Raw genomic sequence first — 144,179 nt, 5'->3', positions numbered from 1 at the left:
TGCACCACCCTGATCCCTGCTGACCTACCTAATGTCACCCACAGCAGCAAGCAGAATGATGTTCTTGCTACATCTTCCTATTGTTTTGGTCACATGTGCTATGGTAGTAAATATCAACTTAGTTGCTTTTGCACTCGCATAAGACAAATGCAAGTAATGCCCCTTTAGCTATTTAGTAGGCATGTTTTTTTAAGTTAGAGATTTTTCACCAGTAGACACTATTAGCCCTATTTTTTTGTTAAATATATATTTGTTAAATACTTATGGACTTAACAAATTTGTATGCTAATCATTAGGAATACATTTGTTTTACTATATACATTTACAAGATTAGTAAGTTAAATACAAGACCATGTTTACATAAATATCTTACATGTTTATTACGAATGAGATGCAAACAAGTTAGCAAAGTACCGCCATTCATTATTATAAGAAATACTGAACCTAAGTGTCGTTCCTCTCCACTATCAAGGTGGCAGTATTTGGGTTGAAGTTTATTTTTATTGAGGAATCATCTCTTTCGTTTGCAGCCACAGACCGGCTGTGGAATCAACTGCAAGAGCTTGCAGGAGCTGTGTGTGATGTCATTATAGAAGTAAACGTTGATTTTGTTCATTGGCACCACTACTTAAAACCACATACTGTATTTCTGTTTTGGTTTAACATTTCAATTGATTTGTTTCATTAAAAACAATATTGGAAATGTATTGTTTTCCGAGCAAATGAATAAGTTGAATTTAATCTTACCTGTGAATTTGCTGACTCTAATTGAGTGCTGAAAAACAAATAAGGTCAAGGGCAAGTTTATATATTTTTATAAATGCAAGCACAAAAATTGTATAAAAACTGATATGGACATTTTACATTAGTAAGGAAAATCATGCCATGTTTACAAATGCCACTAGGACCCATTTGAAATCTCTCCTGTTTCCATCAGCAGCAGACCAAACCAATTTCAATTGGAACCCTGTCAGCCCCAGACAGGACTACTAGATGGCAACTATGAACAATGGAAGATCATGATTTTGAACAGAGGGCTATACATAAAAATATGATCTGCATATTTGAATTAGGCTGTTAATTATCAATTCAGATAAGCGATCTTTAAACCTAGAGTGTAATGGCCCTCCAGGACTGTTATAAACACTCCTGATCTAGCTACAGATTGGATGCCAGTAGCCCTAATTATTGAATCAACATGATTGGGTTTTACAGACAGGTTTCATGGTGCAGATGAAAAAATTATTTAAAAGTCACTTGATCAGTTGGCATTATGGTGGTCTGTGGTCTGCTGTTGTAATTTCCTAGCTCATTGGTGCATCTAGTGTACTAGAAGATAACGGTCCTCCAGGTGGATAAATCCAAGACTGATTTGAGGACTTTATAGCAGCGATACTGTTGTCTCCATGTACAGCAGATGCACTCTGTACTTATATATATATATATATATCAACTGTTTTCAGATTTTTTAAGGTCTTGGATTTTAATTTAAAAAAAGTTTGTTATATGAACGTATTGTGGTGTTTGTTTATTCTAACTGTCCTGTGTTGTGCTAATGCAGAGTGAAAGAGTTATTCCAATTGTTATGTAATAATAAATACATGGTATTAAGTTTTTTCTGCCCTTTTTATGATATCTGAAATCATTCTGAGCTGTTCTTATAGTAATTACTCAAACGTTGTATTTTAATAGGAGGAGCCAGCGTCATCTAGTGCAGTGGTTTTCAACCCTGGTTCTGGGGACCCACCGTGTCTGCTGGTTTTCAACTGAGCTTTCAATTACTTAACTAGACCTTTAACTGAACTGAAAATTTGCTTAATTAGACCTTTTTGATTGTTTTCAGTTCTTAAACAGTCACACAGTTCAAATTAGCTATACCATGTTATAAGTCTCTGCAACTGTTTAAGAGCTGAAAACAATTTAAAAGTTCAAATTAAGCAAATGATTTGTTCAATTAAGGGTCTAGTTAAGGAATTGAAAGCTCACTTGGAATGAAAACCAGCAGACACAGCTGGTTTCCAGGACTGGAGTTTAAAAGCACTGATCTAGTGCACAGCTATGTATTACTGGAAACACAAAAATAAACTTGATGCTTAACTCCTGTTCACTGGATGGCACTAACCCTAACTTAATTCTATAAAACACTTTGGCTGATCCAGCCTAGGTAACATGTTTCTAATAGTATGCCATTAGAACAGAATAGCAAGTCCTGAACTCAAGGGAAAAAGTCAAGGGCACAGTAAACAACTTTGTCATTGTAACTAGTTACTCTTTAATAAACATCAGCTGTGGAGTAAATACATACCTTTTTATAGTTTTGTCAGGAGGCTCTTCTACTACATACCAGACAAAACAAAAAAAAGAATCACTTATATGAAGTTGCCTCTTATCTTCATCTGTGCCCTAAATGAAAACAAATTAGATATTGTTTGGTCTCAGAAATATACTGTTCAAGTGACTTTCCCATTATAATTAGATTAACACACCAATAAAGCTCATCCCTGCACCTGTACTGTATTTTTTTCTTCTTTAATTCCATGTAAGAGTCACTAAAAACTACCAATCATAAAATGTTCAGAAAACAGTTTCAGATACCGGTATATATTTTTATGCATGTTGTACTTATAGGTCTGATAGTATAACAATAACAGAGTTTACCATAATTGCGGGCACGTTTTCCCTTCCTCCAATGCATTGCACTGCTTTTTGGATGAAGTCTGAACAGTAAAACGATAATACATTATCTTGCTCTTGCAAAGTAAACACATTTCAGCCTCACAACCTTGGAGGACTTGGCGGGGCCAACACAAATGACCTCTGACATATTAACTAATGCTGAGGTTATAGATAAATCAATGCATCGTATCATTTGACCGCCATCGACGGTCAAACATATGCATCATTTTTTTTTTGTGTTACTTTTCATACCGCTTCCTCTGCCTGCTTGAATTTTCTCTATGCACATTCGCAACATGTTAAAAAAAAAAAAGATAAGGTCATTGTATTTGGGTTCATTCTATTCATTTTCAGGGTTCTGAAAAAATATAGTGCTATACATTCCCACGTGTTGCTACAACTGTTTAAATAACGTACCTGGGATTTTTCATTGTTAACATCCTGACAACTTTTTACACTCATAAGTCTGTTTCAAAGGTCTTTTCATAATGTCCGCGCTACAGCATTGAGGTTTGAGATTTGTCGCTTGTTTCTACATTGTGAGATTGTAAGTTCATAAACATAAAACACAATTCAAAAATAGCATACTTTTTTTTTTAAGTTTGAATATTTTAAAAGTACAATTTTACTATTAACTGGTGTTTTACATAAATAAAAATATAGAATGTCACTGCAATTTAGGGCTATGTGCTTATCGTGGTTATTTGTATGTTTCTTGTAGTAGTCTACGTGCTACAGGTCCACGAGGAAGAATGAGCAGCCTCACACACTTGAGGTTACTGCCTTAAAGCATAAACTAGATAGTTCAGTTCATGTTACTGTTCAAGTTCACTGCTTTCCTTATTTACCTGCTCTATTATCTACTGCGGTTGCAAATTTTCTAAGTAACACGATTTCACAGGGCAAGAGCTGGGACTGGAGTTGTTACTTGGAGGTGGTTACTCGGAGAGGTAATTTGAGGAGTAGCCTCAGGGGATAGGATAGGAAAGGAAAGAGGTTTCCGACCGGCAGTCGCCTTCTTGGCCAGAGGAGAGAAAGCGGCCTAAAGGCAGGATATTCAGCAACATCGGGAACCAGAAAACACGTAAGATAGATTGGCTCGGCGGCACCCATGACAGGCTCTGCGAAGCTGCAGTCTTGTAGGAGGAATAGGCTCTTATGCTGAAGAACTTGGAAAAGGAATGACAGAATAGGAAGCTGTAAAGAGAGCCTAGTCTCAATTTGAGTAAGATAAAGAGCAGGAGCTGCTAAAGGATAGAGTGTGCGGCCGGAAGTCCCCTCTGACTCACGCATTGAGAATCACCAAACCCCCCTCCCCCTTGGCGGAGGCGTGGATGGTGGCAGCCATAGAGGTCAGGGAAGTGAGCCTCACTTACCCCCAAATGTTGGACCCCCAGCTCCCTGCATAACCCCACATCCGTGGGACAAACAGTAGGTCACGTGCCACTGCATAAAATTTAAGAAAGTAGGAAAAAAAGCCATACTAGACAAACAAGATGAATTCTTTTTTTTTTTATTTGTTTGACAAAAGAATGGGTAGAGTGAAATTATGTGTTCACTGCCGCACATTGGAGAGGGGAAAAACCCCACCCTATTAGGGGGGAAAACCACCGGTGGACCTGGTGATTCAGGTAACCCCCACTCTAGGCATACTAACAATGTTTTGGTGAGCTGCAGCTATATCGGAAACAGATGTGCATATGTATGCTTCTACTGCTGAGGAGGACAGGCGCCTTAGGCTCTTAATTAGATGTTGATTGATGTTGGCTTTTGCTGCTGAGGTGGCTGCTCCAATTCTAATGAATGCGGAGTGTAGAATTGAGGAGAAAGGCCTACTTTGGAGATGAGAGAGGCAAGGTGAGTTGAGAACCAATGTCTTGTAACTACTGCATGGGAGGAGCTGGTGAACAGTGAATCAGTCATGAGGAAAGGCTTCTTGCTGTAGCTGTATCTAGACAGTGTGCGATGTAGGGACATTATGTAGAATTAATCTTCAACAGCTGTATAAACTGACCCTGACAAAGTTGATCTGTCTTAGAGATGCAGAGCATAATTAGGAAATGAGAATCTGGAACTAAGGAGATGTCGTTTGAATGGATGCCGAGAGAAGGGAAGCTGGAAAGGGATGGGACTATATATTCTGAGCATCTGAGGAATCCAAAGAAAGCAGTTAAGCACCTGACTTCCATGAGGAGATCGAAGGGGTTGAAACAGCCTTCTCGCAAGACTGATATGACCTAAGTTGGAGGGGAGCTCTTAGATATGACACGGAGTGTCAAGCGGATTGTTGGAATGAATCAGAGAGGACACTGACATGAGAACTGAATTCCGGAGATGTAAAATTTGATTGTGGAAACGGAGAGGGGTAGAATGTCTCGTGCATGGACGATAAAGGCTAGGATCCAGTTTTGATTAAATGGAACTACAATTTTTTTATTATTATTATTTTTGGTGCAGAAGGAGGAAAAAGAAGACCAGTCTGTAGAGTAGGATGATCTTGTTACATAAGAACATAAGAACATAAGAAAGTTTACAAACGAGAGGAGGCCATTCGGCCCATCTTGCTCGTTTGGTTGTTAGTAGCTTATTGATCCCAAAATCTCATCAAGCAGCTTCTTGAAGGATCCCAGGGTGTCAGCTTCAACAACATTACTGGGGAGTTGATTCCAGACCCTCACAATTCTCTGTGTAAAAAAGTGTCTCCTATTTTCTGTTCTGAATGCCCCTTTTTCTAAACTTCATTTGTGACCCCTGGTCCTTGTTTCTTTTTTCAGGCTGAAAAAGTCCCTTGGGTCGACACTGTCAATACCTTTTAGAATTTTGAATGCTTGAATTAGGTCGCCACGTAGTCTTCTTTGTTCAAGACTGAACAGATTCAATTCTTTTAGCCTGTCTGCATATGACATGCCTTTTAAGCCCGGAATAATTCTGGTCGCTCTTCTTTGCACTCTTTCTAGAGCAGCAATATCTTTTTTATAGCGAGGTGACCAGAACTGAACACAATATTCAAGATGAGGTCTTACTAGTGCATTGTACAGTTTTAACATTACTTCCCTTGATTTAAATTCAACACTTTTCACAATGTATCCGAGCATCTTGTTAGCCTTTTTTATAGCTTCCCCACATTGTCTAGATGAAGACATTTCTGAGTCAACAAAAACTCCTAGGTCTTTTTCATAGATTCCTTCTCCAATTTCAATATCTCCCATATGATATTTATAATGTACATTTTTATTTCCTGCGTGCAGTACCTTACACTTTTCTCTATTAAATGTCATTTGCCATGTGTCTGCCCAGTTCTGAATCTTGTCTAGATCATTTTGAATGACCTTTGCTGCTGCAACAGTGTTTGCCACTCCTCCTACTTTTGTGTCGTCTGCAAATTTAACAAGTTTGCTTACTATACCAGAATCTAAATCATTAATGTAGATTAGGAATAGCAGAGGACCTAATACTGATCCCTGTGGTACACCGCTGGTTACCACACTCCATTCTGAGGTTTTTCCTCTAATCAGTACTTTCTGTTTTCTACATGTTAACCACTCCCTAATCCATGTACATGTGTTTCCTTGAATCCCAACTGCGTTCAGTTTGAGAATTAATCTTTTGTGCGGGACTTTGTTGATGGAGCTAAGGCAGCGGACATGTAATTTCTAGCAGATGAAGAAGGTTGAAGACAGGAAAGCTCACAGGAATACTAGGTGCTGGTATTGCGGAACTTGGAGAGAAATCTGACGATCTGTAGGCGAGAAAGAGCATCAGCTGCATTATGTGAACCAGGAATGTAATGGGCTTGAATGAAGAAATTAAGAGACACTTAAATCCAAATGAGGCAATGTAGTAACTGCATTGTAACGGGGAGAGGAAGATCTTCCTTTACTGATGATATGGAATGTACATTTATTGTCGCTAAAGAAAGTGATAGATTTTCTTCCCCCTCGGTGGCCCCAGATATGAGCAGCTGAAACAATGGAATAATAGCAATAGCTTTGCGGTTGGAAGAAAGATTCTGAATTTCAGGAGTGCATTCGCTAGAGAACCATTCAGTCCCTAGGTAACCCCCCGAAATCCTAAGAATGAAGCATCAGTAAAGAGATTCAAATCATGAGGAGCTGAAATCAGGTCTTGATAGAATAAGGACAGGTGGTTCCAGTGAGCGATGGACTGCTGTCAGTAGTGGGCAGTGGCCTGCTGTAGAGAGCAGAGATCTGCTGAAGTGAGTGAAAATAAATACATTGTGAGATACGTCCAAATTTAAGCTGCATGATGTTCCTCTTTGGGATTGCAGGCGGTTGTTGCACAATTGTCTGCCAATCAGAATTTTGACAGAATGTCGACCTTTTAGTGTTACAGAGATTTAGATGGAGCCAAAGATGAGGCTGTGTGGCAAAGTGGCTAGTGAAGGGGAACAGGTGTAGCGGTGATGCGATGCAGGAGTGACAGGCAGACAACGATATCCAGTGAAAAAGTGCTTTTATTTGTAATCCAGGTCTGGTGTCGGTATAATAATAAATCCCTGGCTATACACAACAATGTGTAAAGCACGGGGATAGCAATAACAGGGCACAGTCCCGAATAAAAACGAACACACGGTCACCAGTCCTGGGTGAGTGCAGTCATGCTGGTGGTGAGTGCAAACACGGATATTTCGTGACGGTAGTGCAGTGGTGATCTGGATCGTGCTGACCCTCGGCGACAGCTCCGGATTTGTGCTTCAACTGTCTGGTGGTGCAAAACATGGACAATTACTACACAGACAAAACACAACACAAAACAAGTAACACGTCTTTTTCTTTTAATAATGAGAACTCCTCTCTCGGTCCTTCTCTCCTCACGCGTTTACCCAAACGAAGGAAAAGATCAGCGTTACCCTGGCCCCTATATGTAATCCCATATGACATCTAGGTAAACGGTTGCAGCTGTTTTATTACTTGCAGCTGCCCCTCGTTTACCTTTCAGGTCAATACGGTCTTACAACAGAGTCTCGCTTCTTTCCAGGCTAACCGACTTCCCGGTCCCGGAAACGAACTGTCAGGCCAGCCCTTCCAGATACTTCTCCTCCCGTTCTTTAGCGCCCTCACCGGTCGGGAGGGAGAGTTATCACCAGAACTCATTGTATTTCTGTCACAGACTGCTTTCAGGTTTTAGCTTTAGCTTTCAGGTGGCGGCTTTAGCAGAGAATGCTTTATGGTGCTCGTAGAACATAGTACCCCCGTATCTAACCAACAGCTTCACGATGTAGAATAAAGTATTGATTGCTCCAGCTCTTGAAGGCAGTGTGGAAGGTAATGTCTCGTCACTTGAGTGCAACATCTTTACCTTTATTTTCTGATGTGACGCCTGAGTGATGCTGATAAAATCACAGGCAGCTCATCAGTACAGGCAAGTGAGACACAGCCTGTCGAGCGTCGTCTACGAGACTATCTAGTACACTATCTATAGACATTTTGCATATTCTTTATATATTTTTTATTAATTAAATATACCGAATACACATATTAGGACGGTTAAGCATATACATAAGTAAATTAACATAGGTCCACAAGACGTGCCTGCAGTTGATTTAAATGTCACTCATTCGGTGAGTTTAACTTACTCTCTCCAGTTCTGAAAATGCAGTGGCAGGAAGCTGTAAGATTGCAGTACTGAGGCACAAAGCTCACAGGGCCTCATGAAACTGCCTGGTTACCACAGCAACGTAACACTCCCAGTAGTAGCTCAATGAGGGCATTGCCGTGGTAACCTGATGGCCTGTGAGGCACAAGTGGAAAGTTGCAGTGCAGCAGTGTTGTTGGAGTTTATGCTTTTTTATTTTATTTTTTGCAATGGTTTGTTTTGAAAGTGATGTTATGCAAGTAGGCTTCACATAATACATTACAAAGCACATAACTAACACAAGAACAAAGCTGAGGTTCCCATGTTGAACTGGGAATTTAAACCAAATTAATGTGCTTACCAATTATGATTTTTTTTTGTGTCGGCTGCTGAACGTAGGTAGCAGTGAATTGCTAAACAAGGAACCGACCTGGGAACATGAGGGAGCAGAGGCTGCAATGGCATCTAGACGAGAGTGTAACCGAATTGTGCGATTCTGTTATCGAATGTCCAGGTGGGAAGGGAGAATACTGCTGCTTTAACATTGAACTGTTACGGAGGAGAAAATACCTTTACGAAAATAGCTTTCAGAATCTTGTTGATAATACACATTTTTTAAAGAAAAGTCTAGAAAGGGTGCATGTTTGTAGTTGTTTGCATTGGATGAAGACAGGTTCTGCAAACAATGCTTTGTGACAGATAAGTGCAAGGAGATTGCTGCAGATGGGAATGTTGATGCCTCTGTCAAACAGCTTTAAAAAAGTTTGGCAGAGGGTCGATCTTTATAAAGGAGACGCAGAGGAGGTTGAATAATGGAGCAGCGCTTTGAACGGCGTGGCTGGAGAGAAAGTTGCAGGCTTAACTGGCAATGCAGCTGCTGCAGCGAGAAGGGAAGAAGCTGAAGGATGACAAAAATCTTTGGAGCAGGTAGGAAAATTGCTCTCCATCATCTGAGTTGGTCAAGTGAACGAGAAGACGAAGTTTACACATTAGTAAAGAGATAAATTTTAAGCACCTTTGATGCAGCTGAGCGATTGCTAGAAAGTGAAAACACAATATGAGAAAATGAAATGAAAACACTAGACAGTGAGCTGTGGAAATAGAAGATTGACAGGAAAAGCAAGGTGGACCCCCAGATCTCGTCCCCCGAAATACGCCTATAGGCTAACACTTAATAATGTAGATTTTCTTTTCACTTTATCAGCTTGTGTTAACTTTTTTAAATACTCTTGTTAAAATAGTTTTCTGTTCACTGGCCTGGGATATGTCTGCTTGTGAATCACTTGTAAAATTGCTGTACCTCTAGATCACCTTGCTTACGGATAAGAAGCTGTTATCTGTTCCTGTGCTACTGGCAATTTTTTATGTAATCATTTGGCTGCTGTTTTTTCAAACTGCACACTATAGCACTATGATGAAGAGCGTACCACCTTGTGAACAGGCTAGCTGTGGTGACGTCAGGCCAGGAAGAAACACAGCACAGCGAGTGAAATGAATGCGCTGCTTGCGAGTGAAATGAATACGCTGAGTGTAAACAGGAAAATGCTTATTCATGACTGATAGAATACACTAACATGTTGATGGTATACACAGTGTATTACTATATAATATAGGCAAATCAGTTTTGATAATTAGAAATGTATGAGACTAGAATAACAAAAAACAACAGTCTCAAAAATCTTATTTTGTTTTATTTATAAGTGCTTCAACACTGTTGTTTTATGTGGGCATGTTACCTTTCAAATCCAGTGGCCCTTGGCAGTTTACAGTACCATTAAACAACAATTTGCCCAAATGTGATTGTTGTCGGACACTTGCCCTGTCAAAGGGTGATCCGTTCTTCCCAATTCCACTCGATTTAAACCAGCAAGGCATGGTCCCTTTCTTGAGATGTGTTCGCCCGGTTGGCAAAGTAAACACATCAGAGGGGTTGAAGTGCTGAGGGCAGACATATGCACTTCCTCGTCTTATTTGAAAATCCGTGCCCTCATCTCTGATAATTGCTGCACCCACTTGTTCCGCAGGGCAAAGGTCATCTGATGAAGTCGTGGAATCCAAAATATGGCTGCTTCTGTCGAGTGTTTGAACACTGTGGTACGTCACAAGAGCTTTTACACTTATTGTTTCTGCTATATCGAGTCACATAAACACAGACGGCGGAAGATACCCTGCAACTCAAACTTCCGGTTTAATGAACCCGGAAATGTGAAAAGGGTCAACTGGGAGATAATGGCGTCATACATAAAAGCGGATCAGCTGCTCATGGTGAAGAAGGAGAAAATATGAGATAGAGAGGAGAAGGAGAATGTTGAAACAACAATTTCTACTTGTTCTGGATTTGGACTATCACAATATTTGTTGAGGTATCTGTGTTCAAGATTGTTTTGTTTGAATATTGTGTTTTGCTGTGAGCTTTATTTTGTAGTTATTTCAATAAATACATGCAATGGTGCTTAAAACCCCAACTTACAGTCTCTGACCTGCTTGCTGACCTTCCACCACCAGTGCCATCTTGCCACAGTCTAACTTAACATTTAATTAAATAATTATTAAATATGTTAGAATGCATGCGACACATTTAAAAAACTAACTCTAATGAGTCTAATTATTAAGGAAAATTGTGGGTTGTGTTAGGAGACAAACTGGCCAGGAAAATAAGTAATGGCATCTGCTGAAATGACAACAAAAAGAAAACATTATACAAGCCGAGCTAGCTTACAGATATGCCTACTGCTGGAAGAAGTACAAATTAATAAGAGCATTACATTTTTTTTTAATTAACAGCCGTGTAATGTTTTCCTCAAAGAGGATTAAGAAAGTAGCAAATAAAATAATGCTGCTTGCGGGCCAGAACAAGGGATCAAAAGGGTGGAGGCCCCCCTCACCCTACACACTCTCAGCAGAAGAACATAGATCACTAAAATGTCTTCAATTTACTATGTAATATGAACAATGACCTCCCAATGGCCGCTGGCTTAGTGCTGAAACTGGCAATGCTTTTTTTATTACAATAATAAATCAGTTTTAATACAGTTTTTTTCATTTGTCTGTATCGTTCAGTTTGACATTATATGCAAATATCAGAATCGATTTGGAAAATCATAACCATTGCATCCCTACTACAGAGAGCACACTTTTTGGCTCAGAATTTCTGCATTTATATATTAGAAATACAGTGTCTAGATGTAACAGTCAAAATACTAAAGACAACACTTAACCATTCTTTTGAAACGCCGAACCCAGCATCTCCAAGCGAGAGACAGCATTGTCAATGGCTATATTTGTTTTTTCAGGACTGCTAGGGCTACTATCATAGCATGCAGTTTTAGGCATCACTATTATCAGTGTCTCAATAATACTCCATATACACATTCCTGCTTTAATATAAATATTGAATGGTCTTACTAAAACTGTATGGCTAAATTCTAAGTAATTTAGGCTAATACAAGCCTAATGTGAGTGTTTAAAAGTCACCATACCTCCTAGATTTATGTATCATGTGGCTAAGTGCCAGCCTCTGTGCGTATTTGTGTTCTGTGTTGCGTGTGGAGTGTTAATGTTGGTGTATAGATATTGCTGCATGGGATATAAATGGGACTGTGTAGCACAAGTGTTTTAAAACATTAGGAACACCTTCCTAATATTGAGTTGCACCCCTTTTTGCCCTCAGAACAGCCTCAACTCATCGGGGCATGGACTCTACAAGGTGTCGAAAGCGTTCCATAGGGATGCTGGCCCATGTTGACTCCAATGCTTCCCACAGTTGTGTCAAATTGGCTGGTAGTGGATCTCTACTCCGAATAGCTTGTTCCATCTCATCCCACAGATGCTCAATTGGATTGAGATCTGGTGACTGGAAAGGTCACTGCAGTAAGCTGAATTCACTGTCATGTTCATGGAACCATTCCTGGACAATCCTAGCCTTGTGGCATGGGGCATTATCCTGCTGAAAAAATCCATTAGCAGATGGATACACTGCTTCCAAGAAGGGATGCACCTGATTGGCAATGATGTTCAGATATCCTGTGGCATTCAAACGTTGCTCCCCACACCATCACACCACCACCACCAGTCTGCAATGTTGACATGTGGCATGATGGATGCATGTACTCATGTGGTTTTCTCCATACCCTAGTCCTCCCATCAGCGTGAAACAGCAGGAACCGGAATTCATCAGACCAGGCAATGTTTTTCCAATCCTCCAGTGTCCAGTATTTTGTTCCTTAGCCCACTGCAACAGCAGTTTCTTGTGTTTTGCTTGTGGTTTCAACCACTGGCCTGCAGTTGGCTGGATGTCCTTTGGGTGGTGGACCATCCTTGATCCTTGATACACGGGAAACTGCTGAGTGTGAAAACCCAGCAGCGTTGCAGTTCTTGACACACTCAAACCAGTGCGCCTGGCACCTACTACTATACCCCGTTCAAAGGCACTTAAATCTTGTGTCTTACCCATTTACCCTCTGAATGGCACACATACACAATCCAAGTCTCAATTGTGTCAAGGCTTAAAAATCCTTCTTTAACCTATCTACACTGATTGAAGTGTATTTAACAGGTTACATCAATAAGTGATCATAGCTTTCACCTGGAATCACCTCGTCAGTCTATTTCATGGAAAGAGCAGGTGTTCCTAATGTTTTGTACACTCAGTGTATATAGTTATATTTAGGCACAGGGATTGCACAAACACTTCACGTGCATTTAAAGTATGTAATAGTATGTGAGCACTGGGACTGCACAAATTAGTTCACGTGCAGGGATTCAAGTGAATTAATTAATTAGTAATTGAATCCCGGCAACAGTATACATATATATATATATATATATATATATATATATATATATATATATATATATATATATATATATATATATATATATATAGATGTACGTTTTCACTCACTCGAGGTTGGGTGTTCAGTGAGTAGAGAACGGGAGAGAGAAGGAGAGTAAAAGAAAATTAAAAAGTAAATAACAATTGCTATTTCATGCTGGAAGGACCAGAACAATACTTGTTTGTTTGTTTTGACTCACCGTGTTTGTTTGTCTGTTCGTCCAATGTTTCTAATGTTAGTCTGTTTTTGTTTGTCTATTTATTTTGGCCTCAAGTGCCATGTGCTGTTTTTGTTTAAAACCTTTTATTTGTTTCATTCAATAAACACACTGAGTGCAGCCACTGTGTCTCAGTTTCAACCATCAGTACTGCCTATCTGTGTGTTCCTTTCAGACCTGACGTCACCCCTACAGCCAGCCTGTTCGCAATCATCATCACAAACTGTGATGCACTGGTTTTTGTGTTATACTGCAGTTTTCATAGCTAGCATGAGACTATATAACAGACATTAAATATAATTCTATCTGTTAAAAACAAAACAAGAAACTGTTATTTTCTAACATCTGCTTTTTTATTACACAGTTTGTTGTTTGCTTTTAGGTGTTTTAATACATTTCCTGTTTAAACTAATTAAAAAAAACCCTAACCAATTAAGGGTATAATTTTCATGTTTTCATTTATTATTTTCAAGGATGAAATTGGATATGTAAGAGGAATTCTACTGCATTAAATTTAGCACCTAAGTTAATCCTGAAGCACAAGAAATGTCAGATTCATGATTGCAGTAATAAAACTGGTTGAACTAAACTATGTGTAAAACAGACAAAAATAAAACTGCAATGTATACTTAATTTATCACCAATTTCAAGGTAACATACTTACATAAACCAATGGTTTAATGGAATAAATTCCAGACACACTGCAAGTCATAACTGTGTTAGGTGAGCTGAAAAAGAGTAACATAAAAAAACAGGGTATCACAAACAGGAGACAAAGGTGACAAATAGATCACAGAGGGAAAAGATGTATATCCTAAAACACATGGGCATGTATATGGGCTATGCATATGCATGCAAAAAACACAACAATGTAGGAAGAAATAACATCAAACCCAGTATGATAGTGGCACAGCCACAGAATCTGGAAAAATGAGGCATTTTGTAACACAAACTTTAATGCAGAACATTAATAATAGGTCAAGCTCAAAAAACATTCAAGTTGAAATTACATTATAATTTGGGTTTCTGATTTTTGGTATTAACTGCAGGAGTGTGCAATTTCTGAAAAAAAGTTGTTGTCCAAGGGACAAAATGCTAGAAAAATCTACTTGTCCCCTCCCTGTCACACATCACACACACACACACACACACACGCACACAAAAGCAGTATATAAATTTTATATGATTTTGGTTTTATTTAACAGTGAACACAAACAACGTATCTACCTTGTGGCTTGACGGGTTCACTAAATTCTTCAAAATACACAAAAGGTTCCTTGTGACCCAACCTCAGTTAATTAAATGTTTCTTCAGTGCAGTTTGGAACACATTTGCTAGTACATTTAAGTAACATACTAAGAGTACAACTATAATAAACAATAATTGGGAGGTATTCAAATATAAGTATAGCTTCTGCCTGTTTATTTCACGCTTTCTCTATAAGCTGAATTCAACTCCTGATGTACAGGTGTTTTAGTTTGTTGCATCACAGATATGAAATCATTGCCAACTATTACTGCTGCTTTGTGGAATTCTGATTTTTCTTGACATTCTCTCAGTTTTGTAACTGCTTTTTATAACCTGTTTTTCTGATTTCTAACTGTTTTTCTACCAAAATGCACACAATATTTACAGTAGCCTCCATCAAATTCTGCAGACACAAAATGTTTTTTCTTTAGTTTATTTCTACAATATATTTATTTTACTTAATAATACTATATTTCAAGTATTTAACTTCTATTATTGTAAACATATTTGTCAATCTTAATGTTTTAATAGTTTCACAAATCGATGGATTGTGCATGTCTAATAAATAACTAAAGTAAAAAAATCATACTAAATCATTAAATTTTTTGTCAGGGAAACTTTGTCTTGAAATGCTTCTAAACAGTAAACTTTTATGTTTATTTTAAACACATTCCCAACCACAAAGTGTTATAAATTACACAACATGATTTTTTCTAATCCGTTAATACCTTAGCGACTAGTAAAAAAAAAAAAAAATAGATTACTATAACTTATTTGCTCATTTACAAAAACATGTAAACAATACCTAAGTTTAAAGTCTTGTGTCAAGACAGAGGCTCTCACTCTCAGGCAGCACCAGAAAGTACCTTCTCCAGGCATTGCATAATGCAGTGCAAGCAGTGGAAATGCATAGAGAAGATGTGCTTGCCACAGGTGTGCCAGTGCATCTACCCCTAGAGGTCCGCTGTCTCATCTTATGGAGAACCACACGACCTTGTGATGGAGTCTCCACTCTGCACCACTGGGCACCTCCCTTGAGATGTCCACAGCCCAATTGATCACTCCAGGCAGGTGGACTGCCCGTAGTGAGAGGAGGTTCTCTTGTGCCCACAGCAGAAGCTTGTGGGCCACACGGTGGAGACAGGGTGACCTCAAACCACCTTGGTGGTTGACGCAGGACACCACAGACATGTTGTCCATAAGGGCAAGCACGTGTCTCCCCTTAACCTATTCCAAAATAATTTGCAAGGACAGGTACACTGCCTGCAGTTCTATTGATGTGGCGACCCTTCCACGGGAGCTTTCACACCCCATGTACGCCTCGGCCATTCCACACTCCGCCCCAACCCGAGTTGGAAACGTCTGTGGTGATGACCTCTCCTGGTGACGCTGTCCAGCGAACATCTAGGTGTCAAAACACTGTCAACAGGAGGTTGCAGTTCAACATGGGTTAACTAGCTGTGCAGTTGAACCAAGCCTGCAGGGGGCGCATATGTAGAAGACTGAGAAGAAGCCTCTCAAAAACCATTACTGTAAGTGCCCTGCTTAGCTGAGACAGCTCTAGGCAGGAGGTTACTCTCCTCACTCATGCCAAATTGAGCCCTGAATCCAGGCGTACCCCTAGATAGGTAACTATCTGGGTGGCTGCTAACTAGCTCTTCCATAGTTCACCTTCAGGCCCAACCAATGTAGGTGGTTGGTGACAAACTCTGTGTTCATGCGCCTGTGATGGAGAGTCGGCACAAATAAACCAATCGTCCAGGTGGTTGAGGACTCTGATGCCTCTGAGTCTCAACAGGGCCAGTTTAGCCTCCATGTATTTTGTCAAAACACGTGGAGCTAGAGGCTGAACGGCAGAACACAGAACTGGTATACTGGAACCAGTTGTTTTATGGGGATGTGAAAATAGGCGTCCTTTAGGTCCACCATGGTGAACCGGTCGCCTACCTTGATGGACTGCAACAGCCGTTGCGAAGTCAGCATCTTGCACCGTCTCAGATACAGGTCGCCCTCCCATTTTAGCATCAGAAAATACCTGGAACAGAACCCCCCATTCTTGTTGGGGGGGGGGGGGGTCTACTATGCAAATGGACAGTTTTTGCAGCAGAGCTGCTACCTCCTGAGCCACCTGAGCGTCGGCTTGTGGGTTCGTGACAGTTGTTATTGTCATGCCCTGAAAAGGAGGAGGGCTGTGTTCTCCTTCTAGGTGAAGTTTCACTCCCAGTGGGCAGACATTTGCTAGGTTATTTGTATTTTATACACGAGAATGCAATCACGTCACGTGCAGGGTAAAAGAGCTTGTAGAAGTTGTTTAATTGCTTAAATACCACCTGCTGGGACTTACAGTGCTGTTGCTGTTGTATCCTGTACTACGTTTTGATTTGTTTATTCCTGAATAAAACTCTTTTGATTCAACTCACCTGATGAGAATACCTGATTATTTTTGAGAAGAAAACAAACCTTACAACAGTCTCAGTTTATTCAGGGTGATTTGCAGAAAAGCCTGCTGTGGCATTGTGTCCCACCCCTTTGTATATTTTATGTTTATATGTTGCGTGTGGTGTATTAATGTTGGTGTATATGTATTGGTGCATGGGTTGGGTTATGGAGCATGTAGTATAATATATATATATATATATATATATATATATATATATATATATATAATATATATATATATATCAGTAACATATATAATATATATTTGCTCCTACCGTTAGTGCAGTGCACGTCCCATTTTCCCCATAAACATACCATCGTGCCCTTCACGGAATTTCATATTCTCGGTACAGCTGCATAAAAGCTTGAATGTCTCACTCAATCGGTGTTGGGTATTCGTGAGTGGGGAACGGGAGAGAGAGCAGAAATTAAATAAAAGTTAAAATAACAACTGCTATATGTGCAGGCTTTCAACCAGCATGACATCTGTTTCTCTATTCCTCCACTGTTTGTTTGTTTGTCTATTTGTCTGGCCATTGTTCCCTTTGTTTTTATTTAAATTTTTTTTAAATTTAGTAGTCGACAATTAATTTTTACCCCATTTTTCTCCCAATTTGAAATGCCCAATTTTAGTTAGGCTAAGCCCACCGCTACCACCCATGCGGCCAGCTCAGTTACAGTGTTGGAGGACAACACAGCTCTGGCCAGCTTGCAGGCAAGCCTGCAAGCACCTGGCCAGTCTACAGGGGTTGCTGGCAAGCAGTGAGCTGAGGACACCCTGGTCAACCTAAGCCCCCTGTGACGAAGTGCACCTGTTTGTTTAGTGTTAGTCCGTTTTTTGTGTGTCTATTTATTTTGGCGTAAAGTGCCTTTTGTTTGTGTAAACCGTTTTATTTTCAATAAACCGGCACAAGCAAGCGTACCCATCATTTCACTTCATCTGTTTTGTCTCTGTGTATTCCCTTCCTGGTTCTGACGTCACCCACTCCGGCCGTCTTTGTGATACATGGTGACAGAAGTGGGAATTAACAGCGCCTCCAAGTGTCAGATCAGGAGAGGTGTTTTGTGTGGTTTAAATTAATAAAATGGATAAAGTGGAGGAGCACATGAAGAGGTGGCATGAGCACCAGAGGGAGTTGAAGGAAGGAGGGGCTACATGGTGCCTCGTCTGTCTGGAATATGGGCACCTCCGTGACGTGTGCCCATATGAAGACCCCCTTTTTGTGCAGGCCTTTGATCGGGTTGAGGTAAAGACCACGGAGGAGTGGATCCACCTGAAGGCCATATCATCGCTGCAAGTGGATCAGGAAACCTGCCTCACCTGCCTCAAAGGAGAGGAGCGGTGCTTTGCCATCGGCGAGGTCGGGCACAAAGTACCCGACTGACCCCCTCCATGGCAGGAGATGGAACTGGAAAAAAAAAAGAAGGTGAGGAGGAGGCAGAGAAGGGGAAAGGGGAAGAGGAAGGCAGAGCATCCACCGGCCAAGTCTCCACCAGCAGAGGAAGAATGCCTGCTGGTTTCGCCTCCAGAGCCAGAGGGAGAGGAGCCGTTGCTGCCGTCCCCAGCACCAGAGGGAGAGGTCCCACCGCTGTCTCCAGAGCAGCAGGAGCTGCCTCTGCCTCACCAGCAGGAGCTGCCTCTGCCTTCCCCTGCAAGAGAGGCAGAGGCAAGAATCCCCTGCAAGTGAGGGAGAGCCGCACCAGTCCCCTGCAAGAGAGGCAGAGCCGCACCAGTCCCCTGCAAGAGAGGCAGAGCCGCACCAGTCCCCTGCAAGAGAGGCAGAGCCGCACCAGTCCCCTGCAAGTGAGACAGAGCCGCACCAGTCCCCTGCAAGTGGTAGACTACAGCCGCTCCCACCTCCACCGCCTGCAGAGAGGGCAGAGCCGCACCAGTCCCCTGCAAGTAGAGTTGAGGCGCCCCGTCCCCTGTAAATGTAGGGTCGCCGCTACACCCGCTCCCAACCTCCGCCGCCAGTAGACTACATGTCGCTCCCACCCTCCATCGCCAGAGACTACCACCTCCACCGCCAGGAGACTACACGCCGCTCCCAACTCCGCCGCCAGGAGACTACATGCCTCCACCACCTTCATCGGCAGGAGTGGAGCAGCAGGAGCTGCCACAGCCTCCGCCACCTCTACCGCCAGGAGCGGAGCAGCAGGAACTGCCTCTGCCTCCTCCACCAGCAGAGGGTGAATGCCTGCTGGGCCCCCGTCCACCAGCAGAGGGTGAATGCCTGCTGGGTCCCCAACCACCTGCAGAGGGTAAATGCCTGCTGGTATCACTTTCCCCACGAGCAGAGGGTGAATGCCTGCTGGTATCACTTCCCCCACCAGCAGAGGGTGAATGCCAGCTGGGTCCCTTTCCACCAGCAGAGGATGAATGCCTGCTGGTATCACTTTCCCCACCAGCACAGGATGAATGCCTTCTGGTATCACTTTCCCCACCCTTACGAGGAGAGGAGCTGCCTCTGCCTCCATCACCATCAGGGGGAGAGGAGCAGGAGCTACCTCTCCCTGTACAAGAAACAGTACCAGGACTTGATGCTGGCATTCCTCAGCAATCGTTGCATAGTCTGGTGAGGGGAGCACAGCGGAAAACAGCCTGGCCGCAGCGGTTACGAAGAGGGCCAGCACTGCCGCAGCCACTGCCACAGTGGCCAACATCCGCACACCAGCTTGTCCTGACTGCCTGCCTCGCTCCGCCCAAGGATGCCTGCCTGGCATCGCCTGGGGCTGCCTGTTGCTCTGCATTGCCTGAGGCTGCCTGTTGCTCCACATCGCAGCAGGAAGTACTGTGGCCGGAACCCTCTTGACATATGAGGAAGGTACTGACATTACCGGCCGGAAAGCCCCATCTAAGGTGATCTGGCCTGTTCTCCACGAAGGGGTGGGAGGAAGGGCTGGAGTACCACCAACCCCCCAGCAGCAGTTTCACGAGCCGGTGATCGTGTCGGGTGAAGGAGACCTGGTCTTCATGACACCAGCCACTGCTTCACTGGCATAATGTGACAAAAGTGCCCGCCCCTGTGTATATTTTCTGTTATGTGTTGTTGTGGTGGTGTGTTAAATGTTGGTGTATAGTGTGTGGCAAATTGGTTGGTAAGGGGAACAGATGTCGCGGTGATGCGGTGCAGGAGTGATGAACAGACAACAGTGATGTAAAGCACGGGGATAATGAAAACAAGGGCACAGTCCTGAACAAAAACAACGGTACGGTCACCAGTCCTGGGTGATCGAAAACGTGCAGGTGCTCAGTGCAGTGGTGCTCCAGATAGTGCTCTCCTTTCGACAGCTCCGGAGATGTGCATTAACTGTCTAGTGCTGAATACAAAAACAGACAGTTACACGGACAGACACAACAATACAAAACACGAACACAATCCACTCTGAGAGCTCCTCTCTCAGTCCTTCTCTCTCTCCACTCGTTTAACCCAAACGAAGGAGAAGATCAGCGTTACCCTGGCCCCTATATGTAATCCCGCATGATATCGAGATAAACGGTTGCAGCTGCCTTATTACTTGCAGCTGCCTCTCGTTTACCTTTCAAATCAATACGGTCTTACAACAGAGTCGCGCTTCCCTCCAGGCTGACCCACTTCCCTGACCCGGAAACGAACGGTCAGGCCAGCCCTTCCAGATACTTCTCCTCCCGTTCTTTAGCGCCCTCACAGGTCGGGAGGAAGATTCATCACCAGAACTCATCTTTCCGTCACATATCCCACCGCTCAGAGTGGAGCCGAAGGAACACTCGGCTAAATCTACCTTCCCCATTACTCCCCCCTCCCGGGAAAAATAATCCGCATTTTGGTGGTCTTTCCCCGCACGGTGTACCATGTGGTACATGAAGGGCTGCAATGCCAGATACCACCGAGTTATCCGGGCATTGCTGTCCTTCATTGTGCTTAACCACTTGAGTGGGGCGTGGTCTGTGACCAGATCAAATGAGTGTCCCAGCAGGTAGTATCGTAAAGAGTGAGTAGCCCATTTAATGGCCAAACACTCTTTTTCGACTACGGAGTAGTTGCGTTCCCGAGGTAACATTTTTTTACTGAGGTATAATATCGGGTGTTCTACTCCAGCTACTTTTTGGGACAAGACTGCACCCAAACCTACATCCGATGCATCGGTGTGGAGGATGAATCTCTTGGTGAAATCCGGTGTGATAAGAGTGGGGGCCTGGCAAAGTGTACGCTTAATAGTATCAAACGCTCCCTGACACTCAGCTGACCATTTAATTAAATTTGGAGCACTCTTTTTGGTGAGGTCAACTAATGGGTTAACCACTGTGGCGTACTCGGGGATGAATCGGTGGTAATAACCAGCTAAGCCCAGTAGTGACCTCACCTGAGTCTTGGTTTTGGGGATCGCTGCATCAACCAAAGCCTGGATTTTGGTGACTACAGGTCTCACCCTTCCATTCCCCATTAAAAATCCCAAATATTGAGTCTCTGTTTTGGCAAACGCACATTTCCTCAAGTTAGCTGTCAGCCGGGCTGCCCTTAGAGACTGAAGAACGGCTGCAACCCTAGCCAAATGCTCTCGCCAGGTGGAGCTGTATATCACCACGTCATCAATATACGCTGCTGCATATTCATGATGTGGGTGTAAAACCTGGTCCATCAGTCTCTGAAAGGCAGCGGGCGCACCATGTAGCCCAAACGGCATGGTTTTAAAGTGGAACAGCCCTTCTGGTGTTGAAAATGTGGTTTTCTCTCTGGAGCTGCGGGTTAAAGGGATTTGCCAATATCCCTTCGTCAGGTCCAGAGTGGAAATAAACCTCGCTTTTCCCAGTCTGTCTAAAAGTTCGTCGACCCGAGGCATGGGATATGCATCGAACTTAGCAATAGCGTTCACCTTTCTGAAATCCATGCAGAAGCGGTTGGTGCCGTCTTTCTTAGCCACTATGACGATTGGACTGCACCACTCGCTCCTGGAAGGTTCAATCACCCCAAGCTCGAGCATATCCCATACCTCTTTGCGAACGCTACTTCGTCAACTTTCTGGGATCCGGTACGGTCTCTCTCGCACTGTGACACCTGGTGAAGAAATAATGTCATATTCAACTAAGTTTGTCCTGCCGGGCACGTCAGAAAAAACATCGCTGAACTCCTCAATAAGCTTACGCAGCTCTCTTTGCTGATCCGGAACCAATTGTTCCCCCATAGAAATCGCTCTTGTGCTCGGGGTCTCTGGACAGGGACCTAAATCATCCTCCATATTGCCTGGGGCTATAAATAAGACCTCCCTTGCCTGCCAGGGCTTTAACAAATTGACATGATAAATTTCACGTTCATTTCGGCGATCGGGCTGTCTAATTTCATAATTTACTTTCCCTATAGCCTGAATCACCTCATATGGCCCCTGCCATTTAGCACACAGTTTTGATTTGGATGAGGGAAGTAGCAGCATTACCTTGTCCCCTGGTCGAAAGGTTCGAATCTGTGCATTTTTGTTGTAATGCTGCTGTTGTCGGTGCTGAGCCGATCTGAGGTTGTCTTGGGCCAAACGACCGACCAAATCCAGGCGATCTCTTAGTAGGAGCACATGCTTCACTACATTTTTTGACGAGCCTTTGTGCTCCTCCCACCCCTCCCTCAGCAGGTCGAGAATGCCGCGAGGCTGCCGGCCGTACAGGAGCTCAAAGGGGGAGAACCCCGTTGAACTCTGCGGCACTTCTCTCACCGCAAAAAGGAGGTAGGGAAGAAGCGATGCCCAATGTTTCTGCTCCTGTGTTACAAATCGCCTCAGCATCGACTTTAAGGTCTGATTAAAACGTTCAACCAAACCGTCCGATTGTGGATGATAAACGGACGTCCTGATGGGACGTATTTTTAATATTTTGTACACCTGCTGTAACGTATTGGACAAAAAATTGGTTCCGTGATCAGTCAAAATCTCCTTGGGGATCCCTACTCTAGCCATAATCTGCGCTAACTCGGTGGCTATTGCAGCTGCACTAGTGGACCTCAATGGAACTGCCTCTGGGTATCGCGTTGCATAATCCACCACTACTAATATATGCGTATACCCAGAGTCAGAAGGTAGCAACGGGCCCATTATGTCCATTGCAATGCGCTCGAACGGAGTGGAAATAATCGGCAGTGGGATCAAAGGAGCGGGGCGCACTCGACCTGGCGCTACTCGCTGGCAGTCTGGGCATGTGGCTACATATTTCGACACATCAGTATGAAGACCGAGCCAATAGAATCGAGCCAATATTCGCTCCCTCGTCTTCTCGGCTCCGAGGTGCCCCGCAAAAGGGATATCATGCGCCAGCCTCATGACCTCGGTCCGACAAGACGGGGGAACCAATAATTGTGTTACAGGCTGTCCTGTGCCCGCGGCTAGGTTTACCCTATATAGTAATTGCCCCTTTATACTGAAATGTGGATATACTAGCGGCCCAGCGCCATCAACATCCTTACCTTCAATGGACCGGACCTGCCCCCAAGCGTGCACCAGTGACGGGTCGTTCTTTTGGCCCCACACTAGGTCCGCGCTTGAGTACCACGGGTCCGGTATATTGAGAGGGGCTGGAATAACCTCTGCCCTAGTCGGCCCAGTAACCTCGCTCTCTCGGTCACACTGCGTTCCCACTCCCTTCGACTGGCGTTTGTTACCATTACAGCACTCTCCCACCAGACCCCAGCCTTGTCTCAAAGACGCTCCCTCCCATTTCGCGGTCCGTCTCTCCTTATTTGTTTTTCTAGGACGGAACAGAGGGGAAAACATTTCAGTATGAAAAGGAAACACATCACCAATCCGTTCCTTTTTCCCTTTTTCTGCCACGTTTACGTGTGTGGCTGAGACTGCCATTATTTGCACCAATTCTTTGAATTTTGGCCAGTCTCGGCCCAGAATAACTGGGTGCGGCAACCTTTCCGCCACCCCGACTACAAGGTGACGTTTTATCGGTCCTACCGATAAATATACTTTTAGGGTGGGGTATGCCGCCGTGTCTCCATGGATACAGGAGATGGCCACCTGACCTTGTGGCCGCCACGACATACCGCCCAAGAGAGCTGTCCTGATCAAGGTTTGCTCACACCCTGTGTCCACTAATGCATGGGTTTTCACATTCCCTAAAACCACGTCAATCAGACAGGGCCCCTCCCAACCTTTTTCCCCCTGCTTACCCGTTCCAGGTGTCCAGTTGCATGCAGCCATGTCACACTCCATAGCAGCGGGGCATGACCTGGCCCTATGTCCTGGCTGGTTACACCTAAAACAGAGTGGAGGGACAGAGGGGGCATAGGTTAAATATCTGTCCCGCTGCTGGTAGGGCAACGGGGCAGGGGCAACACCTCTACCCCAGCTGGGGGCCATCCTCGGTCTCCATGGGGGGGAGGCAAGGGGGCCCAACGGGGTCGGCGGTCTGGGAGGTCTGGGTGCCGGGACCGAGGGTGATGGTGGTGGTGTTGGAGGAGAGGGAGGGAGAGGTTGGTTCCTGAGCAGGGCAGGGGCTGACAGGATCCCGACCCGGGCTGACGTCAAAGAGTCTTCAAAATCTTCGGCCAATTTGACCGCCTCCTCCAGGCTGTCAGGGTTGTGGCGCCGTACCCACGCCTGAGTTTCGGCGCCGACCACATGGCAGAATTGTTCCACCACAATGGCTTCCCCCATTTGTTGAGCGGTCTTCTTCTCTGGGGTCAGCCAATGGACCATGTGGTCGCACAACCGCTGTGCCACCACCCTGGGGCGTGTCTCCGGGGCTCTCCGGTACTCGCGGAACCGCGTCCGGTGGGTCTCCGCGGTGATGTTGAGACGACGGAGGATAGCCTGCTTGACTAGGTCATAGTCAGTGGCGTACTGGTCGCTCAGGGCTTGGTAAGCTGCCTGCGCTTCCCCGACCAGGCAAGGTCCTAGCTGGCTTGCCCAGAACTCCCGAGGCCATCCCGCCGCGGTTGCCAGCCGCTCGAACGCCACCAAAAATGCCTCCGGATCATCCTCCGCCGTCATTTTCATGGCCCGTGCCTTCGGGGCCGACATCAATGATGTTCCGGTAGGGGTCGCTCCTGCAGCAACGATCAGCCCTACCCGTTCAATGAGCGCCGTATAGCGCTCCTCCCTCCGTATCTCCTCTGAATCCCGTCTGATCTCCAGTGCCTGCAGCAGCTCCGCCAGTGCGTTGCGGTCCATCCCGGATCTGACACCACGTGTGGCAAATTGGTTGGTAAGGGGAACAGATGTCGCGGTGATGCGGTGCAGGAGTGATGAACAGACAACAGTGATTCAGTGAATAAGTGCTTTATTGCTCTTTTCCAGGTCTGGCGACCGTCAAAAATAATAAATCCCCGGCAATACACAACAATGTGTAAAGCACGGGGATAATGAAAACAAGGGCACAGTCCTGAACAAAAACAACGGTACGGTCACCAGTCCTGGGTGATCGAAAACGTGCAGGTGCTCAGTGCAGTGGTGCTCCAGATAGTGCTCTCCTTTCGACAGCTCCGGAGATGTGCATTAACTGTCTAGTGCTGAATACAAAAACAGACAGTTACACGGACAGACACAACAATACAAAACACGAACACAATCCACTCTGAGAGCTCCTCTCTCAGTCCTTCTTTCTCTCCACTCGTTTAACCCAAACGAAGGAGAAGATCAGCGTTACCCTGGCCCCTATATGTAATCCCGCATGATATCGAGATAAACGGTTGCAGCTGCCTTATTACTTGCAGCTGCCTCTCGTTTACCTTTCAAATCAATACGGTCTTACAACAGAGTCGCGCTTCCCTCCAGGCTGACCCACTTCCCTGACCCGGAAACGAACGGTCAGGCCAGCCCTTCCAGATACTTCTCCTCCCGTTCTTTAGCACCCTCACAGGTCGGGAGGAAGATTCATCACCAGAACTCATCTTTCCGTCACAATAGGCATTGGTACACGGGATATAAACGGGTCTGTATTTCATATGTGTTTAAAAATGTATAATTGTATTTAGGCACAGGATTGTACATCACTTCACGTGCATTTAAAGTAGTTAATATGTGAGCACGAGGTTGCACATAATTAATTCACATGCTGGGATTCAAGTGAATAATTAATTGGTAATTGAATCCCAGCACAACAGTATATATAGATGCATGTTTTACTCACTCGCAGGTGGGTGTTCAGTGAGTAGGGAACGGGAGAGAGAGAGAGGAGGAATAGAGTTGGATATCAATTGCTATTGCGTGCTGGTGGGACCAGCACGAAACTTGTTTATTTAAAGCTCACCGTGTTTGTTTGTGTGTCGATCTGCTCACCGTTTGTTTAGTATAGTCAGTTTTGTGTGTCTATTTATTTTGGCGTAAAGTGCCGTCTCGGTTTGTCTCGGTGTATTCCCTTCCTGGTTCTGACATCACCCACTCCGGCCGTCTTTGCGACACCCCCCCACCCCACTCGGTCAATTCTGCGCCGCCTCCTGTGAGCTCCACGTGGAGCGCCTTTACCAGATGCGCCACTCGGGAGCCCCCTGGGTCCTTTATTTTGAGTGTTTTGCTTTGTTTAACCTTCTTATTTTCAGTTTAATAATAAACCGGCGCATCAACGCATTTCATACCTCAGGTCTGTTGTCTGTGTCCACTGTCTTTTGGGTGTGATGACACCTGCACCACTCCAGTCGCCACTATTGTTAACATTAATCAACATCGAGGAAGTTAGTACTGGAAAGTTTGAGGGAAGTTGTGGCAGGCTGGCGAGTGGATAGAGGCCCAGAGAAAGACTGCAGTTCAAAAAACTATATACTTTTATTATAAATAAACACAAAAATAAAGTGCACAAGGGCAAAACAAAAAGGTTCAAACACAAATAAAGCAAGACCAAAAAGCGAAACTTACAAAAAAAAAAATAAGGTTTCCAGGCTGGGCAATGCCTTCACTGGATTCAAAATTTCAAAAATACAAACAACCAAAAACCACCAACCTGCTTCCTCAGCTCCCTCCTCCTCAATGAGAAGTAGAGGCCTCCTTTTATGTCAGATGGCTGGGTGCTGATTGATCGTTAATTAAGTTAATCATCTAATCAACTGATCAACCCCAGCCACCTGAACATAATAAACCCAGGCAGGTAGGGGAAATTAACCCCATCCCTGCCAATTTCTGAACTGCAGTCTTTCTCTGGGCCTCTATTCACTCGCCAGCCTGCCACAACTTCCCTCAAACTTTCCAGTACTAACTTCTTCGATGTTGATTAATGTTAACAATAGTGGAGACTGGAGTGGTAAGTCCAGCGATGTGCTGTGCAGGTGTCATCACACCCAAAAGACAGTGGACACAGACAACAGTGCTGAGGTATGAAATGCGTTGATGCTTTGCTCTGCCACAGAAGTCAAGAGCGGGAATTTTTAGTACTGCCATGCAGAGAAGTTGGTTTGATCGACTTGCCCCCATAATACCAATTCCCCACATTTTATACAAAGGATTTTTTGTGTAGTCCATTTCAATATATTTGTATTTAATGCAATAGGTAATAAGTCAGTCAATAAATCATCCCTGGGGCATAAATACAGAGTTAAAGAGGTAAATATGTTTAAATAATTTTGATTGTTTCAACAGACCCCATTGTTAGATAAATGGACCCTAAAATTCACCAAGTATGAATATTATATATTAATCTGCTTCAATACTGATCTCATTCATGTGCTTTCAACTAAATTATCCAAATCTCAACTGATAAGGTGTCAAACTTCAGATCACACCGAGGGCTCAAGTCACTTCACACACATTATCTTATATAAAGATAGAAAATAGATCCCTACATTTTCAAGTACCGCATGTATTGATTTTAATTGAATGCTTACCTTTCGTTTTGAACTTCACATGCATTTGGGTATTCCCACTTCACAAAAGAGGATCCTTCATATTCTAGAATAATCTAAAAACAAATATATAATAATAATGTTTTAGGACAATTAAAAAGACCATTAAAACTAATTAGAAAAAATTTAAACACTGGCATCCCATCCATGTTCACCACAATTAAATAATTGTTAGAAAATAGGTCAGAGATTTCCTTTAACCTGACTGGTCCACATGAGGCAGGGGTTTGCAATTCGTATTGCCAGACGCCTGTGAGAACAAGATTTGTGTGACGGGCAACAATTTTTGCCATTATACTTTGTCAGTCGGACAAGTAGTTTTTATTTATTTATTTTTCTAATTTTATGTTTGTTCTGTTGCTAGAAAGATAAGTTTCTAAAAACTGAATTGCAGAAGCCTACCACCAACCTTTATGGAAGAAAAATATATTTTGTAAATATACTGACATACAATACATTGTCATTTTAGTCTTAAGGTTTTTTTTTTTTTAATACTCTTTAATATGCATTTGTTGAGGTTTTTTTGCATTTGTATAACGACTAACTACTTTAAAAGTATTCACATAAAAAAACTAATATTATTTATATATTATACAATACATGAAAATATATTGGCATATATTCTATAATGCATTTTTAATCTTTAATATATTGAAATATATTAATCAATATATTACATTATATTTCTCAATATATTAAAATATATTTTCATTCCATAAGGGAAAGCACAAACATTTTACGTCCCACCTCTATCACTTCTGATTGGCTAGCTGTGGAAGAAGCTGATTTGGTTACCAAGTGGAGTTTCCATGCCTGCTTTTTTTAGCTCGAGACATGTGCCCAAGAAAAATGACTTGAGCAAAATGCTTTTTCGGGTTTCCATTTGCTCTGTTTATTTTACTCAAGAAAACATGGGTTTACACCTGACATCATGCAAATAAAGGGGAAAGGTGAGGGTTGATATGTAAATGAGCTAGGGGTAATGTCCTTGTGCTATTTTTGCAGATGCGCACACATAGAACTGGTACACGACAGAATCTAAGCTGCGATTTCCAAATACCTAGTGCCTGGTTGTTTAATATGCTTTACTGCTCTCGCCCAAATTATTTTTAAAATGTCATTAGTGGGGTGTCATGTTGTAAGTAGTGAATACTGTTTCAACTAATTTATCGTATTACTCATTGTGACAGAAATACAATGATTCTTGGTTGTAAATCTCCCTCCTGACCTGTGAGGGCGATAAGTAGTGAGAACAGAGTTCTTTGGATGGGCTGGTCTGACAGTTCTTTCCAGGGATCAGGAAGTCGGCAAGTTTGGAAGAAGGCGAGACGCCGTAGCAAGAACGCATTGACCCGGAAGGGAAACATCGTGGCAGCCGCAGATTGGAGAGGCGGTTGCACTCATTTACCAAGGGGTCATGTGTGACAGCATAAAAGGGAACGGAGAATTGTAGTCTGTTCCTTCGCTTTGATTTGTTATTAAACTGAGAAGGATAGAGAGAGACCCCTGTATGAGAAAGCTCTTTCATGAGTGTTTTGTTTGTTTGTTTATCTGTGTGCAATCGTCTTAGGCAGCTAACACGATTTCGGAGCTGTCGCCGAGGGCCAGCACTACCGCCAGAATAGTACCACAACTGTCATAGCTTTAACCTGTATCATCCACCACGAGCACCAGTGCACTCACCCAGGACCGGTGACCGTGTGTGTATAGTTGTGGGGCGGGTCATTGTTATTGTTTGGGTTGCAAAACCCAGTATTAATTGTTGTTATTGTATCGGTCTCCAGACCTGGATACAAAACAATAAAACATTTATTTTACAACTGGATTAAACCTCTCTGTCTGTTTCTTTACCACACTGCATCACCTCTGCACCTGCATCCACTCAGCTACCTTGTCACACTCATTAATTATAAATTAACTCAGAGGTAAAATGAAACTGACCAACAGGTTTTGCAGATCACCATGGCTGAAAACTAGCGGAGACAGTTCTTGTATTTCTCTTTCATTCAGGCAATACAGCATATAGGGGATCAGGTGATGCTGCATACATTACTTCCCCAGCTTATGAAACTCCATCCATCCAGGCAGCTGACAGCTGCTGAGGAGGAATTCAACACACAGACTGATGCTGCATAGACTAAAGTGCAGCATGAGTTTGTTCCCAAAACTGCCACTGCCTGCTGTATCCTGCACAAACTGTTGTCAACAACAAAATGAGGTGTTCAGGAATCAGTGGCTGCCTGTGAGACAGACAGGGGGAATGTTACCTCATCCGCCAGATTCAATTGGACAGCAGTGATCTGAGGAGGCTCGCGCAGTCATTCTCTTGTTTCTTTTAAGTTGTGTTTGCTTTACCGTTGTGTTAAATATTAATGATGCAAACAAATAAAACACAATCAATACGCTCATTTGCAATTTTATTTAGTCAGTTCTGAGAGGAAATAACAACTTGTTAATATGTATGTTTGTTACACTGTTTTGGGCGATCAAGCTAGCTAATGACACCCAGTTCACCAACTATATTTATTAACGTTGAGGGCAGACACACGTTTTCTTCGGACAGCTGGGATAAAAAAAAGCACAGGAATTACTTCAGTTACAGACATTTAAGCAACTCACTTGCTCGTGTTTAACTTTAGCGTAGTTTTCACAGCAAGGGTATTCTCAAACAGCTGCTTTAATACTGTAACGAGTGTACACCGCAGTTCATGGTATATTTGTAAGTGGTTTTATACAGAACAGTAAACCCACTTGAGATATACAGCATGACAGGACAGACACACAGCAAAAAACAACAACAAAAAAAAGCTGCCCACATTATCATTAGGGTGAAATACACCATTGCTAACCATAAAACCACACACTTTCTGCCGTCTTGGAACCCACAGTAACAGCTGACTTGTTCCCTTGCAATATTTAGAGCTGTGTCACGTAAGGACAAACAAGCTAATTTACATTTTCACGTGAAATGTGGGTTTCCATGTGAAAATGACCATGGTTTTCCTGTGTTTTTCGTCATTTACACAAGTAAATGAGATTTAAATGAGATTTACCCTACCCCCCTCTTTGGCCATTTTTTTGGGCCACAAACCTGTTTCACACTAGTAATTCTCCCAAACGTGCCAGCACATCGCCAGAAACTAGCCCTGCACAGAAACTGGCCTAAAGAAACCCAGAAATGGCTGCCTGAGAGCCTCTGGCAATGCACAGGATAATCTTTTAAATTTAAGGTATTATTACATATTTTTTTTTGTAAATTAGCAAATGTGTGATGCTGCTTTCACAATACAATAACCTTACATTTAAATGCTGCAATCTAGTGAAGTTAAAAAAAACTAAAAAAACCCACCATAGTCACTAAGGTATTAGTGGATTAGAAAAAATTGTGTTGTGTAATTTATAACACTTCATGGTCAATGTACTTGTCATGATGTTAAAAAAAAAAAAAAAAAAAAGTTTACTGTTTAGAAGCATTTCAAGACAAACTTTCCCTGGCAAAAAATGCATTGATCTTTTTTCTTTCGATTTTAGTGTTGCTAACCTAGTTTGCTAGTTACCATATTTACATTTTTTTAGATTAAAATGCTACATTTAAAAAAAAAAAATTAAGTCACTAGATTGTAACAGAAACGATATTAGTTATATTGCACATGCACAATCCATCGATTTGTGAAACTATTAAAACATGACGATTGACAAATGTTTATAACGATAGACATGAAATGCTTATATATAAAATAATAATTAAAATATAGACTATAAATATCATGGCAATGTGTTTATGTATTAATTTATTTTTTAGTGAGAGTACTACATGGAAAGAATGTTGTCCTCCCAAAAAAAAAAAAAAATGCCACCAGACTTCAAACTTCAATGAAATTAGCATTTCCTTAAAGTAAAACACCTTTTGTGTATCTTGAAGAATTTAGTGAACCAGTCAAGCTACAAGGCTAGATCCGCCCCTATTAATCACCAAATGATTTATTGTATTTACTGTTAAATAAAAGCAAAATCTTACAAGTTACATTCTACAATTTTGTGTGTGTTTAGTGTGACGGGTAGGGGGTATGTAGATCTTTAAGAAGAACAAATACATTTTTCTAGTATTTTGTCCCTTGGACAACAATTTTTTTTCAAAATGCACACTCCTGTGAGGTACCTAATCTCTGGTAAATGAACTTGAATGTTGTCATTCAAACCATGTTTACAGTGGCTTGCGAAAGTATTGACCCCCCTTGGCATTTTTCCTATTTTGTTGCCTTACAACCTGGAATTAAAACAGATTTTTTGGGGTTTTGTATCATTTGATTTACACAACATGCCTACCACTTTGAAGATGCAAAATATTTTTTATTGTGAAACAAACAAGAAATAAGACAAAAAAACAGAAAACTTGAGTGTGCATAAGTATTCACAAACCCAAAGTCAATACTTTGTAGAGCCACCTTTTGCAGCAATTACAACTGCAAGTCTCTTGGGGTATGTATCTAAAACTGCTCCAGCTCCTTCAAGTTGGATGGGTTCCGCTGGTGTACAGTAATCTTTAAGTCATACCAAAGATTCTCAATTGGATTGAGGTCTGGGCTTTGACGAGGCCATTCCAAGACATTTAAATGTTTCCCCTTAAACCACTTGAGTGTTGCTTTAGCAGTATGCTTAGGGTCATTGTCCTGCTGGAAGGTGAACCTCAGTCCCAGTCTCAAATCTCTGGAAGACTGAAACAGGTTTCCCTCAAGAATTGATAATTGCACCAGATCTTATTTAGAGGCTTAATAGCAAAGGGGGTGAATACATATGCACGCACCACTTTTCCGTTATTTATTTTTTAGAATTTTTTGAAAATTCTTTTTTCATTTCACTTCACCAATTTGGACTATTTTGTGTATGTCCATTACATGAAATCCAAATAAAAATAAATTTTAATTCCAGGTTGTAAGGCAACAAAATAGGAAAAATGCCAAAGGGGGTCAATACTTTCACCAGCCATTGTAATCTCTGTTCTAAATCAATCCGCCAGAAAAATTCCTGCGGCAAAGTGGTTGATTGTGTACAGGTGCAGAAGTGATGCAGTTTGCAATAAACAAACAAGGAGAGTTATAATCCAGTTGGAAAGGTATTTTACTGTATCCAGGTCTGGCGACCAAATAATAATACCCCAGCAACACACAATGTGTACTGTGTGGCGTAAATAATAACGGGGTTGCAGTTCCAAATAATAAACACAAATATCTGCCCCAAAATAGTACTAACACGGTCACCAGTCCTGGGTGCATGCAGTAGTACTCGTGGTGTGTGACACAGTATATTTAGTGACAATCGTGCAGTGCTGTTCCGGGTTAGTGCTGGTCCTTGGCGACAGCTCCGGAATCATGTTTAGCCGTCTAGTAATACACAGCAAGACAATTACAGACAAACAAAACAACACAAACGTCTCTTTATTATTTCTCGCGTGGTCTCTCACACAGTCCTTACGGTTCAATAGTTTTTAAACCAAGCGAAGGAACAGATACATCGCTTCGACACCTATTTATACTGTCACTCATGACCCCTTGGTAAATGATTACAGCTGCTTTTTACAATCTGCAGCTGCCACATCACTTGCCCTCCGGGCCAATGAGTTAGTGTACCAAAGCTATGTTTCTTTTCTACATGAACAACTTCCTTTTAACCCTAGGAACGAAGTGTCAGGTCAAACAGTCAAGAGTATTCTGTTCCCATTACTTAGTGCCCTCACAAGTCAGGAGGGAGACTTTCCACCAAGAATCATGGTCTTTCTGTCATATTCATTTTTTTATGCTTGATGAAAGAAAATCTCTGTTCTAGTACACACCCTCTGAATGTTGTCTGTCAGTGTAGACTGAAACAAGGGACAGCCAGACTGCAGCATAAGAGAGGAGAATCAGAAAGCCGGTATGCTCTGGCCATATGTTTTAGTCTTGTGCAAAAGTACAATGCGAAAGAAGCAAAGAAAGAAACGGAGGACGAAAAAATGCTGACTCCACCTACCAGCTGAGTGGCAAGTACAAAAACGAACTTTGTAGTGAAACGTGTTTTAACACAGATTTAAAAGTTTATAGAATAGAGAAACTGTAGCGGTTGCAGTAAAAGAAAACCGACAGTCTGGGAAACAAAGGACTCTAATATACGCCAGTGAACAGAGACTGTATTTGTTTATGAAAGCCTGGTTGGAAAAGAAAACTCTACCTGTACATAAGTTTGTTTGCATAGCACAGGAGAAATGCGCACTGTCCTGCTTTATTTGTTTGTTTATTCAGTTGTCTAGCTAGAAAGTGGCGATTGAACCAAGGACACAGCCTGTTTATATGGACTGTAATATAATGGAGTTCTAATGAAGTAAAACATTATACTGTATGAGTAAAATTCGACAGAGCACAAGGACATCAGCACATGTTTAAAAGGGTTTTTATTGATCTACTGGTTGTGATACAATTATTCGAGAACTATATGTTATTTGAACAAATCAGCAAAGGTGACCACTGTGTTTCAAGTTGAGGAGCCAGGGACTGAAAGACAACCAAAACTTGGATTACAATACTGGAAGTAACGCTGTTAAAAGGCAAGTAAACTGGTACAAAGACACATACCTCTACAATTACTGGCGACTGACCACCAGGGGACAATCCTGCACTCTCCTCCTGCAAGGAGCACCTACCAGCTAGAGGGGTGACAACGCACTTAAGCCACAGTATTCCAGCTGACCTCACGGGACAGCAGACTTACCAACACCACCAGCAACCTCTAGTGGAGGAAACACAGAAACCTGGAAAAAGGAAAAGAAACAGATTAAAATAAAGCTATTGAACAACCAGTGGTCAAATAATGTTAAGTTGTACTCTTACCTGGTCTGTAACAGAGCTGGTTACAGCTTCAAGCTTGGAACCCACCGGACCTGTTGTGCTTAAAGGATTTACTTATATTATTTAAGTAACAAATGTTTAGTTGTGTTTATGATTTCAGTGATGGCATTATTAAACTGGGACTGTGAGACAGCTGAGGAGTCCAAACTCCGGGCAAGGCTGATGTGCATTGTTTATAATTTGCTTTTCATTAAAACTTCACTCATTGACGTCTGGTCTCAAGCCTGCTCATTCAAAGCATCACTTGCATGTCAGTCATCCTACACAAAAGTGAACATATCTTTCAAACACACACACACACACACACATACAAAAAAATAATAAAATAAAAATAAAAAACTGAAATATCTTGCTTGCATAAGTATTCAGCCCCTGCACATTAATATTTGGTAGAGCCACCTTTCGCTGCGATAACAATTTTAAGTCTTTTGGGGTAAGTATGTACCAGCTTTGCACAGTGTCGAAGTGATTTTGGCCCATTCTTCTTGGCAGATTTGCTCCAGGTTGTTCAAGTTGGTTGTACGACGCTTGTGGACCACAATTTTCAAATAGTGCCACAGATTCTCAATGGGATTGAGATCAGGACTTTGACTGGGCCACTGTAGGACATTCACCTTTTTGTTCTTGAGCCACTCCAATGTTGCTTTGGCCTTGTGTTTAGGATCATTGTCCTGCTGAAAGGTGAAATTCCTCCCAAGCTTCAGTTTTTTAGCAGACTGAAGCAGATTCTCTTGCAGTATTTTCCTGTATTTTGCTCCATCTATTCTTCCTTCAATTGTAACAAGATGCCCAGTCCCTGCCGATGAGAAGCATCCCCACAGCATGATGCTGCCAACACCATACTTCATTTTAGGGATGGTGTGTCTTGAGGCATGGGCAGTGTTAGGTTTGCACCACACATAGCGCTTTGAGTTTTGGCCAAAAAATTCTATCTTGGTCTCATCTGACCACAAAACCTTTTCCCACGTCGCAACTGGGTCACTCTCATGCTTTCTGGCAAACTCCAGACGTGCTTTCAGATGGTACATTTTGAGTAACGGGTTCTTTCTTGCCACCCTCCCATACAGGCCAGTGTTATGCAGAGCTCTTGATATGGTTGACTGGTACACCATTACTCCACTCCCAGCCACTGAACTCTAGCTCCTTCAAAGTGATTGTTGGCCTCTCTGTGGCTTCTCTCACAAGTCTCCTTCTTGTTTAAGCGAGTTTTGAGGGACGGCCTTTTCTTGGCAGTGCCTGGGTGGTGTGATGCAGCTTCCACTTCCTGATTATTGATCCAACTGTGCACACTGGGATATCCAAACACTTGGATATTATTTTGTACCCTTTCCCTAATCTATGCATTTGTATTACTTTATCACTAACTTCTGTAAAATTCTCTTTGGTCTTCATTTTCCTTCAGATTCACAGCCTTACCAATGATCCTTCAACAGTGGGGTTTTTATCCAGAAAATGTGACAGCAACTTTAATGGTTCACAGGTGGAGGCCAATGGTAAGGTAATTGTGTCCTCATTAGGGCAATTTCCTTCATCGGTGCAAACTGGGAGCTTCCACAGCACAGGGGTTGAATACTTATGCAAGCAAGATATTTCAGTTTTTTCTTTTTCTTAAAAATATTTCCCAACATAAAACCAATGTCACCTTACATATAATTGATTCTGAGTTTCAGTGTTTAAAAATATCAAACAGAACAAAATTTCAATGTACCATTTGTAATTCGGTAATATGAGAGAATTGGTCAGGGGTCTAAATACTTTTGCAAGGCACTGTATGTGTATGTATGTATGTGTGTATATATATATATATATTGGCAAATAGAGGGTTGTAAACAGAGAACACTAGAAACAGGTGGGGTATTTCTAGTGTTGCCATCTCGAAAAGTTTTAAAATTTTCCAGTTTTAAGAAATGGTATTATATACAAACAAATGCAGACATTTGTGTTTTGCATAAAAAGGGTTCAAAAGAATGTTGATCCAAGTTTAAGGGGGGGGGGGGGGTGCATCTCCCACAAGAGTTAGCACAGACAGGAAAACTGACAGCTAGGAAAGCGGGAGGTCAATTTAAATGGAGCTGTGCTAGTCTGAGAGAGAGAACCAGGAAATCAGTTCCAAGAGTATTACACATAGTAGATTCTTTTCATAAATTTATTTTCAGTAACACTGAAGGAAAGGAGAAGCAACAGTGTCTTCTAACTAGAATTACTTTGGCAAGTACAAACTTTATGATTTATAAGTTTAACAGTAGCTTTCGAAAGTGTGGAAAGTAAATTGGGTGTTAAAGAAAGCATAATGCATATGGGAATGCAGTGTGGAAATAAAGAACCCTAAGACAATGTGCAGAGTAATATGAATGTGTAAATATCAGACAGTTGGATGTACAAATGTTTATTAGTGATAAAGGCAGTCTACGGTACGGACAAGTAAAACAGTGAAACTAATGATGCTTACTCTGTGTAGACAGAAAAATGCACATGTGATACCACTCAGGCAGATAGTAAATGCATGGTTTCTAATGTAACTTAACAACTGCTTGCTGACAAAGAAGAACGCCATCAACAACAACTAAAAATAAAATTTACTCTCGGGGGGAGGCAAACCTGAATTACAAAACAGAACACTGTTTGTAGCCTGAAAAGGAAAAGTAATAAAGTCAAAGGAAACACGCAGACAGAGGTTTAATAGCATGTTTTATTGTGTTTAATTGCATGTTTTACTGTTTGTTGAGGCAACTCTGCAAAGCATAGCTTTCTAAAAACAGCAATTCAACAGAGTGGACTCTTAAAACCCAGTTTGAGGATCTGCAACCTGAAACAAAGACACAACATTGGATTACAAACACTTACAGGGGACAGGCTGCATAATTGCAGGTACAAGGACAAGTACCCACCTGGCCTTTTCCTGCTGACAAAAAGGGGATAGCACGCGGACATCAGCTTGTGCACGGATCATCGATCACGGAGGGGCGCCACGGCACTCCAGATGCATTCCACAGCTCTCCACAAGGGACAGCCTACTTACCTACCGCACGTGCACCCTCTGGTGGGGGATTCAACAGAACCTGAAAAAGAAAGAAAGTGAACCTGAAGCAATTCAACAAACAGTGAACTAAAACAAAAGAAATAAATATTATCTTGACAAATATTATTAATAAATATTAGCTTAATAAATACTATCTTGTGACGTCTGTGGTCTGGCATTCTCTGTCCTCACACTACTCTTCTTTGGTAGCATGTGAGTCAAAATACTTTTTCACTTATATATATATATATATATATATATATATATATATATATATATATATATATATATTATATATATATATATATAAATACACAGTATAAGACAACTATATTACTGTATACCATAGGGTACAATTGCGTCTTGTTTAGTTAGTTGATTCTGAATAGAATTTGTAAGATAATGTACGTACCCTCAAGTGCTCCCCTTTTTTAAATGCTGACCTTACATCTGGCAGAAGTCCTTTCGTTCTGGGGGATTATGTCAACATAGATGAGAGACTGGGTTGTTTATCACCGTCTTCTTCGGTGTATGACATATTTACTGCTGTATAAGCTAAAATATCCAACGGAGTGCAACCGGTAGTTGGCAGGCTCGACAAACACATACGGCTCTGTTTGCTTTCTTGCATCACGTAGCTTACACATTTCTGAGGTCATTTTTTTGTGTTTTTTTTCTTGGCTCTTATTGTTGGTACAGCATCCTCTCTCAATCTGGGAGTGAAACCACAGGATCTAGCCATCTCTGATGTGTCAAAGTGTGCTGCCCAGCAACTTTTGGATTCTTTGGCCAGTTATGCAGGTTAATCTTGGTTTGTATTGCTGCATCCATCTAATACACATCGTCATGGAATTATTGCAAAAACTGAACTACAAGTAAATCCTGGATTGTTTTGTTGTCTTCAATGTGAATAGTAGTAGAATGTTGGGTTTGTTCACATCGTGACGTCACAGTAAGAGATTGCGGAAGTAAAAGGTGGTTACCTATTTTTTTAAATTGGAAATTGAAAAAAGACACGATATTGTATTTCTCTGATATCTATGATGTTTGGGTTCCCCTTTAAGATATTTTAAAAAATATGGGGGGAGGGGATGACCTACCGTACTGTAGTATCGATTGTAACTCATTAACAAAATGTATTAATAACACAATGATTACATTATTTGTGATATTTGTGAAAACATAGTTTGTGAACGTTGTAAATTATTGTTATTTTTTGTAAGTTATATACTATTATTACAAATACACACTATTAGAAACACACATGTTGACAATTATAACACAGCTACTCATAAATGATAATTCCTACACATTTGTTACTGTACAGTAACATAAGCCTCAATGTAATAAACTAATGAGAATAAGAATAACAGGGTCATTCAATACCAACGCAACCAGAGCCGTTGCCTGACCATCTCAGATTTTGCTAGAAAAATTCACCTGGGGGTTTTCGGGCCCGCTGAGTTCAGAAAGGCCAAACCTTTTTTTTTTTTTTTTTTTTTTTTTTTTTATTTCCCCTTCGAGCTGTGACCTGGCAAAGGTCAACCTAAAGTGAAGAAGTGACCCTGACCAGAAAAATCACCCTGTGCTCAACATAGATGCTACCATCATGTAGCACCTTGTTCGACTCATAATGAATAGGGCTATCGAGAAAAAAATACCAGGAGCCCCTAACTCACTTTTGACAAGTTGCCAGACAAGGGGTAAGTGACGAGTTTTATTCGAATTTCAGCCCAACACTTTACCCTGTAGGGGATGTGGGTCCTAAAATGTTAGTATTGCTGTAATAAACTTAGGGACCACTCTTCCAAATTTTGTGAAACATTTTTGGTTTGAAGTCCCCCGCTTGGTCATTAACCCCCTCCGAAATTTGACTTTCTGATATTTCTACCAAGTTTAGGTCGAAATAACTCACGTTGTGGGGGGGGGGGGGGGGGTGTTCCAAAAAAACCACCCAAAGATGTTTTGGGATAGATGTTGATGAGATCTACAAGAATCAAGCAAAAGATTTTGGTATCCGCAGATTTGGGATTTTTAGCAGAGTTTTGAATTTGAGCGTTGCTTATGGTCAGGCTAAAAGTAAGAAATAATTGATAATTTTGTTTTTATATTTCTTTATATTAATAGGAATTATAAACAGTTTAAGTTAGTGTAAGCCGACAGATTTCTCTACCAAATGGTACTTGCGCCACTCATGCATGTGCACAAGCACACGCACACTGAGCAGCACTCTTTAACCCTTTGCTGCTGGACCGTTATAATTTCGGTGCCTGAAAACTGAAAAAACTCCATCTTCCATGATGTCTCACAGCAATAATAAGCCATGTAGTAATCAAATCTGTCTTTCTGAAGCTTGTTATACCTAGGCCCTAGAAACAAAAAACCCATATTTCCCTGTGTATTTTTAATGATACACTTCAAGAAAGTCATATACAGCAAATGTGATCGGCAGCGCCGACTTTTGAAGCTGAGTTACATAGGAAGTTCGAGATATGCCATGTAAACACAGCATGAAGGCAACGCGTACTTCTCATCTACGGCTGTTTTTGAAGGTAATTATCTCCTGAACTTGTAATTCAATATGTATTTCGATTCAATATGTAATATTAAATGTTTTTCTGTTTTATATTTATTGTGACGGATTGCCCTCTGGTCACACATTTTCCTTCTTCAAATAAACACTTTTAGACACAGGATACCAGGAAATGCCATGGCGTGTGTTTATTACATACAAACAAAAACAAAATAAACAAAACAAACCCTAAACCGATCTCGGGCCCTATCTAAACAAATGTTTCCCTAACTAATAACAAGGCAAGCTAAGCCTGTTACCTCGTCACCAAAACCAAAGCTCAATCCAAATCGTAATCCAAAATACCTTTTCCAATAGTTTTCCAGTTTCTCAATACTCTGTTTACTCTCCAACTCTCTCACCCAAACTCCTACTATCACCCATCCAAAACACACACACTCACAACCTTTTAAACATAATTAATGAGTTAATTGATTTAACCTGGAGTTGGTCCTTATTCCAGTAACCTCTACTCGAGCCTAATCCCCCCCCAGGTATGGTCTCATCCAAACAAGACTTATTTTAAACAATTATCCCATCTCAGTTTTAATCCTAAGCACATTATATTGACTTTCTTTGTTTACCATCTAGTTACATTCTCCTTTCACATTTCACATTTCACTCCTTTCCTAACCAATCTTTCACTATATATATATATATGTGTGTGTGTGTTTTCTCTTTTTTCTATAGACGCTTGAAAACGGACAAGCCTGTATTTTACAATGACGGTACATTATTTGCTTGGACTGACTGCAATAACTTGCATTTTCATGCAAAATTGCTTTGTGTTTACTTTGTATTACATGTATTGCTTTATCATCATAGTTATTTTTTTTTTATCAACAGTGTTTTTTTCTTCTGCTGAATATATACCTTTTCTTTATTTTTTACTTGCCGTGGTCGCAACATGTAGGCTACATTGTTCTGCTTTACATAAAATATCTTGTTTTCATACTTGCTTTTACTATATGTGGTTGTATTGAACTTATTTTTCTATAATATTTGCATATAATAATATAGTAATACGATTAGTGTTTGCTGCATGCTTATTTATGTTAGTGTATGCTGAAAATAAAAAGAATGTGCTTTTCGTGCACTTTAGTAAATGTAAGAAATATTTTTAATAATAATAATAAAAAAATGTAAAAAACAACTGCATTTTCACTTGTATGTATTTGTATATTTTCAGTGTAAAAGGTTTTGCATAAGACTTAAAGTACCTATGATATTTTGCCAGCTTCCATAAGATGCTGCTGTTTGGGGCATTTTTACATACAGACTATGGTTCGGACAAACCCTTGTAGCTTGTCAACGGTAAAAATATTTGAAAACTGTGTTTTTATTTGAAATCCTCATAAAATTTTGAAACTGTAATATCCATATAACTTAGAAAGTGGTTGATATTAGCAGTTATTACAAATATATATTTTTTTATTAATCGTTTTTTGATTTTGTTATGGGGGCGTGGCTTACACATTTATTTTTGTACATTGCACTAGTTAACAAATTATATCATTGGAAACAGCTACTTCAAACCTTTCTATTAATATACTGGGTTTTAAATTATGATTTAAGGTTACCAAACAACAAGCAATAAAACACAACATGTTCATGTGCATGTCCAAATATTGGAATTCTGATTAGGCAGCAAAGGGATAAAGGGATTCTGCCATATCTGACACAGATGGAGGACTGCTCTTTCCAGTATCGAGATGAGTGTCACAAACAGACTTATCTTCGACCTAACTCAAAAGTCCCTGATCAACTGACACTTTTGGTCGAATTCTCTGAAGATGACCAAAAGCTGCTATGGCTAAGATTCTCTGGAGAAGGTGATCCAGTGAATATATGCCTGTACCATCGTCAAGTTTTTCTTGGTAAGTATAAGAAACTCACAGTTCTGAAGTGGTATGATGATCCCACTAAAAGTCACAAGGCACAGGGATTGGTTAAAGGAATTAAAGTTATTACTCTGAAACAGACGGAAGACCTCCCAATGTTTAAACTAATACCGGGACACAAAGCTCTGAATAAAACTTGTCATTTACCCTTGTCTGGCAACTGGCCAAAAGTGCTCCTAGTATTTTTTTCTTGAAAGCCCTATTCATTATGAGTCGATCGAGGTGCTATGATGGTATCGTCTATGTTGAGCCTAGGGTGATTTTTCGGGTCAGGGTCACTTCTTCACTAGGTTGACCTTTGCCAGGTCACAGCTCAAAGGGGAAATAAAAAAAAAAAAAATTAGCATTTCTGAACTCAGCGGGCCTGAAAACCCCCAGATGAATTTTTTTTTAGCAAAATCTGACAGTTGGGCAATAAAATAACCCAATTTTGGTTGAGTTGGTGTGGAATGACCCAAGAATAAGAATATAAAAAATAAAAGTAACTCACCGTGCTTCTGGTGTTGAATAAAAAATCATTTTCCAATATGTTTTTGTACCTAAAAAGAAAGGTGAATTATGCAATTAAAATGAATTGGCCTACAACATACCAACGTTTTGATCAGAACAGTAGGCCTACACACAGGCCCACCGAGATGATGGGGAGGCCGGAGAAAGTTCCCCAGGGCAATCTGCTCCAAAGGGGGCACTGGAGATGGCACATACTCTGGCCAATCAATACCAAACTAAAGTAACAGCGCCAGCCCCAGCCCTCAGCCCTGCACAGGACCATTTGCGTTCGTGCCCACCGCTACAGAATCTATAGTACGGTACACTGAACCGATGTGCTTCTGTGGTAGTCTAATGTACAGTAGTGCAGCTGCTGTCAAAATACTATTAATTTATTTGAAATTCAATATTTGAAATATATTAGTGAGAATCGTTTGGATGTGTGCTTATGACTTGCAACTGTGAGGATACGCCTCAATCTTGCTCTGGCAGCATTATACAGTAGTTTTTTTTTTTGGATGTGGATTTGTTGAGTAAGCTGCTCTGTCAGTTGTAATGTTATTCTCAGTTCTGTACTATAGTGAAGCTTCAACCCTGGAAAGGAGAGTGGTGTGTATAATGTGGACATTATTTGTGTTTATTTGAACCAACTAATTTGATCACGAAGGGCATCTTTTTACTGAATAGGTATCCCAACTACAGCAGTACTGCTTAAAGAGGAACTGTACACAAAATAACGATTTTGTTAAAAAGCCAAGCATTTGGCCAGTATTTCAATTTTTTGGTTACCTTTCTGGGTAAGCTGGAAATGCAGGCTGCTGTCATATTGGAACCATTCTGGCACTGCTGTTACGTCATATCATTTACTGCCACTCACACCAGTGAACGTCGGTGAATTATGTCGGAATGCAAAAATAACAAAAGGAAAAACAGTAACAAACATTTTTGTGTGCCTAAGCCTTTAAACCAAAAAATGGCTACATTACAGAGGAACGGGACATGCGCTCAATAGAATACTATGTGTGACAATAGAGCGAGTCACACAAAGCGCGACAGAAGAGAGCTCCAATACATTCAATGTTAATTTGTTTTAATGCTTTTTATACAATATACTGCTCAAGCAGAGGCTGAAAATGTGTCAAAGTTTTAGTTAACATGTTTTTTATTTAAATGGTTATAGATTAATTTGCCTTACAGTTCCCCTTTAAAACTGCTTGTGTAAAGCCAACGGAGCACTTTTGTTATTGTAAAGATGTATTCATTAATGTGCTTTCACAAGTTAAGGGTTATGCAGTACTTGAAAATATTTGTAATTATTTATTTATTTTTTTTATCATGCGTTTGTCTTTGTGAGCAATGTGACAGCAACGTAAAGTGGCTCTCAAAAGTATTCACCCCCCCTTGAACTTTTCCACATTTTATTGTGTTACAACATGGAATCAAAATCTAAACAATTAGGAGTTTTTGCCACTGATCAAAAAAGTCCATAATGTCAAAGTGAAAAATAAAATCTACAAATTATTCTAAATTAATTACAAATACAAAACAGAAAATATTTGATTGCATAAGTATTTACCCCTTTTGCTATGACACACCTAAATAAGCTCTGGTGCAACCAACTGTCTTTAGAAGTCACATAATTAGTTGAATGGAGTCCACCTGTGTGCAATTAAGGTGTTTCACATGATTTCAGGTTAAATACACCTGTTTGTGGGAGGTCCCAAAGCGTTAGTACATTTCCTAACAAAAACTACATCATGAAGACGAAGGAACATTCAAAGCAAATCTGGGATAAGGTTCTTCAAAAGCACCAATCAGGAGTAGGATATAAGAACATTTCCAAGGCACTGAATATCCCCCGGAGCACAGTAAAATACATTATTAAGAAATGGAGAGAATATGGCACAACTGTGAATCTGTCTAGAACAGGCGGTCCTCAAAAACAGAGTATCCGGGCGAGAAGGGCACTAGTCAGGGAGGCCACCAAGAAGCCTATGGCAACTCTAAAGGAGTTACAGTCTTCCATGGCTGAGCTGGGAGACACTGTGCATACAGCAACAATAGCCCGGGTGCTTCACAAAACTGGCCTTTATGGGAGTGTGGCAAAAAGAAAGCCACTGTTGAAAAAAAACACACATCAAAGCTCTGCTAGAGTTTGCCAGAAGGCATCTGGGAGACTCTCAGACCAAGTGGAAGAAGATTCTATGGTCTGATGAGACCAAAATAGAGCTTTTTGGCCTCAGCACTAAGTGCTATAGTTTGTATACATGTTTAAAGACTTTTGACTTGTTTAAAGGCAGATCAAAGAAAATACAAACAAAACCAATGTCAACTGTAGCTATATTTTCATCAATATAATGCGCTAAAAAAAACTTTGATAGGGGTGGATAAAACTGTATCCTATACAATAAATGATGCACACAAATGCAATGGAAACACTTTCCGAACAAATTTTATGAGCTAGCGCATACTTTTTTCATTCATATGCTGGTATTTACGCGGTCAACACAGCACATCTCTACGCACTTAATTAAAACTTATTGACATCTTGTATGTCAATCAAATCTACAGCAATGGCCAAAAGTTCTGCATCACCTAGAATTTTAGGATTGAGACAATTAACAAAAAAAAAAACTACATGAACATAATTTAGATATTTTATTTAACACCATTTATTCAAATAAACTACATAATTATATCATGAATGTCTACTGTAAGCCATAATAGTAGTACAGTATCTCATGTTAGATTTTGAAATGTCAAATTCTTCAATTTTGTATAGTTTTTTGTTAAAATATATGGAAAACTACAAAGCAGTTATATAATTCAATATGTTAATGTAACATTTTTCAGCAGGTTTCACGACTTTATGAAGCAAAACTGGTTAATTCTGCAGGCTGCTGCAAAACGTTTTCCATAGCTGTAATTGCCTCCCATATTTATAAAAATTAATAATTCTTGAATCATCTATGTATTTTTGTAATGCAAAAAATAAATTACTTGGAAAGCACCAGTCAGAGCAGTTACGGTAATACAACTTAAATAACACACTGTCTGCACAAGTCGGCACAATCACGTTACACAACGGACACCTTACAAAATACTGACCACACTAATGGATAGGGCCATGTATCATATCTGTTAGTATTACATACGTTTCATTATAATATACAACCGATCCTTCCTTGGGGCCCATGACGGCTCTCGTGGCCCTGCCTATACAATTTAAAATCAATTCAGCTGTCACAGAAAATTGGTAGACTGTGAAAAAAGTAGTTATCGCCTATACTGCGCATCCACACATTTCTTTATTTAATGGAGGGTTTGTTGGAAATTCAATCAATTTTATTTTTATATGCGCTTTTCCTGTAGATCATCTCAAAGCACGGTACATAGGATAAAATACATCCGCAATTGTTAATAACATCAGATACATAAAAAAAGTTTTTTTTGTTTAAAAATGTGACATTTGTCATATTATCTATCTAGGTGTAAAGTAAATTCATGTTTAATTAATTTTTATTTTCAGGAGATCGATGGACCACGGACAAATCTGTTTTTTGTATTATTTAACAAATGGCTGAATTTGAATATTTAATGAAATGTACTTTTTGTAAAAACTGTAATTTAAAAAATTACATTTTTAGTTTTACTTTATATTTGTATGTGGTTGAAATCACTGCCTGACAAAGTTGACTAAGTAAACACTTTACCTAAAAAATGTAGTTCCTACCATACTGTAAGCAAGTACATGTTTATGTAGACTCCCTTAAACAGAAACTATGGTAAATTTGCAGTGATTTTTGCAGTTTTACAATAGTAATCCTGTGCATTTACCATGTCTTTAATATGCTGTACCATACCTCACTGCTTCAGTTAACAGCACGTACGCTTGCAATGCATTTTTCTATAGTAAACGTTCATAAGAGCTGTACTAACCGTTGTGATTAGGGTTCAATAAATAATTCAGCAGAGGGAGTAAGTAACACTGCAGATTAAACGTGGTTTTATTTATTTATTTATTTATTGTTTTGCATGCACGTTTATTTTATTAATACGGTTTCAACGTTGATATATTGATTATATTCCAACTTTTTATTTACAGTTAATTTACACTCAACTGTATTGAGGGGTCATACAAATTCATGTTATTTTTTATATTTGTATACAAACAAATAAATATCACGATAAATTCACGAATAGTCACATATACAAAATAATGAATTTATTAATTGGATTTTAATATTTGCACCACTAAAAATAATATACACTTCCCCGCATTTAGAAATGTCATTTTATCTTACCGCCGTTTGTAACAGGATAGTAAGGTAAAGTTACCCTATGATTTAATTATAATAAATTGCAAAAATACAGTATTATATTAATTAATCTAAGGGTATGGATATGAAAAGTGTTATATTAAAAACGATGTGATTTATGTCTCTAGTCCATTCAAGAAACTAATTTTTTGTTTAAATGTATCTTTTAATAAAGATTCAGACAACATTTTTAAAGTCTGAAACTGTTTGATTTATTATACAGCTGTATGGTAACCAGTTGAAAACAAAAACGACGACATACAGAGCTCGCAAATAGAAAATACCAACCGGCGCTGCGAATATTCCCGTTAATGTCAGACACCTGCGCATGCGCAGTAAGGCGATATGTAGTTTTTTTTTTTTTTCACGGCCTACCAATTTCCCGTTTCACTGGTACATAAACGTTGTATATTATTATTATTATTATTATTATTACATTAGTTTACAGCATCTGCTGCATTGTTACGTGTTCCCTCGTGACATAATTTTCTCAATAATATATTAAAACCTTGTCAATACCCACCTCCACACTGCTACGCCGACATCAACGTTGCACACAAACACTGCAGAAATTGACAGTATTGTTAAAATTAAAACTGACATTATTAGTTTTCAACTGTTTAAAACACACCATCGGTTTTATAGTTTGTGGATTTCTGGAAACATAAATAAGCCTTTAGTACATGCAGTTCACTGCATGGCTGTACAACCCAAGTTGCACCTCCGTTTGCCTTTCCCCGCTTGGGTAAGAGTGGTTCGAAATCACGTGATCGGAACGTTTCTTGCCTACTGTTCAGGAATGTTTCCCGAATTTGACCTTGCTTAATTTTGATCCTCCAGAGGCAGTAGCGCTTCACTAGCAATTGTTTTTTTATGCGTGTATTGTAAACAAGTAAGTACTCATCAGAAATAGAAGTTATATTTACTGTTTACTATATTTACTATTTGCATTACCAGCTTCAGCTCCATTTATTTCTATGAGACTGAATTAATATTGATGAAAAAGTACCGTAACAGCACAGTGGCAGAATTTTAAAACGTGTCGTGGAAATTCTAATAAAATGAAGAGAGACTGCGAGTTCCAAACACACAGGCCTTTATTTCTTAAGTTTGCAAACTGAAAACACTCTCAACACACAGGGTGCTAGATAATCATCGAGTAGTGTTTCAACATACAGAGTCAGATCAGTTTCTTATATACCTTAAAACTCTCAGCAAGGCAGAGGGGTAGCCAATGATGATTCAGATATTAGCATATAAGGGAAACAATTTATAACTGCATACGTGGCATATAGCTAAGCAAGCAGATAACAGAATGGCTGCTTTGGGTGTATGTGCAAAGAGACACGTCTGGCTCATCCTATTATCCATGGTCTCACAGCTGCAGCTACAGTGTAGGCAAAACTTTATCTTAAGCAAAGCATACAAGGTTATGCGAGCAAGGTTATAGGAGTGCAAGATGCCAGTACTTTTTCATGTCGAGCCAATCCTATTTTCTATTACATTTCTATTACAAACGGCAAAATATCATTAGGCATGCGATATTGTGCAGCTGAGACATTTTTTTCTTTAATAAATTAACTGTACATACTGGACTTATTACTGGGCTTCTACTGCTAATAGGATATCATTTAGTTTTGAAATTCCGTCTCATCATAGGGACATGATTTACTTTGGAAACTAGGGCCTCATACGCTGGTTGTGTTTCCACCAATTCTGCAGTATCGCCCCATACCGCGCTCCACGCTTGCAGTTCCACACCACTCATGCGTCCCAGGCTTGAATTGTTCAATAGTTAATAAAGGCCCAAAGTAATTATTTTCTGGTAAAAATATGATAACATTTTTATGTTCTTATTTTTTTCATAGACCCCTTTAATGGTGCTTGCTATCATTCTAAGTGGTTATTGCGATTAAAGTAACCATTTTTTACATGTGCTTTCACTTGAATTCAGGAGCTGCTCTTCAGTTGTCGTCAGTATCACATGTTACAGAAAACCATTCATTTTTATTTTCAAACATGATATCTGACACTATACTAAGAAACTAGAAAGAAATCTTTGCTTGCATGGCTTGCCTTCCAGGAAGTCTGTTACTGCTTTACTTGCTTGGTCATTTCACTCCAACAGTGTTCTTTGGGTCAAAGCATGATGTTACTGGTTGAACACATCAGTAAATTTGGGAAGCATTGGTTATTGGTTATTGGTAGGAAGGAAGCCAGTGAAGTGGTGGGGACAATTCAGATGAAATGACCAAGGAAGTGCAAGGCCGTCTAAAAGCGTGGCTTGCACACCGATAGTTCTTTATTCTAGTGTAGTACCAGATACCAGGTTTTAAAACTAAAATTCATGTTTGCTAAAACACGTGTTTCTTTCAGAACTGCAAGCTGAGACCTATGTAATGAAAGGATGTGCATGGTGGAAATAAATTATGGAACTGTTTTGTTAGCTACAATTAGCCAGTGTAATCTAGTGATCTGCAACTTGTATTTTCCTGACAATACACTGCTGTGCACTAGAAATGCTGGCACTTATTAATATAAAGACACTTTGGCTAATTTTGCCTACATTTTATATGTCAGTAACAGACAGCTGCAACTGAAGAGAAACTCTTGAACTCATATTCCAACACTAACTGCAGTAACCATTGTCATTTGAAGCTACTTATTACTAATAGTTTAAATAGACCAGCATTTGTTTACATCACAGTGCTATATATGCAAATTTGAGGATAATCTGTTGTGAAATAACTTCCTTAAAAGTGTTCTTTAATACATGTGATGATTTCTTCCGCTTTATTGACATAATACCTTTAAAGGTACATAAGCTCTGTATTCTCAGCGGTTGGGCTGGAACCAGTTGAGAGTTGGAGAGTAACCTGTCAAGATGTAGGCTGTCAGTAACGAAAGGCCCTATGCAGATTTGCCTGTATGTATGCAGGGAGTTACTACTACTACTTGAGAACCCAAGTTATACGAATCCTGTTATTTGTCTTATACAGGAAACTATAATAAAACCAGTAGTGTTTTTTACTGGAACTGATTGTGTATGTGGCTGCACTGATGAACCCAGGGATCATCACAGAAGAATATCAAAACTCATTATAAAAATTAATGAATGCTTTTTTCCTGTATTGTGGCCTAAGTGGATAGCATATTGAGTCAGGGCAATGGCGCTGCACAGCTAGAAATATGTGTTTTGTGGCGGGCAGGCCTTGGCTCAGCTCTGGAGGAACAGCCTGGGGCCAAGATGGCCACCTTTGCACAGCCACACAGGGTAAATTGGTTTCATTGTTTAATTAGCAAGTGTGGAATATTTTATTGGTTAATTGAAAATGTGTGGAATGTGGCAAGGTAGCGATTAAATTATTGATTGCCAATGAACCCCTGGCCACACCCTATAATGAAGAGTGAAATGTTTGTTTGAAGATTCCAAGCCTGAAGAGTGGGAGCAGGAAAAGCAAGTTAGCAGCATGATAGGTGAAACTTGAGTGTTTGATTTATAGTAATTAAAGGTGTTTTGTTTAAAACATTTTGTTTGTTCCTGTGTTTTGTTTGTTTGTAAATAATAAAAGTGCAACAGCATTAAACCGCAGTTTCTGAGTCTGGGTACTATTTCAGGGGCGCAGACCTGCCTTCATCAGGACACTGTGCTACACATGTTTAATTACTTATTGCAGTAAATGTACTAAAATTTAAGTTCACAGACGACATGTCAATTTATACAGTAACTTATTTAGTCAAACAGAAGAAATGGCACAATGAGCTGGAGTCTGAGAACTTTGTAGTAAAGAATGTGATTACCATGTTTAATTACAATTTGATTAGTTGTTCTGTGTTGTTTAGTCATATTTTAACAATATAGACATACGTAATCTAAGTAATTACTTTAAGACTGCAAATTTAGAGACACTGACTGGTTTTCCAACAACGGTTCCTTAATCAAGGTAATTTATTCAAAATCTAAGCAACATGGTGTAAGCAGCGACTCTCACCACCTCAAAGGAAGACCTTTTGGCAAACCAGGTAAATGACCCAGACTTCCTGGCATCTCAAAGGTCCTAAAGGGCCGATATAAATAGAGTAAATGGAAAATATATTTAGCAAATTAAATGCAGAAATCCACAGGAATAAAAAAAAAACTGAGACTAATTTGAAAATGGATGAACTGTTGAAAGACGTGTCTGATTTCTGTTCGAGCTGACGACAAGATGTAATTGGCAGTTGCAGGTACAGGACTGGTTTCTTTCATCAGTGCAAAGTATTGACTGGTTTTGGTGGATAATAAAATAAATTCAGACCAACTGTGTCTGGTTAATATTTGCTGTCCAATAGATGAACTGGGCTTTCAATAAATGAAAAAGTAGACACTTACGTGGGTTGATTTTAAGTTTGATTCAGTTGATAGCAGCACCATGACAGCAGGCATCTGCTGGCTATTAGAAAATATATTGGAGATTTCCTTTAACCTGATTGGTCAATACAAGGTCCTTAATGTTTGTTAAAGGACCTTGAATGTTATTGTTTGTCACTTCCAAATCCATCCACCGGAAAATACAAGATAATAAAATACAGTATTCATGTATTTTGTCTTTTTTTCTGCTTAATCAAGGAAAATCTCTGTTGTCTGCCAATGTAAACTAATTCTGCGTCCTATATGTTGTTCAAGCTATCTGTTTAAATTTAGTATAGCAAATAATGTTTTTTTTTTTAAAAAGTAGAAAATTTGATGTCAGCGGCAATACAGCAACCACAATAACAAGTAGTCTCCAGTTTGAATGACAAGTTGAAGAAATCAAAAACTGGATGCAGACTGATATCTTTCAGCCATGTTATTTCACAGTAACAACACAAGACTGTGCTCTCTTCTCTAACAAAGCCAGGAAGAAGGGTTTTATTAAACTTTAAACACAATAAAATAGCACGATCAGAATTACCACATGTAGACTACGAGGTATTTGTAATTACTATTTTAGGACCTAGTTGTAACTTAAATACTGACCCTTGCAGAAATACATGAACAAGCGCTCAAATCCTTATGGCAAAATACTAAGTTACTGGTGCTATTTTATTTCCTTAAAAAGTTACAAGCACTGATTTTAAGAAAATGATTCTGAAATTCATTCACAGACGAGACAGTGCATAACACCTTCAATTCAAATGAAGTTTCAACTCTGATATGACCAGCCAATTAGAAACTCGCTCTAGCCTCCTTTGTTCCAAAATCCCTTAAAACAGGAATTTTAGCAAATAAAATTCCTCTTCAAAATGACTGCCAAGTTGTTTAGTTGTACCTCTGCTTCTTGTCTCCAACAATGGCTTTCATACTGTTAAAGCTGTATCATGTTCTTCAAATTGCTCCTCGGATAAATGAAGTCTTGCTGCCTTGAGAAGTCCTTACTGCTTTACTTACAACAATATAACGGAAACTTCACACAAGTATTACATTAGGTTAATGCTTGTTAGGGTTACTTAAGAAGAGAGGTGAACTATGATATAGAAAATTTGTGCATGTATGTCATTAGATAACACACATCTTATCGCATAAATGTTAGTTTAAAGCTGTTTTAGGAATAATTAAGGTACTTTTTTGTTCATCTGATTGCATCTAGTACAACTGGATTTGACCTTAGAAACCTAAGAAAGAGACCCTGTTGTAATTTTGATAACTTGTGGTATTCATTGTGAATGTAATTTTAGAGAATATGAATTATATGAATGTCTTGGCCAGCACCAAGTAAATAGGCACAACTGTAAAAGCGGTGGGGGTCAATGTTGCCCCAATTCTTTCTACTAACTTGGCTTGTCTTTTTGGTGCAAGTTCAATCCGCTTTTATTGTGCCTGAAAAATACAAGCCAAGTTAGCAGAGGTTTGTTTGGTGCTGACCAAGGTTTCCCCAATTGTTTCTTCTAACTTAGCTTGTGTTTTTTGATAGCTCCACTTTAAATGGCAGGGCACTTTTGATAATTTGGCTTTTTTTTTTTTTTACATTTCTATTGTGTTTTTGTTTCAGATATCACTTCTTTTTTCACTTAATGGGTAATAACACACTGTGGCAAAGTGGTAAGTGGTACGTGCAGGTGCAGTGTAGCAACCCAACAATGAAGAGACAGACAACAAAATACGGGTGAAAATGAGTTTTTTTGTGCTGGCCATGGGTGACTGCTCCAGATCGTGTTAGCCGTCTAGTCTAACAAATAAGACAAACAGTAGACTTAAGACAGACAAAACAAACAAAAACATTCTCGGTTAGTTTCTCAACTCGGGTCCTTTCAGTCACAGACAGGACACGGCACTTGTAGCCAAAACAAAGAGATGAAACAAAACGGACTAACACTGAACAAACAGTGGACTAACAGACAAACAAACACGGTGAATTAAAACAGTTATTTACCATAGTTTTTAATTCTCTCCTCTCCACACCCGTTCTCCACTCACCGAACACACAACCCAGAGTGAGTGAGACATGCATGCTTTTATGCAGCTGCACCAAGACTCGATTGCTAATCAGTCATTCATGGAATCTCGGTACAACTGCATGTGAATTAAATTAGTGCACTCCGGTGTCCACACACTATATACTTTTTAATCTGCACATGGAGTGATGTGCAATCCTTGTCATCCTGGGGAAGCCATTTCTTGTTTTCAATCTAACCTATAAGGGCGACCGATGCGATCTCACGGTTGGTGGTTGTCTCCTCTTTCAGGGAAACAGGGTTACGGTAAGTAATCTAACGTTCCGTTTCAATTAGAAGATGACCACCAACGGCATTATGCCTGGGATAACGTATACCAAAGCCGTTGCGAGGGAGAAGGAACGTCAGCATCAGAAGCACATAACCCAAGGGTTAGCGGTGTGAGCTTACACCCTCAAAGACCCTCGTGCCTAACAAAGGCAGGGCAGGATCTACCACATTGAGGCGGTAGAACCTGGAGAAAGTATGCCAAAACAAGTTAATTGTCATTAAACTTGGATGTCCTGTATATACATATGCGTGGATAAATCTCCCTTCCATTTTTTGTGTGTTATGAATGCGGCTAGTCTATTTAAAAATATCAATAAATCTTTTAATATAAAAGATAGACGTGTGTGTGTGTGTGTGTGTGCATATATATATATATATATATATATATATATATATATATATATATATATATATATATATATATATATAGATATATATATATATATATATATATTATACATGCATTCCTAATCTTGAACTAGCAGTTTAACTCATAATCGTATTCTAATGTGTAATTTTTTTTGGAAGTCGGTTTTTTCATTGAATCTATTTGTAATTACAGTATTGTAGTACTGTACATGTATTTAAGGATCGACTACAAGTTCCAGAATGCATTCTGTCACCTGATGAACGGCATTTCTGTGTTAAATGGCAATAACGTCCGGGGTACCAAAAAGGAGTGAATAAAATATTCTGGGCTTTCAAGGTTACAACTAAAGTGCAAGAAACATCGTCGATATAAATCCTAAAATACACCCATATTTAGAAATAGTTTTCACAAAGCAATCACTCACCAGAGAATAAAGAAACAGACCACACTAGCAAGTAAAGAACGGCCTCGTTGCCACAAAGGGGAGGTGGCTGACATACACACAGAGAGTACACGGACATCACCCCAACCAAATAGCTAGTGGAGACAAGTGCTGCTCAATTAGACAAGGGTGGGAGTGACTGAATTGATTACGCGCAGGCACCGATCGTGTGAGAGTGTAGAGTTCTGCCAAAAGAAATGTCGGAAAGCAGGACTGTTGAGCCGGCAGGGACACAGAATGGATCCCACGGCTGCGGGGATCATCCAGCCGGGAATCGGTGTGTCGCTGTCGGCAACAAAGTGACAGTGGTACTCGGTGCTCAGTGGGGTGATGAGGGAAAGGGGAAAGTGGTGGATTTGCTTGCTCAGGACGCGGACATCGTCTGCAGATGTCAGGTAAGGGTAACCCTAGGACACGAGAAGGTAGGAAGCACATATAATGGCCTTAGACCGTAATAAGGGATAACACCTCCTGAAATCTGTATCAGTACAATATTGGCTATATGAATACAACAATGAATACATTTTGACAGGATTTTTTTTTTCCTTAAAGTAACATTTCGTGTGTACAGTAACTTGTTGTGTAATTATGGAATTGTTAATGTCACGTTGGTTTCAGGGACTACTTCAGTAAAATTTATTTTGTACAGTTGCTAGATGACTTGCTTGTTTCATTGTGTTTGGTGCAGTGTCATTATTGAAATGATTTCCAAGCAACGGTTTTGTCACAGGGCCAATAGTTTTGCTACCAAGTCTAAGCTTAATACACAGAAAATAAGTGGAATAATAAATGGTAGGGTGCCTGCGTCGTTTAATTAAACGGACAAAAATGAAACAATATAAGAAAAAAATCATAGGCCGTATAACTCCTATAAATTGCTTGCTTCTCAGTTAAATTTCATACCATTGGTTTCAATCGTTTAGCTTGTTTGTTTATTTATTTATTTATTTATGTATTTGTTAGTTTTATTTAAGGCTTCTTTGTTTTGGAGATAACGTTGTTATGGTTTTACCGAAAAAGGGAACGGAGTACCTTTTGGGATATCTAGGAACCAGTTGCCACGTTCTATTTTGATTTTATTTTTTTAAATATACTGCTTTAAATGAGTCATCATTTTTATTTAAAAGTTTGAATAATGTGTATTGTGTATTTTTGTGGGGCAACTAGTAGTCCCTGGTTGAACCTCTGGACAAGTTGTCTGAAATAACGAGGTCTCCGGTTTAAAAAAAATAAAAATAAAATAAATCGCACATACGCATTTTATAGTTTTTCGTATAAATCTATACATCATTTCGCTTAAATAACAATGTGTTTTCTGTACACAGTACATTACAAATATAAATCTAGCCCACTTTCTTTTTACTTTATTCAAACCTTATGATTACCAGTGACACATCATGCTGCTGCATTGCACTTATAAGGCTACTGTACAGTGCGAAAATAATCACATATTTTAAATTTAAACTAAATTATTTTACCAAGTAACACAATTAAAAAAAAAAAAAAAAAAAGCCCATTTAATATATCAACAGCTAATCAGTTCGGATAGTAAAAAGAACGATGCGACAAAGATGTCATAGATGGGCGGAGCTAAAGTGCCTGGAGCCCAGAACAACAGACCGGAGGCTACCAAGAGTGCATGGCTGTGTTCCATTCCAAAACCTTCGACCCTATGCCCTACTCCCTGCTCCTTGCTCCCATCAAATTGATCACATCCAAGAGTGATCACTTCGAAGGGGTGTAGGGAGCGCAAAAGCGTTTCAATTGGAACACACTTAGCGTCATCATTCACGGCCAGGGAAAGACGTCGTTATTTGTAAGCGCTAGAAATGTGTACAGTCTGTCATAATAATAATAATAATAATAATAATAATAATAATAATAATAATAATATGTTTTCTATGTAGCGTCTTTCATAGTGGACCATCATCACAAAGCGCTTTAGAGGTATGGTTACTTACAATAGGACATTCATTTGTTTTATTTCTTGTTGATTGTTTTGCTTAATTATTTATTATCACCTGCACCTGTCAATTTTTGTAAGTTAGCCAGGTGCAGGGTTTAAGAGGAGTGCTGCCAGTCTGCTCGAGGCTGCTGGGTAGAAGGACATGGGAAGGTGCACTCTGTGTCCGAGCAGTCACGTTGTAAGCCCTCTCCGGTGTTTAGTTTTGTAAACCGTGTGTTTTGTTTTACAGCAGGTACACATTCAGTCAGGGACCTGCTGTAAGTGCAGGAAATGCTCATAAGAGCTAGGTGTTTGTCTGTCTGTGTTTTAAATAAAAGTGCACAGTAGCACCAAAATCAAAGTTTTCTCTGGGTCACATTTTTAAAGGGGCACAAACCCAAAGCTACAGCCAGCTTTGATCACACAAAATTATATATATATATATATATATATATATATATATATATATATATATATATATATATATATATATATATATATACATCTCTAGAACGAAGGACTGACACATGACTGACATGATCTTGCTCTGGGAAGGACTGATATATAAAATGATGACACACACACATGATATTAGCACACAATATTGTGGGAAGGACTGATTATGTGGTAGTATGCAGAGCAGCATATGTATATTTTTTAATAGCAGCACTATATGAACATGCCCCAGTAAGAACTTAACCTGGTAAGTGGAAAATGTATAAAATAAGTAATATTTATATGTAGGTGATATATACCCACAGATCTCCAAGTGCCAAACATACAATCCTTGCAGATATTGTTATATTTTAAACTCCTAAGGGCTTGTTATAATACATTATTAGGCATACATAGGAGGCTGTGTGGTCCAGTGGTTAAAGAAATGGGCTTGTAACTAGAAGGTCCCCGGTTCAAATTCCAGCTCAGCTTCAGGTGACTCTGAGCAAGTCACCGAACCTCCTTGTGCTCCGTCTTTTGGGTGAGACATTGTTGTAAGTGACTCTGCAGCTGATGCATAGTTTACACACCCTAGTCTCGTATCTTGTAAAGCACTTTGTGGTGGTGGTCCACTATGAAAGGTGCTATATAAAAATAAAAATTATTATTTACATATTGAAAATTTCTCAATTAAATTATTAATAGAAAAAAAAAAAAGATTAAATTAGATGATTCAGCAAGTGAAGATTGTAGTAGATCCCAGGTATATGTGGGTGCAAAACATATTTTAAAACTGTATTGATCCTTTTGAAGAACAGGATCCTGAGGACTCTTCCACCAACGCACCAGATCAGGGGCTTTCTAGAAGCAGATCTTGCAATTTATTCCTTTGAGTTATGGCAGGCTACTTTGTTATTTAACAGTTTTGAGTTTGTTGATAAGAACTGGAAGGTAAAGTTGCTGAGCACAAAAAAAATTGTGTCATTGAGTCATGGGATAGCACTTTTGAACAATGGGATTGATTGTCCTATCCTTCATTTTAATATCCTTGAGCAATACCTGGAAGAAGAGGGCTGTACCGACTGGTATTCACTCGAGCCCTGAAGTCCTCCTGTGGGGGTGCTATAGTGGTACTATACAGGTGTTGTGCCAAATAGTGTCTCCTGGCAGGATTTGCAACCTTAGGTGCTAAATAGTGTCTCCTACAGTAGCAGTATTTGGCATTCTAGGTGTGAAATAGTGTCTCCTACAGTAGCAGCATTTGACATTCAATGTGCCAAATAGTCCAGCACAATTGCAGGGATCGAAATTAACACCCGACCACCCGCCAAACGTGAGTTAATGTGGTCTGTGGCAGGTAAATTTCACATACTTATATGCCAGTGTGGGTATGTTTTTGCACACTTAACACTTTGAATGCTGTCGGCTCTGTGCCAGTGGTTGAATTTGCGACAGACCGCTGTACCTTTTAAACAGAAGCTGTTGGCTAAAATAACAAGAAACTTTTATGTTACCACAATAAGCACCACAACTTCTGCTTTAAATTTGGCATATTATTTACTATATGCTGTCATTCAATTTGTGTTTTTTTTTTTTTTTCAGCAAATCACATATGAAAGTGATGTTGCTGACCAGGGCTGTCAGATTAGTGGTTTTCCAGCCAAATTTGTCTTGATTTTAAAACATCTAGCGGGTAAATATTGTCTTTGGCGGTTTTGCTATTTTTTTGGCTATTTTTACTATTCATGTGTTTTTTGGCAAGGTTAGCAAAACAGCAGGTATCTTTGTTAGAAGATACTTGTTACCACCATCTTGGTAGGTCCACCTGTATCAAAGAATGTAGAAATTACTTGGGGATGAAGTTTCTTTGAGTTAATCTGACAAACGACAGAATTCCACCTGGAAGTACACCACTGGCTGTCGGGGTCCAATATAATTCCGCTATATATTGAGGGACGCGATATAGCGAGAGACACATAGAAAAACAAATAGGCTAATAAATACTGTACAACTACTCCCTTGTTTTATCGGGTGCATCAGGGACCCGTATAAATCCTCTACACAACCTGCTTTTTCTCATTTTTTGTATAAAAAAAGCAGCACACCGTTTTAATTTGTACAGATGCTTCTCACCAACTTCAGCCTCCAATTAATTTCACGAGTCTTAGGATACATAGGATGCTTGTTGCTAGGGAGCTGACGTCATTGCCTGACTTTTGCTAGTGCATTGCTGCCACGCGTGAACACCTTGTTGGCTAAAATAAACAACACTTCAGCGAGTAGATACTTAGTTTGCTTTGTGTGTCTATGATAACAGTACAACATTAATGCTTTGTTTTTAACTGTTTTGTATATTGTTGTGTGTGATGTGCAGTACAAAATAAAACTAACAGTAATTCTAAGTGCCTATGTATATTGCCGCTAAGGCATATGCAGTTAGACAGTAAAAATGTAGAGCCAATTCCAGGACCGCAATATATCCAAATCCGCAGTATAGCGAGGGGCGGTATAACGATGAGTGGGTGTATTTCTAAACTTCTGTCTTGTGCTTTCAATACCAATATAGCAGAAATGCACAAGAGCGACGCGTGAATTATTAAATTGGAATACTACACGACAATGGACTGTTAACAATAACCTGCCAAGCAGCTATCATAGGTGTACAGTACAATATTCCTCAGACGAGTCTACACTCAAATGTAACCTACACATGGAATGTAGAATCAAAGCGCAACACACATTGGTAGCATTGGCAGCCCCGAAGTTGCATGTCCACCCCACAAATATATAAACAAGCTAATAAATGGAGAAATGAAACAATTGACCACAGGATAGTGTAGGCTGTTCAACATATAAAATATACTGTAGCGACTTGCTCACTGGTTAAGTGTCAACATGAAGCAGACAGACAAAATATCTCTGTAGCATCAAACGTCACTCTTTATTATACAGAAACGCTCCTGTCAGCCGGTGTTCTGAGTAGCTCTGACACGTGCTCCTTACACTATGCATAAACATATTTACAGAAGTGTGGACTGTAAAATAAATCCACAGTGCTGAAAACACTACTTTATTCAGAAGCCCTGAAGACGGGAATCTCAGCATGGAGCGAGCCTAGAACGCTGTGTTCTTATACCCGAGTGTGGAATTACCGGGTGAGTGGCATGAAAAAGAAAGCAAGCATTTGGAGAATGCAACTACAGGGAGATTTTATGGACTGAGCCCTTGGGCAATGTGGCCCTTGCTAATGTTGGTGAGGAGAGGGCACTTAGCTAAACGCATGTAACAGAAACATTCTGCGCATTGCAAGCCTGTCAAACTTTTTTGACCCATTTTCATTCAAGCATAGGAAAATTTGCACACATGCATACATTTGAATCTGTGTATCATTATCACAGGCATCAGCATGGCTAATGAGCTAAATATTTAAAGGGCCATTTCATATTCTATGGAATTTAAACAGATGTATCTATGCTGTGCTGTTTGCTGGGAAGTGAGTTTGTGATTTCTCAACTCCTGTCTCCATAATTTTGACAGGTGCCACACAACTATGCGTACATGTTACCTATTCTAATTCAATTGCATTTTTTGACTCTCTTGTTTTCTGTTGCAGTACCATTGTTTGTCTTTTCTTCTTCTTTCTCAGTATTAGCCGTGATCCAGCTTATCAAACCGCTAATGCTCCGTGTCTGGACTGATCTGATTTTTGTAATGTGTTTTTTTGTAAGAACTGTAAGTCGTCCTGGATAAAGAGCATCTGTTATAAGAACATATATACATTAACAACAACAATTATTAATAATATTAATAATGCAGCTGGAATTATATATATAAAAATAATTTTTTTTTAATGTATTTTATTTAATTTTTTCCCAAGAGTGATAAATTTTCTTTCAGCCTGAAAGAACAATCATGATTGCCCCATCCCTGTTTATTTTGTAAACATGTATTAAAACCAATAATGCTGCTATCACAATCGTTCTTTTGAATGTAATGGTTATATAGATGTGGACGGAACCTTGTATGATCGCTGGGTGTTTTCCATTGTTGTAGTACCTCGGAAAGCAGGTGGGTGAGTGAGTGCTAGAGTGATGTGCGCAGAGTTAAGGCTTGCTTTTTAAAAGAGTGTTATTTTTGGTCCCCGTGAAACTGGTTTTGTGCTTGGCGCATAATTTCAAACATGGCAGGATCTCGCAAATTGGCGGCTACTCCTGCCAAATTGAGCTATGCATATATTATATTTGTGCACAGCGCAAAACAGATTGTGGCATGCAAAAAGAAGTTTAGAATATGGCACATTTTACGCATTCACGCCTAACGGCCGTTTGCGACTGCCTTAACCCTCTGCACGGTTCTCAAACCTTTCAAATCTCTGAGCCATAGTGTTTAAATTAGAGAGTAAATTGCTCAATGACACAAAACCTTATCTGGAGTGCTGGGTATGTAATGTCACATTTCTAGCTAAAAGCAATTTGATATGAGATCTGAACGTTGGGACTCTTGTAGCTCCAGCTAGCTTTGATTTGAGGAAGTGACTTACTTCAATGAGTGCCCGATGTGAAAAACTTGATAACCCATGGACAGCTGTAAAAAGCCATCACTGATTATAGAAATACATCTAAATGTCTATTTGTATAGCTTAAACAGACCTAACTGAGCAAAAAAACATCACTAATATATTATTGAATTACATCTGGATTACTATTTTAACAATACAAACAGAAAATATGACAGTTTTTTTTTATTTGGTAGACTTTCATATCACAACAAGCACGCCTTCACTGCAAGTAACTGTAGGTCCAGTGTAAATAGAAATAATTTCCGCATCCCCCAGTTTGAAAAAACCCTGTAGTGCACTATCATAGCAATGCTGGAGGTAGCTGAATGCATAAAATGACAACTATATAAAAACTTGATGCAGATAGCCGATCTATTATATTTCTGTAATGTCCGATTGTAGACTGCTGATAGAGCCAATGACAATGAGATACGGTTTTAAAGAGTGGTTTCATGGAGCAGATGGAAACATGGTATAATTAAGCTAATAATAATGCTTGAACACCCCATACTGTTATGTAATGGGAGTCTCATTTGTCACACTGGTAAAACATCTGGTTTCATGCTGTGTACTGTACTGTAAAGGCAGGCAGTTTCAGTAGGTGAAACAGTCTCTACCCCACCGCACCCCACCCCACCCCACCCCTCAGTCAAGCAGTAGGTCAAAGATTATTTTTAAGTGTAACCTGAACCTGTGCACTAATTAAGTACAGAACTCGTTTTATGGTGTGCACATTTTCTTGTTGAGCCTCATAAACCATGGAAGAACCCGATGGCCTGTTTTGCACATGTCACATGTTGGTTAAAGCAGGCTGCAAAGATGTTTGAGCCAGACTTGTAACCCCATAAACAGTTGGTGCGTGTTTAATGTTTGGTAGTTGCTAGCATTTCTGTACTCTCCTGCCTAAAGACTACAGTAAATTAGGCTTTCCCGAGTTATATTTTTTTGCAGTGTCTCTGTAAATGTAGCATTAAAAAGTATGCTTTCAGAATTTGCATGACTCAAAATGTGTGTCCTGTTAGTGTAGCAGAACTCCCTGCAGTGTTTACAAGAAACATGTTGCTTTATATTTGCAGGATCCTGTGTTGTCCATATCACAGCATTTGTTTTCAACATACTCTGGAATGTTTGGCTAGAGAAAGATCATTTTTCTTCTAATCGCAATGTGTCCAGTTCATGCTCCTTCCTGCAACTGTGCTGGTGAAATGTGTGGAACAGAAAATAGCATTGTTGCTGGAGGAAGTGTGATGTGGGAGCACTGCTTGTACTATACAGGTTAGTCGGTTTAGTCAAGAGGATTAGATTGCTATGGATGAAGTGTTGCTCGGAATTAGAATTACTCCAGTGGAATGCTTGTGACAATAGAGAAACCAGCTGTCAAAAGCTACCCCTTTGACTGTTGCACACTATTTGGGCATCATTTACTAAAGGGCACTAAGTTTAGTGTTCGCAAACATTTCAAGTAGTGAGCCTAACTTGCGCAAAATTTACTTCCCGTTTACTTACAGAGATGGCATTAATTTATGTGCACACTATTTGGCTCATACCGGACGAATAAGGAGAGAAAAATAAAATAAACCTAATTTAAATTAACTGCTGCACAATACAGTAGGAGGTGGGACAAAATCAGTGTTGCTTTGTTGTTTAGGTTGCTAAAATCTATTGTTTTCAGCATTGGAGGTAAAATGCCAAAGCAAAATAAATAAATAAATAAATAAAAATAATTAAGTATATTTCGGCTGAGGATCTTGTCAAGAAATCTCCCAAAGAAATTTTACATGCAGATGGAGGTAAATTGTTTTGCACACCTGGAGAAAATGCGATCGATCACTATTTATCATCCCACAGTAAACGAAAGGCTACTACAGAGGCTGTTAAACAGAATGTAAAACAAACAACAGCTTTCAGAAAATAAACTTGAGTCAGTGCAGACAAAGTATTCCTGTCGGTTTGTATCCAAATTTAATCAGTACTACAGGTACGATCTAGCACAGCCACCTCACTTCAACTGCTGGGGTTGTTGCATACTTGCCTTTAACAAATGACAGCACTCCATTTTAGTAAGGAAGCGAGTACACCACCCGCTCAATATATCGCGGGTGTCGGGTCCAAAATATATCCTCTATGTATCGAGGGCCACGATATAGCAAGAGACCCATAGAAAAAACAAATAATCTAACAAATGAATACTGTACAACTACACCCTCGTTTTATCGGGACCAGTATAAATCCTCCACGCAACCTGCTTTTTCTCACACCATTTTAATTCGTACAGTGGAGGGGAATTGCTTCTCATCAACTTGTCTCCAATTAATTTCATGAGTGTTCGTCTCCTTTCTCAAATGCACAAACCCGCTTCATTGAAAGAATCCCATTACAAACATGAGGCTTGTTGCTAGGGAGCTGACGTCACTGCCTTGTGACTCTTGTTAGTGCATTGCTGCCACACGTGAACACCTCGTTGGCTAAAATAAAAACCGCTTCAGCAAGGAGATAGGTAATTGGTTTTGTGTTACTGTGCAATATGTGTGTATATGATAACTGTACGATATTAATGCTTTGTTTTTATTTGTTTTGTATATTGTTGTTTGTGCTGTGCAGTATGAAATAAAACAAAAAAACAGTAATTCTGAGTGCCAATGTGTATATTGAAGCTAAGGCATACGCAGCTAGACAGTAAAAATTAGGACCCAACTCCAGGACCGCGATGTATCCGAATCCGCAGTATAGTGAGCGGCGATATAATAAGAGGTGGGTGTACCACTATTTTACTAAGGTTCCAATTTAAAACCAATTTAAAAAACCAATTCTCAACAAACGTCATGCATTTATTCCAACAAATGCAGAAGTGTAAAGAGAAAACAGATAATTATTATTATTATTTTTTTGTTTTGTTTGAGCAGGGACAATGTAAATTGCTGTGTGTGTCTTGTGCGGTATCAAATCTAGCCAGAATAAAAGCATTGTTTTGAAGTGAGTATTTCCAAAAGCTTATTTGTTGAAAGTAGAAAGGAGATATTTATATCAGGCAGTCAAAAATGACTTTTAGCAAAATGCTTACATGTTAAAGTGTCTGTGCAGTAATCTGTGTTAATTAGCTATAAGACAATTTAAGCTTGTGGATTGTCACTCGCTGTATCGTATGAACACACTTAATAAGTCTAGAGTAGGGAATCCAATTCTAGACACTTTTACCGATCCCAGGATTTACAGTTTTTTTTTTTTTTTTTTTTTTAAATGACGGGGTTCAGTTTTTGTAGTAATAATAATAATACTGTGCTTTTGCTTTTATTAAGAAGTGCCGATGTGGAGGCCTAGAGTAATGCACTCACGCAACAAAGGAGTTCTTCAGCGAATTAATTAATAATGAAAAAAAAAAAAACACATACAGGCATTGCAAGTAAAGATAACAGTTATGTTGTTTTGTGCTGGAGCAATCGAGTGATTTTTTCACTATCTAAGTAGGGTGGCCCAGCTGCCAGCTCAACTCGGTAATAAACGTAGATAAAACACTGAACTGATTAAACTACTAACAATGAACATTTAAACTCTAGAAAGTACATTTTTAAAAGAAGCAACATTGTGCACTGACATTTTATATATTTTATTTATTTTTTTGTTTTAGCCAACAGACTGCAGTCACCACTGCTGCCCTGCTAGTTAAATATGTAAATTAGCATGTGTGTGACAAATGTATTGTGGTTTGTTCTTTTTTTCTGCTATGTACTGTACAGTGCTTTGCAATACTTTGTACAAAAAGCACTATGTAAATGCAGTAAATAAAGAAATAAACTCATTGAGCTTCCTCTGAAAACATTAGGGGTTTAGATACAAAGATAGGGTGTCTTGTTTCGAGATGCAGGCTGAGGTGCAGCATACTGTATGAGAGTGTCTCCAACAAATATTCGGGCAGTGCCACGGTCATTTTTTTGTAATCTTTTATATTTAATTTGAATGTTGCAAAGAAAAAGCTACTTTTTATATTTAGTATATATTCAGGGAACTTGTAAATAAAATTCACCCTTTTCTCCTATAATATTTTGTATAAACAAAGATTTTATGCCAGGTGTGCTCAAACAATTAATCAGGCAGATTAATATGTAGTTCCCGTAAAAATTCAAATTTCTAAAAGAATAGTGGAGATGTACATATTTTTGGCACTTAAAATTAAATACAGCAAACAAAATGACTTCTAGTAAATGACTGAACATGTTGCATAGAATTGCACTATTTCTTTAAAATGTATTCAACAAAAAAACACCAACTACATCAAAGATCACAAATATTTCTGCTAAAGATTGCCACAAGAAGGGGACATTTTCAGTTGTAGGTCACTGAAAAAACACTGGCTGCTGGCCTAAACCACAAACATGTTGCCTGGTGTGTTCTTCCAAGATCCCTTTGGTCACTTCCTCAATAAACCCCATGGACACAAGAGCCACAAAGCACCACAGACACTACAGTGTAAGCTGAGCAGCAAGTAAGACACATTTTCACAAAGGCAGTCAACTGCTTTGTCCTGGATATTTGCTAGTGGAGTTGCGATTTGTGCATTTTAGTATTTTGCTAAGATATGAGTTGTCATGAAAACATAAGGTTGCGGATGCAATCCCGGTTCTCAGAAAGAGAAAATAGCCATCAACTAATGGGTATCGCCGTCAGGTGATAGGATTATGCTGAGCTTAATATAAAAGCTGCCTTTAGGCCTCCGTAGCTTTGACGTCAGCACCCCACCCCTCGGGTGCTGAATGACTAAACAGAGCGTAGGATGCCCAGCCTCTTTTGCTTCAGGCCGCAAGGGCTACTGAAGACCTCGCTGCTTGATGGCTTTTTTCTCTTTCAGAGAACCGGGGTTGCATCCGCAACCTTACCTTCTCTTTCAATTCGAAAATAGCCATCAACTAATGGGTACTGTGTACCAAAGCAGTCGCGAGGGAAACCGTGCGGCAGTAGGACAGGATCGGATGTAAAAAATATAGACGGAACAGCGCCTCAGCGTGTGGTTCGACAGACATTTGTCCTAACACTGTTCTATGAACAGAGGGTCTTTAACAGTACGATATCGTACTGGGATACTCTTACCACATGGGTAATGCTGGAGAGAGCTGCAGCACATATTTCAGACTCTGGGACACCTCGAAAAAGGGCACAGGACTTCGCCATACCCCTGGTAGAATGCACCTTCAATTGCCCCAGAGGGGAAAGGCCAGCAGATTTATAAGCCAGAGCAATGGCGTCCACTATCCAATGGGACAGGCACTGTAGACAGTGCCTGACCAAGAGTCGTAGAACCGTAGCACACAAACAACTATTCAATTTGTCTGACACCCCTTGTACGGTCAATATAACACCTGAATGCCTGCACAGGGCAGAGCATGTGCAACCGTTGGTCGTCCAGAGAAGAGAAGGGAGGAGGATGGAATGCCATCAACTCCACAGATTGGTTCACGTGGAACGGGGATATTTTTTTCGGCAAAAATGCCAAGTTTGGTCGCATGGAGACTCTAGACCCGTCTCCGGCGAAACGAGTGCAAGAAGGGTGCACTGAAAGTGTATGCAGCTCACTCACCCGTTTTGCTGAAGCAATAGCCAGCAAAAACGCAGTCTTTAAGGACATGAGCTTCAGATCCACAGTGTGGAGTGGCTCAAATGGGACTTTTGTAAGGGCTTCCAGCACCACATCAAGGCGCCATGAGGGGAGGCTAGATGTCCTGGGAGGACACAGCCTCCTTGCACCCTTAAGAAATTTAGACTCCAGGAAATGGTTTCCAGGAGATAACCATCCATCTGTGACAAGCAGATATGGCTGCCAGGTACACCTTCAATGTGGAAGGGGACCTACCATCATCTAAGAGTCTCTGGAGAAACTAAGATAACTGCCACTTATACGCGTATTGCGACCTGGTAGAAGGCGCTCTCGCACTCTCAATAGTGGCAATAACTGCCGATGACAGCCCTAGAGCTGACAGGTGTTCCCATTCAGGGGCCAGACCCATAGCTGCATCAGCTGGGGGTTCGGGTACCACAGAGCGCCCTGGGCCTGAGAGAGGAGATCCGCTCGCAGGGTGATCTGCCTTGACTGGCCGTACAGGAGTTGCACCGGGGTCGAAAACCAGGTCGTTCGGGGCTACCAAGGAGCTACCAGAAGCACTGTAGCTTTCTTTACCCTAACCTTCTCTAGGAAGGCGGAGAGCAGTGGTATCTGTGGGAAGGCATATAGGAGACAAGCAGGCCACTCGTGGGTCAGGGCGTCGACTCCTAAGGGACTGTCGAGGTCTCTCATCAAGAACCAAAGAGGGCAGTGCCTAGACTCCTGCAAGGCGAAGAGATCTATGTCTGCTCTGCCGAACCACTCCCAGATGCGTTCCACCTCCCTGGGGTGGAGACGCCATTCTGAGGCTAGGGGACCTTCTCTGGAGAGAAGGTCCATGGCGTGGTTGAGTCGGCCCGGTAAGTGGACTGCTCGAAGAGAAGCCAGCTGGGGCTGCGACCACAGTAACAGCCGGACCGCCATGTGGTGAAGGCTTGGAAATCTCCGGCCGCCCTGGCGGTGGATATATGCCACGACAGTGGTGTTGTCTGACCGCACCAGGAAGTGTTTGTTCCGTGCTACCGGAAGAAAGTGCTGCAGGGCAAGATCTACTGCCTTGAGTTCCAGGACATTGATGTGGGCTGAGGCCCAAGGCCCCATCCACACTCCCAGAGTCGCCACACCATTCCAGACTGCGCCCCAGCCGTGGTTGGAGGCGTCTGTGGTGATTACTTCCCTCCGGAAGATGGGACCTATGGTTGTCCCCTGATGAAGGGTGGAGGATCCCCTCCAACAGGGTTCAGTGCAGGGTTCTCCAGCAGGACTGGGATATCACCAGCCTGCGATGTCTGTCTCGTTGCGGGTGAAGCGCAAACAAGTTGAACCAGTCCTGGAAGGCCTTTGGTGGAGAAGGCCCAAAGGAAGGGTCTGCGAGGCAGAAGCCATCAACCTCAGCATGCATTGACACAGCACCATGCTTACTGTCTCTCTCAACCTGAATAGGGAGAGGGAAGACTCTATTGCGGTAAGTCTCTGAGTTGTTAATGAGGCCTTCATAGACACCGAGTCTAGGTGGAGGCCTAGAAAATCTGATTGCTGGCTTGGCGTGAGGCAGCACTTTTGCAGGTTCATCCTGAGACTGAGCCACTGGAGGTGGTCTGTGACCAACGGCGTATGTGCCAGGGCTTGCTCCTGTGACTGAGCGCAGACGAGCCAGTCATCTAGATAATTCATCAGTCGAACGCCCTGAACCCGCAGGGGGCCAGAATGGCGTCCATGCACTTAGAAAAGTTGCGAGGAGCAAGGGACAGGCCGAAGGGGAGTACACAGTACTCGTAGAACCTGCCCTGAAACGAGAAGCGAAGGTATTTCCAGTGCCTGGGCCTGATGGGTATGTGAAAGTACGCATCCTTCAGGTCCACGGTGGTAAACCTATTGCCCGGCCGAATGGCCTGGACGACATGGCGGTGCGTGAGCATCATGAACAAACACCCGAAGGCGTTTGTTCAGAAGTCTCAGATCCAAGATAGGGCGGAACCTGCAGTTACTATCACCCCCCGAAAGGGAGTGGTTTTAACTGGAACTGAAGGCTGTAACCAGCCCGCACAGTCTTGAGCACCCAACTGTTGTTGGTGCTGGTTTGCCAGTATATTAACTGTGAGACAGGGTTTGAAGGCTGATGCGGCCCTTCAGGGATGCTGAGTCTTAGGCCGCATGGGGGGGCGCAGTTGCGGGACCCTTGGGTCGCTGGCGATTGCCCCTCTTTGCAGGTCGACTGCGCTGCGGGGCGGGTGCTGGGGCGGGTGCTGCCGGGCGTTCCGTAGGAGCACGAGCAGGCCTGGGCGTAGGCTGTCGCCCCCACAGGGGGGAAGCCCTAGCAGGCAAGGCAGGCTTCCGTGGAAGCAGCTGGACATACTGCCTTGATGCCTCCCTGGTCTTCTGAAGCATCTCCTCCACTGCGGGGCCAAATGTATGGCCAGGAGTGATAGAGGTGTCCAGGAAAGAGGACTTGTCCTGGTCCTGAACTCTAGCCTAGGAAAGCCAGAGTTGCTGTCTGGTGACCACTAGCGCCGCAAGGCATCGGCTCTTTGCTCTGGCCATGAGTTGGGACAGTCTGGCGACTTCCTCAGAGACCTGGTTCAGCTCTTGTCTGTGAGCTGCGGTGACCATATCAGGGAGCTCTTTAATAAGGATGGCCTGATAGACAGAGAGCATGCTTGACACATTGGAAAGCCAGGCAGCTTGGGAGCAAGCGGCATACGACATCTCTGTTGTCAGTAGGTCCTTGGCCGGTCCAATGCCCGGTGCTTGTACAAGGGCCGCAATGGCGGAGTCCAAACAGGGGGGAAGGCTGCCAAGCCGGCACCCTCCGCTCCCTGCATGGAAGAAAAAACCCGAGCTCCAGCCACCGATGCTGGGTTGGATCAGGAAGACTGAATCTCCCTGACAAAGTCGGGGAAAGGGGGCAGTGTCCTGTCCTATACTGGCTCCTTGTCTCTGTGCCATTCCACCCGTAGACGTTGAGCCGCTCGTACAACCAAAGCCTCAAACGCTGGTCCTGGAGATACCTCCGGTTCCTGTTGCAGCTTGTCCACCAAGTTGCAAGAACGTCCCTCATCATCACCAGACTCCTGCAGAGAGAGGATGTCCTCTTCATAGTCTAGGATGGCCTCATCAAGCTCAGGCTCAGGCTCAACAGTCAGAACAGGCTGCCGGGGAACCGGCGCAGCCGTAGTGCCAGGAGCCGACAACATACTCATCATGAGTGACTGTTGTCCCATCACCACGTCCATAAAATGACCAATCTGGTCCGTGAGGGCTGATATCCCACTAGGCTGTTTTTCCCTAGGGGACCTGGGGCACGCACACTTCTGCGTGGGAGGTGAATGCTCCTTAGGAGGGGAGCGACGAAGCTGCCCCACGCTCCTGGTAGGTGAGCAAGAGCGTCGTCCGAGAGATGGGGAGGGTGACCTGGATAGTTGCAGGCGGGCAGTAGATGCTGCTGTACCACCTGAAGGGGGAACAGACTCACAATGTGATCCCCTGCTAAAAGGAGATCCTTGCCCCACTGCCCTGTTGGCTCTAGCTTTTCGGACCAGCCTCTGGAACTTCCCACAGATAGCGCAGAATGCTGTGTCGGACAGAGACAAAGCAACATGTTCTGGACCCAGAAATGAAACACAAAATTCATGCGGGTCTTCTGGGGGCATTTTTCGGCTACAAGAGCCGCATTCGTGGAAACCCGGCATAGCGCACTGCACTTGCCCGGGTTGCACGGTGGGTACAAATGTGCACAGGGCACAGGAGCGGGTATGCGCACGGAGTGCACGATAAGTGCACGGGCACAGAACAGATGTGCAGCGATGAGTGCACGGGGTGCTCGGATGCGTGGGCGCACGGGCACCGATGTGCATGGAGAGTGCACATGCCACAGGTGCGGGGATAGCTGTTACAGCATGGATGTGCACGGGCACGGAAGTGCACAGGTATGCACGGGGCACATGGGCACAGATGTGCATGGGCACGGGTGTGCATGGGTTGCACGGAGCACAGGTGTGTACGGGCACAGGTGTGCACGGCACGGATGTGCCTTATGTGCATGGGGTGCACGGCACGGATGTGCCTTATATGCACGGGTGCGCGTGTCGCTGCAACGGTGTGGTGAGACACACTTGGGGAATAATCCCTCAGAAAACCTGATTTAAAATTTAGATCGGGAGATCTAAGCCAACACAAGGGAAAAAACTCTGTGTGCAGCTAGTGTCTGGAGCTGGCCATGGTCTATTAAAGACCGCTGCTGAGTGTCTAGCAGGCTATGATCTAAAAAGATCGCTGCTGTAGTGTTCCGTCTGGCCCACGACCAAAACACACACACACATCGTGTTTCTCTCTGAAAGAAAGAAAAACAAATGTTAGTACAAGTAATAAAATATACAGGTAATAACAATAAGCTCTTAAAGTAATAAATAACAACAGTAAGTGAGACACTCAAAGAGTCAGCATGCTGAAAAGAGTGAGAACGCTCGAATAAGCGACTCAGCCGAGTGCTTAAGGGGTAGTGCCAGCTGGCACGCCGAATATGACAGCTAAAGGCGGAGCAAAATTCAACCGAGCCCGGTGAATTGCGGTCCGCGCTCAGTGAACGTAACTAGGTTTTCAGTGAGATAAACCTGGGGAAGGGACAGCTGCCAGCTTCCTGTGCACAATTAAGGCAACGGAGGGTACAAACACTGAATTTTATTTTTTGTTGTTTAATAATCAGTGTTGTAGAACAACAAATAGATTATGCTCCATCTTGATCAGCAGCTGAAAGCAAAAGAGGCTGGGCTTCCTACACTCTGCATAGTCATTCAGCACCCGAGGGGCGGGGCGCTGATGTCAGAGCTACGGAGGCCTAAAGGCTAATTTATATTAAGCTCAGCATAATCCTATCACCTGATGGCAATACCCATTAGTTCCCATTAGTTGCTGGCTATTTTCAAATTAAAAGAGAACTGCAATCATTCCTTCTTGATTTGGAAATTTTGTAATCATGAAGTTACAGTAATTACTGTAAAATATTTCTAAGAAGTGTGTGTGTGTGTACTTTTTAGTTGTGTTTTGAAATATAGGCCAGAATTATATTTATTCTGAAAAAGTTCTAGAGTTTACACTTTAAAATAAAGCAGAAGATGTAAGAGCTTTGTTGTATGGCCCTGAGTAACCAATTTTCTTCTAAGGAAACTGTTTTAAACAGACAGTAGTTGATTTTATTCCTTGCTTCAATTTATAATTTTATAGCATTTTCTTAATAGTGAAACCTAAATCAACCGGTCACTGAAGAATCTTGGCATTGTAAAGCACAAGCATTGTCTATTTAATATGGCTCGAAGACATTAGGCTGCCGTTCCCAACAATCTGGTTCAATGATGCACTTTAGTATGCTACATTGATCTTCTATAGTTTAGCCATCTTTGCACTCTGCATTATCAGGAAGCAATCTTGTTGATGCTAAAAGGTTTTTTTTTTTTTCAGCTCAGTTCATATTTATTGGGCAGCAACTACTAAACAAAGACATAATTGGTCCAAATACATTTTATTAGCCACCAAAACAAGCCAATAAGATACTTTGCATTGACGAAAGCAACCAGTACCTGCAATCGACCAATCACAGCCTATTGTCAGCTTGACTGGCGCCCAGACAACATCTTTCAACAACAACAAACTGAGACAGACCGTTCAGTAATATGGCTCTATTCAGATATCTGGCACTGTCCAGATAAACTATAAGTAAGTCTGGCAAATGAAAAGTTATTTGTTTTAAAGGTTATTTTATTTTTTCTCTCATTATGTATGTAATCCTTTATGAACATTTTTAGGACTATTTTCCTAAAACTTCTTGGCAGAAGGGTACCTGATAAATCGTTACAAGTTCCTGGTAAATCTAAAGTGTTTTAAAGAAAATTATGAGAAGTTATTTTCTAATAACGATAGTGTCCTTTCGATGAAGGCGGTATTGCTTAGTAATAATTTCCTGCTTTGTAAAAATACGTTTTTCATATTACTGATGCTCTGATGTGAGCCTGCTCATGTGGGATTAATGTGTGTCATTAACAAATGGGTTTCCACACCAATCTTGAATTGATTAATTGATTTTTTTTCTTGATAAACCGTACTGACTGGTTATTTATGGGATTTAACTAAATGACCTTCTCTGCTTTTAAGAGGTGTTCGAGTTAGCTGATGGGACCAAAAAGGTTATCCAGGATGTTATGTTTCTCGAAAAAGCTTCTGATCTCTTTAGCATTCCATTATCCTCTCACTCAAAACCTGCGGGACAAAAAGGAGGAAACAGGAGGGTGCAGAGTATTGAAACCTCAGGGAAGAGAGCTTTGGTTTGTGAGAAGGTGTAATTTATGGGGAGGCATTTTGTTTTAGTGTTGGTGACTTGGTAGAAGGTTTTTTTGTTTAAAGTATAATTTGCTTGGGAATTTCTCCAGGTGATGAAGGTAAATAGCAGTCATCTGTTCTGTGAGGCTGTGTCTATATATTTGCATAGCTTTGTCTACAGTAGCAAGAGGTATTTCCAGCAACTGGTATAATATTATTGCATTTCTCCTTCTACCATCTCCAGGTATCCAGATAGATAGGTTAATAAATGGTAAAATGGTATAATTGGATTACTTTGAAGGAGCCTTATACAGTTGTTGTAAAACGTTGCACTAAAGTCACGTAAGAGCCAGTGAACCAGAAGCGTGGACTCTTTATAAAACAAAGAATAACTGACCTGATTTAATGGGGCTTTTAGTGTGGCAGGACAGCTGAGTGGTGACGTGACCAGACCAGGATGCTGACAGGGATTCACACAGGTACTTGTGTGTGAAATGTGCTGGTGCAACGTTTTTTTTATTCAAAACAATAATAGTAAAACAAAATTTAAAAAAAGGTAGACAAAAACAGTGCTCACGGAACAAAGCAAAATCTTGCACACAATACCAAACAAATAATGTGCTGGTCTGCCCAGCACGAGTAGCAATTGATTTATTTGTTTTACTTTTTGCTTCTTTCTTTCTATTTGTCCCATCTCTCTCATTCCTCCTTCCAACCCCCCCCCCCCGATCAGCAAATGCTGCAGGTTTTTTATCAATGGACCATCTCCAGATCAGTAATAAAATAATCAATGGTCACATTCTGCACAACTTTTAATTCACTGCCGACCGCAGTTGTCACGAGATGCCTGACAGAGACAAGCTGCTACCATTGTCTCTTCCAGACCACATTCAACTTCAGTAATAAACAAAACATCATATTTTAAATTAACACAAACCAGTAGATTTAAATCATACACACACAAACCATTCTTTTAAATACACACAAAACAATACATTAAATCACCCATTCTTAAACCCCAAAATAATACATTTCTTGCAGGACTTAGCCCTGCCCCCTGTTTATGTGCGGGGCTCTATTCTACCCTGCCACATGGAAACCATAGTTTTTTAGCACTAAATTAAATTCTCACTGCATGAAAGGACATTGTTAGAGCTGCCTATGAAAAGATGCTTCATTAAAAGCAAAGAACCATTTTACAGCTTCTGTAGCAATCAAACAAAAAAATGAACAAAATCTGACAATTAATGGAGACCCTGAAAATGGACAGCATTGAATGTAAATTTTGAAATACTCTGTCTGCCTAACATGAATAATTCTTTATAACGAGACACTCATTCCAGAGTTACCATGAGAGTATATGTGTTGTCTGTGATGTTTGATGTCTGTGTTCCTCTTTTTAAAATTACCTTATGCTTTTCATTTATTTTTGCTTCCATCTTGCATGGTGTTTGTGTTTTGTGAACTCTTTGGATAGTTTCTTCAATTTAAAAGTTGTATTAAGACCAACAAACAACACCATATGCAAATCAATTACTTTGTCAGTAGTATCTAGTATTTCTTTTTAAAATGAGCTTACTTTCTTTAGATGTTACTGTGACATTGAGAAAAAAGTCTGTGTACCCGCCCCCCTTTTGAGAGAATCATTTACAAAAAATTATATGGTGTGAACTCTTGGTGTGCTGGATGAGTTAATATTCCCCAGATGAAGAACAGTTTAATAACTGGTACTGCACTGTACGTTTAGTCAACTCATAATTCCCTAATTTTTTATAATTTTATTTTTCTTGTTACATGCTTGTTAGCTTAAATCCTGAAGTATAGAACTAAAAAGAATACAATTTGACATGTTCAGACACGCATCAATGATAAATCTGTGATCATTTTCTATATTTTGAGGTTTAGCTCCCACCTATGTGATATTATAAAATAAATCAAATGTACTTGCTCTAGAGCAAGATTTCTAAAACTTTTTCAGTCTGGGACCCCTTTTTTTCTGAGGGTCAACAACTCATGACCCCCAATTTCCATGTAAGTAAAATTTAAACATACACAGCTATATTTTTAAACAAATGTATGATTTCGGAACATTTCAATCACACACTTTAAAAGGTGCATTGGCAGTCAAAGACTAAAATTTAGTAATCTACACATTTTCAACTTCAAAAAAACATTAAAATGCACAATATATACTTTTCAGTGTGATGGGTGCACCTGCTTTTCAGCCGAGGCTTTATGCTGTTAATAAACATTCACTGATCATCTTCAGCATGGAGATGGTTACAGTATTTGCTTTTGATTGCAATCAGATTTGAAAATGCTGAATCACAAAGGCATGTCAATGCAAAAGGTACAATTGTTTAGGAAAAGTGAACTTCGGCATATTATCGCATGACAAATCCACAAGCTTGTCCTGTACTGCTGGGGGCAAGGCTGCATTTTTACAGCTTCTTCAAATGGGTTTCTTATCCAAAGGCTACCTGGTGCTGTGACTTGAGGAAAATAATGCCGCGGCTGGTTTTGTAGGCTTTGAAAGTGCGACAGAATGATGCCCTTTATCTCAACTCGCAGAATTAATTTTCTCTTGGAATCTGTCATCAGAGAGAGTTTCAAAACTGCCATTCTGCGCACATGAACACCAAATATTAAGCTTTTGAATGACTACTTCGATCTTGTCATTCATCAAAAGTAGGTTCATGTCACAGCCCTGTAGACTTTTTTGTTGAGTTCATTGAACCCATCAAACACATCTGTGAGATAAGCAAGCATTGCAAGCCATTGTGAATCTTGAAGAAGTCCAGCATAAGGAAATCGTTGTTTCTTCAGAAAAACCATTGCTTCTCGTCTCTCGTCGACCTTTGGTGAAGTTCACCACTTTTACAGCCTCATCAAGCACCTTGTGAAGATCAGCAGGCATATTCTTAGCAGCTAAAGTTTATTGTGTGCAACAAACTGATTTCCAGTCACCAGACCATGTTCTTTCACGTCATAGCTCTGGCACCATCAGTTCATACACTGCTCCCAGTCCAGCCCAGCATTTTTAACTGCCTCAGAAAAAAATGTCATGAATGCTTTCCACAGTAGCTCAACCTGAAAGTGGACGACAAAACAATACATGCTCCTGCACGGATCTATTGAAAATGTATCTTACAGACAGTAAGACCTGACACATCAGTTGATTCATTGAGCTGGATAGCAAAAAAGTCACACTTTCTCCCTGTTCACAAACGTCAGCAGCCATTTCATGAATGCGCTGTGCAATCAAAACGTTTGAAAGTGTTTGTGACAGAGACAGAATGATTCTTGGTGATAAATCTCCATCCCGACCTGTGAGGATGCTGTGTAAAGGGAACAGAGTGCCCTGGACAGGATGGCCAGACAATTAATTCCCAGGGTTAGACAGAAGTCGGTTATCTAGAAAGGGGGCTGAGATATGGTACACTAAGTCATTGACCCAGAAGGGAAACGATGTTTCAGCCGCGGATTGGAGGAGCGGTTGCACTCGTTAAACAAGGGGTCATGATTGTCGGTACAAAAGGGGATGTAGCAAAGTGATCTGTTCCTTTGAATGGAAAGCTGAACCGGAAGGAAAACCTGTGTTGTTATTGTGAGTGTTTTGTTTGTTGTCGTGTCTAAAAAATTGCTTGTTTTGTTGTTATTAGACGGCTAATACGATCAAGAGCTGTCGCCAAAGACCAGCACTTACCTGGACATCACTGCCCCAGTGTTCATGATTAGCTGTATTTATACCACGAGCACTATAACATTCACTGTGGACTTGTGTTTGTGTTTTGTGTTACGTGTAGATGTTTAAGATTGGGACTATTATTTCGCGGCCAACCCGTGGATTACAACGGAGCAATACACAGTGCTGTATTGCCTGTACTCATTATTATTTACTGTGTTTTGTCATCAGACTGTGGAATATAAAGTAAAACGCCATTGCACCTTGATTATCGTCTGTCTGTTTATTAATCACCACAGCACTCCTGCAACTGCACAGGTCCAAGCATAATAGTTGCCATGTCAGTAGCACATGGTGTTATATTGATTCAGCAATCGTGTGGGGCTTACTGCTTTTTGTTATCCTTAAAGCCACCATGTAGGAGGCACAGAGAGTTTTAGTATTAACACTGCTTGCTTGAAAAAGGATAGCCTGTTATTTTTTTCAGATTCAACTTCCTCTCAAAAAAAAAATCGCTTGGTTTGTCCTTCAGGGAAGGATGCTTGGTTTCTAAATGCAGCACATTTCTGAAGGCTTCATACTTTTATGAACAAGTATTTCAACACAAAGAACACACTGCAACTGCGGATTAGTGATGAATACAACATATGTAAACCCCAGCTCAATATATTTTTGGTGGTATTTCTGAATATATAAAATAATATATTAAAAATACAAAGTTCCATTTTAGTTTCGTCAGACCACAAAACATTTTGCCACATGGCTACAGAATTATTATTTTTTTTTTTGCATACTTCAAACGGGATTCAAGGTGGGCATTCCTGAGTAATGACTTCCTTCTTCCCACCCTACCATACAGGCCAGATTTGTGGAGTGCTTGGGATATTGTTGTCACATGAACACTTTGACCAGTCTTGGCCATAAAAGCCTGTAGCTCTTGCAAAGTTTCCATTGGCCTCTTGGTAGCCTCTCTGATTAGTCTCCTTCCTGCTTGGTCATCCAGTTTGGAGGGACGGCCTGATCTAGGCAGGGTCTTGGTGGTGCCATACACCTTCCACTTCTTAATAATTGTCTTCACCATGCTCCAAGAGATATTCAAGGCCTTTGATATTTTTTTATTCCCATCCCCTGATCTGTGCCTTTCAACAACTTTGTCCCGGAGTTCTTTTGAAACAGCCTTGGTGCTCATGGTTGAGTCTTTGCTTTGAAATGCAGTACCCAGCAGAGGGAACCTACAAGGATTGCTGAATTTATCCTGAAATCATGTGAATCAATACAATTTAACACAGATGGGGGCCACTTAACTTGGTGTGTGATTTTGAAGGTGATTGGTTACACCTGAGCTGATTTAGGATTTCTATTACAAGGGGGGTGGACAATTATCTAACCAAGCTATTTCAGTTTTTATTTTTAATTATTTTTCTGGAAGTTTCTAGAATATTTTGTTCACTTGGAAGTTGTGGGGTAGGATGTTTAGATAAATGAAAAAAAAAAAAAACCTTTTAATGCATTTTAATTCCAGGGTATAAGGCAACAAAATGTGACAACTTTGAAAGGGGGTGTAGACTGTCTATAGGCATTGTACTTCAGAAATATTGAAACTCATCTAACAATATAGACGGGACCCACAAATATGAAGCAAGGAGAAGAAAGTTGAAAGTATTAATTAATAGTGATATAGGGAATGTGCGTTGTTTTTGCAAGTCGATGTGCATAAAGGTAATAAAAATAAATAAATAAAATAATTGAATTTATCAAATCCTTTAGTACAGTATCTAAATGATTAAGAACCAATGCCACATGCTTTATATTTATCTTTACTTGTCCAGAATCACATGAAATGTACTGCAGTTAGTTCAAAATACAGCTGCATTTAGTAGGGACTCAGACACACATAACCTTGGTTCTGGCTTGCTTCTACTGGTTCTATATAAGCTTTCAGTTAGATTACTTGTAAGGCTCACTCACTTCTTGAACATTTTTAGCCAGCCACATCCATTAAGTTCTTTGAAATTACAGCCAGGTGAAGCTGTAAGATAACACTGGGAGAATGTTTTTGGTGCTTCTGTGCCTACAGTAAAACCTATTCATCATTCATATGCCTGAGGTGTATTCGAGGTAGGCGCTGTGAGGCAAGTATTCTTGCAGTTTTGCATATATTGGGAGCACAACTTATCTAATTGCTATGAAACCTGGTAGTAATATTGCAGTATTTAGTACAAGCTATCGAGAGTATCAAATTATTGAGATACTGTGTCTGTCTGTCTGTTCATTCATTTATCTGTCTGTACAGTATGTCACACTTAATTTCTGGATGATTCAGCATTTAAATAAAAAAAAAAATCCATGCTGAAAACTATTTAACACAGATACATTTTCTTCTGATGAACTAACATCGACTAGCAAATGATTTTTACTACAACTAATTAATATAAGGAGTTGTTACCGTGATGGGAGGAGATTTCCCAGGTCTCACAAAATGACTGTACTAATGGTGTAATTTTCTGCATTGTAATTAAGTGTACTGTGTATATATAAGGTTACTTTTCAAACTGAGATATAATTTAATATTTATTAAAAGGACTATCACAAAATTCCTTTTTGTTCATCGCCACATTATGTAGGGACAAACTGACAAAGCCACATATTTATTACTAAGAAATGTGCACAGATTGTTCTCACTCAGATGCAAGTGTCTGTCTGGTTTCACACAGTCAATGACTGCCACAGCAACAGCAGAGTAAACAGAAGTCAGATTTTGTTTCTGTTGTAACGCTGAGTAACATATGCAGCAGATTAGATGCTGCATGTGGTTTGTATGGCTGAGTCTAGTGTTTCTTTGGTGAGGTGAAATAAAATGGAGTCCATATTGGCTTTCAAATTGAGTTGGAAAACTATTTTCTTGTTTCTGACGCATAACTGCAGTAGGTGTTGTGACAGTGATACAGGGCATCTACGTTATAGAATTGTAATCATTTTATTCGAATAATCTGTTTGAAAATTGTAATCATTTAGATTATTGGTTTTTAACCCTGGTCCTGCGGGCCACCTCTGTCTACTGGTTTTCATTCCAACTAAGCTTACCCAACTTACTTAAGTAGACCCTTAAGTGAAATTATCATTTGCTTAATTAGACTTTAATTGTTTTCAGCTCTTAAACAGTTGCAGAGTTCAAGTTACTTAGAAAATGTTATAGCTAATTTGAAATGTGCAACTGTTAAGAGCTGAAAACAGTTGTGCACCGCCCTCTAGGAACTCTGGTCCACGGTCGGCAGTGGAATAGCCTGGACTCGAACCGACGACGATCCAAGCTATAGGGTGCATCCGGCACTCTATGTGGATCGCCTTTACTGGGTGCACCTCTCAGGAGCCCCAGGCACCCTAGATTTGACTGGCAAAAGATAACATTAGTTTATTGGAGATCACAAAGAAAAAAATTCTTCAGCGTGAAACGGTAACCTTTTGACTTTCTTTTTTGTTGAATTTATTGACCCTTTGCTGCATTACAGCTCTTCATTAAAATTATGTTCTTTTTATTTTAAGTTTTCAGGGCATTTTGTTAATGGCACGTGTGCAAGACACAAACCTCAAAAGCTACCAGGTATGCTTCTGGGTCATCCTCCGTTGTCATTTTCAACACCTGTGCCTTCATTGCAGGTGCTGTTGCAGGGTGTGGCGTTATTGCAAGACCTACCCTCTCAATGAGCGCCATGTACCTCTCCTCTCTGTCTCTCCTCAGTCTCCCATCTGTGGTCCAGTGCCTCCAGCCTAGTCACGTTATCTGACACTGTGTGGCAAAGTGGTTAGCAGTGTACAGGTGTAGGAGTGATACAGTGTGCAAAGAAAAGACAGACAGTGATAATCCAATCAAAAAGTTATTTTTAATGCTGTAATCCAGATCTGGTGACCAAACACTAAATCCCAGGCAATACACAGCAATGTGTATTGTACACACACACAGTATACAAACATGGTTGCCCGTCCTGGGTGAGTGCTGTAGTGCTCATGGTGGAAATACAGTTTATCCTGATACAGGTGCAGTGATGTCCAGATTAGTACTGGCCTCTGGCGACAGCTCCAGAATGTGTTAGCCATCCACTGATAGTAACACATATCAACAATTAGTGACAAACAAACAAAACACTCATCATACGATACGATAAATACAATACCGTTAAGCATGACACCTTGGTAAACGATTGCAGCCGCTCCTCCAATCCGCAGCTGCCACATCGTTTCCCTTCCAGGTTGATAAGTTAGTGCACCGAAGTTCCACCCCCTTTCTAGATGACAGACTTCCTTTTAACCCTGGGAATGAATTGTCAGGCCAACCAGTCCAGTTACTTGGCGCCCTGACAGGTTGGGAGGGAGATTTACCACCAAGAATCATTCTGTTTCTGTCACAGTACCGTCTTTAGTGGGGATCTGTGTTTTAATATGTCGACACAAATGGGGAAGGGCTCTATCGCCCCCTGCACAAAGCCTGCTCATCCTCCTGTTCAAGGACAACAAAAAGACCTAGCAGCCCTAAGCGACGCTCTGCCCTGTCTCCCCCGAGGAAGTGGTCTTGTAAGTCTATGCATTCCCACGGCATGAGGGAGAGAGACACGCCTGCAAGACCAGCTGTAGCCACTGCGGAGATTCCAGCCTGCACTGCTCTTTCACCTCCAACACAGGTCTGAAAGAACTGGATCAGTTCTTCCAGTGGCTAAAGGAATTTGAAGATCTAAAACGGGCTTGGCATCCACAGCCAGTAGCCCCTGTGGTGGTCTCTGGTACCGCAACACCTACGATTGCACTCAATCAACAGTACTACTCCACAGATGCAGCCGGTCTGGTGGCCTTAACAGGCAAATGGACAGAATTTGTCCTTTTGCTGTGATTCAAAGTCTCTGCACCATATGGATATTTCTCTATTTAATTTATTATGATACCTCAGCCACCTGCTTCACAAGGGTCTTTTCCTATCCTCCTTCAAGGTTGACATTGCTGCTCTAACATGCTACCTAGCTGGGAAGGTCACCCTGTAGGTTCCCACTGTATGGCGTCTACATTCGGGAGGGAGGGGGGTAGGTTAACCACCTAAGGCCCCCAAGGGAACACGTTGTCCCTCAATGGAGGCTTAGCCTAATGCTCAACAAACTTATGGGACCACAGTTCAAACCCATGACTACATGTAAAGAGAAATATCTCAGTTGGAAAACAGCATTTCTACAAAAGGGTATGTGACCTCCAAGCCTTGGTTATCAGTGCACCGTACTTCCAGTCTTTCAAAAATTGGATTGTCTACAGGCCCCAGTTCCTATCAAAGATGTTAATAGAGTTTCATTTGGATCATAAATTTGAGGGGGACAGACAACACCTAATTGATGTCTGGAGACCCCTGAATTTCTACATACATAGGATTCTCTATCAGACCACTGTAACAACTGTTATTTATCAAGCTCTTTATCTCACAAACCCTGGGCAAACCTGTCTCCAAATAGGCAACTCAAACTGGATCACATCCTGCACAGAGTTCGGTTACAGCCTTGAAAAGAAACCATCTCCAGAATCTATCAAAGCGTACTTGGTTAAGGGAGTGGCTAGTAAGTGGGCAAAACTAAAATCAATCTCAGTATAGGACATCTGCAGCGCTGCTACCTGGGGCTCATTCGACACCTTTATTAAGCATTATAACTTGAGTGTGTCTTACTCTCGGCCTACTTTTTCTCACTGTGTTATCTGTGGCCTAGGCTGTTATTTAATTTACCACCCTCTTGTCTCCATCCTTTGGTATGGTTCATGTTCACTATACGACATGAGAAAGGTCTCCCTTCTGCCTGTGAGGGCGCTGTGTAAAGTGAAGAGTGTGCCCCGCACTGGATGGTTTGACAGTTCATTCCAGGGTCAGTTGGAAGTCGGCCATCCAGGAAGGGGGCGGAGCCACAGTACACCAAGTCATCGCCCCAGCCAGGAAGATGTTTGTTTTTGTTAGACGGTTAACACGTACCAGGAGCTGTCGCCAAAAGCCAACACCAACCTGGACAACACTGGACTACTGTTCACTAATAAATTGTATTTCACCACTCGCTCTTAAAAAGCACTCACTTTAGAAATGTGACTGTAACCGTGTCTGTGTTCTGTGTGTGTATTTGCTATCATTATTATTTCAGGACTAAACCCCATGGATTTTACTGAGCAGTACACATAGCTGTGTATTGCCAGTTATTATTGTTTACAATTGTCAAGTGACTTTGGATTATAAGTAAACCATCATTGCACCATGAACATTGCTGTTGTTTATCATTACTTGAGCACCGCATCACCTGTACACCTGCGCACTGCAAACTACATTGCCACAGTCTAATTTTCAAAATTTGGACAATGATCTGGAAATTACGTTTGGTTTTATGGAGGAGGGACACTGACTTTGTCATAGGGATGCACCAAATCCAAGTTTTGGGGTTTTGGCCAAATACTGAATCCATCTCAAAAGATTTGTCTGAATACTGAATCTACAAAAACTGTCAAGAAAACTGAAGGAAACTGTTCAATGAAAAACAGACTGGCAGCTACTAACAAGGGACGTGCACAAGCTATAGTTGTGAGCCTTTTAGTTAACAGTATTTTTATTACTGAATGGAAATATATCCCTGAATAAGATTTCAGTTTGAAACCTACACAACTTACCGCTAGCCCCCACCCCCCACAACAGAAATGTCAAAATACAGAACCGTACCTTTACAAGAAAGGAGAGCTGCATCTTTGCCGTAACCCACTATTTTCTTTAATGACGTTTCAACCTGTGTCACCTGATCTGAGAGTGGGGTTGCCAGCAGGCTCCAGAATCTCGGGACACTTTAAGGAAAGTCAGGTTTTGTAACTCGCCTCTCTAAACTGCAGTGTCTTCAGTAAAATGAGTGTGAATTGTGCAAACTGACGCTAAATTAATTTAATTATTTTACTTAATTGTTGTCAAAAGCACACAAGCTAGGTTTTTTTCCATCAATCGGACCTATACAGCAGCTGATTGGCTTTCTGAGTCTCTGGGTGAGACTGTGTGAAGCAAAAAATATTAAACCAATAGAAACTGTACTTGCTGTCACAAGGTTAAATGAAAGAGTTGCACTATTTTGATAGATATTGTTTACTGTAGAAATGCGAAAAAAAACCTGACCTGCCTTAGTGTCCCGAGGAGCCTGTTGACAACCCTATCTGAGAGTGTGGAAGGGTGGTGGGCAATTCACTGATACAGGAGACAGACAGATGAATTTGGCAACACCGCACAGGTGCCCAGCTTTATTTCAGGGTGCTATTTTTTCTTTAATCCCACAGATGGCGCTGTGGATCCGTGGTCTGATTTACCAACGATGGTAAACAGAACCACTGGCATACCAAGTGATGGTACACAATACCGACACCCTTGCAGGTGCTTCGAAACAATAATTCAAAACAGAAGGCACAAAGAAACAGGGAAAATAAAACAGTAACAAAACTACAAAGAAAAGGTGCTGCACTTTGCAGCGATATCCCGGTCGCCGCTGCCCGTGCGACCCGGATCACTGTCCTACGTTGCCGGCTAACTAGCCTGCTCTGATATACTAATTGGGTCTGCCCAAGGGTTCCCCGCCCTCAATGTCTCGCTCTGAACCTCCGTTTCTTTCTCTCCCACTGGTTCTAGGTCGTGGACCAGCGCTTCCGCACTCTCGGCGCGTTTAACAGGGCAGACCTGAGGAAACAACAGAGTGTTAATTTATAGGGCTAACAATCTCCCAAGACTCGCCTCTCAGCCATTCAGAGAGGGGGAAAGTCCACACACCCACTTTCCCACCTCCCCGTGTCACTGCCATGATTCACAGGCGGTTGTTGGACGACTGCCGCCCTCTTCCTGCAGCCCTGTGAACACGCCAGCAGAGTCAGCACAGATCTCCCCGGCTACAGAGAGCTATGAGGAAAAAATTACCGTGATGAGTGACCTGAATCTCCCTGTGAAATAAAACCCACGTTGATTTAAATGCACCGTGTGTGTAACACATACCAAATAGGCTACAAAATAGTTTTAAAAATATTTTAATAAAACACAGTAGTTCCCAAAAAAATCAACTTAGCACATTTACAATAACGTAATTTAATTTACTAAAGAATATATTTCAAAGTTGTAAAGTTACAATAAATATCTATTTTTGTGCACTGATTTTTATATATATATATATATATATATATATATATATATATATATATATATATATATATAAAAATTTCAGTATGATCTCTAGAACATGTTTGACAAACAAAGCAACAAAACACAAAAGTCTACAAGTTTACCGTTACTATACAGTGCCTTGAAAAAGTAATCAGTCCCCATCCCTTTTTTCACATGTAAGAGTCTCAGATTCCGAATTTGAAATAGATTAGGATTTTTTCCCACTGATCTGCAAAGCCTTGAGCATGTCAAAAACATTTTTAAAAGCTTTCAACAATTTACTAAAATGAAAAATGTAAATTATCAGATTAAAAAAGTATTCATACCCTTTGTAATTGCAAGTCTAAATTTGCTCAGGTGCAATATATTACCTCAACAAGTCACACAATTTGTTGATGGACTCCAACTGTGTAAGAAATTGGTGGATCACCTGCTTTAAATTAATTTGTCAGGATAAATACCGCTCTCTCTGTATGGTCGCATAGTATGGTAGAGACTTTCAAAAGAAAGAATCAAAATGAAGATGAAAGAGCATTCTAAGCAAGTCAGAGATGTGATTATAGAGAAGCACAAATCTGGGGAAGGGTACAAAACCATTTCAAAGGCATTGACCATCCCTCTGAGCTCAGTGCAGTCCATCGTACAGAAGTGGGAAAAATACGAAACTACCACCACACTGCCTAGGTCAGGCCGCCCCTCTAAACTTAGTTGCTGACAAGAAGGGCACTTATTAGGGAAGCTACTATGAGTCACTCTGAATGAGTTACAGAAGTCAGTGGCTGCGATGGATGGTGATGTTCATGTACCAACAATCTCCAAGGCAGTCCACAAAAAGGGGCTTTATGGGAGAGTGGCAAGGAAGAAGCCCTGGCTGAAAAAAACCCATATCCTTGCTCGCAAAGAGTTCACAAAACGTCACCTAGAAGATACTGCAGTTATGTGGCAGAACGTCTTGTGGTATGATGAGACTAAAGTGGAACTTTTTGGCCTGAACGCTAAGCGGTGTGTGTGGCGTAAATCAAACACTACCCCCCCCCCTCCGTAAAGTATGGTAGCATCATGTTATGGGGATGCTTTTCAGCAGCAGGGACTGACTGGCAATATTGTCAGGATTGATGGGATGATGAATGGCGCACAATACAGTGAAATCCTGGATAGAAATCTGTGCCCCTCTGCCAAAAAACTCAAACTGCGGAAGAATTTTGTCTTTCAACAGGACAATGATCCAAAACGCACTGCCAGATCAACACTGGAGTGACTTAAAATGAAGAAAATAGATGTCCTTGAGTGGCCCAGTCCTGACCTTAACCCCATCGAAAATCTGTGGCAAGACCTCAAAATTGCTGTACAGCTTGAGCAATTTTGCAAGGAGGAATGGGCAAATATTGCTCCATCATGGTGTGCAAAGTTAATAGAGACTTATCAGAAAAGACTACTGGCTGTAATAGCTGCCAGAGGTGGTTCAACAAAGTATTGACCCAGGGGGATGAATAGTTAAATTATGACATTTTCAGTTTTTTTAATTTTTATTATTTTATCGTTTACTATTTTCTTTATTTTTTGGTGGGCTGTGAAGAAGAATGTGTGACTCACAAATAAAAATTCCTAATGCAACAAAATCATAGGCTATGAGACTCTTAAATGTGAAAAAAAGGGATGGGGGCTGAATACTTTTTCAAGGCACTGTGTATTGCAGTTTTACTGTGAAAAGTGTGATCTGATGTGCTGTTGCATACGGGGGTATGTTTGCATTCAGCAGCTGCATGACTATTTCGTGCTTGCGCCACCAGTAATAGGGAGTTGAGAGCTGCAAGTTCATCAAACATGTTCTTATTAAATACAACAGTTATGTTCAATACCAGATTTGTGTCTTTATTTAAATAAGAACTGCACACATTGGAGGGATGTATTAAAATGGATGTGTGTCTGGGCAGCTGTAGGATTCTGAGTCTAAGTATTCGTCCGAATCTGAACCATGCTCAAAACTGTAGGTATTCGGGCCGAAATCAAAAAGGTTTTAGATCACAATGATCTTTGCATAAGAGATCAGTTTGTTCTCCTTACCGAAACAATGTGGAGACTGGGAGTTCACTTGATCTGTGAAGTTTGTTATCTTATGAAGAAACCATATTACAGGTTTTCTTCGTATTCATATTAAATGGGCTGCAGTAGATGTTTTGTAAACTTGGGTGCATTGTGTCATTTCGCCACCATAAATTTATAACCACCTGTTAACAAAAACCATTGAATGAATTTGTTTGCTTAATTTATAACAGTTATTTTTGGTTTAATTTAACTAAATGGAGAGCACTGTAGAGTTCACGGAACAAGAGCAAGAGCCGTGTGGAGGAAGAAATTTGAGGATTGAAGGAGGGGAACATGCTTGTGACTTAGAAAAGAGGACAGGGTCTCCCCTTGACTTCCAGAAAGCTGCCTTCATAGAGGTGAGACTGGAGTGGCTTGGCCACCAGGGCTGGGAAGCAAGCTTTGTCCCGGGATTTAAGAGTGATGGACAGGTCTCCACAGTTGACAACCCTATGATCTAGAAATTCTGATGTGGCTATGAGAATAGAGACAGTTAACGTGTTTAATAATGTTGTGCCAAAGCTGTGGATAGAGAGAGTAGTGGTGGACTACGAAAGGAGAAGAGGAGCCAGATCTAGAAGCAGTAGCGAGGGTAAAGAATGACAGCTCAGTAGCAGGGGCGGCACAACAGGAATGGCGGAAGTGTCAGGCGCAGCTGGAGTGGCTGACATGGGAGAAGGGAGAGCCGCTGGTTCTAAGTGAGCAATTCAGTTTTCAAGCGCATCCAGGGGCCTGTTGTACTAATGGGATCCGATCTTGATCTCAATTGTGTTGTGCTAAACAGATCTGAGCTCAGATTTGAGCCTACTTTTGAAAAATGGAGGAACTAAATCATTTTATTCAAAACTGTCAGACACGTTGGGTTTTTAAAGATAGGCTAAACCATCTTGTTTTTCGGCGAGGAAGAAGTAAGAAGACGGTATAGATTAACAGTGGGTACCATAATTAAATTAATATAATACTTACATTGCTGTTTTAAGTTTTTTAATTTAGTTTTGATTTCCCCAAGAGTCCTGTTTTGTCCAAGGCTAATAAATTGAAACAATAAAGGAATGTTTTCTATCTGAAATATAAAATCGTGAAATAAAATATGAGTTGTATCGTATCATATATGAGGCTATATCATATCCCAGTATTTTTATATAAATTTGATATACTAACGTTACCCCATACATGTATTGTTATTATTATTATTATTATGATTTATGTGTAAATATGTCGGCAAAAGCTGTGTTATTTTTTATTTGTATTTATTTAAAAAATGTGACCGTGTAGCCATATTGTTTTTGTATGGTGTTGCAGCGTGGATGGGAATCCCCATCCACATTAAAAAAAACCTTGTGCAGAAGGTGGCCATCTCCCTATTTATTAATTGTTTAATTAATTGGTAGATGGTCAAAAGCCTGCAAAAATGGTGTGTGTGAGTGAGAGAGAGAAAAAAGGAGTTTAAAACTGCTAAAATATAGGAACAGTGAAAGCGATTGCTCAGCCTGATCTATGGTTTTGTGTGCGAGATTTGTTTTTGTTTAAACCTTTATTTTGCTCTGTGAGCAAGTGTTTTTTTTATCCATCCACGCTGCAACACCATACCAAAAAATGCTTCTACGCCATAACATATATATTTTAAATAAACAATAACACTGCTTTCACCGTCATATTTAGACATAAATCATAATAATAATAATAATAACAAAAACCAGCCCCTTTTTAATAATGTGCAGGGCTCTCTCCTGCTGCCCTGTTACAAGGCCATATAAAATTAGACATTTACCTAGTGACAGCTGTCAATATTTCCCCCCACGTTTTATGTTTTAAGTAAGTGGTTATATTTTCTTTAATTCTACCAGTTTTATAATTTCTTCTTTTCCCCTATGTGCTACAGCTAACGCCTCCTCCTCCAGGAAAGTCCACCTTCTTGACATTTTGTTTAGTCTGCTCACATGCAAAAGACACTGTCACTGTATAGTTACCTCCTTAGTTACCACACACGCTGCTTAATAATCGGATCAAAAAATCGGATCAGTGGAGCCAGATCCTGATCAGTTTAGTACAATGCCTTTTCAGGATCCGGCACCAGTGAGCCCTGATCCGATCCTGTTTTTTGATCTCGTTAGTACAACTGGCCCCAGGTGGTCGATGACTGAAGAAACTGCAGCGTTGACAGGCTGAATGAGAAGCTTGATGTCATTGGTGATTTGGAGGCACAGGTCGAAGAAGAATCATGAAAAGCCAGTGGATCAGGTTAAATGGCAGGATCGGGAGTTTGGAGCTGCCCAACCGAGGTTAGAGGTGAAAGGAGCGATTCGAGAGCTGGCATGCACAGCAGGGGAGGAATGTCCATTGAAAAACCTGGCTCCGAAATGGTGAGGAGGAAAGAGAAGCTTGGTAAATGAAGAAATCTGATCGTTCCCTGCCAGAATTAAAATTATTTTTTTCAAAAGCGTGTCAGTGGGCCAGTCTTTAACCCTTTGCAATTTATTCAAATGACTAGAGACTTGTGCTTTACGTCTTTTTGATGATGTCGGACAGGGTCCAACATCGGACTGGAAAGGGAAAATTGTAATGTTGGACCTGGTCCGACATAGGACCACAAAGGGTTAAAGAAAAGCCAAGCTGAAGAAGCATCCCTGGGGCAAAGGCAGTTAAAGCAGCAGGGAGGATTAGTAACATCAAAGGTCTGGGTGACCTGGACAGCAGGAGCGGGCACGCGGGGATCAGTTGAAGCAGCAGGTCCAGCACTGGCAAGGGTAGATGGATCAGTAGCGGTGTCAGATGGAGGAGCAGTAGGGCAGATAGATTTTTTTGGTTGGATTTTGAGTTGAGGATTCCGATTCAGAAGAGAAAGAAAAGTGTGGTAAGGGGTAAAGGAATTAAGTAGAATCTGCAGTTTGTGTAGTAAGACACAAACAAAAAAGCAAGACAGAGAATAAGGGCGTGACCTAGGGTTTAAATAGGAAGTTTGAAATATATAGTTCCTGCCCCCAGAACCAGACTTTAGGTTAAAATTTGTATGCATTCTGAATCTTTCATCATTCAATAAAGTTTGAAATGTATAGCTTGGCATGCCATCGTAAACGTTAGTGTAAACATTAACAGAACATTTTTCAATACTCTTACTGTATACTCTTACTGCATTTTGGAGAAAACATTTTTGCCTCAGAGGGCAGATGTAGCAATGTGTTGTTATTTTCCAGCCTGGTTTCAACTGTGCCTCAACAAGTACAGTGCAGCTTTTACCCAAGCCTTTGACAGAGCAAGAGATATGGCTATGCACCTGTTACTGGGGCTCTTGTCCAGATCTGACCGTTTGAAAATGGAATTCCCAGCTGCCACCACTTCCTAATAGGATTTTAAGAGGTGTTGCAACTGCAAGACTAAACACATTTTGTATATAATAATTTGTATACATAAAACATGTAAGCATGTGAGGCTTAATAGTGTGTCTTGAATTGACAATATTCATTAATATTTTTTTTTTTTTTTAGATTAGTTTACAGTAATCTTAATTCATGCTAACTTAGCTGCCAAGCTAAACAGAATGCTACCTGACTTGCTGTTCTGAAACTGTACCATATTCTGATATAACCTTTTCTTAATCTTGGTAAACAGAAAAGGTACGCTGATTGAGTTATGGTAGTTACCGTTGTCAAGTGAATATATAATGGAAAGAGTCACTAGCATAACTTTCTAAACTTATCTAACTGACATTTCTACTTATGTTTCTGTACAGATCTGGACATTCTAACACCACATGCAATACTACATTTGTTGATAATAGTAGAAATAGACAGTCAAAGAGTGGAACAAATCTTGTTCTTGTTAAAGAAGCCAAACATATAGCACTTGAACTCTTGGAATTGTGTGGCCTTGTCACATTTAACTACTGTGTTCAGAAAGAGAAGAAGGAAGTCATATATCTGACCAACAAAAGTGAATGTACAAATGGCTGTATTTGATTGTAAACTGGTTGCTGAATTAATTGTAACAATTTTGTAATTATATAATCCTTTAAATGGACACTCTTTAGCAGTTTTAATAAAAACTGACTTTTTAAAAAATTATTATTAAAAATGATTGTGGGACACTACCACCTTTTTAGCTACTGTAATTTTTAAAACGTCACCAGTGTTAAAAAATGTTACATGGGAAATTGTTTTTGCAGGTCAAAGGCCTACTGTAAGCTTCTGACCTGTTACTGCTTGTGACATTTAGTGGAACACACTAGTGGCAGTGTGCATGTTGCAGAGCACCACCAAGCACCAGAATGGACAGTGCTGTCAAACACAGTGTGACATTTCCAGGATTTGATTGTGTGTTCTTCATGACAAAATGCTCAAGTCTAGATTTAGCATGCAAATGGTACTCCCAATTCATATCTGTGCTATAAAACCAACACAAAATACTCTATTGTGTTTTGCATGATTTTTGTATTTATGAAGAGCTTGAATCTTGTGTGATAATGTGGTTCTGGTTGTAGATTGGCCGGAATATTGTGTAACTGTAGCTGAAACTACCATTTGGGGAATGTAAACAAACTTGTAAGCTAAGGTCTGGTGAAGTAGAGTCAGCCTTTCTCTGTGTTTGATGTCTCTTCACACACCACAACCTCAACGTATTTTACCCTTGAAGCTACCTCTTGGTTTAACTTAGTTTCCAAAGCAAAAAGGGTGTTTTGCTTATTGTAACAGTCTGTTATTTCAAATACACAGGTTGTTACTTATTGCCTGATTCATGTTACAGTATGATTGTGGACTGGTGAGTGAAAAGCATTCAGGTAATGTGATCTAAACACTAGCTTTGAACTGTTATGTAATTCAACAGGAGGTGTGGATTAGGGGCTGCTGGCAGTGCAGCAAAAAAGGATAGGCATCTGTGTGGATCCCAAACTTGGCCTAGGAATTTGTGTGAACAGGAATAGATCTAACTCCCTACAGGCATAGCACAGCTCGGTAATGGCGATACACTGTTGATCTGAGAAATCCATTCAGCTTGGCACATGATCCAGAAGGAGCACACATGATCCAGAAGGAGCAATTTGAATTATTTGGCCACAGAGAAAGCAAGCCAAAAACATCTACCTCTTTCAACATGCATCTCCAAAAATTACTTTTTTTAAAAATATTTATCTATTTATTATCAAATTATATCATTTGTTAATATTTCTGCATTCATGGATATGTGGAATGTTTAATAAAGTCACCAGCACATTTTGCCTGTAGGGCAGTCTCTGAGCAAACCTGAGCATTAAAAAAAATATCTGACAAACTTAACTGCTTCAGAAGGTAATCAATTGCCAGTCCCTGTACCTAGTCGTGTTTTTTTACCGTGTCATAAGAAAAGTGCAGATTACAGTAATACATGATAATTAAAAACATCAGGGGATAATAAACAGACACAAAATGCAGATGGTTTAAACTAATCCTTTTATAACCCAAATCCCTTTTTATCAACAGCAACCTGGCTCTTTTGTGATATACTGTGTTTTGTATTTTTATTTTAAAGACGTCAAGGAAACAGCTTGTGTCACTGCAGTTGAAACTATTTGGTGAAGGTAAACAAACTGGTAGGCTAGTTAGTAATTAGTGAGTAGCAATGAAATATAGAGCAAAAAAGGTTTATCAATTGAAGTATGTAGTAAACGGTTGCCTAGAGATCATATTTTACTGTTGTGAACATGACTGTGGGACACTGAAACTTTAAACTAATTGGAATGGTTTGAGTGCTAATTTAGAGAACATTGATTTATGCATTTATGAGAAAGCAGATCCTGTGAAGGGTAAAAACGTAATGCATTTGCCTATTGTTAATGCCTTCTTTCTCCAACCATAATTGTCCCTTTTCTCACCATAAAAAGATTGCATTCTAACCTTAAATCATGGGTGTGAATGATTGAGCTGGCATGAAATAAAGAAGTGGGCGGTTTGTATGTTGCTTTTGCAGTGTGCTTTCATGATTGTCATTTCCTTATTCCAGTAGTGTGGTTGCAGCTTGCTACAACTACAGCCTCTCTCCACTCTCCACTAGAAAGAAAGCACCTGGAACAACTTAATCACAGGGGATTTGTTGTTAATTTTAGAAGTCCTCATGATACCGCGTGTGAATCGTTGATAAAACAAACCACTGCTGGAGTGCCAGGGCCTGGGCAGCCTTGACACAGTGACAATAATTACAAATATGTGAACATGACAAGCATTTCCTCCTGGCAGATCTGGGCACAAGCTCTGTGGTTTACCTTGAGAGCTGAATAATCCCAGACTACAGTAGAAAAAACGCTTCAGTACAGCATTTCTATTGTAACGGTTAAAGCTGGACATATCCAATATAATGTGTCTCAATCCAGAATGATGGTTGGTTTCAACAATATAGCAGTTCGTTTTAATAATACATAGTGGCAGAGAGCCCACCTGGCTCAACTGGTAATGTACCCATTGCAGGGACATCTGAAGCATCTTTTACAAGAACTCCCACATCTTATGTCTACTTTTCTTGTGACTCGCATGCAATTCTTACACGTGACGTTGGAAGACTGGGATAACATGAACACAGAAGTTAAGGATATATATAGTAACAAAAATACATAATTTGTGCCTTTTTTAATGTAGCGAATTGAGAAACCTACAAAGACATGCAGTAAGTACAGTTTACTTAATTTATTTAATTAGTTATAACTCTAGAACCTAAACCACCACCGGCAGTCATTATGACAGTTACATTTTAAACAAGATCAATATTAAAATGAAAGACAAGCTATCGGATACAACTCAAGTTTTATTGAAGCATGTCATATCAAACATCTATACAGCCAAAACGGCGTATTTAAATGAACAAATAAACATTATTTTCTAACTTCCCACATCCAAAGCACTACTTTGAAAAATGAAAAACTATAATAAAATAAACATTTCAAAAGAAACTAGTGTGTAAACAGGTATATGCACATACAAACTGTAAAAACAAAATTATGTGTGTTTTCTCTCGCGTGTGTCACTGCAGCACAGAATCCAGCTTTGCAGTTTTCTGATCGAAATGTTTCTGCCAAAGCGCTGTGGCTAGCTTTAAGACGAAATCTGTCCTATTGATATTTTTCTCAGTGCATTCCTTATACAAAACGAAGGAATTGATGGCTGCCAGGTCCAGTAGAGATAACAACAGGCTTGCTTGTTTGTGTGTCTCTCTCTTTCTCTCATTCATATATATATATATATATATATATATATATATATATATATATATATATATATATATAATATAGTATATTTGTATTGTAGGTTATATTCAAAATAAAAACATGTATTGTAAAAGGTAATCAAAATTACTGCTTTGGCGGAGGGTGGGATTATAACTTTCGTGATCCTGCCTTTCAAATGCCGTCACTGTGTTTAATACATATATTTAGGAAAAGTCATAAACGGAGATCTGTATAACTTTCAGACACGTAGAGTAATTGAAATTTGAAAAGTGACTGCTGTGGCGGTTCTAGTGTCCAGTTGAGGCTCAAGCAGTGGAACTTTTTGGATGAAAATGTGCAAGTCGCAGATCAGAGGACGCGTCACCAACCTTTATCCAGCTTCTTCACCCGTCAAGATGGTCTCTGCTTCTGCCACAATGTTACCAGTCTGTTCGAGGCAATCGGAATCACCTGTAACCAGAATGAGTGGCGCCTCTTCATTGACAGCTCATCCAGGAGCCTCAAAGCCGTGCTGCTCCATAATGGTAACAAGTACCCGTCTCTTCCCCTGGCTCACTCGGTGCACCTCAAAGAGGATTACAACAGCATCAAGACCTTGCTGGACACCTTGAAGTATGATGAGTACGGCTGGGAGGTCATAGGAGACTTCAAAATAGTGGCATTCCTGATGGGTCTCCAAGGTGGTTTTACCAAGTTTCCCTGCTATCTTTGCCTTTGGGACAGCAGGGACACCAAGGCACACTACCACAGGCGGGACTGGCCACAGCGGACTGAGTTCTCTGTGGGGAGGAACAACGTTAAGTGGGAGCCACTGGTGGACCCCTGGAAGGTGCTGATGCCACCACTGCACATCAAATTGGGCCTTATGAAAAAATTTATCAGAGCTGTAGATAAGGAGTCGGCAGCCTTCAAGTACCTTCAAGACTTCTTCCCTAAGCTGTCTGAGGCAAAGGTCAAAGCCGGTGTCTTCGTTGGACCACAGATAAAGAAGATCCTGGAGTGCAGTGAATTCCCCAAGAAGCTCACTAGTAAGGAGAAAGCGGCTTGGAACAGCTTTGTCGCAGTGGTTCGGGGCTTCCTGGGCAGTCACAAGGCCGAAAACTATGTGGAGCTGGTTGAGACTCTGGTGAAGAACTACGGCACAATGGGCTGTAGGATGTCCCTCAAAGTCCATATCCTTGATGCTCATCTTGATAAATTCAAGGAGAACATGGGAGCGTACTCGGAGGAGCAAGGCGAGCGCTTCCACCAGGATATACTGGACTTTGAACGCCGCTACCAAGGACAGTATAACGAGAACATAAGAACATAAGAACATAAGAAAGTTTACAAACGAGAGGAGGCCATTCGGCCCATCTTGCTCGTTTGGTTGTTAGTAGCTTATTGATCCCAGAATCTCATCAAGCAGTTTCTTAAAGGATCCCAGGGTGTCAGCTTCAATAACATTACTGGGGAGTTGATTCCAGACCCTCACAATTCTCTGTGTAAAAAAGTGCCTCCTATTTTCTGTTCTGAATGCCCCTTTGTCTGATCTCCATTTGTGACCCCTGATCCTTGTTTCTTTTTTCAGGCTGAAAAAGTCCCTTGGGTCGACACTGTGAATACCTTTTAGAATTTTGAATGCTTGAATTAGGTCGCCACATAATCTTCTTTGTTCAAGACTGAACAGATTCAATTCTTTTAGCCTGTCTGCATATGACATGCCTTTTAAGCCCGGAATAATTCTGGTCGCTCTTCTTTGCACTCTTTCTAGAGCAGCAATATCTTTTTTATAACGAGGTGACCAGAACTGCACACAAGATGAGGTCTTACTAGTGCATTGTACAGTTTTAACATTACTTCCCTTGATTTAAATTCAACACTTTTCACAATGTATCTGAGCATCTTGTTAGCCTTTTTTATAGCTTCCCCACATTGTCTAGATGAAGACATTTCTGAGTCAACAAAAACTCCTAGGTCTTTTTCACAGATTCCTTCTCCAATTTCAGTATCGCCCATATGATATTTATAATGTACATTTTTATTTCCTGCATGCAGTACCTTACACTTTTCTCTATTAAATGTTATTTGCCATGTGTCTGCCCAGTTCTGAATCTTGTCTAGATCATTTTGAATAACCTTTGCTGCTACAACAGTGTTTGCCACTCCTCCTTCTTTTGTGTCATCTGCAAATTTAACAAGTTTGCTTACTATACCAGAATCTAAATCATTAATGTAGATTAAGAATAGCAGAGGACCTAATACTGACACCACTGGTTACCACACTCCATTCTTAGGTTTTTCCTCTAATCAGTACTTTCTGTTTTCTACATGTTAACCACTCCCTAATCCATGTACATGTGTTTCCTTGAATTCCAACTGCGTTCAGTTTGAGAATTAATCTTTTGTGCAGGACTTTGTCAAAAGCTTTCTGGAAATCTAAATAAACCGTGTCATATGCTTTGCAATTATCCATTATCGATGTTGCATCCTCAAAAAAATCAAGCAAGTTAGTTAGACACAATCTCCCTTTCCTAAAACCATGTTGACTGTCTCCCAGGACCCTGTTACCAGATAGGTAATTTTCCATTTTGGATTTTATTATAGTTTCCATAAGTTTGTGGGAGACTACATTTGGGGGCTGATTCGTGAAAGTGATTTACAGTATAATCGTAAATCTCGAAAAACTACTCACTTCTAAATCTTTTGTAGTCATTTTTGTATTACTTTAGTATAAATACATGTTAATTTGGATTCATATGTTGTTTTTTTCTGACTTTATGTGAACGAAAAGACACAAATTCGCCCGTTTTCTCATTGGAAATAGGTACATTTCAAAATATCACTGTCCTGGTCACAAAAGCAAAGTTTGTGGGGAATAGTAGCCGTTTTCTATACTTTTGAGGCATAAGCAATTAGGACATAACACTTACTACCAAGGAACAAAAATTGTGTTACATAGTATAATTAAAGGCTGCGTGAGGCTGCGTGAGGCTGCGTGTCCATCCTGTTATGTGAATAATAAAATGACATCAGTTTCTTTTTTAATCTCTATAATATCAATGTTGTATTAACTGGAAATCACATATTTACAGTGCCTATAGAAATTCTACACCCCCTTTCAAAATTTTCACCTTTTGTTGCCTTATATTCTGAAATTAAAATGCATTAGTTTTTTTTTCCATTTATCTACACATCCTTCTAAGTGAAAAAAATATTCTAGAAATTTGTAGAAAATTAATTTAAAATAAAAACTGTGTTAACTTGTAGTGATTCACATGATTTCAGGATAAATTCAGCAGTTCCTGTAGGTTCCCTCTGCTGGGTAGTGTAAATCAAATAAATCATTAGCTTTTATGTGTATTTAATATCCATGTTCTAGCATCTCGTAACACAAATATCACTTTTAAGCAAAATGAGATGAGAAATAGTGTAGTACACATTATACAGTATGAGATTGTGTTATGGAAGAACCAATATGTAGGAAGTTTGAAACAGTGCATGTCAGAGTGTGGAAGGGTGGTGGGTAATTCACTGGTTTCTTTAGCCTGCAGAGGGTGCTATTGGTCCATAGTCTGCTTACCAACTCTGGTAAAGAGAACCACGGGAATACCAAGCAATGGTAAACAGTCCAGGCGCACTCGCAGGTGCTTCAAAACAATAATACAAAAATCAAAGGCACAAAGAAACAGGGAAAATAAAACAGTAACAAAACTACAAAGAAAAGGTGCTGCACTTTGCAGCGATATCCTGGTCGCCGCTGACCGTGCGACCCGGATCACCGACCTACGCTGCCGGCTAACTAGCCTGCTCGGCTATAATATTCCGGGGTCTGCCCAAGGGTTCCCCGCCCTCACTGTCTCGCTCTGAAACACTCAGTCTCGTTCTCTCCCGACTGGTTCTCGGTCCTGGACCAGCGCTTGAGCACTCTCGGCGCGTTTAACAGGGCAGACCTGAGGAAACAACAGAGTGTTAATTTATAGGGCTAACAATCTCCCAAGACTCGCCTCTCAGCCATTCAGAGAGGGGGAAAGTCCACACACCCACTTTCCCACCTCCCCGTGTCACTGCCATGACTCACAGGCAGTTGTTGGATGACTGCCGCCCTCTTCCTGCAGCACTGTGAACACGCCAGCAGAGTAAGCACAGATCTCCCCCTGCTACACAGAGCAAAAGAAAAACATAGTTTCAGATGATTAACACTACCTTGGTTTTCTTGCTACAGTGTCCCCCCAAAGGGGCTCTAGAGCAAACACAGAGCCTTGTGTCAAATTCCTGGTTAACCACGCTTCTCTCGTGGTTAACCAATTATGAGGAAGCATGTTTTATTTCTTGTAACTTATAGATCTGGTTTCCTGTTTGCTGTTATCATAGGCCATTAATCATGTGACTCATAGGCAGGGCTTCTGATTTTCAGTATTCCGCCGACTTTTTTCTACTCTCCTTTTAAGAATTGATAGCTGTTAAGCCATTCGTTTTTCTCGATTGAAACTGAGAAACGTGTTCATAGTTAAATGATTTTTTTCTGTGAAACAACTACATTGGCTTTTTAATTGGCCAAGTCTTATTTTTGATTAACGAACAAGATTGCAACATATTAATAAGCGACTAATCTTTATTCAAGCTACAATGAAAAAGTGTTTTATGCTAGACCCACTTTTTATTACAATCGTTCTGCGTATTTACATGAATAAAGAAGAGTCGCTTCTGCTTTGAAATGAAAAGGTAAGACTTGCAAGTCCATTTTAGTTGTTTAATAGAAGAACCCTGTAAATTAAATCAATTTTACTGTTAACATGTGTCTCATTTGTGATTGAGATACACGAAAGGCTTAACAAGTATCATTTGAATTTATAAAGGAGTGCAGAAAATTTGCCGGAAAACACCGAAGATCAGAAGCCATACTCATAGGAGACCTAGGGATTGGAGGGAGTTCCAGAGTCTGTTGGGATTTAGAGGTTTTCCTTAACCCAGTGTAGTTCCAACTTGCTCTACCCCCTAAACTCTGTGGGTGCTTCATTCCCATCTTCTCTGTTTTGCAGTAGAATTTGAGTTTTGTAAATGAGGAAGGGTTAGTTCTGAGTGTTTGACCATAATAGGTTGTATGTTTCTTATCATAACTGAAATCCTTTTTCAGAGTTTGAGCATCCATAACCCTAAATGTAAGGTCTGTAGTTTTATTGTGAGGGCCACTGATTTTAAAGCATTTAGATCCTCTTGTTATGGATCAGATCAAATTTATTTTAAAGTGTAAATGTAATTATCAATCACCCATGTTTTGACATATTCAACTGCATTTCTGTTAAAAGGGTGATTTGCACTCTGTTGCATCCAAATGATACACTTTTTTAATACATGAATTCTACCATGCAAAAGCAACATTCTTGCTGTTAATAACAGCTTCATCAGGAAGAATGAAACCTGACAAATACATTTCCCTCCTCTTCTAGGCTAGCATTGTTTGCTTACTTGTTTGCGCTTTTCATTTGCAGGGTGGTAACAATGCTGGGCACACTGTGGTGGTGGATTGCGTTGAATATGACTTCCACCTTCTACCGAGTGGTATTATCAACCCCAATGTCACCGCATTTATTGGTAAGTATTTTTAGGGTGGTGGAATGCATACTCAAAGTAACCACCTCAACCCCGGCCCCTGTTCTTTCAGGGTCCAACTGTGGGCATGGGTGTTTTTACTTCGGCTACATTCCGTAAACCTGCTGCCATTAATTTTATCAGAACTTGCACTGTTTTGTTGTTGTTGTTTTTGTTGTGGTGGCAGGAAAAAAATTATCTGGGATACAAAGTAAAATTCTTTGAGACATTTGATAATGAGAGGTGAGAAATATTTGTAACCATTTAAACAGAATTCTTCAAGTCCAGTGCATACGTTTAAAGCGATGACCTGAGCTTTTAACCTCAGGGATCAGAGTCCGCAATGCCAGTGCATCACACAATGTTCATTGCACATAAAGTGCATCACAAGTGCAGTTATTTACCGCCTTTGTGTACATTTATGCAATAAGTATGTTTGCATTCAAATAAATCAAACTTGTTTTGGCTGCCTACCACTGTTAATCCATTTTGTTGCCGTTATGTGATCTTAGGTAATGGAGTAGTGATTCATCTGCCAGGACTCTTTGAAGAGGCAGAAAAAAATGTAAATAAGGGAAAAGGTCTGTATATTTCACATTCTTTTGTTGTTTCTGGGGTTAGTACCGTATGCACTTCTGCACTTTGTGTAAGAGAAGCACTGCATTCCTTCGAATTTAAGATTCAAACCCTAGTACACAAACAGGAACGAGAAAAGACGAACGTAAACGTTACTGCCCGATCTTGAATCATCCATAATATTCAGGCAGCCATTTTCAAAGAAGCTTCATTAGCTTGCTGAGGAATTCGAAGAGAATCTTTTACAATTTCAGCGTTTCGTTATTAGGCTCCATTCTAACAAACAGTACCAGTTTGCACAGATGGGAAATGCTGATCAGACCCCCCCTGTATTTTTTGACATGCCAAGCAATACCACAATTCACAAACTGGGAAAAAAACAGTTGTAGGTAATCACGATTGGAAATGAGAAGCAGCACATAACTGTAATGGTCTGTGTGATAGCAGAGGGCCGCAGACTTCCTAATTTTCTTATGTTTGTAATTGAGGTTGTATCTTTGTAAATGCATCTTTTATTTTGATGTTTTATTTTTTCCTCAGATTGAGGGTGGGAAATTTGGGTTGCATCTTTAATTCAAAGGCATCTTAAATTTGAAGGAATACGGTATTTGAAACCATATTTAAATTTTTAGCTTGCATTTAACAAGTGTGCTGAGTGAAAGTGTACTTGCTTTTTTACATTTTCTATTTTTATGGTGTAAGCAATAAAGTTTTTTTCCCCAGAGTTCAGTACTCCAATATTCAGTTATTAGTATGTATGTACAGTATGTATGTATGGTAGCATTTATTAGTATTGTCATTTTTGTTACAGGTCTTGAGGGCTGGGAGAAGAGACTTATCATTTCAGACCGAGCTCATATTGGTAAGTTTGAGAAGAGACCATACATGGTCAAATTTTGTTGTCCTTTTTCCTTAACTCTTTTTGCCAAATGTAAATATACATCGGTCTTCCATGCATACTAGCGTATGCCACAGAGCTCCAGCCCACAGAGAACCAACATTTTGGACAACTTGGAGAAACAGGAAGCTGGTAAACACCAGATGTTCCTTAACCCTTCCCAAGCCGTTCTTTTTTTCTTTTTACATTTTTAAAATGCACACACTTGTTTTTTTAAGTCATAAGTCCTTTTATTTTTTAATTGCCATAAATCCATATATTCTTTAAAAGAACAGTATTTTCAAACTGTTTACAAAATTCATGAACATGGTCAAATGTAAAAAAGGTCCAGAATTGGCAGAAAAAGAAAAAAGGTTTCTTAAAAAAAAAAAAAGGTTTCTAGGGTCTACATTATTAGGCATGGTAAGGTATGATAAAGCCACCTTCTCAATCGGCAAATAAGTAAAACACAGTAAATGCATAAGGTGTGGGAGAAGGATGATAAACTGCAAAATTACCATGCAGATTTATGATCAGTATCTAATAAGGGTAACGTTATTTGCTTCTTTTTAAACAAAAAGCCAAGTAAGCTGTAAATATGTCTATTGCTCAAACATAACTTGCCTAATAAACAACAACTTGGTACCTAAAATGTCTGTTGTACAAGTATTGCTACAAAAAATCAGTTTAAAAAAATGTACCCTTCAGGTGGTAAGTAACAAATAAACACAAAATGGCTGACCAAAAAAAAAAAAAAGACTGACTTGTTAGAATGTCCTCTACCTAAGTATCTATCGATAAGCAATCAATCTGTCAGGTAATTCATATATATATACACAGTAAATAAACCAATTTCCAAGAAAACCGACAAACACGATAATGTGTCCTAAATATATTACTGATGTCATATGTCATGGCATATTAGTAAGGGGTATGTGAGCAAGAACATATAAAAGAATAGATACAGAATCAAATCATGAATCATCTAACCTTCAGTGTCTACTGTGAGAATAGGATCCAAAACCTTCAACCTCTAAATCCAGGATCCTTGTCCCCATTAGAGTAATCACAATCACTCCCGTTCTCCAAACCTAACTGGATCAAACTGCGCATCTGCCTTGCGAGATCGCCATTTGAATAACTCGACTGCTCACAAAATTAGCTCACTCTGTTTTCCCGCCTAACTGCAAACTCATCTGGGTTCAAAATTCATCTAGGCTTCCTTTCAGTCCATGTGTCAGTTTTTTTAAGCCCATCAGTACACACAGATCCCATTCCAAAGCCATTTTAAAAACAAACCAGCCAGTATTGTGAAAATATTCAGGCCTGGCCTTGAAAGGGTAAACAGTACAATACAAAATGGTTTTTAGTAGTCCCAGAGCTAAAAATAAAGCAATTACTATGCTGTTTTGATCCAGCCATGCAAAGCTGTTTAAATATTATCAGTTTGGCTGCCTGTTCTCAAGTGAAGAAGGCAATCAACTGGAACTGGCTGTGTCAAGTTCTGTTTTTATTATTGATATAATTAAGCAATATAGCACAACAGGGTGTGTGTCTGGGATATTGACACCCCTTGAGTATGTGCCATATTTCGATTATACAATGGCTATGAGGTCATTTTGAGGTCATTTTGAAATAAAAATAACTATTAACAGTCATCACAAAGCCAATTGCTATGGAAAAGAGGCTGATTCTACCAGTTGCTAGTTTTGTTTTTATGGTTTGTAGTTTTCTGAACACAGATGTAAGTATGTTGTGTTTTTGTATTTTCTTCAATGTTTTGCGTGGGTATTTCTGTAAAACTTATATTTTGAACAGCCAAGTACTCAAAATTGGTTTTTTGTTGATTGGAAATGGATGCAGATGGCAGAGGTCCAAGGAAGAAGTAAATAAGAGTTTAATTACAAATCCTTTATAAAGGTAATGCCGGACATAGAGGGAATTTAACAGACATCAAAGACAGTTTTGTATAGGAATGGTGTGTAATGCCAGGTACTTCAGATATGGAATGAGCTCTTATCTCTAGTTTGCATTTTATGTTGTGTGTGCTTCCAGTTTGGGAAAATAATACATTTTATTCTCTTTTGCTGTTTTTGTGGTTCTTGAACGTATTACTTTTAGCTTTTAATGATGAGGTCTCAGGCAGGTTATGAAGAATTATGGGTGATTTGAGATATAAAAACCAAACAGATCCAGTATCATAGTTTCACTGTCATAGTGTTGTATATGCATTCTTTTTCATTGATATACTATTTTGTTCTTTTTTACTTTCTGCCGCTATATACCAAAAGATACTTTTAGGGACGTTTTTCAGAGTTGTTTGATATTTTAATAGGCAATTCAGCTGCATCCCAGATGACACCTATTGTCAGCAAGCGTTTGTGTTGCAATTGGTGTCATTGGGAAACACATCCATAGCACGGACTGTGGCATGTGATGCCAGGCAGACTGCAGCTGCAGAGCACTTGAGTGAGAATAAGGTGAGGTGAATCCACTAACTTTTATCGTGCACTGTGTTGCTACCTGACCAGAAAGAACAGTGCTACTAATTCTGGGACTGCAGCCAAAGGTGTAAACAAGATTTGGATAGATTGAAGTTGCCCATAATTTCATAATTCTTAAAAAGTACTGAACGCACAGTAAAGTAGGGTACATCTTTCAGGTATTGTTGTAACTTTTATGGACGTGATACTAGCTGTATAATGAGCCAATATATAACACAATTGTGAAACCAGTAAGTGGTGAAGGAGGTCATTTAACCGAAGAAATATACTGTACTGTGCAAAAGTTTTAGGCAGGTGTGAAAAAATGTTGTAAAGTAAGAATGCTTTCAAAAATAGACATCTTAATAGTTTATATTTATCAATTAACAAAATGCAAAGTGAGTGATCAGAAGAAAAATCTACATCAAATCAATATTTGGTGTAGACCACCCTTTGCCTTCAAAACAGCATCAATTCTTCTAGGTACACTTGCACAAAGTCAGGGATTTTGTAGGTATATAGTCAGGTGTATGATTAAACAATTATACCAAACAGGTGCTAATGATCATCAATTCAATATGTAGGTTGAAACACAATCATTAACTGAAACAGAAACAGCTGTGTAGGAGGAATAAAACTGGGTGAGGAACAGCCAGACTCAGCTAACAAGGTGAGGTTGCTGAAGACAGTTTACTGTCAAAAGTCATACACCATGGCAAGACTGAGCACAGCAACAAGACACAAGGTAGTTATACTGCATCAGCAAGGTCTCTCCCAGGCAGAAATTTCAAGGCAGACAGGGGTTTCCAGATGTGCTGTCCAAGCTGCTTTTGAAGAAGCACAAAGAAACGGGCAACGTTGAGGACCGTAGACGCAGTGGTCGGCCAAGGAAACTTACTGCAGAAGGTGAAAGACACATCATGCTTACTTCCCTTCGCAATTGGAAGATGTCCAGCAGTGCCATCAGCTCAGAATTGGCAGAAAACAGTGGCACCCTGGTACACCCATCTACTGTCCGGAGAAGTTTGGTCAGAAGTGGCCTTCATGGAAGACTTGTGGCCAAAAAGCCATACCTCTGACGTGGAAACAAGGCCAAGCAACTCAACTATGCAGGAAAACACAGGAACTGGGGTGCAGAAAAATGTCAGCAGGTGCTCTGGACTGATGAGTCAAAATTTGAAATATTTGGCTGTAGCAGAAGGCAGTTTGTTCGCAGAAGGGCTGGAGAGCGGTACACGAATGAGTGTCTGCAGGCAACAGTGAAGCATGGTGGAGGTCCTTGCAAGTTTGGGGCTGCATTTCTGCAAATGAAGTTGGGGATTTGTTCATAATTAATGGTCTCCTCAATGCTGAGAAGTACAGGCAGATACTTATCCATCATGCAATACCATCAGGGAGGCATCTGATTGGCCCCAAATTTATTCTGCAGCATGACCCCAAACATACAGAGAAAGTCATTAAGAACTATCTTCAGCATAAAGAAGAACAAGGAGTCCTGGAAGTGATGGTATGGCCTCCACAGAGCCCTGATCTCAACATCATCGAGTCTGTCTGGGATTACATGAAGAGAGAGAAGCAACTGAGGCAGCCTAAATCCACAGAAGAACTGTGGTTAGTTCTCCAAGATGTTTGGGCCAACCTACCTGCCGAGTTCCTTCAAAAACTGTGTGCAAGTGTACCTAGAAGAATTGATGCTGTTTTGAAGGCAAAGGGTGGTCACACCAAATATTGATTTGATGTAGATTTTTTTTCTGTTCACTCACTTTGCATTTTGTTAATTGATAAATATAAACTATTAAGATGTCTATTTTTGAAAGCGTTCTTACTTTACAACATTTATTCACACCTGCCTAAAACTTTTGCACAGTACTGTGTGTAATTTGCACTGGAGGAGATTTGAATGTCCTATTTAATTTTGTAATAACAATGCTAATAATGTGGTTGTATTCCAACCACCCGACTCCAACACTCTCCCTAACTACAAAGGAAGCTAATAAAACAACCTAATAATTAGCACAGGAGAACCTGGAACCATTCAGAATTAGCGTAAATAAAAAGGTAAGAAAGGTGTACAAAATTGAACGTGTACCTATACTGAATGGCCTTTTATGTTGTGAAAAATATGGCTGGAGACAGCAACAATAAGTAATACATTGTCTCTGAACTCTGTGCTTTGTTTAGTACCCTCTTATATTTTTTTGAATGCTTATAACTGCTTCAATAAATGGACTAAAGTGTACCGATTTTAAATGACCTAAGTAGTTATTTTTTCTATTCTCTTTTCTGTCAACAGTATTTGATTTCCACCAAGCCGTCGATGGAGTTCAGGAGCTGCAGAGGCAACAGCAAGCAGGGAAAAAGTAAGATGGCCTCTTGTTTTCTTACCAACATGGCTACCAAAAATAATAATACTGGTTAAATTCTCAACTAAGGTAATGTTGTTAAATTCAGCCATATTCATACAACCATAGTATTAATTCCCAGCCATAAGCGATGCATTAAATTTAGCCCTAAGATTCCTGTTTCCTTAAACTAGTTTTACAACAGAATTATTTTCTTTTTCTTTATAGTTTGGGAACCACGAAAAAGGGGATCGGCCCAGTGTACTCAGCTAAAGCTGCTCGCAGTGGACTCAGGATATGTGACCTTTTGTCCGACTTTGACGATTTCACTGAAAGGTAATTCACATTGTTCACTGCGTTCCACTGATACCTGCAGTAAGAAAGTTTATTTTGTGGCCATGATGCAAATCTGCTTATATCATAAATATTTATTCACTTCACTGTGTGTTAGACATTGGCTAGCTTTAACAAATGACTGCTAATTACCTTAGCAATGCAGATTACTTTATTCGAAGTTTCCAAGCCTACACAACTTTTTAAGATAAATGGTGTCACTGTAAATACTTTGGAGCCAGTATTTAATTCAGAGTCAATAAATGAGAGTGTGTGTGTGGATGTGTGTGGGGGTGGGGGTGGGGGTGGGGCTGTGTGGGTATGGATGTGTGGGTGGGTGGATGTAGGCTAGGGGTGACTAAGGTACATTATGGTATTGACAGCGTTCCTGTTACACTATACTGCAGATCTCGTAATTCTGGTATATAGTGGTTAATGCTACGCTCGTCTTCCTATGAACAAAGTTAAGGAAAAGGTCATTTTCATTTGAGCAGCTTTATTTTGAGTCTTAACAAGTCTTAAGCACTACTCTGCTTGCTCACCTATCTTCACTATTAAAAACTAAAGTAGATATTTACACAGATGGATTATCGTAGTTGAAACATAAAAGTAATACAACTCGCCAGACACATCATGAAAAAATAAAAAAAGCACAGCAAAGAGCTGAACAATAGTTTGGCAAATATACAGTTTTAGCAGCATACCTGTCTTCATTGTCAGTGAGGCATCAGATTTTATTATAATGCAGCCTAATAAAAGCTATGGAAACACAACATTATAGCTCTAATAAATGTAATACAAAAAGGTTTTATTTAAGCAGTATAACCCAAAGAGGACTTTACTATCTGGTAGGGTTTGCCTCGTACCATTAAATGTCCCAAGTCACGGGTCGAAACCTAACCACATAAAGAAAAAAAACAAAAAGACTAAAACATCTCTGACGGCAGTGCGGCATCCAGCCGGAATGCTGTCAACAACCCCCCCCCCCCCCCTTTCGCTCTCACTGGCACTCCCGCCAACCAGTCCTACTAGTCCTGTCACAGGGATCATACCCTGTACCACCATCCCTGGCCCCCTTGCAGGCCTCTGACGGCTCAGACGAAGATCCTGATTTCCCCCCCACCCCTCCCTCTGAAGGTGATACCCCCTAAACTGTTTACAGAGATGCTGACACATTAATAAATCCAATGGCAGTGACTCTGGAGGTGCCCCCCCTCCCTCCTACCCCCCATACAACAGTCTGCCAAAGGTATCCTTTCTATCATCAGCACCTCAGAAGGTAACTACTTTGAGGGCATTTAAAATGTTAATTACTCTTTTGTTTGTAAATTGTATGTGTGTGTGTCTGTTTTTGACTTTTCTTAAATATATGTGTTAAATATTCTGACAGCGTTTGATAGCCAGAATCGCAAAAATGATCATTGTAAACACTTCTACCTAGAACCGCCACGTGGGTCAATGTGACCTATGCATTAATATAATATAACGTAAGATATTCTATTTTTTTGTAAATGCAGCAAACAAGACATGCTGCCTCCTCCTAGCACACATGTTTTTTATTTTTTATTTCAAGCCTTTTTTTGTTTGTAGACTGACTATGAGACAGATACCAGCTCCGTGAAAGCCTAGTTGCTTATTTTTCAAAGTACCTGGGAGACAACAATCCTTCGTTTTTGTTCCACAAATGCAACTGGGAATATATCAGAAGGAAATATTTAATCTTGAAAGTAGTCATTTTGATTGAAATTTGGCAAGCTGAAATGACAGGTAGGATAACAACTTATGTGCCTAATATGAAACGTATGTTATATATTCTTTTTTTATATTACTTTTAGAAAAAAAACATTTTGGTTTTACAGTTTTGTATGTATCAGTTTACACGTGTTTACACAATAGTATTCAATGGAACTGCCTCTGTGTTTACAGCACAGCTCCTGGATGCAGGCACAGTCAGCTGGCAAACGCTTACGCTTCTCCATAGAGTACAATGCAGCCCTCATACCGGAAGTAGTGTTATATTTTCTTTTTATGTAGTATTAGAAACAATGATTTCAGTTTTATAGTTTTGTGTGTACATACAGCCGTTTACACCTTTACATAGGTATATGTACATACCCGTTTCTTTTGAAATGTGTATTTTATTATATTTTTTCTCTGTTTGTAGTCGTGCTGTATATGCGCTCATTTTAAAAATAAAGCTTTTTATGTTTAATTTTCCATTTAAATACAGTGTTTCTGCGATGCAAATGTTAGATATGATGTTCATGAATAAAACTTTTCAGTTGTATCCGATAGTATGTCTTTCAATTTCATAACAAAGCAGTGGTGGTTCTAGGTAATTTGAAAATCCAACGGTTCTAGTGTTAATACAGAAGTACAGTCATCGCTAATAGATGTGCCCTTTTAAGGTGATCTGCTGTTTGGGTCTGACTTGAAGTTAGAGCTGGCACAACTGAAGGAATCCAAACAAGCCCTAAAAACCTTTACAGCCTATGCTTAAACCCAAACAAACATGTTTAGAAGGAATAGCAACAGCAGAGCTACTACAGGGGCTCATTCCCTTCTGGTTGCAAGGGGCCGTCTTGCTTTCCCAAGCCCTCCGCTTCGCATGCAAAACCAGGGAAGCGGATGATCAAATCACCAACCAGTCCTTCCCCAACCAGTCCTCTCTCTCTTCTACTTGTAGGGGGTGGGGTATCTCACTTCTTCCTGTACTGGAGGGAAATAACAACAGACACGTGCTCTTGGCCATAATACATGGCAATCGCATACCATTCCGGTCACAATACCCAATACACACCCACATCGACTTGTCCTCCCCCAGCTGACTTGCTGTATTTGGGAAAGTAAACCATTTCTTGTCCCTTCACGTCATAGAAGAAGTACCAGCACAGTCTTCATGGTGAGGCCATTACTCAAGATACTTCATCCATCCAAAGAAATTAGGAAAACTACATCCTATACTAGACCTAAGACCTCCAAAAAAAGTTAATTCACTTCAATACCTTCAAGATGGCCACACTAAAAAATTATAATAATTTAAAAAAAATTATAAAATCAGTCTGTCCCCTCAGACTAACTTGTTTCTTTAGATCTGAAGTCACATACTTATACCTACCAATATGGATACATCACATAAAAATACCATTGGTTCTCCATACAAAACAAAAGCTACCAATTCAAAACCCTACTCTCCATGGCATTCAGGGTGTTCACAGAGGCAATGGCAGTGCTAGTAGCAGTTCTAAGAAAAAAAGGGATCCATGTCTTTCCATAGACAACAGGCTAGTTATGGCAAGTGCAGAACACAGGGACACAACGATATCCCTATTCCAACACCTGGGGCTTCTGGGAAGACTTAAAATCTCAGCTAAATCCACCTGAAAAACAGTCTTTCCTGGGTGCTACCTTCAACACAATGCTAAACAAAGTCATACTAACGTATCATCTTTATGCTCTCCTGAAGTCACTTCAAGCAAGGCCCAAAATATTTGACAAAAGCCTTCCAAACTCTCCTTGGCCATATCGCCTCAGTTATACATCTGGGCAAGACACCTGCACCTTTAACAGTGCCTCTTTAGCAGCATGGTATCCCATCCTTCCAGACACAATGAAAATATGAGTGACACAGCAAGCACCAAAGGAGGAAATAAGAGCGCAAAGAGTTTGCTCAATCAGTCCTAGAGTACGAACTGCCTGAAAGAAGTTCACACTCATGTTACTCCAAGAAATGGGAAGAATTCAGTAGTTGGTGCCAAGAGAATCACATTCACCCATTTTCAATATCCCTTCAAGACTACCTTCTGTCTTGGAAGTTTGCAATAAGGGCCTGGCAACATACGTAAAGATTCACTCCTCAGCCCTATCCAGTATCCTTCTTCCTAAGATTTTGCTGTAGTGTTATTTGCTTGATTTCCCTTTTAATTGCAGGTTTAAAGTCCTGGCCCACCAGTACAAATCAATGTACCCAACCCTGGATATTGATGTAGATGGAGAATTAGAAAAACTAAAGGCAAGTTGGTGACATTGTTTGCTCCCATTTTCCCCTCCTTTAATGTAATTGTATAGAGTTGCCCAAAGCTCTGTGATGTAGAACAGGTCTAAAAGCCTGCTTAGCGAACCATTGTGTTTCACCTTCAGTAATCCTTTCATAAGCATGTCGTGTGTTACTTGGGATCCACCTGTGTGTCATGAAGTATTGTTTTCAGATTTAGTTGAGAACTGGGTGTCACTGATGAGTAGGTAGACCTCAGTGAATCACTTAGAAATTAAGAGAAATAATGTCCTTGAGAATTGTATGATTTACAATACCAATTTTAATGCCTGCTAGAGAAAGAAAAGAAGAGTAATATACTGGTTCAGTCAATACTGATGAACTGTATATTTCTATACTGCAAATATGTATTATTATTATTATTATTATTATTATTATTATTATTATTATTAACAACAATCCAGTCTTTAAATAGACTTTAAATAGTAATGATGGTCCAATTCAATTTTTCCCCCTGTGGAAAGGCATTTTGGAACAGACAGGGTTCATGTAATGTATGATTTGTGTGTTAAGTAAAATAAATTCTCAAGCTGCTGTCGTTGTAGTACAAAATGCATTTTCTCACCATATGTTAATTGAATTGGACCTTAAGCCATGATAGTTCTATGAGAATACAATGCATGGTGTGACACAAAGCTGTTGTTACTATGTAATTGATATGTGACACTGCTCTCTAATCCGGTTTGTTTTGCCCTCAGGTGTATGTGGAGAGGATAAAGCCCATGGTGCGAGATGGAGTGTATTTCATGTACGAAGCTCTGCATGGGCCGGCCAAAAAGATCTTGGTGGAAGGCGCAAATGCAGCACTCCTTGATATTGACTTTGGTAGGATAGTTTTAGCCATAGTTTTCAGTGCTTATTGCTTTTACTGCAGTAAGTAATGAGCAAACCAAGTCATTACCTATTTAGAAGTTCATCTGTTAGGGTGTTTTGAAAAATGGTTTTGGTATCTTATGGAATTTAGCTACATGTTGCAGGTCAATGTCAAAATGATCTTCACTTGAGCCCAGGGCTTTCCATGTAAACCCTAAAGTAGAATTACACAGAGATTAAAACACGCCTAAAGAAGTCTGGGTGCATCTGACCTTTCTTTTGAAATCCCCTATCTCGGTTTACAATAGCAACCTTTTCAATGCAGCAATAAACTTAGACACAGCAATCATGGGTTTGTGCAACCAAGCTCAATTACCTCAATTGGTGTTGCATGCTGGCCTTCCTGATTTGTTCTTGTGTAATGGCATTTTACTTTCCAAGTATACACATTGTTGTGCATAACCAATAACTGCAACTTAAACAATGAGGAGAATAATTAATTAGTCCTTTTTTTGTTTTTCGAAACTGCCTCAATCAGTGGGACCTGACTTTCGATGTCTGTTGTCTCACTGTTTGTTTTCCTCACTGTTTGTGTAACTCATTGTTTCAGGTACTTACCCCTTTGTGACCTCGTCCAATTGCACAGTTGGGGGTGTCTGCACTGGCCTGGGGATGCCGCCCCAGAATGTGGGAGAAGTGTATGGAGTCGTCAAGGCGTACACCACAAGAGTGGGGATTGGTGCCTTCCCTTCTGAACAGAATAATGTAAGGAATACACTTTATTCTCAATGCACAAGAGTGTAGACATATTCTTTATAATTAAAGGGGTAAATGGAGCATCTGCATTAAAATCCCAGTATTAACTTTGGTCCAAACAGACCCCTGGCAACCTGTTTTAAAAATATGTATATTTTGAGGAAGTATATAAAACCTACTCCCCTTTTTTTAAAGTGTAATTTTAATTTTGAGAAATGCAATAATGGGCAGCAATTGTAGGTATGACAGGTTCAAGATTCAAGTTAGGCGAAAGCATTTAACACAGACATCATAAAATGGTAAGTGTACTGTTAATAAATAAATAAATACATAAATAAAATGCAAATTGAAGCTACTTATGTTAGTTTATTTTCTGGTTATTCTCAAAAGAGCTACAAATGAAGGTTTGCTCATGTTGTGACACATGCTTTTCTTACTTACTCCTGCATTAGGAGATTGGTGAGTTGTTGCAGACCCGAGGGAAGGAGGTTGGAGTCACCACGGGCCGGAAGAGGAGATGTGGCTGGCTGGACATGGTGCTATTGAAATATGCACACATGATCAATGGGTTTACTGCGTAAGTGAAGCAGTATAGTATCTATCAAGAGCCAAACCTGTACACTGGGGGTGCTAAGGGAGTGATGAGATCAAAACCATAGCATGAGTCATTCTGACTATAGATTAGACTTGGTGTTATATTGAATTTTATCTTGAATTTTTCCTACAGTTTCATACTGTATAAACAGTTTTTTGTCATCTGTTTATCGCCATACTCTGGCCATCTATAGCAAAGTATGTATTCCCTCAAATCAAACCATTGCTACCATACTCACTTTCCACCTCTTTCAAACAACAGATTGTCCTAAATGCAAAGCAAAAGATTGTTAAATATGGTGGTACAGTAAGTGCCCGTTAACAACTTACCCAAATCTTATTTTCTGAAGCATAGTAAAGTATATGCAGCACTGAAACCATGTTGCTGCTGTCCTCTGTAATCATTTTTTTCATTTTACCTTCTAAATTGTGTACAGTGGCTTGCGAAAATATTGACCCCCCCTTGGCATTTTTCATATTTTGTTGCCTTACAACCTGGAATTAAAATGGATTTTTATTTGGATTTCATGTAATGGACATACACAAAATAGTCCAAATTGGTGAAGTGAAATGAAAAAAATTTTCAAAAAATTCTAAAAAATAAATAACGGAAAAGTGGTGCGTGCATATGTATTCACCCCCTTTGCTATTAAGCCTCTAAATAAGATCTGGTGCAACCAATTACCTTCAGAAGTCACATAATTAGTTAAATAAAGTCCACCTGTGTGCAATCTAAGTGTCACATGATGTCACATGATCTCAGTATATATACACCTGTTCTGAAAGGCCCCAGAGTCTGCAAGCAAGCAGACACCGAGACCAAGTAGGCAGCATGGACAAAGTTGTGGAGAAGTACAGATCAGGGTTGGGTTATAAAAAAATATCTGAAACTTTGAACATCCCACGGAGCACCATTAAAGCCATTATCAAAAAATGGAAAGAATATGGCACCACAACAAACCTGGCAAGAGAGGGCCGCCCACCAAAACTCACAGACCAGGCAAGGAGGGCATTAATAAGAGAGGCAACAAAGAGAGCAAAGATAACCCTGAAGGAGCTGCAAAGCTCCACAGTGGAGATTGGAGTATCTGTCCATAGGACCACTTTAAGCCGTACACTCCACAGAGCTGGGCTTTACGGAAGAGTGGCCAGAAAAAAGCCATTGCTTAAAGAAAAAAATAAGCAAACACGTTTGGTGTTTGCCAAAAGGCATGTGGGAGACTCCCCAATCATATGGAAGAAGGTTCTCTGGTCAGATGAGACTAAAATTGAGCTTTTTGGCCATCAAGGAAAACGCTATGTCTGGCGCAAACCCAACACCTCTCATCACCCTGAGAACACCATCCCCACAGTGAAGCATGGTGGTGGCAGCATCATGCTGTGGGGATGTTTTTCATCGGCAGGGACTGGGAAACTGGTCAGAATTGAAGGAATGATGAATGGAGCTAAATACAGGGAAATTCTTGAGGGAAACCTGTTTCAGTCTTCCAGAGATTTGAGACTGGGACTGAGGTTCACCTTCCAGCAGGACAATGACCCTAAGCATACTGCTAAAGCAACACTCGAGTGGTTTAAGGGGAAACATTTAAATGTCTTGGAATGGCCTAGTCAAAAGCCCAGACCTCAATCCAATTGAGAATCTGTGGTATGACTTAAATATTGCTGTACACCAGCGGAACCCATCCAACTTGAAGGAGCTGGAGCAGTTTTGCCTTGAAGAATAGGCAAAAATCCCAGTGGCTAGATGTGCCAAGCTTATAGATACATACCCCAAGAGACTTGCAGCTGTAATTGTTGCATGGCTCTACAAAGTATTGACTTTGGGGGGGGGGGGGGAAAACTTAAGCACGCTCAAGTTTTCTGTTTTTTTGCCTTATTTCTTGTTTGTTTCACAATAAAAAAATATTTTGCATCTTCAAAGTGGTAGGCATGTTGTGTAAATCAAATGATACAAACCCCCAAAAAATCAATTTTAATTCCAGGTTGTAAGGCAACAAAATAGGAAAAAATACAAAGGGGGGTCAATACTTTCGCAAGCCACTGTAAGAACATAAATTGCAAAGACATTTTACTGGCTTTAGCTGCAGCAAAGTCCTTTATCAACATTTTATCAAATCTGAGTATTCAAAATTCTTGGCAACTTTGGTCTAACAGCATGGCCAGATTTGGTCTTTTTTGAGTCATTGTGGAGCGCAGATATGTCTTAATCAGTTTCAGCCTGTAAAAGCTGCGTCCCCCAGAAGTAACAGTCACTGGAATGATCTGCCGGCTAATCTGTTCTCATGCCTGTACTGCAGCATTTTCACAGGTCTCATACCTGCGAGGTGCCGACATGATGAGCTGCAGCTACAGCGTCAACCCCCTCCCCCCTTCAATTAATGTTTTGTGTTACAGTAAATATTTTTAACATGTACCCCATATCAAATCACACCCACACTAGTAATGTTTTGTAAAAAGGAAATTCTACCACATCTCTCTCATCCATGGCAAGACTCATAGCAGCCTGTAATATTATTTTAAGTTTTTCTTGGAAGAAAAAATAATTCTAAAACAAACGGGGGTTATTTTTGATGTGGGTAGATGTTGTTTAATTGTTTTATATATATATATATATATATATATATATATATATATATATATATATATATATATATATATATATATATATATACATACATAATACATACATACATACATACATACATACATACATACATACAGCTCTGGAAAAAATTAAGAGACCACTGCAAAATTATCAGTTTCTCTGGTTTTACTATTTATAGGTATGTGTTTGGGTAAAATGAACATTTTTGTTTTATTCTATAAACTACTGACAACATTTCTCCCAAATTCCAAATAATAATATTGTCATTTAGAGCATTTATTTGCAGAAAATGACAACTGGTCAAAATAACAAAAAAGATGCAGTGTTGTCAGACCTCGAATAATGCAAAGAAAATAAGTTCATATTCATTTTTAAACAACACAATACTAATGTTTTAACTTAGGAAGAGTTCAGAAATCAATATTTGGTGGAATAACCCTGATTTTCAAGCACAGCTTTCATGCGTCTTGGCATGCTCTCCACCAGTCTTTCACACTGATGTTGTGTGACTTTATGCCACTCCTGGCGCAAAAATTCAAGCAGCTCGGCTTTGTTTGATGGCTTGTGACCATCCATCTTCCTCTTGATCACATTCCAGAGGTATTCAAATACGCATGGAAGCTTTGCTTGAAAATCAGGGTTATTCCACCAAATATTGATTTCTGAACTCTTCCTAAGTTAAAACATTAGTATTGTGTTGTTTAAAAATGAATATGAACTATGAACTGTCTCTGTAAGGTCTCAAAGCCTTCAAAGCAAAGATACTATCATGAAGACCAGGGAGCTTTCAAAACAACTCTGGGATAAAGTTGTGGAAAGGCACAGATCAGGGGAGAGATATAAAAAGATTTCAAAGGCATTGAATATCCCTTGGAGCACAGTCAAGTCGATCATTAAGAAGTGGAAGGTATACGGCACCACCCAGAATCTACTTAGAACAGGCAGTCCTCCCAAACTGAGTAGCCGGGTAAGAGGGGCATTGGTCAGAGAAGCCACCAAGAGGCCAATGACAACTCTGAAAGCCCTACAGCATTCCATGGCTGAGATGGGAGAAACTGTCCATGTGTCAACAATAGCTGAGGTACTCCACAAATCTGGCCAGTGTGGAAGAGTGGCAAGAAAGAAGCCATTTCTGAAAAAAAGCCCACTTCGAATTAGCAAAAAGGCATGTGGGAGACTCTGAAAAGATGTGGCAAAAGATTCTGTGGTCCGATGAAATAAAAATTGGCCTAAATGCAAAGTGTTACGTCTGGTGCAAACCCAACACAGCACATCACCCAGGTAACACCATCACTACTGTGAAGCATGGTGGTGGCAGCATCATGCTATGTGGATGCTTTTCATCGGCTGGGACTGGGAAGCTTGTAAGGGTAGAGGGCAAAATGGATGGAGCTAAATACAGGCAAATCCTTGAGGAAAACCTGCTTCAGTCTGCAAAAGACCTAAGACTGGAACGGAGATTCACCTTTCAGCAGGACAATGACCCCAAGCACACAGCCAAAGTGACACTGGAGTGGCTTAAAAACAAGAAAGTGAATGTCCAAGAGTGGCCCAGTCAAAGCCCAGACTTGAATCCGATTGAGAATCTGTGGCAAGACTTGAAGATTGCTGTCCACCAACGATCCCCATTCAACTTGACAGAGCTTGAACAATTTTGCCAAGAAGAATGGGCGAATATTGCACGATCCAGATGTGCAAACCTAGTAGAGACTTACCCCAAAAGACTCACAGCTGCAATTGTGATTCTACCAAGTATTGACTCAGGGGGGTGAATACTTATCTAACCAAGACATGTGAGTTTTTTTTTTTTTTTTTTTTCATTAACTGTTGTTTCACAATAAAAATTCTCTTGTCTCTTCAAAGTGTTGAGTGGGTTGTGTAAATCAAAGAAAAAAAAATCCCATTTAAATGCATCAAGATTTCAGGTTGTAACACAACAAACTGTGAAAATGTCCAAGGGGGTGAATACTTTCTATAGGCACTGTATATATAATAAAAATAACTGTACGTATAACTACGTAAATAAATACAACAGAATTTGTACGATATGCTATACACATAAATACATGTTTGTATAGATCTTTTTCTCTTCTTTGGAGCAGTAATCATACGACAGCTTGCCTCTGATCCATAGGTCCTTCAGATTATATCAAAATTTAGCAGGACCAGGTGGTGATCGTGGCATTTTTCGTCCAAAAATCAAACCTGAATTTCACATTTTTTTTGTCGCAGCGATTACGCTCAAGCGTGAAAGGTAGTATTCCATCCATAGGTTTGATTATTTTTTTTTTTACTCTGGAAAACACAGCGAATAAACGCTATAGTGTGGAAAACCCTTTAAATAGCAAAACTTAACAAATGTACATTATACAAAATTAACTCTGTGAACAAAAACAATAATAAACAACTTGGTTTCACACATTGTTTCCCATGTAAAAACATGCGCTTTGAATGTTCTGCTGACAAGCTTGTTCTCCAGAATAACCTGAGCGTTAAAGCCAATTGAACCTGAACTCATTTTTCTCTTCTGACTCATTGTACAGAGTGCACTGATAGTGTGACCAGCTGCACTTGGTAGTTGCGAAGGAATGAATGAATTATCTGTTTCTAGTCAGAGTTCAGTCACATGAAACAACACTGTCGAGATATCCACTAGTCTTTTTTAATAGTTTGTATTCCTTTTGGTACTGGTAATAAGTGTTGAGTTACAAGTAAAGTGTGTTGTCGAATTAAAAAAAATAAGAGGCAGAATGCATATATTTAATATGGAGAAAATTCGCGACCAAGATTGTCGAATTAAGCGAAGGTGTCGAGTTAACTGAGGTTGTACTGTATATATTCTATTTTATATTCTATTAATATAAATTTGTCCCTATTTGCTGTAGCTTTTGTTAGAAGAAATCTGTTCTTTGCTATCAGTGCTTTGTAAATGAGTCTAGTGGTATAACAAACTGGACTATATATGAATAGCTTTGCCAGTTTGAACTTAGCTGTGACTGAGCTGTGTCTGATGAAGGAATTAGATACTGTTGTCAGCTCTACCCACCATTCAGCCCTGGGCCTGACCACAAATTGCACTGAATTGCATGGTAGTTCGATGATGAGGACTATTGTTTACAACAGCACCTAGCCCTGTCAACAGTAATATGTTTAGGTGTTACTGTGTAATGATAGGATCAGTTCAGTAAATACCCGTCCATCCTTTCCTGTCTTTCAGCTTAGCTCTAACCAAACTGGACATCTTGGATGTGTTTCCAGAAATAGAAGTTGGTGTTGCCTACAAGTTAAACAATGAATCAATACCTCACTTTCCAGGTAAAAATAAAAACCCCTTTTCTACAAGTCACTAATAAGTTGAATTTAACCTCTAGGAACCAAATGCTGTGTAATGTGTATGTAAATAATAACAATATACTGACTGGATAGCGGGTGCCTATGCAACTGGTTTGCTGAGTGCATAACAGCCATCTTACTATGTGCTGAGGAAAAGGTTGAAGTTTGAGTGCTCTTTCTTGATGTTATTGGCATTGATGCTAGTTTTGCTCTTGTCTTTTTTCTTTGTCTTCCTTCAGCCAATCAAGAGGTCTTAAACAAAGTAGCGGTTGAATACGTCACCCTACCCGGCTGGAACACAGACACGACCAGTGCTAGGACATTTGAGGAGCTGCCAGAAAACGCACAGAGATATGTTAGGTTTATTGAAGAACACCTTGATGTGCCTGGTAAGTGTGTGTGTGTGTGTGTGTGTGTGTGTGTGTGTGTGTGTGTGTGTGTGTGTGTGTGTGTGTGTGTGTGTGTCACAGCGCCAGGGTCCTAGGTTCGATTCTAGCCTAGGGGTCTGTCTGTGTGGAGTTTGCATGTTCTCCCCATGTCTGCGTGGGTTTTCTCCAGGCACTCTGCTTTCCTCCCACAGCTCAAAAACATGCTGTTCAGGTTGATTGGTCATTCTAAATTGTCTGTTGTGTGACAGTTTGTGCTACCCTGCAATGGTCTGGCATCCCATCCAGGTTGTAGTCCCGCCTTGTGCCCTGTGTCTGTCAGGTTAGGCTCCGGCTCACTGCAACCCTGTAAAGGATTAAGCGGTTAATCATGGGGAGGAGAGATATATATATATATATATATATATGATAATATACTCTATTAACCGATATATATGATATTAAGGAGATATATATATATATATATATAATATATATATATTATGCACATAACCGAATAGTAATTTAACTATTGGAATATTAATTTAATTTATGAATGACAAGTTGCCCAACCCACATGATTTAAATTAGAATGAAAACATTTGTACCATAACTATAGCTCAATATTGTTCTTGAAAGCATCATAATCGAGAGGTGTATGGAGGCTGCCTGTCTTTCTGTCCGTCCGTCATACTGTTTATCTAAATTACAGTTTTACATACATTGCCTGACCTCTTTATTGGGACCTGTACCACCATTTGCCCTGATACAGCCTTGACATGACGTGGAATATCTGCACAACGTACTGTAATGTATCTGAAGGGATGTTAATCCATTCAGAGGAAGGCAGTCGATCGCGATGAATGCATATTTCAAACTTAATTAATTGGATTGAAATCAGAGGGCTGTGGTGGCCATGGAAGATTCCTGAAATCTGTCATGCTGCTAAAACTATACTCGCTCAATTCTGACTTGGTGGATTATTGTCTTCGAACTAGCTGTCGGCTTCAGGTACAAACACAGCACTGTTGAGTGGCCTTTTTCTGTAACAATGCTTAAGAAAACCATGGAATTTATTCAGCCTTCCAGAGTAATCAAGAAACCCAGGGTATACCTGGAGAACATGTCCCACATCCAAGTGAAATCCGGTTGGGTAGACCAATCCTAGTAAAGTGGTCCGGCAGAGAACTGCTTTCCAAGGATAAGAAAATTGCTCTTGAAATTTTATAGCAAATAGTGTCTGTCTAGCCACTTTTACATGTGCATATGGTCATAGGTCACAGTGATTTCATTTTGCATGATACTGATGACAACTGTAATTTTGTATTTACAACTGTAAAAGTGGTTGTATGTTACTTCCCATTGGTAAAAACTAAGAATCTGATCTTGCATGCTGAAAACCTAAAAAACAAACCATCAAAAAAAAAAACCCCACAAACTTGGAAACATGAGATAGATGATGATGATCAATCCCTGTGTTTTTTCTTTTTGTTTTTTTTGTCGTTCCCCCCCCCCCCCCCCCCCCCCCCAAGTCAAGTGGATCGGTGTGGGCAAATCTCGAGAGTCAATGATCCAGCTGTTTTGAAGACTTTGCTTCCTTGTCACCAGCAGCTTCTTTGGGATCTGCAAAGAGAAGAGGGGTGGGAGCATACAGACAGTGTTGCATGTAGACATTTTACCAGTGTTGGACATTCTAGTATTCATTAGCAACAGAATCCTGTAGTGCAATAACATTGACTCATAGGAGTGATAGTCGTATCCGCAGCACACTCCTTGTACAGAAATCTTTTTTTTTTTTGGCGTTGGATTAAATTACCAAAAACATTTCACTCTGTAATACTGTGTTACAGCATTTAGCTGTCCTCCTGGACATTTTTCTTGGAATTATAACCCATGTACTTAAAATAGCTTATAAAGGGTTGTATTTTCAGTTATAGGAATTCATAGGTTTCCTGACATAAATGCCAAAAACCATTATAGAAAAATCCCATTTTTGTAATAAATTAGTCACAGTTGCTTTATATTTTGAGGCTTTTATTACTGCTCCAAGACAATTAATACAACCCATAAATAAAACTTGTAGTACATCTTAAAATAGTACTTGAAACACCCTTGAGTTACTAAAATAAATGAGTTTGTTTTACAAGGTTATCACAAGCTCATCCTAGCCTTGGATTAACTACAATTTAAATCTAGCTGTCTAGCACATATGAGTTATTAAGCAACTGAAGATATTACTAGTACAAATGATACGTTAATCAGCCTAATGTTCTAGCATAATTCTGGGTTATAGCAATAGAAATGGGTTTTTCAGTTGACTCGTCTCCTAGTGCTCTATTACGGCAGCTGTAGTCTGAGGGCACACTAACAAATTTTAGGTGCCGAAAGATTTTCTGTTAAATATTTTACTGTAACTTTAAACATTTAATTTAATATAGACGTCAAGAACCATTAGTCAGTGTAATTAAGTAGACATACGTGGTTTGGGTTAAAAAGCTAGGAAATGTCTGTGAATAAAGGGGGTTTCAATGCATGTACTGTTTTTTTTATGTGTCCTGAAATGGGTTGTTTCCAGCTTAATTTTAAATCTTGAGGGTGGTGTTGAAAGCAATTGGACTATGAAGGTGTAATGGCTTAGAGATACTTAACACTCATTTAGACAAATAACATTTTTGTCCCTCGTCATTTTGCTAAATACTTGTTTAAGGCTTTTTTACATGCTTTAGTTTTATTCGGGTGAATCCAATGTATCCTGCCAGTACACTGTAAACATGGCCCATTGCCCTGGTTTTACCAAGACTTTTTGGGTGTCTAGGTCCTAATGCAGTACTGCACAGCTATGGCTAAAAAATTTGCATCACCTAGAATTTTAGAATTGAGTCTAAAAAAAAAAAAAAAAAAACCTGATATGAACATAAGTTAGATACTTTTATTTAACATCATGTAATCAAGGAAACTACAAAATGACATCACAAAAGTCTACAGGAAGCCATAATAATAGTACAGTATTTCATGTTAGATTTTGAAATGTCACATTTTTTAATTTGTCAGTTTTTGTGAAGTATATGGAAAATTGCAAAGCGTTATGTAATTCAATATGTTAACGTAACATTATTCAGCAGGTTTCATTCGACTTTATGAAGCAAAATTGGTTCATTCTACTGGGTGATGTGAAACGTTTGGCCATAGCAGTGCATGTTGCACAGGAAGTTAATTGTGTGGTGGCAAGAGGATAAATGGACTTCACCCAAGCCAAAGTAAAAAAAAAAAAAAAAGTTTTGAGAGCAAAATGAGAGCTTTCTGGAAATGTTGTGTTAATGATAATTATCCCTTTTTTTTTGGGGGGGGGGGGGGGGGGGGGGGGGGGTGTGAATATGGCAAAATATTTTATTGTAAAAGTGGTGTTATTTTTAAAATTCCTAGCAGATAAATGCCCAGTAGTTCAAAAAGGACAAAAACACACCCTGCTGCATTGTGGGTAACATTGCTGTGGACTAAATCAGATAATGCAGTAAGTGAGGTGAGATACTCTTTTAGAACAGACTTGCATTCCGTACACTTGAAATACTGAAGAGGCTTGTGACATTTTGCTGCTTCTACTTAACAGTTTGCTTATGAAAGGCAGCTGCCCACAACAACAGCTTTAGACAACATTGCTTTAAACAAAAAATCCATACATTTTCCCCACTATACACATCTGTTTCCCTATATAGATCTTAAATGTGCAGTTTTGAAGAAACTCCTGTTTTAGCAAACAATTCTTTTCATTTTAAAACGTAGCTGGTGCTACACTAATTAAAGAAATCCTGTTCGCATGCCTTGCTTCCAGGTACTGTTGCACTTTCTTGGTCATTTCACCTGGAGAGTGCAATTGGTACCACCTGACGGGGCCGTCTTTTCTGTCAGTAAGCAATCAGTTGCTTCCCCAATTTGACTGACATGTTTTGCAGCAAGTAAGATATTTTGACCCAGAAGACATTGCTGGGGTGAATGGACCTAGGAAGTAAAGCAGACTTCTTGAAAAGCAAGGCAAGCAAAGTTAGAACTTTCATTAATCTAGTGTTCTACCAAATGTCATGTCTCAAAACTGCACATTGGTGACCTGTATAGTGAATGGACAAGAGAGGTAATATTTATGATAATATTTGTGTTGGCAGCAACCACTTAGAATTCTGCAGTGACGTTCATATAGAAATTATAAAAACCACCTGAGAACAAGGTTTGTTTTGGGGGCTTTAAAATATGTTAATAATTTTACTACACACAACACCGTACACAATGTATTATTTTGTAGCTTCTTTTAACACTAAAAGGTTTATTCACTAGAGGTTCCTTTTCTACGTCAGTTGTGTATGGTTTGGGTTAATATGGTTTTGGACAAGATTTGAAATGCATGTCAGACACTTACCTATGTGCCATTTCTGGACTGTAAGGCCAGTAATACAGCTATGAATATTCCCAATGACACAGTAAACAATAAATATAAACAACTAGTTTGGCTTGTGAAACTTGCATGATTAAAGTTCAAACACGATTTTTTTCTTAAATAGGCATTGAGGGGAACCAGACACAACATAGTAGATTTTTTTCATTGCTGAAAAATCATATTTTTCCATGTATTCATGTACGCATTTATAAATCATCCTTAAGTACAACTAACATATTTTCATGTTATGGTTTAATGCAGATTTGCACAAATATATTGCCTGTATCTTTTCTCTCTCTAGGTGTTTGAGCTAGCGTGTTGTATTGTAATGCTGCTGAATATTTAACAGTTTTCTGGGTTCTAATCCTGCAGTTGCACTATAAATTCTGTGTGTGTGTGTGTGTGTGGAGGGGTCTGTTCATGCTGGGGAAGGGGCAGCAGTGTGCAGAACGATATAGGGGAAGGGTGCATGTATTCTCATATTCTGTACAGTCTGTTGGCCTTTCTCTTTGTAATTTAAGACCGCAATATTGAACTCTTTTAAATAAAAAAAATGCCACAAAACTAATCGGGATAAAAATAATGGGTTCATTTGCGACAATAAAATCTCTTGAACTTGGAATCTGTTCTGTTTGTAGTGTTTTATCCAATGTAATGTTATGTTATCCACACATATCCATAATAGGGTTAAACTTATAAGAAACCAGTCATGTAGGTACATACTTTGGATAGTGCTTTAACCCTTTGCAGTCCTATGTGGGACCAGGTCCGACATTACAATTTTCCCTTTTCAGTCCGATATCATCAAAAAGATGTAAAGCACAGATCTCTTGTTGTTTCTCCGGAAAAAGCAGAGAAAACCTTTCAATGGCAGAGTGAGACTGACAAGAGCCGAATGAAGCCAAAAAGAAAGGCGTATCTGATAGCCCCATGCACCACAGAGATAACACGGACATAAACAAAGGAGACAGCTGCTTCTGCATCCAGCGCTTGAAGAATGTCATGGACATTTTCAGATCTTTTTGAGATGTTATAGTAGTACAATAATGACTTGGATCGCATTATTGAGTAGTTTGGTGATAAAACGAGTGATCAGGAGAGGATTTATCAGTATGCACGTCTATAAAGAGGTATGTGAAAAATACAGTGAACAAGGGGTGGGGCTTGGCTGGAGATACAGTACTGAATGCACGTTTGCTATTCAATGCCTTTTAAACCTGTTTTACTCTAAAAATTATATATATTTTAAAGAGCGTGCCTGACAAGCGCTGAATAAATGGACCGCTAAGGGTTAATCGGTTTTACTCTATGAAGTATGTTGTGTTAAAGTTATGGGTAAAATAACAATTAGGAACATATTTAATAATGTCCGCAAGCATTTTTTAAATGTTTGTTTCTCTGAAAACTTGTGACATGAATGTTTGCTGTTTAATGCAATAAATAAATGTCAAATCACCAATGTCACACTTTAACTATTTAATACAGTGGGTTGTGATGATTGTAGTAGTAGTTAATGTTCTTGCTAAATACTGTTCTGAGGGGTTCGTTGACACACTTTGTTCTGTTGAAGTAATCTACGTTGATTTTTTTTTTGTGGGGAGGCGGGTGGGACACAATTCTTTGAATGCAACTCAGTAGAAGGTCAAAAAAGGACGTCCTACGTTGACTGGTCTTGCATTTGGGGAAAAAGCACATCCTGTCTGACATTGGGAAATGGTCCTTCTCCTTGGCTCGGAAAGCTTGTATCAGCAACTTGTTTTCACGTTGTTTCTCAGAACTATCTTTTGGGGCCAAAGCATGATAACTGCTACAAAACCTATCGGTGTTATCTTCTTGTTTTAAAAAAAAAAAAAAAATAATAACAATAAATAAAAAAAGGATCTGTGCAAGATAAAAATACTACAATACCTATGTTCTTACAACAGTTTTTTGTTTGTTTATTTTTTAATAATTTGTTGTAATGTTACATTACGAATAATGGTCCAGAGAAAAGAGTGAAAAGATTGTTAACTTTTATTGAACATTCTTTTTCTATGTTCACAAGGTTACGTGTTAATTTAAACATGTTTGCTTAATTTTAAGAGATTTTTTTTTACTGTATCACATTTTCATATTGTACATAAACAGTGTCTTTAGGGTCAAAGTATGTTGCTTGCTGCAAGTCAGTCAATAGGGGCAGAACTTTATTGACTAACCAGCTGCATCCCCTAATGAAGAGATGATAACAGTCAAACAAAATTTTCTTAAAATACATGTTTACAATAAGAGGTGCTTTTTTCAAAACTGGACATTGGAGACCTACATAGCGCATGGACGTGCACGACAGGTAAGATTTATTAATAGCTGGGGGGGAGTGAATGTGAAGTTGATTTTAAACTCGCCTGATCTGAATGTGCTTTGAAGAATAAATCAGCATTCCAGACTTTTTTGTTTAAACTTATTACAACTAAAGATCACATTTTAAAAAAGTTTAAAGAATCCAAAAAATGTGAAAAGAAACTGGTGATCCAGCCTTCAATTACATACCTAATGTGCATAGTTTACCAGATAACGTATTTGAAATGAGTCAAACCCAAATGTATTGATGACAAAGATGTTTATGTTTAGATGCAGTTAATTCTGTTTTGTATCAACATGCAGGCTGCGAGATGTCTTCTAGAACTCTCTGAGAGGTCCACCATTTGTTGATGGCGTGTATTTTCTGAAATCATTGTCTGAAAAAAAAAAAAGTAAATCCTTTATACTCAAAATAAGGACAACGTCATTGTCAGTGTTCTAATGCTTCAGAATGATTGGTTAAACCTGTAGTGTTTTTTTTGTTTTACAATTGCTAAATATAGCAAAGCCTCAATGTTCAAGAATGTCATGCTGGGCCCTAGCATTCATTTTGAACAAAGGGATATCTTTTGCCATGCATTTCAGCAGATCTGTTTCAATAATTAGGTTCAAATGTCATTTGTCTTCGTTTTTGCACCTTCATTACCTTGTTATGATGTTTGCAATTATTCTGAATGACTTGCGATTATACATAACGTTTTAATAACTACTATGATTTGCAATAAAAACTTACAGTAGATCCCAGCTTCTAAAGCAAAATCTTCCTGGCGGGTTGCTTGTATTGGTTCCCCGTTTGCTGTCTGTTTAGTTTTTCCTTTAAGTTCAAGTTTCTGCAGAACCTGAAGGTCATACGTATAGCTGGCCTGGAATGGACTGTCAGCCTGACGTTGGCTGGCCGAGGGCAAGGACGAACATTTCATACCACTAGTAAAATAAAAACCTTCATTAGCATGAAATCTAATACTTTGGACCAAACAAGTGCTGAGTTTTGAAAATAAATAAATAACACACTGTTTTGCATGCTGAGAGATGAGACAGGTGGACTATTTCAAAACTAATTCGGGCTTTTGAGTTTGTAATGCATTATTTAATGTAGTAGAGTTGTGGGTTAAAAAGACTAGTAAATGTTGCAGTTAAAGGGGGAAAAGTTAACCTTGTATTACAATTATATCAAGCAAGAAATAATTTATAAAGAAGTTTTTAAATACCAAATAAATAAGTAAATAAAATGACAACTTATTACCCATCCTTTCTGTTTGGAACATTTACTATTTTCTTTTGGTTTGCCGTTTAAAGTATTTCTGAGCGGCCTAAATTATGTGTTTGTGCTGAATATGAAGTTTTAAGCAGGTGACTTCACTACGGTACTACGTAGAATCAGTATTGCAAGTCTGAGGTCATGAAGGATTGAGATGTGCTACAGCATACAGCGTACAAGAAATCTGCACTTTTGATTGGTTGAGACATCCACAGAACTAAATGAAAGATGTAATGGGCCAGTATTCATATACTTGACCTTGTGGTACTGCTTTTATTTAGGCTTTGGGAAGTGAAAACTGGTAGTACAGATCTGTAATGTGAATCTATATAGTAGTTAATTTTAGGGTCTTCATTTTAAAAATCTGTTAGCGCACTACATGGTGGACTCGATTATATGCTTTGATTTTGGACCAATCTTCACAAAACTTTTATTATGAGCCTCCTACGAGACATAAGCTAATTTCACTAAGTTATACCTTCAGTAATAGTTGTACTATTACAATTTTGTTGTTAAATAGCGAGAAGTGTTTTATTTTAATACAGCTCAATGTTTTGCAGTATGGGGCAAAATTAATAAACCCCCAATTACAATTTTCAAAAGGATCCAAACTGATTTCCTTTTAATTAACAGGGGCAAAGATGGGATTTCAAGCCAAAATGTAGGCAGGAAAAACAAATTCACATCTACTGAAACATTTGAACTGCTTTTTCTTTTGGTGATCACTAGATTTTTCAGTTGTCTTTTTCCAACTTGAAAAGCATAGAAATGTTTCCTTTGCACCTACTGCCACCAAGTACTGTATTGATTGGTCGACAATGATAGGGCTATTAGCATTAATTCTAACACAAGTATTGTTATTTAATTTTTATTTAGTTATTTAACTGCTGTATTTTGAAACAACCATTCTACCATTTTGGAAGTAAAACTTACGAGGGGTTATGGCAAGAGAAACTACAAAACACTTAATAAATGAAGCTCCAATAAAAATCATGCTTACAACGTGTCTCTATGGTTACACAACCTGTTTGTGTTAGAAAACTGATGCTACTGCCTTCAATTTATGTCAAAGTTCAACCATACAAATACAACTTACTCACTGTTTTAATAGGGCTGATTTGCTGTTGTAATACAGAGAGAGGCAGTTTTCTGTGTATTAAGGAATGCACAATTGAAATAGTTACATTTTAATATTTCTTTTTGTCTGGTCTGTTAATTTTTTTTCTATTTTCAGAACTATGTCTTGTTTCAAACATGTCCTCCTATTTGTTTCTCAAATAATGGTTTTACAAGAAACATTTGAGACATTGCAGATTTCAATGAAAAGAAAAGATTGTCAATCATTTTTTTATTTTTTTTTTAATTTCCATAGTAACTTTATACAGTACTTTTTACCATTGCATAATGAGGGCCTGTGCATAATACATTAAGCCTTTAAGCCACAAGAATTACAAAGTCGTGTGCTGTAAAGAATAGGACAGGTCACACAATCATCTCTCTGAACCCAAAGCACAGGTTTTTTACCAGGCAGACAGAACAAAAGAATTAGTAGTTAAACCGTTCAGTACAGCTCAACAGTAAATGCAGATAAACTGTGTGGAACAGATAGGAGCTTAGGATTCCCAGCATCCGGAGAGAGAGACCCCCCAGCTGGAAGTTTTTTATGCATCAGGAAGGGGAAAAAGCAGTCATGGTTGTTACAAAGTACAGCCAGCCCCAGTGACAAATCTCTTTTCTTTATCTTTTCTTAAATACATTCAATGTTGTTGCACTGTAGAAAAAACAGCAACAGAAAGAAAAATGTGTCTCAATAAGTATATCTCCTGGCCACACAAAACATGTACCTGTATGTATTTGTTTGCATCATCAATGCAACTGCATGTGGCTTTGAAAAGTGAGTATAATTAAATATTAGGCTTTTGCTCCAATGTTGGACTTTTTGGGCTCAAACTCATTATGCCATACCTGTTTGACAAGTTTCACACTTCATTGTGCAAGCAGTGGTTAAGCAACTGAGAAAGGTATTTTCTTCTTAAAATGAAGTCTTTTAAAATGGCTTCTGGGATACACATGCTTTGTTTTGGATGTTATTTTAATTTTAGCCTGAGGAAAGTTACTAGAGATTATCCAATCTATATAAATCCCTAGACAAGCCTCTCATTCACCACCTCTACATGGGAATTATACCCCACTTTTTGAAGTCTTGGACGAGCCTCCTCAAGGGCGGCTCTCAGTGTGACAGAGGTGGACCCCAACCAAACAAATACAAACCACATATAATAAAAGCACTCCTGTCCAGTGAATTTGTGCTTGTGCAGGACAGTTTTGCCAGGGTTCTAAAATCTTTACCTTTGTGTATGATAAGAATGCACTCGTGCTAGTTGGCCTGGATATATCCCCTCCACATCTCTGCCACGACGAAGGACGCTGAGGAGACACACAGAATAAATACATTTTGTTTGCCTATGCTGCTATTTTTTAGTGGATACATATATCTAATAGGAGGCTATGTGGTCCAGTGGTTAAAGAAAAGGGCTTGTAACCAGGAGGTCCGTGATTCAAATCCCAGCTCACTCACTGACTCATTGTGTCATCCTCACGCCCTCCTTGTGCTCTGTCTTTTGGGTGAGACATTCTTGTGAGTGACTCAGAAGCTGATGCATAATTAACACAACCTTGTCTCTGTAAGTCACCTTGGATAAAGGTGTCTGCTAAATAAACACATAATAATAATATAAATTAGGGAATTTACAATAAACAATTGCAGTTGTAGAGCAAGCAGTGAAATAGTCAGTGTAGATGTTTGAACTAGACCGCCACCCCCTTATTTGCTCCCTACTCTTGATGTTGTCATATCCAGGAGCTGGAGGGATGTGCAGAGAAGCCCAGTGTTTACAGCTTGGTCCATGTGTTCTGCCGTAAAGAAGCCAAGAGGTCTCTGTCTTCTGGTTTTAATAAAAACTTTGATCTCTCTGGAATGTTAGCCTTTTGTCTTTGTTTTTAACTCCAAAGGTGTTAAAAATGGTTTTTTTCATCACAAACTTGTATAATCAATCATTTAGTTAAAGGGACTGGTAATTTATTGAATGATGGATGTACAAAACTACAGCATACAGAGGGAAGGAAAATACAGTGTGAAATAAAGCTAATTTTCTGAGTACTCTACCATGTAATACTTATGATACATGTTTCATGTAATTGGTTTAGGTTTATAAAGGAATTTATTAAGCCACTTTCACACACAAATGCTGTTACTGAGCCATCTCAGAGATACATGTGTCAAAGCAGCCGATGATGATTTTGACTGAAGCACCTAGATTAAAACCAGTGTTTTGGTCAGGGGTCTGGGGGTTTCAGGCCCCCCAAAGCTCTGGGGTTGAATCTGCATTCTGAGCCATTTTGGACCACTTTCAGAAGCAAATTTGAACTTGACATTGAAGAAAAAGAAATTCAGAAATTACTTCACTTACGACTTGTCATTTTACCAGATGGATCGACCTGATAAATCACACATGAGGCTAGATAATAGTTTTTGAAATGTTACGCATCAATTTTAAATGTCCGATTTACATACTATACATTAAAAAAAAAACCTCAGCTGCAAAAACACTGAATTAACCATGTATAACATGTTTGCGTAGGGTGCGGTGTATCTTATTTTTATTTATTTATTTATTTTTTAAATCAGTGTTGGCCTTCTGGAGTCATCTGAATGCTTTTCCACTTTATTTAATTTTAAACCGTCACCCCCATACTACTACTTTGTATATGATGTAGAATATGTGATTATAAAATCTAAAACTAGTATGTACAATACTCTTTTAAATAAACTTGTTATGATTTTGAATGTGCGCTTCTTAAGAATGCTATTATTGTTATTGCTTGCGCCCCAGCACCTCTTTCTTTACAAATTAAGCACTGCTGCCGGTTTGTCCTCAACTGTGTAGGCCTGGCAGCCCTCTTGCTCCAGCTTTTGAAGACGGGAGTAGCATTCAATGGGACTCTGGCTCCGGAAAGGGCCATCCTCACTCTGTAAGAAGCCCTCACCCAGTCACCATCCTGGCACCCCCAGACCCCTATCTGCTGTTCACTCTTGACACCGACATGAGCAATGAGGGAATTGGAGCTGTGCTGTCTCAGACGGGACCATCTGGAGAGAAGGTGGTGGCCTAATTCAGCCGCTCCCTCCACAAGGCAAATGGCGTGATTGCGTGACCAGGTGGGAACTGTTGGCCGTGGTTGCATCAGTCCGCCGCTTCCGCCATTACCTGTGTGGGTTGCCATTTAGGATCCGAACAGACCATGCGGCGCTACAACGGCTGCTTACTTTTAGAAAGCTGGAGGGACAGGTCACCTGCTGGATTGAGCAGCTCCAGTCCTTCGACTTTACCATATAACACAGGGCTGGGGCTTGCCATTCCAACATGGATGCTTTGCTTCGCCAGCCTTGTGCCGAATATGTCTGCACAATTGCCTGAAGAGAGAGGCCAGAGAGAGAGAGAGAGAGAGGTGATCCATTCGAACCAGAAGGAAGACAGGTTGGAGGCTCGGCTGGTAAGCTGCTGGGAGGTTATGGCAGTGGGACTGGAGGATTGGAGTCAACAGTAGGGACAAGACCCAGATCTGCAGCCAGTGTTATGATGCTGGTATACTCACTGGCCACCAAGGGGTTGTGGTCACAGAGGCTGAGGGTACAGGCGGGCATTCTGCAGAGGAGTTGGAAAAGTGGTGCCAAAGAACCTACAGGAGGCGACATTAAGGGCGCACCATGGGAGGGAACAGGCGACTTTGGGGAGACCAAAATGTCGTGCCGGCTCCAACTGCGATATGGTGGACTTCTGCAGGAGATCCGTTGAGTGCACCACCAGGAAGGGAACCCGGAGAGGTCCCATGCCCCGCTCCTGCAGTTCACCATCGACAGTCCCATGGAAAGGGTAGCTGTGGATGTCATTCCCATGTTCCGACAAGGTGAACTGATTTGTGTTAGTAGAAATGGATTATTTCCCCAAATGGTGTATGCGCTCCCTCACCAGGAGGTTGGGACTGTAGTCAAGGCCCTGCTGGAGGGGTTCTTCAACCGCTTTGGAGTCCCCAAGGAGCAGAACTCCGACCAGGGGAGGCATTTTAAGTCGCAGGTGTTCGCAGAGATGTGTCGGAGTCTGGGAATTCACAACTCCCATTTACCCATAGAACGACGGGCTGGTTGAACCGTGCAACTTGCCTTCACCACTGCTGCCCGCCAGCAGGATTGGGACACCCACCTGATCCTGATCTTGATGGCCTATTGCTTTGCAGTCCAGGAGTCCATCATGTGCACCCCAGCCCTCCTGATGCTGGGTCACGAGCTACGCACTCCATGTGACCTGGCGTTCAGAAACTACCCAACAGTTACCCAGAACCAGCTGGGCTTGAGTATGCCAACCAACCGCAAGACCACTTGGAGGTGGCCCACAGCTTCGCACAGGACCGACTACAGGCTCCAGGCCACCGCCAGAAGTGGCTGTATGACACCAGGGTACGGGGGCAACAGTTTGACTCTGAGGACTTGGTGTGAGTTTTTAACCCTAGACGCAAATGGGGACTTTACCCAGTGCCTGGATAAGACCATGCAAGGTGTTAGAATGCCTCAGTGAAGTGACTTACAGAGTATGACTACCACCTGGAGGACAGAGAGTAGTACTACACAGGAATTGCCTAGCCCCATATAGAGGGAGTTAACTTGTCACCCGAGGACTGTTCGAGCCCCAGGCCCCTTCCCCCATAGGGCCATCTCACTCTGAGGCAGACACTTCTTTGCCTTCGGCCGTGGGGGGGCCTCGACCTTTCAGCTCGGCTGTGTAACTAGCACGAGGGGCTCATAACACTAAAATGCAAGATGAGAGTCTTTGTTTCCTCCGGGTGGATTATGAAGGTGCACTCTTGTATGTTACAATATATGCACATGCATACAGTGCCTATAGAAAATCTACACCTCCTTGACCTTTTTACTTGTCAATGCCTCAGAGTTTCATGCACTTAAATGAGGATTTCTTCCACTTATCTACACACCATATTCCACCATGTTAAGGGGAAAAAAGTAATATATTAAAAATACAAAACTGATAAATGGATAAGTCTCCACCCTCCTGAGTTAATACTTGGTGGAAACACCTTTGGCAGCAACTACAGCTGTGAGTCTGTTGGGAAAGGTCTTTACCAACTTTGCACACCTACATTTGGCAATATTTCTTTACAAATGGACAGCAATCTCAAGTCATGCCACACATTTTCGATTGGACTTAGGGGGCAGGGCTCTGACTGGGCCACTTCAGCTTTTTGTTCCTTAGCCACTCCAGTGTAGCTTTTGTTGTTTGCTTTGGGTCGTTGTCATGCTGAAAAGCCTGTAAAAGCCTGTAGCTCTTGCAAAATTGCCATTGGCCTCTTGGTAGCCTCTCTGATCAGTCTCCTTCTTGCTCAGTCATCCAGTTTGGAGGGACGGCATGATCTAGGCATACACCTTAATCGTCTTGACCGTGCTCCAAGGGATATTCAAGACTTAACTTGGTGTGTGATTATGAAGGCGATTGGTTACACCTGAGCTAATTTAGGATTGCTACTACAAGGGGGGTGGACACCTAGCTATTTCAGATTTTATTTTTTATATATTTTCTACAAATTTCTAGAATATTTTTTTCACTTGGAAGTCGTGGGATAGGATGTGTAGATAAATGGAAAAAAAAAAAGCATTTTTAATTTCAGGCTATAAGGCAACAAAAGGTGACATTTTTGAAAGGGGGTGTAGACTTTCTATAGGCACTGCAACTGATCTATTAATACCACACCGCCTTAATAATAATACATGTTTTTAATGGCTAGTTGAAACAAAATAATTCAATTGAATAAAGTCAGAAGGCATTTGTATGCAACAGGTAGAAATGCTTACATTTGTGGGTATGAGAGCTGGCACAAATCACTATCTGAATGTAATCTGCTTTGCATCATGCCTCACAATGCACCCAGTGTGTGCGATAAGAATTGTCTTAATGCACACCCGGGAGTGGAATATTTCTTACATATATTTCAGTGGGCAGGTTATGTCTTACCTTGTGGAGCAATCTCTTGCACTATAAGGAGCGTGGTCTTTAAATTCTTGTAATCTTATTGTAACTCCTGGTCCAGCCATCATGTAAAACTTAAAAAAAAGACAAATAAAATATATTACTTTATGATGTTTGCACATATGCCTACCTTATGTGATGTTTTGAAGAGTAAAATGTAGTTTTTAGTCCTGATTTTCCAGTATTTAGAATTTCTATTAATATTTAGTATGAATTGTTATTGATTCACATTGACTTGGTTTATGTTATATTTCTGTATGTCTGTGTAGGGGTGTATCAATTATTCGGAACTTCTTCCCTGTGTGAAGTTCAATATATTCATGTTGGTTCCATGCTAGTATTTGAAAACGTTTTCCTTCATGAGAGCTTACCAGCAATGTCATGGTGCAGCACTCAAAAGGGACCCTTTCCTTTAACTTCTGACCTCTTATATGTTATTCTTTATTAGTCAAATCACTACACCATGAAAAACATGAATATACTGGACCTCAAGCAGGACAGTAAAACATTATTTGAAGGCTATGTATCCCTATAAAAAATACACTTTACAATCAAGGCCACTTTTTTGCTCTTATTGACAGCAGTGTATAGTCAACTTCATTTAATACTAATGTCCCAAGAATATTCTGTATTACAATATGCTGTGGACCCAAACATATCAAACATATACGAAATTAACTCTCCAAAAGTGGTCCTCTTATACATGTGATCCTTTGCACATTTAATTTAGAAAAAGACTGGACTGAAGAGGAAATACAAAACTATGAAAGACTAGTAAAGTTTATCCAGGTAACTACAACAATTAGGACCACCCTTTATAAAAGGGTCTCATAGTAAAAGCATAACAAAATGTAATAATGCATCGTGAAATCATGGTAAAGTATAGATATGCAGTATAAAAATTAGCAAGGCCCTATAGTAAAGCACATAAATAAACATTGCCAACCAGGGTAAACTACGGTATGCATAGTATGATCATGCAAAAATACATTGGAAAACTAAGGTACCTGCACTCTGGCTGCCACAGTAAATATACAATACTACTCTTCTTCTTCTTCCCTGTGCTTCTCCCAGTCCCACTTAATGATCATGCGACCGAATCTAAATTGTATCTGTTTTGAGCTTCATCCCTCTCTATGGAAAACTCTGCCCTGTTTTGTACCTGGAGAACAACAACTCAGCAGGAGACCACCGTCTTCAGTTACACTGAGCAGCAACTTGATCTGCTTCAGCAGGACAAGAGCAACGTTTGGAGAAGAACAGTAGGTTTGCAAAGCTTATATTGCGTATTTATATTATATTGTGTTGACATTTGGTAGATGTTTTACTTTGAATCAATACACAAATGTACCCATGCAGTACCTTATGAGCAACTGTTTAATCAGGAGCACTGTTTAATGGTAGTTCGAAATCTATTGAGGTGCCATTCAGGGATACAGTCAGCACCATGACATTTCTTGTCCTGTGGAAAACTGCAGAATCAATTTGTGAGAGGAAAATAAAGAAACAAATATCCCACTGAGTTCTCCAGTGGTTCTAATAATGTTTGGGGTACCACACTTGATCTTTATAACAGTTGCACTGTGTAAAAAATGCCCTGCTAAACCTCCTATATCAGTGTAATTCCTAACATCAGCAAATAGACATGGAAAATGAGGCCTATGCAGCTAAACACTGAGGTACTGGACTCCGGTTTCGCACTACAGGACATGAATAAGAGCCAAATGGCTTGTTAGGTGTTCCACTCATTGTGTTCTTTGTCTTTCCTCCTGCTCTGTATCTTGTCTCCTATGTGCTACAGGCCAGAGCAGTGTAATTGCCAAGAGATCGAGGAGTCTGGGAAATGTGCAATGACTCACTCTTGAAGGTGTATCAGAGGAGGTTAAATTATGAGAAAACTGTAACAGGAGCTAGAAAAGTAGAAATGTGACAGCACCATAGGGCAACAATTACCAGTTACAGTAAGCACTCAGTGCCTGGCGCCATAGACGGTTTGACTTTCACATTCAGGGGGACAGGGGCCTGAATAGGTAAGGATCTATTCTTATAGATATTCAACACTTTGGGGCTATTTCAGTTACTGAGTTGTTTTTCCCAGTTGTCAATGTTACATAAGTTTACAACCTACGTGAAATCAAATACAGTTTACTTTTGCTGATTAATCAACTTGCAATTTTTAGTTTGCTGTTACTTAGGTCTTTGTCATGTTGAGCAGCTAACTTTATTCATTTTAGAAAAAATCAGAAACAATAAAATATACTATAAAATAAGCTATTTTTATGTACTTACATTTCTTTAGGTCTTATTTACTGATGGTAATACATGGACACATTTGCAGATGTTGCTTCGTTGGTCTGAATTTGTTAGAATTGTATCCAGAATGGCTGTAAACAGTTGATTTCTTATGTCTGTTTTTACAAGGTTCATCTGAGAAAAAACTTGTTCTTTTTCTGCAGTACTGTGTGGCAAATCCAACATATTAATGGCAAACTTAACAAGTGTAGGAAAACGTGGCTCTCCGCTAGGGCAGTCAAGAGAGCAATTTTGTGCCACTATTCATCAGGCACCAGATCATGTTTGAGGTACGTCAAATTAGTCACTTGGTACTGCAGAAATTCAATTTCATACTTTCCAGCATATTTCCAAGACAGTTGCGGCTGGTGGCCAAAAAAAAAATTGGCAGTTAAAAAGAAAAAAGGCAGTTGTTATTATTATTATTATTATTATTATTATTTATTATTATTATTATTATTATTATATATTATTATTATATTTTATTTATTTATTTGGCAGACACCTTTATTCAAGGTGCCTTACAGGTGTTATAGGCCAGTACAGGATTACAATGCAAGATGAATAGTTACATACAGTAGTTTACAGTAAGTGCAAATAATAATACTAAAATACAATATGAAATAGAATGCAACAAGTTAAGATTACAACAAGTTATATCTACAATGACATATTAGTAGTGCAATAGTGCATCAGCTGAGGATCCTGTAATGTGCTGCAGGTCAGGCAAGTCCAATGTACAGTAGTAGTAGGAGGGGTTGATCAAGAGATCTACAAGTGCAGTCTAAACAGGGTTTACCCCAATTATGCTGTTAAATGCATTTTCTCCACTAGCCAGCAGAGAAAAGAAAACTGCAGCCCATCATAGTTAATATACTAGGAAGTAAAAAGGAAGTTGTATCATAATTTAAAACTTTGAATATATATCTCACGTTACTGACCTAACTGTGTCACAATGCAAGGGCATACAGGCACGCAGTGTCTTCTGGGAATAATGGTTTATCTGGTGGAAGATGAATAGTGTTCGCGTTTTCGGTTTTTATGTTTTAAAAAAATTCAGGAGTTTTTTTTATTATTATTACATATATTAAAATAGGGATAAAATATGAAAAAAAAAGTTGTTCTTAATTGAAACATCAGTAAAACACACTTTACAATAGAATATGATGAGCAGAATCTGTGCAATGATGAGCAGAATCTCTGCAAGTTGAAGCCACGTTTCCCCAAGTTAACTTTGTGAACGTTTGGACAACGGCTGTGCTGACGGAAATAGTGTCTACAGAAGGTTTGAACAACATCAGCACAAAACAAGCCAGGTTTATTCACCTTGAAATCATAAAAATAAAAGAAAATGGACAGAACTGGATGGTGCAAAACATCGGGAAGTGCGTCGATAATCACACTGGACATTTACATCATTCCATATAAGTTTACCAACTAAAGCATCACCATTTTCTGACATGTATTTACGATTAAGATTGCACCGTGTAACACATTTTTTTTTTTTTTTGGTTCCTGGGTAGTAAGTGTTATTTCCTAATTGCTTATGCCTCAAAAGTATAGAAAATGGCTATTATTCCCCACAAACTTTGCTTTTGTGACCAGGACAGTGATATTTCAAAATATCACTATTTCCAATGGGAAAACTGGCAAATGTGTGTCTTTTCGTTCACATAAAGTCTGAAAAAAACAACATATGAATCCAAATTAACATGTATTTATACTAAATGTAGTAATGTGAATGTTTATGTATATAATGCAGTTCAAGTTATGCCACTAGAGGTCAGTAGCGCCCTATATACTTACCCTCTACCTAGGATACCGTGGGGGTCGAGGAAGTCCTTAGAGAACACTAATGTGTAGGTTTCAACAGAGATTGTTCTAATAAAGACACTGTGATTAAAGTTATACTCTTGCATCTTGGATCTCGGGTTATTACATATGGAGAGGAAATCGGGCAACTTGTCTTAGGTCATTGAAAACGGAGACAATGAAGGAGAAGAGACAAGTGTAGCTGCATAGCTTCAGCCAAACCTGCTAACGTTAGCGAGAGCGCTCACAGACAACAGAACATGGCTGCCACGGTAGGAACAACCGCGCCGTTTGATAGTCAACTACAGACATGGGAGGAATACTGTGAAGTACTGTCGCATTTTTTTGAAGCAAATGAGATTGACAACGGCAATAAAAAAAGGGCGATTCTCTTAAGTTTGGTGGGAAGCCAAACATATAGTCTGATGAGAAATTTGTTAAGCCCAGATAAGCCAGGGGACAAATCGTTTGATGATTTAGTTGAACTGTTGAAAACGCACTACAACCCAAAGCCCAGCGACATAGTTCAACGCTTTAAATTGAACTCGAGAAACAAACAGGCAAATGAGAGTGTGACTGAATATGTGGCAGTGCTATGAGAACTGGCTCAACATTGCAACTATGGAGATAGGCTAAAGGAAATGTTACAGGACAGGCTAGTCTGTGGTATAGACGATGATCGTATTCAGCGCAGGCTGTTAGCAGAAACCGAGTTAACATTTGAAAAAGCACTGAAGCTTGCTCAGGCATTGGAGACAGCGAACAAAGATGTTCAGGATTTACAATGGCAAAGCAAAGGAAGCAATGGTGCTAACTGGAAACATGCTAGCCAGGCTACAGTGCAAAAGCTAAAAATGTGGAGGGAACCACGAACTGGCGGAACTATGAGGGCATGTTATAGATGCGGTGGTGAGCACATGGCGAATGACTGTTGTTTTCTTAAGGAAATGTGTCACAGATGCGGAAAAAAGGGGCATCAGGAAGGCGTGCAGGGCGAACTCACCTGTGGAGAAAACCAAACCTAGAGGGGGAGGAAAAGAAGAAAAAAAAACATGGGACTCATCACATTAGCGAAAATCCTGAAACAGATGCAAGTGACGGTGAAGACGTGTTCATTATGAATAACGTAACAGAGACAAGCATTCCCAAGGTAGCGCCTATCACATTACAGTTAAAAGTGAACAAGTCGGATGTGCAATTTGAGGTTGACACGGGGTCCAGTGTTACAATTATGAATGAAACAGAGTACTCAAAACTAAGGAATGGGGCAAAAGTACCTGAGCTAAAGACATTTTCCCTGCATCTCAGAACCTATACAGGCGAAAGAGTGAAAACATTGGGTACTGCAAACTTAAATGTACAGTACAGAGAGACTGCCAGTAGTAGTAATGTCTGGCAAAGGACCAAACCTACTGGGCCGCAGTTGGATTAAGGAGTTGGAATTAAACTGGGGCACTGTAAACCAGTCAGGTAGAGACAAAACAACACTCCAGGATGTGTTGAAGAAAGATGAGAATGCATTCAAAGAGGAATTGGGGACATTGCGAGGCCCACCGGCTAAAATATATGTTGACAAAGAGGCAACACCAAGGTTCTTTAAGCCAAGACCTGTGCCTTATGCTATGAAACTGAAAGTGGAGGCTGAGCTGGATCGCCTCTTGAGAGACAAAATAATTGAACCAGTGAAATTCTCTGAGTGGGCAGCTCCCATAGTCCCAGTGCTAAAGCCTGATAACTCTGTGAGGATTTGCGGAGATTACAAACTTACTGTAAATCGAGTATCTAAACTGGAACAGTATCCCATTCCCAGAATTGAAGGTCTTTTTGCAAAGCTCTCAGGAGGGGCAAAATTCAGCAAATTGGACATGAGTCATGCCTATCAACAGGTAATATTGGATGAGGAATCAAAGAAATACGTAACTATAAACACACACAAAGGGTTATTTACTGTAAACCGTCTTCCATTCGGGGTTTCATCCAGTCCAGCTATCTTTCAGAGAATTATGGAGGGTTTGCTGCAGGGAATTCCCCATGTAGCCATTTACCTGGACGACATCATGGTGAAGGGCAAGAATGATCAGGAGCACCTGCAGATGCTAAGCGAGGTCCTTCAGAGAGTGGAGGAGGCAGGCCTATGGCTAAAGAGAAGTAAGTGTACCTTTCTGGGAAGTGAGGCTGAGTTTCTGGGTCACAAAGTGGATGCCACAGGACTACACCCACTTAAGAACAAGGTACAAGCTATCCAAAATGCACCTGCACCTACCAACATAACAGAGCTTAAGGCTTATTTAGGACTATTGAACTATTATAACAGGTTTTTACCTAACCTGTCAACACTGTTGGCTCCACTGCACAAATTGTTGAGAAAAGACACAAAATGGCAATGGAAAAAAGAGCAGGAGGCTGCTTTTGAGAAATCTAAAAAGCTCATGCAATCCACAGATATACTTGTGCATTACGACAGTGAGAAAGAGCTGATTCTGTCCTGTGACGCCTCCCCCTACGGGATAGGTGCAGTACTTTCACACCTCATGCCGGATGGGTGGGAGAGACCCATAGGTTTTATGTCAAGAACACTCACATCAGCTGAACGAAACTACTCTCAGCTTGATAAAGAGGGACTGGCTGTGATTTTCGGGGTGCAACGGTTTCACAAGTATCTCTATGGTAGAAAGTTCACCATATGCACAGATCATAAACCGCTTCTTTCACTCTTCAACGAAATGAAGGCTGTTCCACAGATGGTGTCACCGAGGATCCAGAGGTGGGCTGTGACACTGTGGGTGTATGAGTACGTGATAGTCTACAAGGCGGGCAAGGACCACGGCAACGCAGAAGCCTTGAGTCGTGTGCCACTGCCGGACACTTCCCAATCCACAGGTCTGGAAGACAGGGTGCTGATGATGGAAGACATAGCGATGGTGACCGCAGAGGAGGTGAGAGTGTGGACAGGGAAAGATTCCATACTGTCTAGAGTGAGAGAGTACGTTTTAAGGGGGTGGCCACAGCAGGGGGAAGGAACAGATTTTACACCTTATTCTGCTAGGAAGACAGAATTGAGTGTGCAAGATGGTTGTGTCTTGTGGGGGGCACGTGTCATCATCCCACAGCGAGGACGACAGGCTGTGTTGGAACAGCTGCATCAGTGCCATCCAGGGGTTTCGCGCATGAAGGCTCTGGCCAGAAGTTATTTCTGGTGGCCCAAACTAGATGAGGAGATAGAGACACGAGTAAAGGCATGTAGCAAGTGTCAGGAACACCGGAAAGCACCAGCCACAGCCCCGCTACATCCCTGGGAGTGGCCAGACAGACCCTGGAAGCGATTACACATAGATTTAGCAGGACCATTTATGGGGCAGATATTTTTGATACTCATAGATGCTCATTCCAAATGGATGGATGTTTACCCGGTAACTTCAGCAACATCAGCTGTTACAAATGACTGTTTGCGAAAAAGTTTTAGCAATCAAGGATTACCAGAAATGGTAGTTTCTGATAACGGCACCTGTTTTGTCAGCTCAGAGTTCAATGAATTCATGAACAAAAATGGCATTGTCCATGTTACATCAACCCCGTTTCATTCGTCTTCCAAAGGTCTCGCAGAACGAGCAGTTCAAATATTCAAGACGATGATGAAGAAAGCTGGAGAAGGAAGTATGTCAACTAAAGTGTCAAGGGTACTATTCAGCTATAGGTTAACACCTCAAACTACCACAGGACTCTCCCCAGCAGAGATGTTACTAGGGAGGAAACTTCGGTCTACGCTTGATTTAGTGCATCCCGATTTAAAGAGAAAAGTAGAACTTAAGCAGAATAAACAAAAGGAACACCACGACAAGCACACAAAGGGGAGGAGTTTTGGAGACGGAGACTCTGTGATGACAAGAAACTTCAGTTACGGTCCCAAGTGGATACCAGGAGTCATTGTAACAGTGACTGGTCCTGTATCTTTCAAGGTAATGCTGGGAGATGGCAGAATAGTATGCAGACACATAGATCAGATCCTGTCTAGACAACAGGACAACACCATTGGGTCAGCGGATATTGTGCAGGACACACCTGCAGAGGTTCTACAACCACCAGCTAGAGTAACCATGCCAGATGAATTTGTTCCAAACAATGCGGACACTGTCTCAGAGCAGCTTGCTTTGAAACCAGAGGAACAAACTGGGAGTTCCCCAAAGGTGGGCAGGGACAATCAAAGCATGGCACAAGCTGTGCGTCGTTCCCAAAGAACTGTCAAAAAGCTTAGTTACCTGAAGGACTTTGACTTGTAAATAAATTTTTTTTTAAAAAAGTTTGAAATTAAATGTTTATGTACAGTTAAGGATGGACTATTGTGTGTAGTTGTTGTTACAGCAATAGTTCAGAGACATCTAGTGTATTAGTGTTACATTTTGTTTATAACTGTGTTTAAACTGTTTCCAAATTTTAGAGAAGCTGAAATCTTAAGGGGGGGGGGGGGTGAATGTAGTAATGTGAATGTTTATGTATATAATGCAGTTCAAGTTATGCCACTAGAGGTCAGTAGCGCCCTACATACTTACCCTCTACCTAGGATACCGTGGGGTCGAGGAAGTCCTTAGAGAACACTAATGTGTAGGTTTCAACAGAGATTGTTCTAATAAAGACACTGTGATTAAAGTTATACTCTTGAATCTTGGATCTCGGGTTATTACACTAAAGCAATACAAAAATGACTACAAAAGATTTAGAAGTGAGTAGTTTTTCGAGATTTACGATTATACTGTATTTACAGTATAATCGTAAATCTCGAAAAACTACTCACTTCTAAATCTTTTGTAGTCATTTTTGTATTACTTTAGTATAAATACATGTTAATTTGGATTCATATGTTGTTTTTTTCTGAGTTTATGTGAACGAAAAGACACACATTTGGCCGTTTTCCCATTGGAAATAGTGATATTTTGAAATATCACTGTCCTGGTCACAAAAGCAAAGTTTGTGGGGAATAATAGCCATTTTCTATACTTTTGAGGCATAAGCAGTTAGGAAATAACACTTACTACCCAGGAACAAAAATTGTGTGACATAGTGTTGTCAGTGTTAGGCAATGTTTTAGCTGAGGACAGTACTGTCGCACAAAGTCACCAATACCTCTCTGCAATCAGTGGCTGTCCAGCAAAGCACAGCGCTCTGACAAACTCATTAACAGTCATTCTGTGCTCTCTTTTTATTAAAGCCCGTGCAAAAGCAGGATGAATGGATTGCTTGTCTCTCAGTTCACTTTCTTGTTTTAGTTGAATGTATCGCTGAAGTTCAGTATGTTCTTTTATTCATGTCATTGTGAACATGTACCTCAATGCAGCAGTATCTGCAGCGCTATGCATCCACTACGTCATCTGACCCACTTCTGCTATTTTTGTTTTTTGTATACTTCGAAGCACGCGTTTTCTCTTCGAATTGAAAAGGAATCTGGTGATAGTGTTTGTTAAGTGACAGAGAACCACTGTTGAACGTTTTTTGATCATTTGACGTCTAAACATCTGCCGTATCCTAGGATACAGACCGTGTAGGGCTGCTTATTACAATCAAATATAAATAGAACAGCATTGTAATAAAATTATTGTGTATGTCCCAGAAAATAGTAGCAGGATAATATTGAATAATAGTAAAAAAAATCCGGTGTAAAACGTTAAAAACGACGTTAAAAACAAAAACAAAAAAATCCTGTATTTGTTCGGTAAAATTAGGAATATCTAATCAAATT

At 40.1% G+C, this 144,179-nt stretch overlaps 1 protein-coding gene across 1 annotated transcript; it reads left to right on the top strand.

The window, feature by feature from the left end:
* Positions 1–54,400: 54,400 nt before the first annotated feature.
* On the top strand, positions 54,401–122,152 carry LOC121317181 (adenylosuccinate synthetase isozyme 2). Its single transcript, XM_041252844.1, has 13 exons — positions 54,401–54,938; positions 99,996–100,098; positions 100,608–100,676; positions 101,483–101,533; positions 106,325–106,391; positions 106,602–106,709; positions 110,637–110,718; positions 111,459–111,585; positions 112,184–112,338; positions 112,782–112,906; positions 118,746–118,843; positions 119,101–119,250; positions 120,759–122,152. The coding sequence occupies exons 1-13, from the start codon at positions 54,741–54,743 to the stop codon at positions 120,809–120,811; spliced, it is 1,386 nt and encodes a 461-aa protein (XP_041108778.1). The 5' UTR covers positions 54,401–54,740; the 3' UTR covers positions 120,812–122,152.
* Positions 122,153–144,179: the final 22,027 nt, after the last annotated feature.

The sequence above is a fragment of the Polyodon spathula genome, chromosome 6 (genome assembly GCF_017654505.1).
Source record: "Polyodon spathula isolate WHYD16114869_AA chromosome 6, ASM1765450v1, whole genome shotgun sequence".
In the NCBI taxonomy this organism is placed as follows: Eukaryota; Metazoa; Chordata; class Actinopteri; order Acipenseriformes; family Polyodontidae; genus Polyodon; species Polyodon spathula.
This window is presented reverse-complemented; position numbering and strand designations above follow the sequence as displayed.

Bases quoted from the DNA above. Each gene is read 5' to 3' on its own strand.
- LOC121317181 (XM_041252844.1), top strand. From the start codon at position 54,741: ATGTCGGAAAGCAGGACTGTTGAGCCGGCAGGGACACAGAATGGATCC. The intron at 101,534-106,324 runs GTAAGTTTGAGA...TTCTGTCAACAG, and splicing joins TTCAGACCGAGCTCATATTG to TATTTGATTTCCACCAAGCC. The intron at 106,710-110,636 runs GTAATTCACATT...TTTTAATTGCAG, and splicing joins TTTGACGATTTCACTGAAAG to GTTTAAAGTCCTGGCCCACC.